Genomic DNA, 132,100 nt, shown 5'->3' on the forward strand with positions numbered 1-132,100 from the left:
CATTTGAAACTAATGAACGCCAATTCTATCATAATGTGAACGGAAGAAAAACAAAAACAGAAAAACCAAATCCGACAGAAACAAAACTCTACTGGAGTAAAATATGGGAAGAGCGACGAGATCACAATAGAAATGCCGAATGGCCGAAAGACATGAAAGAAGAGTTACAACAAATAGAAGAAGGAACAGTGAATTAAATCAGCAAGGAAACCCTAAAGTAAGCCATAGGAAAAATGGCAAACTGGAGAGCACCAGGGCACGACGCGATACATGCATACTAGTTCAAAAAATTCAAAAACATACACGAAAGGCTAGCCCAAAACCTGAGAAGATGTATACAGGAAGCAAGCGTACCAGACTGGGTGACAAAAGCTAGAACCACACTGCTACAGAAGGACACGGAGAAAGGAACCGTCCCCAGCAATTATAAGTCAATCACGTGCCTACCCACCATGCGGAAGATACTGACAGCACAACTGAGGGAACAAATCTACCACTCACTGAATAATCGTGGACGTATCACCGAGGAACAGAAATGATGTCAAAAAGGAAAAAAAGAAACACAGGATCTGCTATGTGAGGATAAAAAGATCCTAAAGGAGGTAAAAAGGAGGAGGAAAAATTTAGCCATGGCATGGATCGACTACAAAAAAGCGTACGACAGGATCCCCCAAGCATGGATAATAGAATGCCTAAAAATGTATAAAATACCAAGCGGGATCACCAATGTAATAGAAAATGCAATGAAAACATGGAGACTGGAACTGACAGCTGATGGACAACACATAACAGAAATTAACATACAAAGAGGCGTCTTCCAAAGAGACCCATTATCACCATTACTGTTCATCATAGCCATAATGCCCTTGAACAGTATTCTGAGAAAGTGCCAAGCCGGATACAAGTTCCCCAATACAGAGGAAAAAAATGAACCACCTGATGTACATGGACGATCTGAAACGTTTTGCAAGGACCGAAAAGGAGCTAGAGACACTAATTAGCACTAATAGGATCTTCAGCCAACATATCCAAATGGAATTTGAAGGAATACCTGAGAAGAACAAGAAAATTCCTGGAAACCAAATTATATAGCAGAAACCTAATAAAAGGTATAAATACATGGGCAGTATCACTAGTGAGATACTTTGGACCGTTTATAGGGTGGACAAAAGAAGAACTGAGACAGCTCGACCAGAAAACCAGGAAACCCATGACCATGCATAATGCACTACACCCAAAGGACGATATTGACAGACTCTACGTGAAAAGGAAAGACGGCGGGACAGGATTGATCTCTATAGAAGACTGTGTGAAGGACACAAAAAAGAACTAGAAAAATACATAATGCAAAGCACTGAAAGGATAATTATGGCAGCGAGAGACACTGAAAAAAAAAAGAAACAGAAAACAGAGAGACAAATGACAAAACGAGAAAAGAGAAATGGGAAAAGAAACAACTCCACGGAAGATTCATAAGAATGACAAAAGATGAGAATAACGAAAACACCTGGACATGGATGCGAAAAGGACATATAAACCGAGAAACTGAATCTCTAATAACTGCAGCACAAGATAAATCGATAAGAACCAACCATATCAAAGCAAGGATCGATAAAACACAAGAAAACAGCAAATGCAGACTATGTGGACAAAGAGACGAAACGATATACCATATAGTAAGTGAATGCAGCAAACTTGCCCAAAAGGAATACAAAAACAGGCATGACCAAGTGGGGAGGGCAGTGCACTGGGAATTGTGCAAACGGCTGCATTTTGAACGTACAGACAAATGGTACAAGCATAAACCCGCAACAGCACTCGAAAACGAGAACCACAAAATCTATGGGGCATGGACATACAGACGGACAAACCCATCCAAGCAAGAAGACCAGATGTCGTAATAATTAACAAGAAAGAAAAGTCCTGTCAAATCGGAGACGTTGCTGTCCCAGCTGACCTCAGGGTGAGTATGAAAGAAAAGGAGAAACGAAGCAAATACACAGAGCTAGCCAAAGAGTTAAAAGGTATTTGGATGATGAAGAAAATCAAAATAGTACCGACAATAGTAGAAGCACTAGGAAAAATTCCGAAAAACCTGGAAAAAAGAATGGCAGAAATTGTAATCAGAAGAATAGCTGCAAAAATACAAAGCCTAACGACAATGAAAACGGCTGAAATATTAAGGAAAACCCTAGAATGCGGAGAATAACACAAGACAATATAACAAAGAAGCGTTACAGGGAATGAAGAACACCGAAGCTGCAGAACTACATGTTCTACACCCCCATCATGCATCCCCTCCATTGTTTCACCACCGTTTCCCCAATAGAAAAGTGTTACCAAAGAGCCGAGAAGGGCCAAGGAGGATGGAAAGACTGAGGAGGGAGCACTCGCCAAACCTCCGCTGGACAAGTGTGAAGAGAACTGGGATCTCGAGGAGGCTTAGTGCCACTCAAATTCCAGTATAAACCCATGGCCACTACCAGCGAGAAATCAATGGTAAGAGGCTGTTGCGATGCTGCAAATTTATTTTCAAATGCTATCGAAGGAGGAGGAGAGAGCTTGACATCTGGGGAGACTTGTTGTCACTCAGCTTCCAGAGAACACCACAGGTCTCCAATCAAATGGTTTGTCTACTTGTGTGAAAGCTCCATGTGAGCCAATAATAATAATAATAATAATAATAATAATAATAATAAGAAGAAGAAGAAGAAGAAGAAGAAGAAGAAGAAGAAGAAAAGGAGAAGAAAATATAAAAATGTATATAATTAATTTATCTCTATGTTTAGATATAATCATCTACTCTAATTGTGATAAGGATAATTAAAAGTAGAAGGTAATGGGGGTAAACAAGTTCATGACTGCGATAATTTTTAATGCTAACCATATTGATTAATAATGTTAACAATTGTGGGAAGAAAGTGTTTAAATTAAAATTCAAAAATCAAAATGTAAAGAATGATGGATTTAAAAAAATAGAAGATAAAATTAGTCAAGATATATAATAAGTTCAGATATTTGATCTGAACGGATTCCTGTATATTATATATGTATATGTATATATATTATCTAAATTAACTATTAATAAATTTATATCGTTAAATATGAATGTTTATTTTTCTGAATTTTGAAATGAGGACTTTTTACAAGGTAGTCACCACTTATCAAGGCCTGAAGATCACTTGAGGATAAGAGTTAATCAATGTAAGGTGATAGTTTAGTAATCATCAATGGTGTATATTGAGTAGAATTTGGATTATTTAACAAGAACTTGTTTACATTGGACTTGAAGGCTATCATATTATAATCTTCCGGTAAGCAGGCCAATGGAACAGTGATATACATGCTTTGTGTTTAGAATTATGCACAGAGAGTGGGGGAAATTATTGATAGTTGTTGTAACTAGTCGAATGGTGTTTTTTTGCGAAAGTTTGGCAAAGAGAGGATCATGAATTGGAGGTTAGACGAGCACTTGCCATGAAAATAATAATAGAGCAGAGACTCGCAACGTTTATTTTGTGTGAAAGAGTTTGCAGGGAAGAGGGAAGGGCATCACCTACTAGTTTCGAAGCCGGTTTTGAACATTATCAAAGTTAGATACGGTTGGGCCAAGCAGCTCCTGCCCAGATGTGGCAACAGTATTCCATTTTAGAACGTACTTGTTTTTATGCAGATAGAGGACTGCATCGACAGTGATATACCTACTGGAGCGGTAAAGTGATGAATCAACAACAGATTTGATGTATGTGTTCCATTTCAGATCAAGAGGGAATAAAGTCGAATGGAATAATAATGGTCGAACTGAATCGTGGAATAAAGAACCAATAGAATGTTATTTTCTACCGGAAACCAGATACGTTTGGTTTTTTCATCAGATTAGTTCCATCGAGAACTAGAGATGTCTGCTTTCTGTTCCAGACATTCCAAAAAACAACATCATCGATAAACTATCAAAATCCTTGAGAATTTGAAATTGATTAGCTACCTTCTTTTTACCGTGAAATAAATAGTTTCAAAATAAATAAATAGAACGTTTTAAGGATTCAAGTAACTTATTGTAACAATTAAAATACCTTTAAAATAAATATAATTTTTACTCTAAAAATAATTGTCGATAAAATATTGTTCAAACAAATAAAACAAATGCACTTTTTCGTCGATTCTAATGACAGAATTCTATTTGTGACGTCTTATTCGATTTTGCAAAAAATAATTTTAAAATGAACAAAGGTAAAAGGTTTAGTACACTACGACATCAAATAACTGAGTTGCGTTTTCATCATTATATGATCTCATTGTTTTAGATACGAGATGTCTTCAATAAGTTTCCAGACTTTTTTGTATAGATACTTTTATTGACAGTACACACATGGAACTCTAGTCCCCTTTGAAGTAATCTCCTCCGGCTGCAATGCACTTACTTGTACCGTTCCAACAACTTCTGGAAGGCCCCATGGAAGTCCTCTTGTATGAGCGTGTGAATGAGCCTTGTCATAGCCTCTTTCATCTTAATTGTTTCATAAGGAAAGCCTCTAAGGTTTTCCTGAGCTTGGGGAATAACCGAAACTCACAGGGAGCAAGATCTGGACTATAGGGAGAGTGGGGAACTTTCTTGATGCCCATCTTGGTCAAATAATGTGTGATTAGGATGGAGGTGTGCATTGTCCTGGTAGAAATGCCACTGAACCGATTTGAAGAGTAATGGTCTTTTTCGACAGAATCTTTTGTTGAGCTCCCTTAAAACCTCAACATTTTTGCTCAAAATATCAGAAAGGGATCATCATAAGTTCTGGGTAATTCGCTCTGCCTTGCATTCTTGGGTCTTGGAAATCTGCCTTTTTGACTTTTGGTCATAGCAGTAGATCCAGCTTTTATCGCAGGTCATCAGAGCATCAAGAACTGCGGCATCTGAATCGAACAGCTCAACCATCTCCCTGCTGTCATGACAAAGTCTTTCTGTCTGATCAAACTTTGCACAAATCTTCCACCTCTTCAGTTCTTCGTGAATAATTGTGTGTACAGTTTCCACACTGACATCAAAGGGTTCACTTATTGTCTCTATAGACACACGACGGCCCTTATCCATGAAATTCTGTATTCGGTAAATCAACTGATGCTCTGACGTCCTTACTGCTCCCACACCTCCCATCATCTGTCACAGACTCCTTGACATCCTTGAATCTCTTATGCATCTCAAAAACTGATGCTCGATTCATGCAAGATAGTTAGAAAGCAGTTTGAAGTATTTCATACGTTTCTGTGGCATTTTTTTCAAAGTTTAAAACATAATTTTATTGCATATCGTTCTTCTAAGTTGCATTTTTGAAATTCACCAGCTGTGATAATCAGGCTTTAGTAGGGTGTATTCAAATTCTTGCTATTGCTGTTCTTTTGAACCTAAAATCATAAAGATTGGTCAGTCATTTCATAAAATGTATATCAATAACATACTGACTTTTCAAGAATCTTCGACAATTTTAAATGCCTGTTCAAAAAGTCTGGAAACTTATTGAAGACACCTCAAAGATGTGGAAGGTTATAAGTACTGGAGTATTAATATTATACAAACCATCGGGGCCTGTGGAAATTCAACAGTTATATCTTTAATCTGTTTTTTTTTCTTACCCCAAACAAGGCGTATGCCACTTTGGCGTTAGGGACTGCTAATTAATTGGAATTAATTAATTGGAGTCTACAGGAGATTATGTGAGATTTGAACCGTAAAATGTTTTTTTAGCCTTACGTCTACATGTTAGTATAGACAGGGAAGCAAGAAACTGGGAAGGAATTTCAAAGTCTAGCTATCACTGGGAAGAAACTATTTGAACAGAAGGTATTCCAGCATCTAGGGGCCACAAAAGTAAATAGGGTGGGATTTTAAAGTTTGTACATCGAGGGGGGCATAAGTGATATGAGTCTCTGCTGTTACTTTGTCCATGAAATTCAATTGATCATTTGGTTTTCATTGTTATTCATTTCCTAGCTAATCTTTTCCGATGATTCTGGTTATGAGTATGGGCACACCGTATATATAACAATCGCAACTTATATAGAATAAGGAAACTCCGAAATAACACCATAGATTTCAATTGTAGCCGACCTTTCTTACCCCATGCACTATATTATTTTGCTTTTAATTTATATGTTGTATATTAGTGACCCCTGTGTCAATGGCGATTCGGCCAGATTGTATGGATTTTAATAAAGGTATATTGAGTGCATGTGGTGATGACCTAAATCTGAAAAATAAATAATTCTCAATGTTGAATCAAGGATAATTGACTTATAGGTTAAAACAAGATAAGGGGTTAGGGTTAAGGTTAGGGTTAGGGTTAGAGGTCGGATTAGTGAGACAAAACAGAGGCATGAGTCAGGATGACGAATGATGTCACGTGTTTTTCAGGTTAAAGCAAAGATTTTAAATCAGTCTGTTTTGTGAAGCTGAGCGGGAGACATCAAATAATGCTAGTTTTTTATCGTTTGCGTGAGGCATATATATATATATATATATATATATATATATATATATATATATATATATATATGACTACTTAATTTATCACATAAATTAATATATGGAAATATAATTTTATGCATAAAGTTTCAGTATTTACACACACACGCACACACACACACACACACACGCACACACACACACGCGCGCGCTACAATATTATAAATACTTAATAGTCCCACCGAATCCACCCATTAACCACAAAGTTTAGATTCGGCATATGCATGTTTGCTGATCTCCTGATAATCATTTCCCCCTAAAACCTCGTTAAAAATATTCACCCATAACAAAAATATTAAACTAATATTCAGCTTAATGGTATACGTGCTGCTCTGCTCGTCACCTGTCTGTTAACTTTGATACTAACAAAAATGGGATAACACCTGGCACAACCTGAACATATACAAAATAAAAAAATAAAAAATAAAATAAAAAAATAAAGAACACATCTAGTAACTGAAAACGTACTCTGCAAGCATTAACTTTAGTCTCCCTAAAACCAGTAGTTTTACTTCCACTAAAGTGAAACCCTCTAATAAGACTCTTTAAAATTGTTAATCGCAATCTTGACACATCTTTTATATACGAAAATCACTAAGTGTGACCAAAATCTAAACGATAAATGATGCACGACACCATATGATATAGACGTTGGAAAATAACTTCAGATAACACCTATATACATCTACTCCAAGTTGTTATATATAACATATCAGCATATGGATACGTGTGTATACATAGTCTTCTACGTGCATAAGATCCATGAGTACTGCTATTTACAGATAATAAATATAACCCCAAGTAAAGTTATACCAGTGCTAATTAGTAGCAAATAACGAGGAGAAATTCCTAATCACCTTTCTAGCTGTATAATCATTATCGCTGCAAAATAAAAAGCTAAATAAAACAACTGCATTTAACCACCATAAGTTTAATAATGACATATATTCTGAGTTTTGCAATTCCTATCATTATGAAAAGTTTTAATAGCATATTTACAAATACACCAACTAATAAACCGATATTGAATAAACGAATGAAATAAAAATAAATATTAGAAAATAAAGAATAAAAACCGATTTTGTTTAAATGAAAGTGAAAAATTAAAAAAAAAAAAAATCTACCACTATAAAACAAATGATGCCACCCTCTTTCCACTTCTCCCTTTTCCTCTCTTCCTTTTTCACCCTCTTTCTTTCTTCCCTATTCCATCTCCCCCTTACCTTTTTCGTTTCTTTCCTTTCTTTCTTATGCCTCTCACCCCCTTCCCTCCCCTCCACCGAACATGAAATGGTCCACAGATTCGGGTAAATCCGTATCTTAGCAGAGACAAATAGGAATATTAGATTAAACAAATAATAAAAAGAATCTAAGACAGCCCACCCTTGAAGTTTCAGACGGGCCGGCTGGCAACAGACAAGCTAACCACATACTTCTTTAAGATAACATCTACATAGTTCTGGCTTTCAACCCAATTCCTCACCTTACAAACCCTATTCTCTGATACCAACATGAAACGAATAAATAAAGACACGGTAAATAAGTGAATAAACAAATAGGAAAATAAATAAACTAACAAATTCGCACCCAATCAGTCCTGTTCTCCGCACAGCTGAACAGTCACCCCCAAGACCCGTTTTTCTTTTTAAAGAAGCCTTTTGCTGAAAGTTGATTTTCGGTTTTTGTTGAGAATTCCACTTTCGTAAATAAGCATTGTTGCTAAACACTAGAAGACCGAAACATGCTCATCACACACACACACACACACACACACACACACACACACACACACACACACACACATATATATATATATATGTGTGTGTGTGTGTGCGCGCGTGTGTTTGTGTGTTTGTGTGTGAGTGTGCGTAAAAAAAACAAAAAACACACGACTAGCTACAACCACTATATACGATTTTCCCTAGTCCTTAAGTGTGCCTAAATCCACGCTCAGATTTCATGAACAAAGCTTTTTCCCAGAGCTGCCCGCCTGTGAGACTGTTACCCTGGCTTGCTTCCCAGTTGAATACAACATGGTATCCTCCAAATCCAATGTAAACAAGTTCTTGTTGAGCCGTTCCCATAAATAATTAAATTCTACCCAATTAACGATCAGTACACTATCCCCTTATATTGATTAACCCTTATCCCCGAGTGGCCTTCGGGCCTTGATAAGTGGTAACTCTCAAGTAAAAAAAAGCTCGTTATTTTATTATTTAGTTGGAATATTCTGTTGGGTCAATCATTTTTATTAGTAAAAAAAGACTATTTTAAAGAGATTTGAATAATACTAACATTAATGACTTAATGAAATCTTTAAAATGTTCGGGTTTCTATTACAATTTTCAAAAATCAAATATATAACAAACAAATTTTACCAAATCAGTTCAAGTTACTTTGCTACAGTGCTGGATAAGTTTTAGTGGAATAACTTAATGTAATATGTTTATTCGGCTCGAAAAACAAGTAATGTCAACCAATACAGAGGCACAAGAAAATATGGTCACGTAACAAAAACATTGCGGGCCCCTTTTTTCTTGTGCTCGTGTACCGGTTGACATTATTTGTTTTTCGAGCCGAATAAACATTTTACATTAGATAAAAACACTAAAACCACATGCAGAAAGGTAGAAGAGTAACTTACCTTGCCTTTGGTAACATTTATTAGTTATATATTTGATTTTTTTACCACTGGTTTGGATCTCTGTGGATTGTAAAACCAACCTAAACGTTCAATTTATTTACTTTGACAAATATTTAGTTTACAGTATAAAGAAGGTAGGCTAGTAATTTAGAATTTCCAAGGGTTAGGGTTAGGGTTAGGGTTAGTTGATTTATTAATTATTTTTACAAGCGAGTCCCATCTTATGAAGAACCCAAGAAGATTAAAATAAAAGTTTCCGATATAAGTAAAATGGCGGAGAGCCAGACAAATCTGGTTTTCTGATGGAAACTAAATATCATAACAACAGCAGAGTCAGATGAATGGCGTCAGTCAGTCTTTCATGAGATCCTGAATTTAAATGATGAGTCAAGGAGTTAGGGTTAGCCCAGATGTAGAGATTAGCGAAGGAGCCCCAGAGGGACCCTCCACATACTCCGTTTCTGGCAAGTCGCTTGTATACAATGTTTGTTTTTATTATGCATGCAAATTGTGGAATTTGAATTTGTGCACGGTGACTGCCTGCATTAAAATTCCAACACGGTCAATAAGAAAATGAAAAGGAAGAAAAAAAATAGAACCAAAGTAGATGGTTTTGATGTAAGGTGATCAGCATTGCTATGACAAGAGAATATTATTTTCATTATGTTGACTCTCGAGTATATATCAATTAATATCTTATGTGTTTTAGATAGAATGATATGGTTCTCGATTGATTAACTGTATCTAACTGTGTCATATATATATACTCGAGAGTCAAAACAATGATAAGAATATCCTCTTGTCATAGCTCTAGTGATCAGTTAGAGGTGCAGGTATAAATCTACACCATACTTCTTTGTTTTTAATTTTATAGATACATAGTTTTTTTTATTATTGATATTTATTACTGTTATGCAGCCACAAACAAGGCACTTTGACGTAAGTGGCTACTATTTTGAACCAAAATTTATAGGGATACTCTGTAGGTAGTTATAATATTATTCGTTGTTAGGACTTATTAAATGTGAATCTTAGAGAGTCTTATTTAGAGAGATTCATATATATTCAATGTTTATACTTAGAAGTGTTAGTGAGGAGGTAGTGTTGAGACAAGATGTATGTAAAGATATTTTAAACCACATGATATACAAGACATATAATGACAATTTTCACTTTACCTTTTTGGTAGAATTACAACACAAAGACGACGTTTATAAAAACACATGATGGGTTTATTTCCATGGACCGGCCGGTGGCTTTGCTTTCAGGAATTCAAAGTTTCACATTCTATGTTTCAAAGGTGACCGTCTCGCTTCTAGACGTTCGAATCCCATGTCTGGACTGTCGCCTATCGTCCTCAGACTCTCTCTCAGACTCTCCCCCAGTTTCTCTCTGCTTAACTCTAAAGTTTCTAACTATATCGAGAACTTCCCATTTTCCATGACGTCATACACATGTTAAAACATCTGTCTTCTTTCACGTGTTCTGGAAATGCGTGTCCAAAACTTTTTCCTTTGCTTACAAAAGGAATTTTAACCTATATTCCCAGTAACCTATATTTCCAATATGTTAAAAACATGTTTATTAAATTATCTTATAGTTGCATTCTTCAATTGAATTTTCATAACAGAATTGACAATGCACATTCTTTTCTTAAAACTATTTTATCTCTAAGCTTAACAATGGTTTGTTTTACATTCCATTTGCTAATTCTCTCTCGTAATCTATTTCTAAACCTAAATTACGAGGTTCGAATTTCGTCTATTCTATTTGATTTTCATTTTAACTAAATCTCTCTTTTTTATACTTACATGAAAAGGGGACAGCCTTTATCATGTAACACAGCCAAGGAAGCAGGGACCCGGGAGAAAATTCCAAAGTCTAGCAGTTCGAGGAAAGAAACTATTAGAGTAGGTTTTCTGGCATCTAAGGATCTTTATTGTATAGGGTGTGATTTGCTGCTTGTTGAGTTATTCGGGAATATTTACGTCGAGGGGATTCAAGTGCTTGGAGTTCGTCGGAGCACAGGCCTTTAAAATACTTGTAAAACAGGCACAGGGATGCAACATTTGGTCGATGGGACAGAGGTTGGAGTTTAGAAAATTGGCGACTATTTTTTAACCCCGTCTAAGAGTGAGAGGCTAGTGGCAGATGCACTAGTCTGAATATAGATTAATATTGGCTTTGTAGACGCACAGAATACTCCCAGGTGTTAGTAATCTTCTAGCATGGTAGAGGGAGCCCGCTGTCTACAACGATATTTTACTCATAGCGCTAAGAGGTCGAATAACTCGAGCCATTTCATCGCTCCTAACTCTAGATGCAATTCTTTACCTATGTAGAAGTCAAATATGGCCGAAGGTAGAATATTACTGCTACATATAGGAAGGTGTTTCAAAAAGCACACTCTTTCTTACTTTGGTAGGGTACAAAATCGATTTCGGAATTGAAAAATCGATTTCGGAAATTATGATCATTTATCGAAAGCCCCTTTTCTGATACAGGAGACGTTGCTAGTCTCTCTCTTCTCTCTTGTATAATTCCATGGAAAGCTGTGCAACTGGCTCCCAATCTTTGGTTCCTCTTTGTAAAGCATTTACAGAAAAAAACTCGTTTTCTTACCGCAGCGGAGAAGTATTTCCTTCCTACCTAAATACGAGTAACGTTAAATGGAATTTTTATGGACAAATTTCTTTGCAACGGCTTACCATCTTTGGAACGCATTACCGCTGGACTGATTCCTTGCAAATTAAAACTTGCTTATGTATAAATTTAATGTCAACAATTTATTGTCACTGACCGCCCTATAAGCAACCAAACACAGGGTTTACTATCGATAAAATATCAGTACTCCCATCGTGTTCCTCATCCTTCTTTTGATTAGCCTTGATAACTGTTGACCCAATCGTAAAACGAAAGTTATTTTTAAATGTGATTGACTAGCTTCGACAGAACTCGAAACCATAACGCTGAGTTCGTAGACCACATTGGTAATCACTAGGGCTACGACAAGAGAATATTCTTATCATTGTTTTGACTCTCGAGTATATACCCGACACAATTTGACACAGTTAATCAATCGAGAACCACACCACTCTATACAAAAGCATATAAGATATTAACTAATACATAATCGAGAGCCAAAATAATGAAAAGAATATTCTCGTCATACCCCTAGTAATCACTGAACATCCGCTATACAATATTATAAACATTTTGCTGCTATTTGATCTCTTGTGATATCCGCCAGAAATAACTAATGAGAAAACGAAAATAATATTTACAACAAAATAAATGCCCCAAGACTTATCATCCAATGGGAATCACACAAGCTATGAATAGTTTCCAAAACAATCGGTTATTTTTCAATCCAAGATGGCCGCTATCATTATTCTGTTGATTTGTAGCGGTGTTTTTTTTTTTTTTGCTGTCTCAACTTGATATTCATCGGAAACAAAAGAGCCTCGTTTAAGGAATAGACAGCCCAGCGCGGTTCTCCACGGATGCTCTTAATAGCAATATGGCATACGTTGAGAAAAATGCACATTTTGTAATGATTAAGATGATCGCTTGATGGACGTGAATCCACGGGAGGTTGATTTCCTATTTTTTTTTTTTTCATTCGTGTAATGATCATTTTTGTTTCCCTCTTGATCGGTTGATAATTTAACTGTTACAAGATTAACGGGGGAAAAATGAATGACCAACGAAAAACATTCTATTTTAATGCACACTTATCCAATGAAATTAACGTCTTTTTTTAAACGACGTTGGTGCCTTAATACAAAGCTTTTTCTAAATAAACCAATGTGATAGTTGATAATCTATAATATAAATCCCAATCGTCAGTTTGTGTAAATTTATGTATGTATGTATGTATGTATGTATGTATGCAAAAAACTTTTGACGTGACGGATGCTAACGATATCGGCATGGTTTTGAAGCCCAACGTCTCGAACGACAAATATCGAAAAATTAGCCAAAAACATTAATTGCTTCACCCTCAACTGGGCAGCTTTTCACAAAGAGGAGTCGATTGTATCGGTTGGATTGACTACGCTTAATTTCAACGTTCCGAACTTCCGGTTGGGGAATAGAGACACCGGCTAAGATGTCACATTTTAAACCTTTTTTCTTCTTAGCGTTACGAGTTCGAGCCTGCCTGCCTACTACCACTTTTTTAACACCTCTGCCTACTTTTATTTTGATCCCCCTGCTACTACCACTTTTTTAACACCTCTGCCTACTTTTATTTTGATCTCCCCTGCTACTACCACTTTTTTAACACCTCTGCCTACTTTTATTTTGATCCCCCTGCTACTACCACTTTTTTAACACCTCTGCCTACTTTTATTTTGATCCCCCTGCTACTACCACTTTTTTAACACCTCTGCCTACTTTTGTTTTGATCCCCCTGCTACTACCACTTTTTTAACACCTCTGCCTACTTTTATTTTGATCCCCCTGCTACTACCACTTTTTTAACACCTCTGCCTACTTTTGTTTTGATCCCCCTGCTACTACCACTTTTTTAACACCTCTGCCTACTTTTATTTTGATCCCCCTGCTACTACCACTTTTTTAACACCTCTGCCTACTTTTTTTTGATCCCCCTGCTACTACTACTTTTTTAACACCTCTGCCTACTTTTATTTTGATCCCCCTGCTACTACCACTTTTTTAACACCTCTGCCTACTTTTGTTTTGATCCCCCTGCTACTACCACTTTTTTAACACCTCTGCCTACTTTTATTTTGATCCCCCTGCTACTACCACTTTTTTAACACCTCTGCCTACTTTTGTTTTGATCCCCCTGCTACTACCACTTTTTTAACACCTCTGCCTACTTTTATTTTGATCCCCCTGCTACTACCACTTTTTTAACACCTCTGCCTACTTTTACTTTGATCCCCCTGCTACTACCACTTCTTTAACACCTATGCCTACTTTTATTTTGATCCCCCTGCTACTACCACTTTTTTAACACCTCTGCCTACTTTTGTTTTGATCCCCCTGCTACTACCACTTTTTTAACACCTCTGCCTACTTTTGTTTTGATCCCCCTGCTACTACCACTTTTTTAACACCTCTGCCTACTTTTATTTTGATCCCCCTGCTACTACCACTTTTTTAACACCTCTGCCTACTTTTGTTTTGATCCCCCTGCTACTACCACTTTTTTAACACCTCTGCCTACTTTTGTTTTGATCCCCCTGCTACTACCACTTTTTTAACACCTCTGCCTACTTTTATTTTGATCCCCCTGCTACTACCACTTTTTTAACACCTCTGCCTACTTTTGTTTTGATCCCCCTGCTACTACCACTTTTTTAACACCTCTGCCTACTTTTATTTTGATCCCCCTGCTACTACCACTTTTTTAACACCTCTGCCTACTTTTGTTTTGATCCCCCTGCTACTACCACTTTTTTAACACCTCTGCCTACTTTTGTTTTGATCCCCCTGCTACTACCACTTTTTTAACACCTCTGCCTACTTTTGTTTTGATCCCCCTGCTACTACCACTTTTTTAACACCTCTGCCTACTTTTGTTTTGATCCCCCTGCTACTACCACTTTTTTAACACCTCTGCCTATTTTATTTTGATCCCCCTGCTACTACCACTTTTTTAACACCTCTGCCTACTTTTATTTTGATCCCCCTGCTACTACCACTTTTTTAACACCTCTGCCTACTTTTATTTTGATCCCCCTGCTACTACCACTTTTTTAACACCTCTGCCTACTTTTATTTTGATCCCCCTGCTACTACCACTTTTTTAACACCTCTGCCTACTTTTATTTTGATCCCCCTGCTACTACCACTTTTTTAACACCTCTGCCTACTTTTATTTTGATCCCCCTGCTACTACCACTTTTTTAACACCTCTGCCTACTTTTATTTTGATCCCCCTGCTACTACCACTTTTTTAACACCTCTGCCTACTTTTATTTTGATCCCCCTGCTACTACCACTTTTTTAACACCTCTGCCTACTTTTATTTTGATCCCCCTGCTACTACCACTTTTTTAACACCTCTGCCTACTTTTATTTTGATCCCCCTGCTACTACCACTTTTTTAACACCTCTGCCTACTTTTGTTTTGATCCCCCTGCTACTACCACTTTTTTAACACCTCTGCCTACTTTTGTTTTGATCCCCCTGCTACTACCACTTTTTTAACACCTCTGCCTACTTTTGTTTTGATCCCCCTGCTACTACTACTTTTTTAACACCTCTGCCTACTTTTATTTTGATCCCCCTGCTACTACCACTTTTTTAACACCTCTGCCTACTTTTATTTTGATCCCCCTGCTACTACCACTTTTTTAACACCTCTGCCTACTTTTATTTTGATCCCCCTGCTACTACCACTTTTTTAACACCTCTGCCTACTTTTATTTTGATCCCCCTGCTACTACCACTTTTTTAACACCTCTGCCTACTTTTATTTTGATCCCCCTGCTACTACTACTTTTTTAACACCTCTGCCTACTTTTGTTTTGATCCCCCTGCTACTACCACTTTTTTAACACCTCTGCCTACTTTTGTTTTGATCCCCCTGCTACTACCACTTTTTTAACACCTCTGCCTACTTTTGTTTTGATCCCCCTGCTACTACTACTTTTTTAACACCTCTGCCTACTTTTGTTTTGATCCCCCTGCTACTACCACTTTTTTAACACCTCTGCCTACTTTTGTTTTGATCCCCCTGCTACTACCACTTTTTTAACACCTCTGCCTACTTTTGTTTTGATCCCCCTGCTACTACCACTTTTTTAACACCTCTGCCTACTTTTGTTTTGATCCCCCTGCTACTACCACTTTTTTAACACCTCTGCCTACTTTTGTTTTGATCCCCCTGCTACTACCACTTTTTTAACACCTCTGCCTACTTTTGTTTTGATCCCCCTGCTACTACCACTTTTTTAACACCTCTGCCTACTTTTGTTTTGATCCCCCTGCTACTACCACTTTTTTAACACCTCTGCCTACTTTTGTTTTGATCCCCCTGCTACTACTACTTTTTTAACACCTCTGCCTACTTTTATTTTGATCCCCCTGCTACTACCACTTTTTTAACACCTCTGCCTACTTTTATTTTGATCCCCCTGCTACTACCACTTTTTTAACACCTCTGCCTACTTTTATTTTGATCCACCTGCTACTACCACTTTTTTAACACCTCTGCCTACTTTTATTTTGATCCCCCTGCTACTACCACTTTTTTAACACCTCTGCCTACTTTTATTTTGATCCCCCTGCTACTACTACTTTTTTAACACCTCTGCCTACTTTTGTTTTGATCCCCCTGCTACTACCACTTTTTTAACACCTCTGCCTACTTTTGTTTTGATCCCCCTGCTACTACCACTTTTTTAACACCTCTGCCTACTTTTGTTTTGATCCCCCTGCTACTACTACTTTTTTAACACCTCTGCCTACTTTTGTTTTGATCCCCCTGCTACTACCACTTTTTTAACACCTCTGCCTACTTTTGTTTTGATCCCCCTGCTACTACCACTTTTTTAACACCTCTGCCTACTTTTGTTTTGATCCCCCTGCTACTACCACTTTTTTAACACCTCTGCCTACTTTTGTTTTGATCCCCCTGCTACTACCACTTTTTTAACACCTCTGCCTACTTTTGTTTTGATCCCCCTGCTACTACCACTTTTTTAACACCTCTGCCTACTTTTGTTTTGATCCCCCTGCTACTACCACTTTTTTAACACCTCTGCCTACTTTTGTTTTGATCCCCCTGCTACTACCACTTTTTTAACACCTCTGCCTACTTTTGTTTTGATCCCCCTGCTACTACTACTTTTTTAACACCTCTGCCTACTTTTATTTTGATCCCCCTGCTACTACCACTTTTTTAACACCTCTGCCTACTTTTATTTTGATCCCCCTGCTACTACCACTTTTTTAACACCTCTGCCTACTTTTATTTTGATCCCCCTGCTACTACCACTTTTTTAACACCTCTGCCTACTTTTATTTTGATCCCCCTGCTACTACCACTTTTTTAACACCTCTGCCTACTTTTATTTTGATCCCCCTGCTACTACTACTTTTTTAACACCTCTGCCTACTTTTGTTTTGATCCCCCTGCTACTACCACTTTTTTAACACCTCTGCCTACTTTTGTTTTGATCCCCCTGCTACTACCACTTTTTTAACACCTCTGCCTACTTTTGTTTTGATCCCCCTGCTACTACTACTTTTTTAACACCTCTGCCTACTTTTGTTTTGATCCCCCTGCTACTACCACTTTTTTAACACCTCTGCCTACTTTTGTTTTGATCCCCTACTACTACCACTTTTTTAACACCTCTGCCTACTTTTGTTTTGATCCCCCTGCTACTACTACTTTTTTAACACCTCTGCCTACTTTTATTTTGATCCCCCTGCTACTACTACTTTTTTAACACCTCTGCCTACTTTTGTTTTGATCCCCCTGCTACTACCACTTTTTTAACACCTCTGCCTACTTTTGTTTTGATCCCCCTGCTACTACCACTTTTTTAACACCTCTGCCTACTTTTGTTTTGATCCCCCTGCTACTACCACTTTTTTAACACCTCTGCCTACTTTTATTTTGATCCCCCTGCTACTACCACTTTTTTAACACCTCTGCCTACTTTTGTTTTGATCCCCCTGCTACTACTACTTTTTTAACACCTCTGCCTACTTTTATTTTGATCCCCCTGCTACTACTACTTTTTTAACACCTCTGCCTACTTTTGTTTTGATCCCCCTGCTACTACCACTTTTTTAACACCTCTGCCTACTTTTGTTTTGATCCCCCTGCTACTACCACTTTTTTAACACCTCTGCCTACTTTTGTTTTGATCCCCCTGCTACTACTACTTTTTTAACACCTCTGCCTACTTTTGTTTTGATCCCCCTGCTACTACCACTTTTTTAACACCTCTGCCTACTTTTGTTTTGATCCCCCTGCTACTACTACTTTTTTAACACCTCTGCCTACTTTTGTTTTGATCCCCCTGCTACTACCACTTTTTTAACACCTCTGCCTACTTTTGTTTTGATCCCCCTGCTACTACCACTTTTTTAACACCTCTGCCTACTTTTGTTTTGATCCCCCTGCTACTACCACTTTTTTAACACCTCTGCCTACTTTTGTTTTGATCCCCCTGCTACTACCACTTTTTTAACACCTCTGCCTACTTTTGTTTTGATCCCCCTGCTACTACTACTTTTTTAACACCTCTGCCTACTTTTATTTTGATCCCCCTGCTACTACCACTTTTTTAACACCTCTGCCTACTTTTATTTTGATCCCCCTGCTACTACTACTTTTTTAACACCTCTGCCTACTTTTGTTTTGATCCCCCTGCTACTACTACTTTTTTAACACCTCTGCCTACTTTTATTTTGATCCCCCTGCTACTACTACTTTTTTAACACCTCTGCCTACTTTTGTTTTGATCCCCCTGCTACTACCACTTTTTTAACACCTCTGCCTACTTTTGTTTTGATCCCCCTGCTACTACTACTTTTTTAACACCTCTGCCTACTTTTGTTTTGATCCCCCTGCTACTACAACTTTTTTAACACCTCTGCCTACTTTTGTTTTGATCCCCCTGCTACTACCACTTTTTTAACACCTCTGCCTACTTTTGTTTTGATCCCCCTGCTACTACTACTTTTTTAACACCTCTGCCTACTTTTATTTTGATCCCCCTGCTACTACCACTTTTTTAACACCTCTGCCTACTTTTGTTTTGATCCCCCTGCTACTACCACTTTTTTAACACCTCTGCCTACTTTTGTTTTGATCCCCCTGCTACTACCACTTTTTTAACACCTCTGCCTACTTTTATTTTGATCCCCCTGCTACTACCACTTTTTTAACACCTTTGCCTACTTTTATTTTGATCCCCCCTGCTACTACCACTTTTTTAACACCTCTGCCTACTTTTATTTTGATCCCCCTGCTACTACTACTTTTTTAACACCTCTGCCTACTTTTATTTTGATCCCCCTGCTACTACCACTTTTTTAACACCTCTGCCTACTTTTGTTTTGATCCCCCTGCTACTACTACTTTTTTAACACCTCTGCCTACTTTTGTTTTGATCCCCCTGCTACTACCACTTTTTTAACACCTCTGCCTACTTTTGTTTTGATCCCCCTGCTACTACTACTTTTTTAACACCTCTGCCTACTTTTATTTTGATCCCCCTGCTACTACCACTTTTTTAACACCTCTGCCTACTTTTGTTTTGATCCCCCTGCTACTACTACTTTTTTAACACCTCTGCCTACTTTTATTTTGATCCCCCTGCTACTACCACTTTTTTAACACCTCTGCCTACTTTTGTTTTGATCCCCCTGCTACTACTACTTTTTTAACACCTCTGCCTACTTTTATTTTGATCCCCCTGCTACTACTACTTTTTTAACACCTCTGCCTACTTTTGTTTTGATCCCCCTGCTACTACCACTTTTTTAACACCTCTGCCTACTTTTGTTTTGATCCCCCTGCTACTACCACTTTTTTAACACCTCTGCCTACTTTTGTTTTGATCCCCCTGCTACTACTACTTTTTTAACACCTCTGCCTACTTTTATTTTGATCCCCCTGCTACTACCACTTTTTTAACACCTCTGCCTACTTTTGTTTTGATCCCCCTGCTACTACCACTTTTTTAACACCTCTGCCTACTTTTGTTTTGATCCCCCTGCTACTACCACTTTTTTAACACCTCTGCCTACTTTTGTTTTGATCCCCCTGCTACTACCACTTTTTTAACACCTCTGCCTACTTTTATTTTGATCCCCCTGCTACTACCACTTTTTTAACACCTCTGCCTACTTTTGTTTTGATCCCCCTGCTACTACCACTTTTTTAACACCTCTGCCTACTTTTATTTTGATCCCCCTGCTACTACTACTTTTTTAACACCTCTGCCTACTTTTATTTTGATCCCCCTGCTACTACCACTTTTTTAACACCTCTGCCTACTTTTATTTTGATCCCCCTGCTACTACCACTTTTTTAACACCTCTGCCTACTTTTATTTTGATCCCCCTGCTACTACTACTTTTTTAACACCTCTGCCTACTTTTATTTTGTTCCCCCTGCTACTACCACTTTTTTAACACCTCTGCCTACTTTTGTTTTGATCCCCCTGCTACTACCACTTTTTTAACACCTCTGCCTACTTTTATTTTGATCCCCCTGCTACTACCACTTTTTTAACACCTCTGCCTACTTTTGTTTTGATCCCCCTGCTACTACCACTTTTTTAACACCTCTGCCTACTTTTGTTTTGATCCCCCTGCTACTACTACTTTTTTAACACCTCTGCCTACTTTTATTTTGATCCCCCTGCTACTACCACTTTTTTAACACCTCTGCCTACTTTTGTTTTGATCCCCCTGCTACTACTACTTTTTTTACACCTACCGGGTTTCTTACTGCACTACCTACACACACCCAGGCACCCCCGCTACTGTTGTTATGACTTCCCGGGGTCCTTACGACACCACCTAAACACCCGCTAGTCTATAATACAAATCTCCCCTGTCTGTTAGTGTGTGTGTATGTGTGAATGTATGTACGTTTGTATATCTCAGTAAAACTTTCGACACACGCGATCAACGCTAACAAAATTGGTATCGTTTGAAAGCGCTTTCTCTTAGCCGACTAATATCAAAAACATTAATTCTGTCACCGTCAACTGAGCCGTTTTTTACACAGAAGGATCACTTTTTTCGTCGAGATTTTTGCAACCCTAACCCTAACCCTAACCCTAACGCCCTGCAATGATTAGCCTTATTTCTAAACCCGTCGACGTCGTTTGTCGCATTGGGCGTTGGGGCTAAACAGTTGGCTTTTTTTTTACCTTCTTTTCCTTCTTCGCGTTGCAGGTTTGAGCCTGCAGCTATATTTTTGTGCTCGCGTGAGTATTCACTGTTATTTTCATTTTTTTTAGGGGGTTGGTTAATTTTTTTTTTTGTTTCAAACATTTTTTAGGACTCCGTTCTCTCCACACCCGGGCAACGTCGGGTACTCCCGCTAGTCTAATATATAAAAGGGAAATGTGTGTTAGTGTGTGTATGTCTGTGCGTGTTTGTATGTCTCCTAACAACTTTCGACAGACGCGTCGAACCGTGACAAAATTGGTAACATAAGAAAGATTTGTCTCTCGGATGACAAATATCTAAAAAATTTGTTAAAAAGATTAATTCTGTGCTGGTCAACTGGACAGTTTTTTTGCGTCGACATTTTTGGAAATCACGATACGCCTAGCGATCAACGTATGTTTAAAAGACCTTATTTCGACCCGCCCTGACGTCACAAGTCGCCATGGACAAGACGGCTAACGCGTTTGCTTTTTTTTGTTACAGGTTCGAGGCTGGCTACTGCGACTAATTTTTTTTTGCGCTCGCACGAGCTCTTGATACTATTTTCATCAAAAAAATTAATTAATTAATTTTTTTAGGGGTTTCTCTTATATACCACCTCTCTACACCAGGGCAACGCCAGGTACCCATGCTAGTGTTTATATAAAAAGTATTTATATATCAATTTTTAACAGCGCTTTCGTTGTGGCCAAGCCGAATCGTACTCGTATATTAGTCTAGCCGCACTGATAAGATGTGATGTAATACAGTGTCTTTCTCTTTCTCTCTCCCTCTGTCTCTGTCTTTTTCTCTCTCTTTCTCTCTCTCTTTATATATATATATATATATATATATATATATATATATATATATATATATAAGTTTGAGGTGTTCAAAAAAAGAACTAATGAAGATAACGAGATTGTTAAATAGTGCTCAATAAAAAGAGCAAAATATTTATTATTATTTAGGGTAATCGCTACAAATAGCCATCTGTTTCAGTCAAAGAGACTTCATCAGGCGACCTGGAACCTCTCGACGCCAAAAAGAAAAGGTTTTTCTTTTTGGCGTCGAGGTTCCAGGTCGCCTGATGAAATCTCTTTGACTGAAACAGATGGCTATTTGTAGCGACCATATGTAACTGTTTACACCAAATAATAATAATAATAATAATAATAATAATAATAATAATAATATATATATATATATATATATATATTTCCACAGCAAAGCAACGCCGCAGCTGACAAGAGCCATGACATACATGAAATTGGAAGTTCAAAACTCGAGTTTCGCCTTAATTTGGGCTCATCAGTTGAACACATCCGAACTCGGGATTCGAAACCCAAATGTCTTGTATGGCGACTACTCTATCACTTGGACAACTGCGCCACATGCAAAAGGTCTATGAACTAACAAAAAGTTTATTAACTAACACAACAAACCGCGGCGAAATCCAACTATGGAATGCATATATTTTGTTTCAAGCAAACAAGTGGTGTGGTTATTCAACCAACGAAACCTAAGCCGATGACTCACAAGTAGGAATTTTACACTTATATATATATATATATATATATATATATATATATATATATATATATATATATATATATAATGAAAGCAAAAGGATATAGTGTTTACCTGATATACGCAATCGTAAACTTCAATCTAATATAAATACCAATATTTATATATAGATAATTTAATCCCAACAGTATAACAAAGAAACGCAATAGAAAGTAAAGCTTATTATAAGAGAAAGAAATTTAAAACTAAATTTAACTTTACAATCAAAATTTACTGTTTGACTGAATACTCCAAAAAACAATTTAAAAAGTCCTTATTCCGTGGAGTTTCAAAGAATGATACTGTTGCTATTCTTCTCATCGTTTTGATTGTAAATTTCAACTTACAGTTTTAATTTTCTTTCTCTTATATATATATATATATATATATATATATATATATATATATATATATATCTCGTTATTTTCATGGCAAGTGCTCGACTGAGCTTCAATCTATGGTCCACCCTCGTCAAACTTTCACAAGAAACACTCGTCTATCTGAAAACACTATCAATAATTCCCCCCCACTCTTTATCTGTGCCTAAACCTAAACGTAGATTCCATGAACAAAGCTTCTTTCTTAGAACTGCACGCCTGTGGAATTGTCTTCCGTTTTCCCGCTTTCCAGCTGACTACAATATGGTTGTCTTCAAGTCCAACGTAAACAAGTCCGAGATGAGCCGTTCCACTTAAGTTAACAAATTTACCGAATTTCGATTACTAACGATTACTATATTGTCCAATTGATTACTGTACACTCTTAACCCTTATCCTCAAGTGGTCTAAGGCATTGATAAGTGGTTATGCCTATGTAAATCTCTCTCTCTCTCTCTCTCTCTCTGTATATATATATATATATATATATATATATATATATATATATATATATATATATATATATATATGGTTCTCCGGTACTTAAAATACTGTAAAAGAAGATTCTTCACTTCCACTAAAGCAGTAACTCTTATCAATCTCAGTATATTTTGGGGTAAATTCATCCAGAGTCGCCTACCAAGTTGCCTTTACTGATACTTTCCACGCGCTCATACGCACTATGTTACGTAATGTATGATATTTTCAAATTATTTATTTTAAAATATCATTCTTTTTCTATAAACCTGTGCTGCGTGTCATTTGTCACTACCCACAGTGAGAAATCAAGACCAAGCAGACATCACAACCAGAACTAGACAAGAAAAAATGATCTGAAATGGATATCAACCAAGCAAAGGAAGTCCACACAACTGAAGTATGTCTTATTCGTTTCAGAATACCGTTTGTTACTGTCCTCGGCAAACGGTCGTTTGTTAACACCAGTGGAGCCAGAAAAGTCTCAATGACGATTAGGTAACACCCTACCGGCAAACAGATGGGTTATAATTGGTGTCTATCGCTTGATATCGTGTCTAACAACCGTGGAGCTGGTTGCCGTTCCCAGAACGTTTGTCAACCAATTAACACTCCCCGGTAAACGATCGTGTCATATATATATATATATATATATATATATATATATATATATATATATATATATATATATAAGTAATAGCGTTCGTGTGTGTGTGTGTGTGTATGTGTATGTATGTCTGTGTGTACAACTGTCCTACAGCCAACACAACTGGATCAATCATGACCAAGCCTGGCATGATGATAGTTTCCAATCAAGGGACAGTGGTCACGATGGTCAAGGTTAAGATCAAAGGTCAATGTCATAGCTTATGTATATATACTCTCCTAAAGCCCACACCACTGGACCGGTTATGATCAAACCTGGCATGATGATGGTAGACCACCTAGAGATGGTGCACATCATTTTTCAAGGTTAAGACCAAAGGTCAATGTCATAGCCTATGTATATATACTCTCCTACATATCACACTACTAGACCGATCATTACCTGGGATGGTACACACCATTTTTCAAGGGCAAGGTCAAAAGTTAAGGTCACATTTGGTATGGCTTTTCACAGGGATGGTGCACATCAAGTTTGAGTTCGCCACCATTCCAGGGGGCGCCACCATAGCACCGGCCAACTTTTTTTGTGAAGTTGAATCAGATCACTTACTGCAAGGGTGTGACCGTAAAGCGTATTGCAAAGTTCCGTGCGTAGACCGGTTATCTTTGCTTGTCTATATATATATATATATATATATATATATATATATATATATATATATATATATATATGTTTTTAAAAATAATAAAATAAATAAAAAAAACACACCCAAATAAAGAATGGGCGACTTTCTAAGAAAAACACTGAATCTCCGAGGCGGAGATGTTAACATTAATATTGTGTAAAAAATCAACAACAACATAAACTACGTAAACAGATAAACGATAAAAAAATAAACAGTAAATTGTCTATGGCATCGTAGCGTAATGGGTTATGGCGCTGGACTGAAATACATAAGGTCCGGGGTTTAAATCCTAACAAGAGTCAAGCTACGCTGAAGAGGATTAAGGCTCCGAAACACGCGTGTCCGTAGATTACTCTTAATAATAATAATAATAATAATAATAATAATATATATATATATATATATATATATATATATATATATATATGTATAACTACTTCATTTACTCACATAAAATTAATATACAAAAGTATAAATTTATGCGTAAACTTTAAGTATTTACTTCAAAAGTGCTCAATACATAGAGCTAGTTAGTAATTTATAAAATATATATGGCGATTAAGCTAGACTGAATATTCTGTGTTTCATCCACTTTGGGATTCTTCAGGCTTATTCGCGAATTTTGTGGGTGTCTGTCGTTTTTATATACGCACCTTCTATTGAGATTTTAGTTAGACAATCAACTTTCTAGTATCCACCGCGCCCTTCCTATCAGCCAATGGAATGCACTTATGAGACAAAGGCCCATTTGATCTCTGGTTGACCTGATTCTTTGCGTGTGTTCTATTTAGCCTGGATATCTAGTGCCTTGACCTGTTTTAAATCTAGGTTATTTTTATTTTTATTTTATTTTATGTAGTTATATATATATATATATATATATATATATATATATATATATATATATATATATATATATATATATATATATACTAGCTGTACCCGGCTACGCGTTGCTGTGGCTCAGTTTGTTAAAATGGAACACATTCCTCAAGAAAAATTGCATTTTGTTCGTTTATTTACTTTTATTATTTTTTGCAATTGTTTTAATCAATAAAAGTTATTTTTTCCCCCCAAAAGATTAATTTTTTACCATAAATTGTTAGGTAGAATTTTTTTTTTCATGAAAACTTACACTTTTTTTTTTAAAAGAAATTTGGCAGTAAACCTTTCTCTTTGAAAATGGAATTTTTATTATTAAAAGAACAAATGAATGCTTTACATGAACACTGTAAATAGTTATGTGAATGTAAAGAAAAGTTTGATTCTTTTTTTCATGAGAATGTACAAATTATTTTTTTTTAACAGATGTTCAGAAAATAAATAGAAAAATACTTCCATCATTAATTATGCAGAAAAATAAATAAGATGTTGATTTAGTGTTTCAACATCATGCTTATAAATTATGATAAAACTTGCTGAGTATGCGCTGTTTTACGGTTGTTGTAAAAATGGAACAGAAACTTAAATTTCGCTCCGTTTTAATCTTTCTTAATTTTTTAATTGTGCCCCCCCCCCAAACGAATATAATCAAAACAGTAAAATTCAACAATTGCACTTTATGTATATAAAACACACAATATTTTTTTTTTAAAAAGTTAATAACGAAAGGGAAATAATTTCATTTTTAAACGAAAAAGTCAGTTTGGTATATCTTTTTGTTATTTTTTTTACATAAGTCCAGCTTTCACATTGGAAATGTCGACATTTATAGGTTGTCGGGTACGTTTACAACGAATAAACACTCCAATCTAGTAGATGCATCAGAATTTTTGTAGGAATTTTTGACACCCCTATCACGAAACTGCGAATAAAATATAAAAATCTCGTAATTTCTCTTTTAAAAGTGGGTTGTTTATTTTCTTTATGGATTATACTTCAAAAATAAACTATTAAAGTTGTTTTAAAAGTAATAGAAATTTTTAAAAAACAGTAATGAATTTTACGAACTCAATATTTTCAAAATTTTTCTATTGATTCTATTTTTACGATATTTTCAGGATCAATGTGAAATTTTATGCTCTTTCCAATAAACCGAATATAATATTTTAGACAAACGTTTTTTTTTAAATTCACGCCCCCCCATTTTCAAGTGTGTATTAAAAAGTAAATAATTAATTTACTCACCAAAGTTTTATATATCACAAATTGAAGACAAAAGATCAATAAATAATATATTCAAATTTAAAACAAAAAAAGTAGTGCTTTTTAAAAATTTACCTGTAAAATTCGAAGTTTCTTTTTAAACCACGTTGTTTGTTTTTTCTTTTTTTTTAATGAAACCTTGGCCCTTGCTCCTTTAATTGAAAAATAATTAGGGCTTGAATTACATTTTTCAAGTAGTTATAAGCTTGGAAAGACAGGGGTCGAATAATTCACGCCTCCCATTTTGAAATGTCTATTAAAAAGTAAATAATTAATTTACTCACCAAAGTGTTATATATCACAAATTGAAGAGAAAAGGTCAATAAATAATATATTCAAATTTAAAACAAAAAAGTAGTGTTTTTAGAAATTTACCTGTAAAGTCCGAAGTTTAAAACCTTTTTTTTTAAAAAAAGCACGTTTGTTTTTTTTAATGAAACCTTTGTCCTTACTTCTTTAATTGAAAAAAAAATTAGGGCTTGAGTTACATTTTTCGAGGAGTTATAAGCTTGGAAAAACGGGGTGGAATTATTCACTATTTTTCACGAAATTTCTGACACACCTACCAATCTAAAGATGTTAGAACGGCTTTCGGAATCGACACCCCTAACCTTGCCAGCATACCCGAAAAGCTATAAAAGTTGACGTGTCGAATGTGAACGATGAGTTGGACGTAATGTAAAAATGTCCCGAATTTAAAAGGGAACGAAATTCAAAATTCCGTTCCATTTTTACAACAACCGTAAAGCAGAGCATTCTATGCAAATTTTACATAACTTACTGTATTAATGCTATTTTTTTTTAAGGAAAAAAATAGGTTTGGCTATAAATTCCTAAACTCATTTCACCCTAAATAATTTAGGTGACTGAAATAGGAATCTAATTGAATCTTTAATTCCCTGATAGTATGTGAGAAATTTATTTTTCTTCGAATTCATTAATACGGACTTTAGGGGCTTTTTTCGGAATGTTCCTGTAAAAATTATTTTTTATTGTTACAAATTACGATGCTTTATTTATATATAAAAAAAAGCAAAAATAAATTCTTGCGTTTTTTATTTACTACTGAAAACCATAACTTTAGTAAAGGTATTTTTTGTTTAAACAAAATAAAACCTTTTCACTAAGAGTTAAGTAAAAATAATTAGTTCATTATATGTTGCGATCATTATTTGATAAATACTGAAATTTTCATTAAAATTGGTTAATTTCCTGATTTTTGGTGAATTTTTAAGTAAAGGGAAAGGTCAAAATGTTTATACACTTTGAGCGTCGGCATTCATTGTCTGTCCCTACCATTTTTCGATGAATATTTGATAACAAAGCGACCACGTGTGGTTAATTTAAATCAAAATTCAATCACATGGTTACATTATCAATAATCATGTGATTAAACCCATTGAAAATTACCGATATTGTAAACATATTATGTTTACATTAAGCTTGTGAGACCAAAATATCCTTTTCTGAGATTTAAAAAAAACCCGCGAGATCAGGAGAAAGAAATGTCCAGAAAATCGCTAGATTTTTAACTTTTATCATCTGAAATTTTCAAAAATCGCTAATTCATCCCCCCCAACTCCATACTTTAACTTCCTGCAATAAAAAAAATTATAAATATAGTATATTCAATATATGAAATGTTCCGTGTTTTCTCACTATATGTTTCTGGAATTATATTGAAGCGGTTACATATTTTATGAAGCTAGTTTTACCTGTTTTTTTTTTTCAGAGAGGGTATTTTTTTTTTGCAAGAAACAAATCATAAACTCAAACTTTTTATAATAAAAGTTAAATTGAAATATACTGCAAATTAAACATCACAATAATGGTGCAACATATTTTGAAATTAGAAAAATAAAAAAAACAAAAATACTTTGTTTTAGCATGTTAAAAGTATTTAGGTTGGTAGATAATTAAATTCTACTGTATTTTTATAAGTTTTTTTTGCTGTTGTTTTTTGCTTTTTACAATTTTCGATTAAATACTTCTAAATTAAGCAGGATTGCTTAGATCGTATTTTAAACTAAACTTCGGAGGTTGGAATGCTCTCCCCACCTAAAATGTAATTGGAAAAATCGATTTTATAGCGAGATTTAAGAATGGTTAGCCGAAAAAAGGTGAAAAACAAAACAAATAATCAATAAATAATTGTTACCAAAGGCAATAAATAAATGCTACTTTCTTTTACTTACATGAATGAGTTTATTTTATGTTTTAAAGTATTTTCAAGCGCTTTTCTTTATTTTTTAATCTAAAATTTCGGGTGAGTGGGTGCGAAATATCTCCAGATTTTTTAGAATTCCCCGCTAGATTGCAAACGAAATCTCCAGATCTAGCAGGAAAACCGCTAAATTGGACACACTGGTCACGTGACAGGAAGCGGTAATAAATAATTGTCCCTAAATAAAAAATGGCCTATCGGTAAAAAGAAAACCACTTATTTATCATAGAAAAATTAAGTATAATGCTATAATTAAAAAGAAATATATAAAAACACACATGGATATAGTAAGCATATTATACCAAAACGTGGACGCCGTCCGTCCAGTGTTTTTTAGACTATTAATTGCGAACGAACCAAGAGTTACATTTATATATATATATATATATATATATATATATATATATATATATACATATATATATGATAAAAATAAAACTAACACAAAAGACACATATATAACTAGCAGAAATAATAATAATAATAATAATAATAATAATAATAATAATAATAATAATAATAATAATAATAATAATAATAATCATAAACCAACTCCGGATAACAACAACCATACTAGAAATAAAAATAAAAATAAAAATACTAATAACGAACAAGATAAATGCAACTGTAACATAATAACAAAATATTAAATAGAAGCATGAAAACAACAACATAATAAACAATAAAAAGTGGACACCATGATAAAAATAAAACTAACACAAAAGACAAATATGTAACTAGTAGAAATAATAATAATAATAATAATAATAATAATAATAATAATAATAATAATAAACCAAACAACTCAGGACAACAACAATTATACTAGAAATAAACATAAAAACACTAATAACGAACAAGATAAATACAACTGTAGATGCCGCACACTTTGCCCACTTCAAAATAAATGTCTAACCAAAACTATAGTTTACCAGGCCACAATATTTGCGAAAGAAAACCCGAATAACAAGGAATATTACGTAGGTATGACTTCCTTAGATTTCAAAACTTGATATTATGACCACAAAAGTACATTCAACAATAAAAAACACCGTATGAAAACAACGCTAGCAAATAAATACTGGGAACTCAAAGAAAGCGACCGTTCGCTGGTAGTCGAATGGAAAATAGTAAGACAAGCAAACACCTTTAGAGACCTAGACGTAGATGTAGATTATGCCTTCATGAAAAATCTGCTATTCTGTACTTTAAAGAATCCCAACATCTATTAAACTGTAGGAGAGAAATAGCGAATAACTGTGTTCATAGGATAAAATTTACTCTAGGATAGAGATAAAAAATAAATTTAAAACTAACAAAAACAATAAAAAATAAACAAATAAATAAATAAAATAAATAAACATGCATATAAAAAACTGTCATATATATATATATATATATATATATATATATATATATATATATATATATATATATATAAAACTAATATAAAAAACTAAAATGATCTCCAAAAGAAAATTCCATAAACCTTTCACCTAGAAACAAACGTTTAACTAAAATACTTTTAGCTAAAAAATATCTGAAGAGAGCTTAATAAAACCTTGAAACACGTTATGAAAATATTTAAAAATATTTAAAGATAATGAAAGTCTTAAAAGTCAACAATTATTGTAAGCTATACTCCTTTAAATATACATTTTTCTCTCGTTAGAACCACACAACCATTACTTAATATATATATATATATTCTTATAACTATGTATATATATATATATATATATATATATATATATATATATGCATCTGTGTGTACATTTATCTTTGCTTATCTATCTATCTATCTATCTATACTCCTATAAATTCGTTTTTCTTTTGTGTGTATTGATATTCATATTAAAACCCTCTTTTCTTATATATGGATTCTGGAATTGCATTCATTAACAAACGATCTAGCTAATTTGCATATTCTTTTAAACATTCATTTTAATTAATTCCCTATTAGTTTTTTCGGTTTTCTTATGGGATGATCATCTTTAGTTAACTATTACGTGTACTTATTTTCATGCAGATATTCTACATGATTTATACTTATATTTGCGTAAAAAGTGTACAGTAAACACAAATTTTTTTCCATATATATTTATGTATACGTGTATATTTTTGGTTAACAAATTTTGCCTACCAAACTCATCCTAAAGTTTTTGCTCTACAGACATGAAACTTATATATAAGATATATATATATATATATATATATATATATATATATATATATATATATATATATATATATAAGATATTTGAATCCATGCAAAACTTTATATTTGGGTTTTAGCCCGGAAAAATTGGTGCGAAAGTGTGAAAATTAAAAAAGAAAAACGAAATTTACCAGGTGAAGGTCGAACGCACTAACGTACTAGTTTTCATGTTTTAATTTTTAGTCTTGCAGTAAACATGTTTTCCTTGCCCAATCATTGACAGCAGAGGCAAAATAAATCGTGAGCTGAACGTTTTGGTTTCAATTCTCGGTGATGGCGCATGAGTCTTTTTTTAATAATTTTTAAATCATTACATAATATTGAATCCAATCTATCTATCTTCTATTCTATAAAAGTGACAATGTCTGTCTGTCTTGTCTCTATGGTAATTAAAGAAGACTATTATACAGAAAGGCATTACTTTACATATTCGCACTTTTTGATATATACATATGCATATAACTGTATGAACAGTACATAGGGCCCGAGCAAAGCCGGGCGGAACTGCTAGTATATCTATAAAGTGAATGCGTCTGGTATCTCTGTGTCTGTGTGTATGTGTGTGTCTGTGTGTCTGTGTGTGTGTGTACATTTCCCTACGCAATAACTCTGTCAATTTTTAGTCTACAGACTCGAAATTTGATATACAGGGTACTGAGATTTGGGAAAATCTTTGTGATCGGTTTTCGACAAGAAATTTGGCTGTTAAGGAGTCAAAGTTCAACGACTTGACCTGTGAGAACTCTCCCAAACTCCTCCGACAATTTTAGGTCTAAACACTTGAAATTTGAGATATAGGTTCCTTGGACATGGATCTAACTTAATAAATTGATTTGAACCCAAAACAATATATGTTAAGGGGTCATAGTTGGGGTCAAAGTTAAAAAATAGACCGCTTTTTTTTTTGCTTCACATACACCTCAAAACACCCGGGCAACTCTCGGCTGAAATGCTAGTATAATATATTAATAAATACGAAATTTGCATTAATCGGACCGGTTTCGGCATCAGTTAACCGTTGAATGAAGCTATTATTTATAGCAAAAGAAAATAGCAAAAAAAAAAAAAAAAAAAAGGCAAAAACCAACAAAACGAAATCAATAAAAGCGGAACAATGCACATATACTTAAAATAATGATGTAAAATGAACCATGCGCAACGAATTTTAACATTGACATGAAAAATCTTGAAAACTAATCACGTTCATTTAAAACCAGTCACCCGTTATAAAAAGAGGGAGTGTTCTGTAGGTTTATAACTGGTTAGTCTCTAAGTTATTCCTCCATCATATATATATATATATATATATATATATATATATATATATATATATATATATATATTGCTTTTTGTTTTCTCCAGAAAAACTCTCTCGATACGGCTTTCATTCAGTGAGAGCTCAACCGAATGACTCACTTTTTTCACCTTTTACTTTTAATAACGATTATTATTATTATTATTATTATTATTATTATTATTATTATTATTATTATTTTATATATTATTCGTGATTATATATATATAATCATGAATAATATATAATAATAATAATATATATATAATAATATATATATATATATAATATATATATGTGTGTGTGTGTGTGTGTGTGTCTAAAACGCAATGTAAACGTTTGATAGAATAGAATATAAGTATATAGAATATTGGATAAGCAGGAATTATTTGGTGCAAATAAGCTTTATTGAACAGAAATACAAGTATAATAGAATATAAATGTATATATATATATATTATGTGTATGAATGTACATGTTCGTATGTTATTAATATGTAATCTGAAAAGCTTATTTATCGATTCACTTGAAATCTGGCTATAGCATTTTAATCGAACACATTGGTATATATATATATATATATATATATATATATATATATATAATAAATAACAAAATCCATCATGTTATTTCATACAATAGGGCAATGGGTAAACCCAATGATACAAATAGTAGGAAAAATGTTAATGTTAATGAAAATAATGTTATAGACAATATCAGTAAGTCCAAAATTAACAACAGTAATACCATTAAAAAGGAAAATAGAAATTGTGTTTGGTTTAATCCTCCTTACAGTGCACACATAAAAAATAATTTATCAAAAGATTTTTTTTTTCAAATTATCGATAAGAATTTCCCTACTGGAAATAGTATACGTAAAATTATAAACCGGAATAAGGGTAAATTATCTTTTTCGAAGCCGACTAATTTAGTTAAAACTATTATAAGTTCTAATAATGCAAAAATAAACAAAGAGACAAATGTAGGAGGATTATTAAATAATCAAAACATTGACGGGAATTCACTTTGCACTTGCAAGAATATTGACAAATGTCCATTAGAAGGTAAATGACTCATTTCTAAGCTAGTATATAAATGTGATGTAACAAATAATAACAGAATTAGAACATATATTGAGGCCACAAATTGCAGCTTTAAAGAAAGATTAAATATTCATATAGCATCCTTCAAAATACCACATTTCAACAATAAGAAGAAAACAACATCATTAGCAAATTGGATTAGGGAATTAAGAGAAAACAAAATTGAATACAAATTGACATGGTCGATATTGGGTAGTGCCAGTAAACACTCAGCAAACAAGTCGGGACGATGTAACCTTTGCAATCTCGAATCGTATCATATAATAATATCTAAAGAAAACATTCCTAACAAACGACAGGAAGTAATTCAAAGCTGTTTGCATAAATCAAAATATGCATTATCCCGATTAAAACCTAATTAGTAAAATTATTAAATTGGGAAATTTAATTGATGTACTTAGCAAGTAAAGCTAACTTTGATTTATTGAGACTAAAAATAATAGAATAAATAAATAAAGGTGAGAATATAAATGAATATAAATGAAAATTCTTAATTTAAAGTAATAATAAAGGTTAGGTAAACAATTAAATCTAAATTAAATATAACAATGATTTTAAAGATAATTTACACAGTAAATAAAAAGGGAAAGAGAGAAATGTTTATGTTGTACTATTTAGTATGATCTCAAATTATCATATTAGGATATAATATAAATAGTATTAAATTAAATAATAGTCATTTATAAGTGGTTTAATTAGATGTAATAAGTAAACAATGGACTTAAATAAAACATGATTCGGAAAATAGATTAGAAACAAAATATATATATGCATATATATATGTGTGTGTATATATATGTGTATGTATGTATGTATGTATGTGTGTGCATATGTATGCATATATATGTAACTTCCTTAATAGCACAATTTTAAGTATTTTCCATATGTAGATAAATATTTTATATAAATGTAATCAGCTAATGAAAATAAACAAAATAAATAAAACTTTATAACCTTGTTATATAGGCCTAATGAATTTAAATAATGATAACATATATGATGGCAAAATATATCTAAATTAATATTTAATATGAACAATGAAGGTAAGTATGTTAATATATTACACATAATATATTATTTTAATGTGGAGTGATAAAATGCGCATACATCTACATCATACAATTAGGAGTGGAGGAAGAATTAAATATTAAATTAGGGAATAGGGATCATGATATTATTACTTAGTTTGATAGCAATGTTTATAGATGCTAAAGTTGGATTTGTTAAGTAAGGTAATTTGTGAATTAGAAAAACTAAAGAGCAATAATGATAATCTTAAAAATGTATTTATAGTAATCAGACTCCAAATATTGATCTAAAAATAAAATGTATATGATGCAACACGTGATTATTAATTGATTCATAAGCGGTTTCAAATGTATGGGTCAAATGGTTCAATTGTTAGAATGAATGTAAAAATCAATGTTAAGGTTATACAAAGATATCTCTATTGAAAATCTATAAAGATAAACTATATATATTTTTAACATATATACTCATTAAATTAACGTCTATAAATTCATTCCGGAATTATAAGTCAAATTATAAAAAATAAATAAATAAATAAAAGATAAATAAAAATGTAATTAAAGTACATAAGAGAGGGTATTTCTCAAGTGGTTGGAAATCGTCGCATACGTTACGTCTAATTCAGAGTAACTTCTCGAACGATTGTGCGTGGATTAAGGCTTTTAATGATTCGTTGTCAACATCTAATAACTACCCAATACACTCACCATCTTCAAGATTCTCGTCGCCACCAGGAAATTTCTTAACCCACCATTTTGCTGTGCGTTCAGTAGGGGTTTGTGAGCCACACGTTTCATTGATATCGCGAGCTGTTTCAGCAGGTTTTTAGCCTAGCTTGAATTGAAATAAGAAAAATGTGCTAATTTGCCCTTTTCTTTTATTTTGTATCCAACGTTCTTCAGAACGTAAAGAAGAAGACATAATTGTTTTTAAATGAGTGTTATCTAAATGATTTGATCGAGCGAAAAACGTTCTTTTAAATAATATATAAAGTAAAGGTATAACAAAAACGTATTTGAAATAAAAATAAAAAATAATACAAGAACTCATAAATCTTATCGCTTTTATGTTGAATTACAAAATGGATTTTTTATTTTTTCATCGCTTTCCTATTATCTAATGTAATTTTAGTGTAATGTTATGACCCTTTATGCTGTGATCATAGCGTAGTATCTGTTAACTGTTGCAATCGGGGTCAATGGTCAAAACATTATTATTGTTATTGTATTCTTGTTAATTGATTTGAGCGACGGATATTGCTGGATCAGTTATTATGATTAGAAGAATAAACAATTAAATTGCGGAAGAAATGATTGACGTGTAAATCGCAAAAGGAATGTGGAAATAGAAAATATATGTAAACATTATTTTGGGGGTTTGAATAAACAAATAACTAGTTGTGGATTAGATTGGTATGAGACACGTAATTAGGTGACGTAAGAGAACACGTGATGTAGTTATTTTTGGAGAGGTTCAGGGAATTGAGGATTGACCACCAGAGCGGACAGACGTCTAGACAGGGGTGGACAGATAGCTAGGAGCGGGTTGTATGAACAGAAAATGTAGACTAACTGAAGATCCTGTGAAAACCAATTGAGACAACATTAATAAATTTATATTACAAAAATATAAAGAGTTGTTTTAATGGTTTCACAAATAAGAACAGATGTCTCAATTATATGCTGCTGATCGCTTCATGGTTCGTCACGGAGCAGCAGGAATATACAGAAGAACTCTTCAAGAAAAAGGTATGAAGCATATATTCTTCTTCTTGTATATGAACTGTAAAAATATCCCGTGTGATAAGTCTGATATAACATGATTCAGTTTACACATCAATATCATGTCCTCCTAGCTAAACAACATACATACGATTTATACGTTTATTATCTATCTGTTAAAAGAACAACATCTTACATCCACTAGATAACACATGACACGTTTTAATATATCATCTCCTCCAATATAAATCAATATACAACATTAGAACGACATTTCAGACACATTTAGTCGTTATAATAAAATTCTACATTACATCCTAGGAGCAACACCATCAAAATTGCAGCATTTTTAGAAGTAGTTTCAATTTTTTTCTCTAAATCTAGTCTTCCCATCGCCTCAATCATTAGCAGGAGGAAATATACGCATATTGTCATGGCACTCTTCGAAACTTGAGCATAAACTCATAGACATAAAATTATCTTTACATTTCTCCAATTCAAAAATAATAAATTCTCCCTTTTCAAATTCCGCGAATTCCCATTAGCTGAAAACTGACAAATCATTATTCCGGATTACATATCTTATTTTATAAACGAACAGTAGACACCTTTCCAAATAAAGTATCTGTCGCTACACGAGGCAATCGTTTTATAAATATTAAATTAAATATAAATATATTAAACGCTCATAATCAGAACTGTAGGTACTGATACTCTTACAGTTACCTACGCACACATTGTCACTACGCAACTATCCCCTTAAAAACAATCCTTGATACAAAAACCATAACATTGACGGTTAGCATTGTTTTTATTTCGATTTTGATTCTCTTTAGCAAATCTTTTTGTTTTTTCTTTTACTTTGTTTTATAACGGGGACTTTCTTATTTTATTTTTTCTATACCTATGCACACGTTAACATCGCGCAAATACCACCCCCAATTTAAAAAACCCTGCAACATAACATTAATATTTACGGGTACCATTGTTTATTTTTCGTTTTAGGCATTAACTGCTTAGAATTAAGTTGTCGCCCAAACATTTTATGCAAATACGTATTGGGAAATACGCGCAGTGAGAGAGAGAAAGAGAGAGAGAGAGAGAGAGAGAGAAGGAAAGAGGGAAGAATAATCCCTTTACACACAGTAGAACAATAGGGAACAGCAATTCGACAGCTACGAAACCACTATTAGAGTGATTTGTATCGTACTCACGCACACACACAGGCGACTGTAATGATCTTTGCAATAAATGTACTTGACACCGGGCGAAATAATATGTTTCTTAGTGACGGCATTTTTTTATTTTTGTAACCGTTTGTTTATACAGTGAAGAACTGGATTCCAGAATATGAGAATTTTCAGAGCTCAGCAAATCAGAGTGGACTGATATTAGCGAGGGAGCCTTTATTATTTTGGATCGGAAATTGGAAAGATAATGTTAAGTCTATGTATGTATGAGCGGTATAATCACAGAATCTGTGGAATGTGTAGAATTCGCGCCAGTGACAACTGGTAGCAGTAGTAGGACTAAATAATGAGAGAGAAAAATAGGGACTTCTTCCCCTAATTATGTTACGATTGCAATGATGTTGCTCGTAGGATTCAGTGTAGTATTTTATTATTACGACTGAATGTGTCTAAAATAGTGTTCGAAAGCTACATAATATAATAGTTATTAGTCTAAATGTATTGAAATTGTATGTGGCATCTGTTGTTGCAAACCTACGATACATTTGTACTTTTGTTAATATAGATATGTAATCCACTGTTTTACTGGCGGCCATGTACTACTAACGCGCATGCGCGTTACAAAACACCCCCTTCCCCATATTAAGAATGGTGAACATCATTTACATTTATTAAGTAATACATTGAAAAAATATCTTAATATTCAAAAAACTACTTGTCTTCCTCAAATTTGAATGTTTCTGCTTAACCTATAAAAGTCGTCAATTTTAAAAGTGAGTTGCAGTAAAAGTAAAAATTTACCAAATATATCCCCTCCCCAAATTTCAGTTTTTTAAATATTTATTTTAATGTAAAATGCATGATATTGGCCCTAATCACACATTTAGATGTTCAAATATTTCAGATATACATTAAACTGTGTCAGTAGAAACCAATTAAGACACCCTGAATTTCAATTTTTCTTTAGATCTCTTAAGCTTTAAATTTTACATCTTTTCCAGAATCAAAATTTTTTAACGGATCTTGATCCAATCAAAATTCTAGATAGAAATTGTAGTATCATTCAATAACTTTCCAGATTTTTTCTTGTACAGGCAGTTTTATTGATATTACACATAGGAAACTTTAATTCCCTTCAAAGTAATCTCCTCTGGCTGCAATGCACTTATTGCACCGTTCCAACAACTTCTGGAAGGTCCTATAGAATCCTCTTAAGTGAGCATATCAATGATCCTCATCATAGCCTATTTCATCTTCTTAATTATCTTCTAGCCTCTAAGACTTTCCTTGAGCTTAGGGAATAACCAAAAGTCACAGCAAGGTTTGGACTATAGACAGCGAGAGGAACTGTCTTGATGCCATACTTGGTCAAATAGTTTGTGACAAGGATAAAGCACCCTTGAGACAAACTTCGAGCAAATCTTCTGCATCTTTAGTTCCTCACAAATAATTGTGTGTACAGTTCCCACACTGACATCAAACTATGCAATTATTGTCTCTATAGAGACACGACAGTCCTTATCCATGAAATTATTTATTTGGCCAATCAACTCTGGTATTTTGACTTGCTTACTCCTCCCACGCCTCTCATCATCCTTCAAGGACTCCCTACTTCCTGGAATCTCTTTTGCCGCTAAAAAACTGATGGTCAAGTCATACAAGATGGTCCAAAAACAGTCTGATGCATTCTATACGTTTCTGTGGCATTTTTTCAAAGTTTAAAACAGAAATTTATTGCATATCCTTCTTTTAAAGAGTCCTCACGTCCAGATTGCATTTTTGAAATTCACAAGCTGTGACAATCAGACTTTAGTAGGGTGTATTCCAATTCCGGTGGTATCTGTTCATTTGAGCCAGAAATTATAAAAATTGGTCAATCATCTCATAAGATGTATAGCAATAACATGCTGAAATTTTTAAGAGTTTACGACAGTTTAAATGTCTTTACAAAAAACTCTGGAAACTTAGGGAAGGCACATCGTATGCTTGTTGACATATGGAATCAAGTTAAAGCAAAGGTCATTATTGCTGTGGACGAAGATTTTAAAAAGAACGGTTTTCATTTTCAAGATGAAATTTAAAATTGACAAAACATATTGCACTGACCTACAAATTTAGTGATGGAATTTCAAACTTAATTATACCCAATAATATAACACCCAAAACGAAATTATTAAAAATTTACAAAACAAATGTCTCTTACATATAACAGACCAAAGTAATTCGAATATTTATCTAACTAGCTATTATTTTATTAAACGTGAATTAATCAGCGCCTATTTCTCTAATGCTTTCTTCCAATATATTTTACCCACACAAAATATATACTAAAATACTCCTCGGTTTTGGAATTGGGTTAGGTTTGAAAAACATTTTAATTATTTGAGACAAATACACTGAGGACACTGTCAATGCTGCTGCAAAGATGCTACAAATGTTGTGCAAATCTGGTCTGTCGGAGAATTAATGTTTATCCTCTTTGAGATTATTATTTTTGCTGTTTTATGCATTACCGGGGAAATACGTATAGTTTTCAAATTTGTTAGGTTTTTATGTTTATTTTATGTAATTATATGTTATTGTCCAGGAAAACTGTTGAACTTACATAAAATCTATCACAATTAGTAAAATTTTTGTTTATAGATTATGTTTTATGAGCTCGCGTTTGATTTAGTTTATAATACGAAAGGTTTTGTGTGTTTTTAATGCGTATTTCTTCCCCTCCATAATTAAGTTATAGTCTCAACATTCACTCAGGCATCCATGCATATCAGGAACGAAGTAGATATTTAAAAAATATAAATAACCTTTAACAAACGATGATAATGGCAAAATTGTTATAATTACGATATTCAGACGGCAATTATCCTAACCCAGACATAAAAATAATAATTCTGTTGAGAATAATTAATAATGATGCAATATTCTTAGATCTAACTGTAATACTCTCCTACCTTGCCTTTTTGTCCAGCATTTTTAGTAGATAGAGTGGGAAACTTGATATGGAGAAGAAAGTGGAGGAGCGCACTTCCGGTTTCGGAATGAGAGATGAAGGGACTTGATATTAAGAAAAAGGGGTGGGACAAACAAACTTCCGGTTGGAGGGTTAACAAAAAGAGGAAAGCACTTGATTCGAAGAAGACGCTGGCTGGAGATTTAACAAGGAATTTTGGTATAAAGAAGTGGGAGGACTATATTTCCGGTTGCGGAGCAAATAAAGAAGAGGCGGGAAGGATACACTGCAGTGAAATATGTTGCTAATTTGGAAAAGTAATGTAAAAAAAAAAAAAAATTCCAATCGTTATACTCTGTTTCTCGCAATTCTCGGTATCAAACCCCAGCGCACGTCTGTCAGAAACTTATTTCTACCAAAGAGACACACCGCCACTCTCTGACACACAAGCTTTTTATTTGAAAAAACTGACTGCATCTCATTTGCATATTTACTCCAACTCTCGTTACCTTACGTGACCACCAGTCCATAAATAGCAAGAGCAGCCATTTTGTTTCTTTATGTCTTCCCTAAAACAGACGGCACGTTGTACAAGGTCAGGTTTGTACTACTTTTTAAACACACGCACTTCCAATTGACGATTTAACAGTAGGATTTAACAGGGATCTTAATATCAAAAAGGGAAAATAGGAAGAATGCACTTCCGGTTGTTGAGTCAACAACAAAGACAGAAGACTTGGTATGCAAAAAAGAACAACGTACCAGAGAGAGAGAGAGAGAGAGAGAGAGAGAGAGAGAGAGAGAGAGAGAGAGAGAGAGAGAGAGAGAGAGAGAGATATTCTTAAGATCGCAAAGAACCAGTTTTCTAAAGTTTCGGAGAGGAGATCGGAAATTTTTATATTACGGATAAATAAATTAAAGGGAGGCAACTCACATAATTATTGGCCAAGAATCTTAGTCATTCACATCCACATAATGACAACTTTAGACACAATATCAGTTTTTGATGTAGGAAAACCCCAACTCGCCCTAAACGAGCAATTTGAATTTGTGAACAAAACCTATAAAATGTACACCGGTCTCGAAAAGATGTATCTTCCCATAACAGAATTTACTTGTTAGTTGGACAGTTGAAATAGCCGGCCATAATAATTAAACAGCACTAATAATAAAGTTGGTTCTTCCGTCTGTCACAAATCAGTTTGTTAATAATATTTTTATCGCTAAATGTTTAAATTAATTTGGTTATTTTGTTTTACGGCATATCAACTCATCTCGGGTTATTTACTGCCAAACATAGTAATTTTGAAAAAAAAGTTTTTATGCTTCAAATTCTTTATATCCTCAAATATTTATTTATGGTGTTTGGTTTGGTTGTTTTTTTTTACGGCATATCAACCCTTTTCAGGTTATTTTGTGCTGAATCTAGGAATTTGGGAAATTTTGTAATGCTTCAATTTCTTGATCTATTCAAATATGTATCCGTAATGTTTAGTTTGATTATTTGTAATGGGATTTTTTTTTTAATTTTTGACTTTACAGAACATGACTGAGTTTTGTATAAGAAAAACAACCATTGGCCTTCATTGAAATATTGATGGCAAAATGCCTCCTCATGGTACCAGTCCTCTTCGCACCCATCCAGTGGAGGTTAGTGAGCTACTTCTCTTCTAGGTCTTCCCATCAGTCTTGACCCTTCACGATTATTTGGCATGGCGCCAGCCAATGGCGACACTATATTTTCTTAGTTGATTTACACTTTTACTTTTCCCGTTTTCTTGATTCTATGTGGAGTTTTGTTATCTATTTGTTTAACTTGTGTTGTAGTTTCATGTATTTGATTAGCGTTTGAAGCCAATGTGCCATTCTTAAGTTTCAGGTGATTCAGAAATAAATAAAGCTTATCAGTAAAATAGAGAGATAAGGAATACGCCAATGTAAATGCAAAGTTTGACAAAAAGTCTGCAATAGAGAAACAGCACCGATGAGAATAGAATATTACTTCAAATCAAAGTAAACACTTAGTCATAAAACCAGAACATAGCTGTAACCTCCCATTTCTGATAGATTGACAAGACCTGGTCGTATTTCCGTTTTATCCCCCTCCCACTCCCTATACCCTATCTTTGCCACACTTTCCACCTAACTTCAACTACTCGCATTCATAAACTATATACCCCCCCTTTTTCTCACTGTTTAAATCCTTCCCAGATATACTTTTTTACATACAAAATGAATGACCCTTCATTTTCGTTTCAATGTCATTTTTTCCGGTTGATAAAGTGGGTATCTCTGAATTTAGATTTCCCTGGAACATGTTAGTTGGTTGGTTGTTTTACGGCATATCAACCCTTTTCAGGTTATTTAATGCCGAATCCAGTTATTTTGAAGACTTTTTTTTTTTTTTAAATAGAACATATATTTTTTTCAAGTTGCTTTCTATTTAACCCATAGTTTGGACCCTAATAGGTACTACCACTCCGGGTCAGAGTGGACCTGGGAGCAATGCCAATTAAAGGGCGGCTCCACACTCCCCAAGGCCCGCAAGCCGGGGCCTCACCATCGGATATAGTTTAAGGTCTTATCAAGGACCACTGAAACATGTATGCACATATGTAACCAATAATTTTTGTATAATAAACATACTATATATGTGTGTGGGGGGTGTATGTATATATAGTCACCCAGAGAATTTGAACATAACCGCCAAAACACCAGAAAACTCTACCAAAAAATGAATATGTATGCCACTGTGGTTTCAAAGCACGCAGCAAAGCAGGGTTATCTGTTCGCTCAAAAAAGCATCTTTGACCGACAATATATGCAAGTTCACCATTTGTGGAGGAGTGTGCCGGACGTCTACAGGATTGTAATTATGCATGTGGTGTCACAGAGCTTAGGAGCTGCTGAAGATTGAATACTGAACCCTCATTCATCGTCTTCGATGAGAGAATCCACCATATATATACATGTAGATGTGTAAGTGCGTGTGTGTGTGTGTTTGTGTGTGTGTGTGTGTGTGTGTGTGTGAGAGAGAGAAAGAGAGAGAGAGAGAGAGAGAGAGAGAGAGAGAGAGAGAGAGAGAGAGAGAGATAAAATATGTTTGTACATATCAGGGTATTTTTTAGGGACGACGAACTTGAAATTGACAACTATATTTTTGTTAAATGCAGATTTGGAAAATACCTGGTATTTTGAGTTCAGCTTGGTTTGGCAATTCACGAAAGGACTGACACCCGAGCAGCATTTGCAAATTGCAAATGATACGATCAATTTACTGAGAGAAACATTTGCTGAGCGAATAATTTCACGACGTGAACCTGTCAACTGGCCACCTCGTTCGTGCGATTTAACGCTGTTAGATTATTTTTGATGAAGATATGTAAAATTTTATGTGATAAACCAGACACAATAGACCACTTTGAAGAAAACATTCGACGTGTAATTGCCGAAACACAGCGTAGAATTTGTGAAATTTAACCTCTTGATTACGCCAAATCAAGTGCATTTTAGAGGTATTATCACTACACAAGTAGAAGAGCCCGGCATATAAAAACAATAGTAGATTCTTTGATAAGACAGAGGCGCGTGGAAATTAATGTTTTTGTTTGGAGCACAATTGAATCATGATATTTGATTTTAGAATCTATACCTTTAATTTAAGCACTTATATAAAAATATTTTTATGAAACGAACTGTAGGTTCTATACAGTGCAATATAGACTACAATGTATTGCCGATTAAGTCCATACGAGGAGGCATTTGAAGTTTACTCCAGATCCACCGCATTGGGTTCGTGACTAAACAGACGGTCAAATGATTTGATTGAAAAATGGTCGATTTCACTGATTTCGATGACAATAAAAGTATTGGAAGTGTTGAACATATGTATATCGCCATTCAATTCCCGGACAACATTGGGGTTCCTTGCTAGTAATATATAGATTTTGATACGCTTTAAACAATAAGATAATTTGTTTTTGTTCCACTAAATTAGCGCCCACTTATAGAAAACCGGAATCTTGTTTCTCGGAATGAACGTTAAGTGTTAAGGCTTATTGGGACGAACCCAGAACCGGACGCCATGTTTTATAGTGCAGTTAGTCAGCAATGATGTTAAGTATCTCCAGTACAGCGACCTACTTGTCAAGTCTCGCCGAACAATTACCAGCTCCGACGAACTGCAATACAAGTCACGAAAGGCGTTTCAAAAGTAATGCTCCCGATTTATCATTCCGCCAAAATGAATAAGAGGGAATTACAAATTGCATAATTATAAAGGTTGAACAGGCATTCGTGACCCGAAAGTTTCATCTCTCGGTTGCAGATGTTGACGCTGTGAAACTAAGAAAACTACCCTTGTAATGGGCCTGCGTCAGAAACAGAGATATGACGCAAAAAATGATTGAACCGATCAACATTCACCGGCTCCCTTTGAAAGTTTATGAAGCTGATGCAGTTGATGTCAGCAGAGTTAAGAAATAGGTTTGTCGATTTAAGAGTGGCAGCAGAAATGTGAGTGACAAAGCGCGTTCCGGACGCCCATGCGCAGCCACCACACCATCGCTGGCACTGAGAATGGCAATGCCTGTGTAGGAAAAATAAATTCTGGGGCACGAAAGGTCGCTCGTTTTTATGGTACCGCTCCCGTCTTTGTTGCTCATCGACATTTCTAATTTCCTTATCTTATTGGCATTACGTAAGTGATCATGTTGGATACGTGCGTCACTTTTTAGCTATTCTTAGTGATACCAGTCAGTATTAAGTTCTTATTAAGTATAAAGATTTCTTTTAATTAAAACTGATTTAAAAATACATTAGCGAAAAGAAAGGATGTCCCGCGGTTTATAAAGAAAATGATTATTAAATAAAGTTGCTGAAAAACAAAAAAACAAACAAACAAAAAGGAAAATAAACGTAAAGAAAACGAAGAACTTTTCATAGCAGCAAAAATTGCTGACCATTAAGAAATTTTTAAAAATTAAATTTATGACATTATATAATTAATTCTTAATGCTGCAATATTTTAAGTTATAAATATATTATACTTTTTACTAGAATATCTTGTCCTTTTCTTTTCCAGTTTTAACAACTAGTCCTTTACTTTTCCATGTTAAGCTTAATCATATTACTTTTCATGCTCGCATTTTTCTATTATAATATATCTATATATCTATATATATATATATATATATATATATATATATATATATATATCTATATATATATATATAATTTTTGATCAGCAGTATATATATATATATATATATATATATATATATATATATATATATATATATATATATATATATACTGCTTATCAAAAATTTAAGACCACTTAAAAATCTTAAAAAAAAAAAAAAAACATTTTTAAGGATAGATTTTAAACTCTTCCGACTTAAGGTTACCAATACTACAATCTAAAAGGTTATGGAAACAAAAAGCTATATTCCAAAGATTTATTTTTAAAATTTACATTTTTATTAAATTAGACTTTTTACACACGATCAAAATTATAAGACCAGAGACAAATATTCTATTAAATTGTACAAAAAGTGTATGAAAACATTCAACAATCAAACTTAATAATGAGTTCTACCTCCACTGCTTTTGATGACTTCAAAAATTCTTTGGGGCATGCTAGAAATAAGAGTTTCCATTAAGGCGTGGGGGATCCTGCTCCAGTTTATGAAGGTGGCTTCACGAAGTTCGTTTTTTGTTGAATATTGTTTGCTATTTCGAAAAACCTTTCTTGTCATCCATCCACAAACATTTTTAATTGGGTTAAAGTCCAGTGAGCATGCAGGATGTCCCAAGAGATTGCCTTCATTTTCTTGTAGAAAGCCCAAGGTCTGTCTTGCAGTGTGGATTGCATCATTATCCTGTTAGAATAATCATCCACCCCCACACAAACGATAACCCTCCATCATAAAAGATGCTTTTTGTAGCATGGTAACATAACCAGCTGCTGTCTGACGACCCTGCAACACCTGGAGCTCCATCATCCCTCTGAAAGAAAAGGCACCCCACACCATTACGGAACCTCCACCACTATGACGTGTGGAAACATTTCAAGGGGCATGTTTTTGTCATGCCAATATCGCTGGAAGCCATCAGGACCATAAAAATTGAATTTTTTCTCATCAGAAAAAGGTATTTTCTTCCACTTATCAACATCCCAAGTTTGTTATTCACGACCAAATCTTAAATGGTCCACTTTGTGACGTGGAAGCAATCGAGAAATTCGTTTATGTTTTTTATTAACCATACCTACTTGTTGTAAGTGTCGTCTGATGGTTATTTGACTGCACTCAGCATCTGTAACCGCCTTAATTTGACTAGAAGGAAGTCCTCTGTAATTCATAACAACCCGTCTGATTCTCCTACTCAATGCAGGAGATATTTTAGGAGGGCTACCTATATATATATATATATATATATATATATATATATATATATATATATATATATATATATATATAACAAAATGGTCCCCCACAAAATACAGGCCAACGTACGTTTTCTTTGCTTCTTCCTGAATTATTCACATTACATCGTTATGCATTTTTTCTTTAAATATTTTCTGTTTTTTCTGACGAGTCCACGGAAGTAAATATCAAATATTGACATAAAAATGTTGATTGTTCCCTGTAAACGAAACAGATCTGTAAAAGTTTTTTGTTGTTTTAGAAAAAATGATTGATAAAATATATAAAACCTTTGAACTTTGGAATATAGCAAAATTGTTATATATATATATATATAAACAGGCGGCAAAAAGAAAGTCCGCACTTATAATTTTTAAAAAAATGCAAATTGAAGCTAAATTTAATGTAACTGTTTAAACAAGCTGTACCTCATTTGATTGGTATTTTATTCTTCTATAATTTTACCTGTTCATATTTGACTTTTAATTGAAATTTTCTAGTGTTCACGTCAATTTAAAAAAATAACGTCAAATTGAGGAAGCAAAAAGAAAGTCCGCACAATGGAAAATTGTTATTCAAATGTAAATTAAGGACATTAATGCGACACAAATACAACAGTAACACAATGAACTAGTTAATATTTAGTAGCATAGCCCTTCTGCAATTTGGAAGCCTGCAATCTTTTGGGAATTCCTTGAATTAGACTACAGCAATACTCCGGGGAAAGGGCATCCCACTTTTCTTTAATTTTTGTCCAAATTTTTTCCAAATTTGAAATTTTATCATTGTGTAGCCGTTGCTTGATTAAATGCCATACGTTTTCGATAGGGTTGAGGTCTGGAGATTGTGCAGGCCAATCCAAGCACGGAATATCATGCTCTTCCAGGAACCTCTTGTCATTGCCAGCTGTGTGAATGGGAGCATTATCCTGCATGAAGATGAGATTATCATCCAAATTCCGACCAAAGTAGGGTAGAAAATGCTCAGTTAACATATTAATGTACTTGGCCGAATTAATTTGACCTTGCAAGCGAACTATAGGCCCTGGACCATTGGTACTAATAATGTCCCACACCAAAACTAAACCTTCACCACCTTGCAGCGTTGAAACTGAGTACCTAGGATTAAATTCTTCGTCTTTTCTCCGACGTTCGTACTGCCTACGACCACTGCCTAGCCTATTTAACTTGCTTTCGTCGCTAAAAAGCACTTTTGACCAATATGAAGCGTCATGATATTCATTGCATCTGACGAAGTCTAGACGGCGCTTTCTGTTCTTTACAGAAATTATTGGCTTGTGTTTTGTGACATATCCTCGCAAATTAAATTCCTTTAATCTGTTCTTGACAGTAGAAAGAGCGCACTTTTTAACAAGATTGTAGTGTTATTGGATTTGTGGAGCCGTTTCAAATCTGTTTCTTAGGCTGCGGATCTTGATAGCATTGTCTTCCCTGTTAGAAGTAACTTTGGTACGACCAGACTTAGGGGCATCACGAACACTGCCGGTGTTTAGGTGTTTTTGCACAGTTTTTCGTACCGTTTTCTTATAACATTTACATCTGCGGCCGATTTCTCTATTAAATAAACCAGAAGGGTGGAGATTAATGAGCTCCAGACCATCACTAACAGAAAATCGTGGCATATGAACTAAATGTTACGTTGTATAACCTGGGACAACAAAAATAAGGTTTAGAGATGCTTTGTTGCTTGTTGGTGGATATTTTAAACCCAATTTGAAGTTATTTTTTTAAACTGACATTAATACTAGAATATTTTAATTAGAAGTCAAATATGAACAGGTAAAATTATAAAGGAATAAAAGGCGAATCAAATGAGATATAGCTTGTTTCAATAGTTACATTAAATTTAGCTTAAATATACAGTTTTTAAAAAAAATTACAAGTGCGGATTTTTCTTTTTGCCAGCACTGTGTGTGTGTGTGTATGTATGTGATGTGTGTGCGTGTGTGCGCGCGCGCGTGCGCGTGTGTGAGTTACTGTCGCTAACTCCGGAAACTAACTTTTGTAGGATCCGTCGTTCTCCATTCGGATTGTATTAAATCTGCTAAAAGTACTTTAGAGTTTTCCGCACCTCCTTGTGCAGTTATCAGAATTAGATCGTTCGTTCGCTGACGTCATACAATTTGTATACATCCGCATACACATGACAACACGTTCATGGATTATGACAGTTGTTGAAATAATAATCCAACGTAATGGCAAATAATAACGAAGGGAAACTATATTCATCAACGTTTTGTTATTGTTTAAAGATTTTCTCAAGATTACTGTTTTTTTAGAGAAATAATCAAGAAGTACAATACTTAAACTTATTTCGTGTTTGTAGCGTGAAAAAATTTTTTTTTCCGAACAAAACATTGTCGTTCGAATTATAAAAAACGTGGTGGCTATTACAACGCTTAATGTTTTGTGTTTTCTTAGAATTCGAAATGTTTTATATGTAAAGTATATAAAGCTTCCTTTTTTAATAAAAATATTATAAAGTAAATAAAGTATTTTGTTTAGGATGTGGTGTAAAATAACCAGCATAGATTTAAATTAAAGTTATTTGCCTGCGAAATGTTTTTGATTACAAAGTCGTCTGCAGTTTTTTAATAATAGATAATGAAATTTATTTTTCTGTTATCATTGGGAACTACGTATCGACGGATTACATTTAAAATATGTTGTTAGAAAAAAAACCAATGTAGTTTACCAATTTAACTGCTCATTAGGAGAGCGTATCTCTAATAATACTAACTTCATAGGCTATACTAAAAACACGTTGTCGCGAAGATAAGCTTATCACCTCTCCGACTCTAGTTCAATATCGCAGCATTTGGGAAAACATGGCCGCCATCATTTTGAATTTCGAAGAGTCATGGTAGAGAATACTAAGGTCTTGCAAAGCGAAAATAATATTGATAAATTAAAAATAATATTAATAGATTAAAAATAATATTAATAGATTAAAAATAGTGTTAATAGATTAAAAATAATATTAATAGATTAAAAATAATGTAAATAGATTAAAAATAATGTTAATAGATTAAAAATAATGTTAATAGATTAAAATAATGTAAATAGATTAAAAATAATTTTGATAGATTAAAAATAATGTTAATAGATTAAAAATAATGTTAATAGATTAAAAATAATATTAATAGATTAAAATAATGTTAATAGATTAAAAATAATATTAATAGATTAAAAAAATGTTAATAGATTAAAATAATGTTAATAGATAAAAAATAATATTAATAGATTAAAAATAATGTAAATAGATTAAAAATAATATTAATAGATTAAAATAATATTAATAGATTAAAAGTTATATTAATAGATTAAAATAATATTAATAGATTAAAATAATATTAATAGATTAAAAATAATGTAAATAGATTAAAAATAATATTAATAGATTAAAATAATGTTAATAGATTAAAATAATGTTAATAGATAAAAATAATGTTAATAGATTAAAAATAATATTAATAGATTAAAAATAATGTTAATAGATAAAAATAATATTAATAGGGTAAATATAATGTTAATAGATTAAAATAATGTTAAAAGATTAAAAATAATATAAATAGATTAAAATAATGTTAATAGATTAAAAATAATATTAATAGATTAAAAATTATGTTAATAGATTAAAAATAATGTTAATAGATTAAAAATAATGTTAATAGATTTAAAATAATGTTAATAGCTTAAAAATAATATTAATAGATTAAAAATAATGGTAATAGATTAAAAATAATGTTAATAGATTAAAAATAATGTTAATAGATTAAAATAATGTTAAAAGATTAAAATTAATGTTAATAGATTAAAAATAATGGTAATAGATTAAAAATAATGTTAATAGATTAAAAATTATATTAATAGATTAAAAATAATATAAATTGATTAAAAATAATGTTAATAGATTAAAATAATGTAAATAGATTAAAAATAATGTTAATAGATAAAAATAATATTAATAGATTAAAAATTATATTAATAGATATAAAATAATGTTAATAGATTAAAATTCATAGATTAAAAATAATGTTAAATGATTAAAAATAATATTAATATATTAAAAATAATATTAATAGATTAAAAATAATGTTAATAGATTAAAAATAATATTAATAGATTAAAAATAATGTTAATTGATTAAAAATAATATTAATAGATTAAAAATAATATTAATAGATTAAAAATAATATTAATAGATTAAAATAATGTTAATAGATTAAAAATAATGTTAATAGATTAAAAATAATATTAATAGATTAAAAATAGTGTTAATAGATTAAAAATAATGTTAATAGATTAAAAATAATGTTAATAGATTAAAAATAATATTTATAGATTAAAAATAATGTTAATAGATAAAAAATAATGTTAATAGATTAAACATAATGTTAATAGATAAAAAATAATGTTAATAGATTAAAAATAATGTTAATAGATTAAAAATAATGTTAATAGATTAAACATAATGTTAATAGATTAAAAATAATGTTAATAGATTAAACATAATGTTAATAGATTAAACATAATGTTAATAGATTAAAAATAGTGTTAATAGATTAAAATAATGTTAATAGATTAAAATAATGTTAATAGATTAAAATAATGTTAATAGATTAAAAATAGTGTTATTAGATTAAAAATAGTGTTAATAGATTAAAAATAATATTAATAGATTAAAAATAATGTTAATAGATTAAAATAATGTTAATAGATTAAAAATAGTATTAATAGATTAAAAGTAATATTAATCGATTAAAATTAATGTTAATAGATTAAAAATAATATTAATAGATTAAAAATAATATTAATGGATTAAAAATAATATTAATAGATTAAAATACTTGAAGCATTATATATTTAGACAAAAAAAGCCTCAGCCTGTGTTAATTACGAGTACAGTCGACATTTTTTGAAATGCCTGGAATAGTAAATTTTAAATATATATATATGTATAACAAAAAATTGTCCGCCCACCTAACTCGTAATAAGCCACCAGGTGACCGTGACAAAAATATGTATACAATAATTAAAAACATAATTTTTGCAACACAATATGCCTGCGGATGATGGAAGTATTCCTATCGAAAGCGCTCGCTAAATAAACTTATGGATCCAACCTAAACAATTTTGAAAAAAAAACACACACAAAAAAATTATTCGGAGATTGGAGAAGATAAAGAAAATAGTGAAACAGAAAAATTCTGTGCTTATTTAATAACACTTGTCTCAGTGAGGATATGCTGCCTATATATATATATATATATATATATATATATATATATATATATATATATATATATATATATACTAGCAGGGTGACATGACGTGGCCCGGGATTGAATGATGATCAACGAATGTTTCACACTCCCATATTTTTATTGTCATCGAAATCGGTGAAAATTTTTACTAGAATATCTTGTCCTTTTCTTTTCCAGTTTTAATAACTAGTCCTTTACTTTTCCATGTTTAAGCTTAACCATATTACTTTTCGTGCTCGCTTAAAAATCGATTGATTGCCTACTATAGTTGGAGACTCATCGCGGTGCATCGGGAGGAAGCTTAACAAATCTTCCTGCAGTGACTTCATCCACAATACATTGTAGTCTAAATTGCACTGTAGAGAACCTACTGTTGATTTTATAAAAAATACTTTTATATATAATGGTTTTAATTAAAGTTTTAAATGCAGAAGTCAAGTATCATGGTTCAATTGTGCTCCAAATAGAAACATTAATTTCGAACGCAGCCCCTATCACATAAAAAATCATACTGTTGATTTTATATGCCTGTTATTGCTGCTTGTGCTGTGATAATAGCTTGAATTTACGTTAAAATGAAAAAATCAAGTATTATAGTGCAGTTGTGCTTTAAACAGAAACATCCACTGTCATATCAAAGAACATACTGTTGATTTTATACGTTGGGTCTTTCTGTTTGTGTGATAATAAAGCTTCTAAATGCACTTGTGATGTTAGGCTGTGTATTATTACAACTTTCATGAAAACCGCCTATTTCGTCTTTAATCGGATTATTTCGAATATTGAGTACCCATACTTACCGAAGACATTCCGATACAAAACCTATCTAAGAACACTGTCAGGCACATAAAGTACCTTTGTGTGAAATTTCATACAAACCGGCTTAGTCGTTATCGAGTCCATAAGAAACGAACTCACGCACACACAGTTCCTTATATCTTAGGTTGATAAGAAAGTTCTTGCGGAATTTTTAATATTGGTTTCAAATGATGTATTTTCAAATACGTTTTCGTTATAATACCTTTACTTTATATATTATTTTAAAGAGCGTTCTTCGCTCTATCTAATCGTTTAAATTGCAATCGTTTTAAACAATTATGTTTTCTTTTCAGATCGTTGAATACAAGATGGAAAAAAGCAAATATGTACAATTTTTTTTTATTTAAGTTCAAAAGCTGCTGAAATACCTCACGATATCAACAAAACGTTTGGCACAGAAACCACTGCTAAACGCACAGCAAAATAGTGGTTTAAGAAATTTTGGTGCGGCGACGATGTTGACAACGATCTATTAAGAGCGTTAGTCGAAGTCAATCCACGCACAACTGTTTAAGAACTTGCTTCTTAATTAGACGTAACGTATAGGACGCTTTCCAATTACTTGAGAGAGATTGGAAAGACAAAAATCTTGATAAATAGGTGTCATGATTTAACGCAACCAAAATAGACGCCGTTATGAAGTGTCATCTTTCCTTCTTTTATGCAAAAAGAACGACGCATTTCCTTACCGGGTTGTGACTTGCGATGAAAGTAAGTTCTTTACGAGAACCGGCGACACTCAGCTCAGTGGTTAGACGCCGAATAAGTTTCACGATACTTTCCGGAAACAGAATTGCACCAAAAGAAGGTAATTCTGACTGTTTGGTGGTCTGCGACCAGTCTCATTCATCGCATTTTTTTCAATGCAGGCGAAACCATTACAGCGGAGAACAGTCGACAAATGTCGACAAATTGATGAAATGCTCAAGAACAAGAACACCCAACATTAGTCAACAGAAAAGGCCAAATTCTCCTCCACGAGAAAACCTGACCGCAAATGTTGAACGAATTGGGCCACTAAACTCTACATCACCCGCCATACTCTCCACCGACTACCACTTTTTCAAGCATCTCAACAACTTTCTGCATGAGAAATGCTTAAAAAATCTAAGTGATATCAAAAACGCCTTTAGCGACTTCATCACCACCAGAACACAAGACTTTTATTAATGGCATAAAATACATTTGTTTTGCGTTGGCAAAAGTATATTCATTCTGATGGTGCTTATTTCGATCAATAAATGTTTTGTTTGAACCGAAATATGTTCATCTGAATTTAAAAGTTAAAAACCGCAAGAACTTTCTTGACAAACAGATAAAAATCTTCTGGTCATGATACTATCCACTCAGGGATTAACTTTTCTTTGGAGCGCTTGTAATATTGTAATGTTGGGCACTGCCAGGGCAACGCTAGGTGACCTAAGAAATTATTTTTATTAATAAGTCTTATAAAAGACTAGGTGGTGAATGTCAAAAATGCAACAAGGGAAAATTGTTGTGAATAGAAAAATATTTGGATAACAATATGTTAATTATGGAATTTTAATCTTAACCGAGCAGATTAGGGATTATAGCTGATAAATAGTAACAAATATTTGATAAAACATTAGGTGATTTGATTCTTTAGCCTACGTGTATTGATGACGTAATTACAAATCGAGACAGTTTATCATATACACGTTTAGTACTAGAGTCTAGTTAGTTGGTAAAAGTTTGAGAAAGACAGTCGAATGAGCTGACGATCGATCTTAGTGACTCTGAACCCCGAGAAAGCTGCCGGAACAATGTCGATAAAATGTAGAACTTAGGACTATCGTGCAACTTTCCAAGTAGAGAAACATTCTTTGAATAAAAGATGCTGCAAATACAACCCGAGGCTTTTGGTCTTTTCTTTGCGATGAATTTTCACTTGCCATTTCCAAGGTCCGTCAACACAAAACTCAACGATCATGTTTCCCTATTGGCCCAACGAAAAATCTCACAGAAATTGCTCGTGTTTGTTAGATGTCCCGTTAAACGCGTGTTATATCACGGCCACCGAGAGTAAGAAGAAGGCCTGCTAACTGAAAAATGCCTGCAGACAATGTAGGTAAGATTTGTCAAACTGTCAGACTGTCAGTACTATATGAGGGCCATTTTAAAAAGAGCAATAAAACATTTTTAAAAAGAAAAAGTAACACAGTTCGATTAATACTGAAACTAAACTTTATTCAATATAAAATATAAATATTATCTATGTAAAATTACGTAATTTTAAAGCAATATACAATTTAATACTGATAAAACTGAATTATGAATGTAGTGAACAAAGAATTTAAAAAAAATATTAAACATCAACGATGAATAATTTTAAAAGCGAAAATTATCGAAAAATAATTTTAAGAATGAAAACAAACGATAAAATACAAAAAATTGAAATCAAACAAATAATTTAAATACAAACAAACAATAAAAGTTACTAGTGCAGAAATATTTTTTAATTTAATTTAGAGAAAAATCACATGGATTGAATGTTATTTTTTGAAACTGTAGAGATTATTCGGACTAATGTTCTCATCTTGCGTGTTTATTTTATAACGTTTTATCATCGAATCTTGACTTCTCCTTTATTACATCCTCAGGCCGAAAATGATGTTCACATACCTAAAAACATAATTAAAGAAAACATATGTACCATAATGTAAACTATTGTTAAACTATAAGAAAAGATAATAAACAAACATTTACATTAATAATAATAATAATAATAATAATAATAATAATAATAATAATAATAATAATAATAATAATAATAATAATAATAATTACAGTGTAGTATCTGTTCTTATGCTACACTTCATTTGTCCTCGGTCAGTGGAAAAGAAATCCTTCATGACTGAGAAAAGTTTTATTTTATTTTTGTTTCTATCCAGAGTGCCATTTTTGGGGAGCTAGATTTTCCCACATTAAAAACCGACCTTGTGTCTGACTGTGCCCTCGTGGGGACGAAAAGTAAATAAATGTTTTAAAAAATTATTTTTGACAAATATTCTCATGTAAAGATTATTTGTTTATAAGTTTAAAAAGAAACAATCAATATAAACCCACATATATATATATACACACCCCACAATTCCAAAATATACTGTTTTGTTGTCATCAAACCATTTGCCATGCATTAACCTCATCTTTAGAGAGTAGTGTAGTAACAGTTCTGTTGTCATAAGATCACCATCTCTAGCAGTGTCCCCTCATTTAGGGGGTAGCAGGGTAGAGGGGGTAGTGGAGTATGTTCATTTTTGGTACCATCCTTCCAGGCTAGCAAAAATTTGCGACAGAAAGAATTTTTTTGCTAGCGTGTATAATTATTACAGTCAAAGAATAAAAAAAATGAGAAATTGGTGTAGATATCACTACAACTTAGATGTCTTCAAGTCTAACATAAACAAATTCCTGATTAATTGCATCCTTAAGAAAGACACTTTATCAAATCTCCAATGCCAACTATTACTACGATACTATCCCATTGATTATTGTACACACAATAACCTTTATCCTCGAGTGGCTTCCGGGCCTTGATAAGTGGTAACCCCCCCCATTTAAAAAAAAGAAGATATTTTCTTCTCGGTTCGTCTTAGCGTTACAGATAAAACAACATTCGAATATCGCGTACATTATTGTATGCTTGAACTACGTTTATTGCATGATCGCTTGGTATTATTCAAACCTTATTTTATCATGTGTTTATGCATACAGACGCGCACGCGCGTGTTTGTGTGCAAAAAAAAAATGGCGGCAAAAGACTGGTTGCACACGCGCGGGTTGAATTCAATGGCTTTTCTTTGGCAGTAGTTGTCTATAAACAGTAATCAGTGTTTCTGCAAACAAATATATTTCCATTACTTTTTATCAACATATTTTTCCTACGAAAATGTTTTCAATTCAAAGAAAAAAAATAAACAAAAGAATACTTTCCAATCATTTTCTAAGAAATACATTTTGTCTCTGATGAGCTGTTTAGTAGGCTTTCGCTATTCAACGAAACATGTGTAAGTCGTACTATATATATATTGATTACATTTCACCTCAAACAAGATACGGTGCCATTTTGATGTAAGGAGCTACTATCAGGAAAATGTGTTAAGGGATACTATGTAAGGAGTTGAGCAGCAAAATATTTTTTCACATTACATTTGAACTTCTGCATGTCAGTACAGTTAGGGAAGAAGGAACCGGGATGGGAATTTCAAAGTCTAACAGTTCTGGGGAATAAACTATTAGAGTAGACGGCTTTCTTACATCTAGGGATCTCTATTGTGTAGGGGTGGGACTTTGCTGCTTGTCGGGTTTGTTGGGGGTATATACGTCGAGAGGGTACAACGACTTGTAGTTCGTCAGAGCACCTACCATAAAAATACTTGCAAAACAGACAGGGGATGCAAAATTTCGTCAATGGGACAGAGACTGAAACTCATATATATATATATATATATATATATATATATATATATATATATATATATATATATATACATTTGTAGTCATCGACATACAGTCCTGTTTCGTTGTATCACAACTCAACAATGCGTGTGTGTGTGCGTGTGTGTGTGTGTGTAATTTGAATGCTTATTAGACACTCTCCTTGAAAGTTTAAGTTCATTTCTGTACAAGAGTTAGTCTAATACACGCTGGCCAAATATTCAAAACTAACAGGTCGCCTGGTGTTGTGCGATCGTAAAACATACATAAATATTATGTTTTAATTAATACCGAAACTGAGGCATGTGCACTTCTTGTAAATAAAAAAAAACCAAAATACTCGAACTGAAATCGAAACCAAAACATAAAGATTGTAAGTCAAGTACGATACCTATTAAGTCAGCTTGACATGTTCTGTAAAATGCGTTTTCAAACCTACTTATTCATAACATAATGAATCTGTCATATGAATCATTCATGCATGCGCATTCATGATACAGTTGACAAACAGATGAAAATTCGATGACTCCCACGTAATAATATTTCAGTTGTAACCTCTTAGCAGCCCGTTTTTCCGGAGGAAAACCGATTAAATAGTTTTCCACGTGTCTGAATACCCTATATACCAAATTTCAAGTCTGTAGATTAAAAATTCGTTGAGTATATAGGTTGAGAAGTGTCCTCACACACATTCTCATTTTTATAGATATACTAGCATTTCAGCCCGGCGTTGCCCGGGTGTTTGGAGGTGTATGCTGAGCAAAAAAAAAAAAAGAGTAAATTTTTTTAAAAATTTGACCCCTATTATGACCCCTTAAAATTTATAGTTTCGGGCTCAAATCACTTTATTAAGTTAGATCCAGGTTCAAGGAACCTATATCTAAAATTTCAAGTGTCTAGACCCAAAATTGTCGGAGGAGTTTGGTAGAGTTCTTAAAGGTCAAATCGTTGAAATTAGACCCCTTAACAGCCAAATTTCTGGCTGACACCCGTCACATCGATTTTCCCAAATCTCAGTACCCGGTATTTCAAATTTCGAGTCTATAGACTAAAAATTGACAGAGTTATTGCGTAGGAAAATGTACACAGACAGACAGACAGACAGACACGTTCACTTTTATAGATATATAGATAGATTTGATAGATAAGATAGTGCTAGAAGCCCAAATAAGATCCTTTCGTTTAAAAAAAATGACTTCCAATACATAGTCATTCACAGACTTTTTCGCAGTATTACATCTCTCCTGTGTGACTAAATTAGGGCCTACCTCAAACCAGGATAGAACCTACGACCATCTACTTAATAGTCGGTGATTCTAACTAATTGACTAAAAGGCGAGCGATGTTTGCAAATGAAATAGCAATGCTTTATATAAACACGAGTCAACTACGACCTTTTGCTTATTTAAAAAGAGCTTTGCATTATCGCTAATAGTAGTTGGCAATATCACTTACCACTGTGCTCAATCCAGTTGGGGGAATATATATCAGGATAAAGATTTCTAATTTACGATTTGCTTACTAAATCACTAATCTCTTATCAAGTTACTGTCTATTACTCTCATCCTTTCTCAAATTTTGTTGTATAACAATTTGATTTTGTTTTATATTAATTATTCTCGGTTGTCTAACAACTCCCCCCTCTTCTATATAAATAAAACAGTACGTGCATGTGTGTGTGTGTGTGTGTGTGTGTGTGTGTGTGTGAGAATATCTAACAGGTAAACTCTTAAACTACTGGTCACATAGCACTGAAATCAACAGGAAATAGTAATTATACACCAAGGATGGTTTATAATGAGTAAAATCTTTGTTTGGGTTGATGAATAAAACAAACAGAAATATAACAGCATGTGTAGCCGACATGTTTATACTTCTTTCTGCGCATGATCACGTAAAATGCATTATTTTAAGATGGTGGGTATTTATTTGCTTCTCCACGTAAGCAAAATATGACACAAGGTCGTTTCTTTAATGTGGAGTGGAAGGGGGAAGGGAAGGTGAGACCAGCTCCCCAAAGGGGAGGGAAAGGGGAACTGGCACTGTTGTCATAGTGTATAGGGTTGCTCCTACATGGACCAGCAACTAATTGCCACAATGGCGATGGTTTGAAAGTGCAGCATCTGCCGGAACAGTTACTACACTTTGAGATATAAAATTCTTTATTCAAGCTAAAATTACAAAGTAAGTTCCAACTGAACAAAAAAACTTAGGCAAAAGGCCAACTCAACGGCCAAAAAGCCACAAAAGACCCCCGAAGAGGGGGGGGGTTATTTCAAATGTGTTAATATTTAGACTATTATTTTTGTCTGGATACCAACATCGGTAGAGAACGCGGCTGGGCAGCAAAATGTTTTGGTTTCGATTCTAGATGATTGCACTAAGTCATTTTTTTAAAATAAATTTTTGCAATCTGCATGACTTTAAATGTCTTCGTACGTATTTTAAGGCAAGCGGAATCAAAAATGTTATCGCATTAATATATAGATTCATGCATCATATTTTGAAAGAAGAAAGACTAAAAGATAAAAGATTAAACTGAAAAAGAGAATTTGTGCTACTGGCGAGACCTCTATAAAATAAAATGTACCTACTGCTCCCACCTCATGGGGGATATGAAAAAAGAAGCCATTATGAATTTACATTTCGTTTAATCTCTTCTCTATCTTCTATTCATCTATCTTCTATCTATCTATTCTTTCTATATAAATAAAATGAACTCATTTTTTCCCGTATGATTTTGACATTAATAGGATTAAAAATCAAGATATTTCATGCAAATATAATATGCACAAACGGCAGAACAATATCTGAGGTGTGTTATAGGCTTATTATTTCTCAAATTCCTCAATAATCTTAGATTTCTATACTTTTTCTGCTGAGAAGTCACGGCCAAAATCGGTTAAGATCGATGGAAGTGGTAAAATATTTTCTCTCTAATAAATTCCTCCCCCCCCCTGCCACCACTTAACACCGTTTGGGGATCGTTCACAAGGAACAGTTGAGAAGAGAACACCGGTTTGGCTTCGTAGTTCTTTCATGTGAAGTTATTTAAAATCACTAAACTAAGCTGCAGTGCTCTGTGGCGTAGTGGTTAGCGTGCTGGACAATTCACATTATATTTTCACGTTCGCGCCGACCTACCGTAGTCGTTTTTTTTTTTTCCTAAACAACTGGAATGGACTTTTCTTGGTGGCCGAACTGTTAACGTTGCAGATGTTTTATTTTTTTTTTTTTCACACTTTATTTTCCTACTTTTACTCATGACTCCGGGTTTGATCCTTCCTACTTACCTACCATAACATTTTTTAAAACTCCCCCCCCCCGTCCCGGAAACAAACATAGTCTAATATATAAATCTCACTATGTGTGTGTGTGTCCATTTTTCAAATTCTATCTCTTCCTAGACGGATAATCATTGGACGCCGTGAAATAGCTCAAAAGAATGTATTTTTGGTGCAGAATTTTATTAGAGGTGTTTAATCGATTAAAATAATTGCTAAGGGCTTCAAAAAAAAGGGTTCAGACTTGAAATCAATAACAGCTTGACGAGCATAGCACAATGGCGTCATCCTGCGCATGCGTACATCGAGTAACAGAAGAAATGTATTTATTAAGATATTTCACAACGTACTTAAAGCAGCTATCCATTTGGTGCAACGGATAGCGTGACCGACTACCAGCACAAGTGTTTTCATCTCCAGCATTTCGCTTTGCTTTTTTTTTTTTTCACAAAAGGAGTTGGGCGCCGGGATGGGACTTTCTTACCAACTTGGAATTTTTCATCACCTGGCGACTTGCCCGGAACGTACTGCCCCTCTTTGACGAACTCCACTTGCACAAAGAAGAGACCCGGGTCTATTGCCTGCGCTGCAACGAGGACATGAGGGAAACAGCCAGTCATGCCTTTTTCCGCTGCAGCAGGCTCAAGACCCTCCTAGGGTACGTCAACGAGGTAACGGCTTGCATCGATGTCAAGCACCTGTTTGAACTCGACCATTCTTATTTTGTGGAGAACATTGATCCGCCGCTGCCTAGGGAGAAAAGAATGGGTTTTCTGGCGATCCTAGCAGTAGCGAGAATGGTCATATGGATCACGCGCTTAAAGTGAGTCCGCGAAGGGATATCTGTTCTGGATCGGGATCTGATCGTCTACTTTAAACATCTGCTTAAAGTAAAGATCAGATGCGATTGGAAAAGGTTGTCTTGAATTGTCTTTGACAGAAGGTGGGTGCATGACACTAGCTTGTGCATCCAACGAGGTTCCAAGTTTAAATTCGTGTTGCCACCATAGGCATGGCACATGCGGTACTGAGTCCCAAAGAACCCATCCCGCTAGGTTAGCAATAGAAAATTAAAGAGACTCTTGACTGGTGGTACAAATGAAATCCGGTCCCCCGATTGTTTTTTTTGGCACTAGAGAACATTCCAAGGCTATCCTACCATTACCCCTCCCCCTCTTTTGTTTTGCCACCCCTGGTTAACTTACTCAGAGGTCGCCTTCTACCTTCTCCCCCTCCCCCCTTTTTTGTTTTTTGATGCATTATTTATTTTTTCCCATAATACCCGATCACAATCCACCCCAATCCCCACTAGGGATCTCCCCCGCTTGTTTTTGGTGCCCCGGAAAACAGTAGGCGATCTAACTACTTAGATTAGCTCAGGGAGGAACCTTACTAACAATGCACTAGGCGTTTTTATTTGATCATTTCTTCTAGGTTGTTTTCCCCAACACGGACTATTTGTTATCAAATTAAGAACTTTTATTTTTCCAATGAAGTGAACTTTTTTCACACACACACATTTATGTTTAAAAAAAAAAATGCACACACACATACACACACAAATTGTAAAAAATATGCTTTTGGCTAACACGCTGGGAATTCATTAGTTAACTTTAGATTCCACTGAGTGAACGAGGTATTGTGGTAAATGTTGTCAGTCAAGTGTAAGTCACCAAAGACTCCAATTTTTACTTTAGTTACAAAGACCCTGCAACACTCCCCTCCCCAGATCTTATGGGGCCTTGTGCTTAAAGTTGTTTTGTCTTTTGGAGATTTTACTTTTTTAAATTTTTTAATTTTATATTGAAATTTTTTAATTGTAATTAAATATGAAGATCAAAGTGTAGTATCTGTTCCTTCATACCAATTGTCACTATCCAGCTTCCCTACTCCCTGGGGAGTTGGTCCCCATTTCCCCTTCACTCCGCACTTTAAAAATCGGCCTTGTGCCTAATTTGCTCGGCGGGGGAACAAATAAATACCCTTTTCTTGGCCGTTTGGCGAAGATCAAAGTGTAGTATCTGACTTACTACATCCTGCACTTATTGTGATATAAAGTGGGTGATCAGTTTTCTGTATTAATTTAATGTAAAATGATCACCCACTTTACAACCAGTCAGTCTCAAAGCCATTCAAGTCATTCTCCAGATCATTCAAGTTGTTTTTGAAGGATTCTAGTTATTTTTAAGCATTCAAGTCATTCTTAAGTTCATTAAAGTCATTCTAAGTCATTTACTTTTTATTTATTTAAGTCATTTCAGCCCATTTTTCGGTCATATAATATATATATAATGAACTCATTTTTCCCTTCTGATTTTGATATTAATAGGATTAAAAATCAAGACATTTCATGCAAATGTAATATGCACAAACTGCAGCACAATATCTGAGGTGTGTTATAGGCATATTACCTCTCCACTTTTTCGATAATCGTAGATTCCTATATTTTTCTGCTAAGAGTTCCCTGCCAAAATCCGTTAAAATCACTGGAAGTAATAAACTCTTTTCTCTCTAATTAATTCCTCCTTACCTCACCACCCATTTACACCGTTGCGTGATCGTTCACAAGGGACAGTTACAAACGAACGCCGGTTTCGGTTTTCTGTACTTCGTAGTTGCTTAAAAAAACTGGAATGGAATTCCAGCATCCCTTTCCGTTCTATGCTCCCTATTGGCTGAAACGCACCACAGAATTAACCGATAGCGACATTCACACAAACATGAATTCTTATCCCACGCTTATTTTTACGTTGCTTAAGTAACATTTTCCCCCAACATTTATACACTAAAAAAAGAATTCTTTCCATTTTTTTTATAAAATAAATATATATTACATCATTTCCGTTTTATTTCGTTTTATAGTTGCTTAAAAAACTGGAATGGAATTTTAACGTTCCTTTTCGTTCTATGGTTTCTACTGGGTGAAACGCACCATGGAAACGAAGGCTGTGTTTCTTTGTTTTTGTTTTTCCGACCACGTTCATCATTTTCCCCCTTATTTTTTTCATTTTGTTTTTCCGATTTCTTTTTTAAAGAAGTTTTACGTTCGTTCGTTTTTTGTTTTTGTTTTCCCGATTTTTTTTGGAAGTTTAACTTCTTTTTTTTAAATCTTGAAACAGAGTTATTACTTCGCTTACTTTTAAACTTTACCCCCCCCCGCTCTTACACACACATACACCTACAAACACCTGGCAAATGCCGGGTACCCCCGCTAGTAATTATATATTTGTATGTATTGGATTCACTCCTATACTAATTAACCGATCGTTATAAATTTAATGTATTATATATGTTTGTATATTTGTATAAATGTCATATTCCGAAAATCACATACAATTATCATTTACTTTTTAATGTTTTTATGTGTACAAGAAATTCTATCAAAGTAATAAGGTACTTGTGTAGTATAGTACTCATGAAAAAAAAACAAAGAAAATATGACCCGTGACATACATAAAAGTTATTAAAACCGAAAATCATGCTTAATATTCGAGTAGTATAAATTACATATGATAAATAAGGTGCTTCTTCACTATAGCACCCAGATTAAAAAAAAACAAATTCTTACCCCTGGCGTACAGAAAATTTAGCACAACAGAAAATTACGTGAACGTTTAGAATTCTTTCATTTTTAAATTAGAAAAAAAAGGTACTTCTACAGTATCCTACGCGAGAAATAAGGTACTTGCACAGTATAGTATCCATATAAAAAACAAAGGAAATCTTACCTGTGAGGTACATAAAAGTAATCCAAACCGAAAATTATGTAATATATTCGAGTATTATGATATTTATATAAGAAATAAGGTGCTTCTTTATTATAGCACTCTAATATAAAAGCAAACTTTACCCATGACATACGGAAAAGTTCGCACAACAGAAAGCTATGTAAAATCATCGAGTAGTTTTATCTATGTATTAGAAATAAGGAACTTGTACAGTATAGTGCCCAAGAAATAAGGCATTTGTGCAGTATAGTACTCACATGAAAAACAAAGACAATTCTACCTGTGACGCACATAAAAGTTATTAAAACAGAAAATTACGTTATATATTCGAAAAGCATGACTTTTAAATGATAAATAAGGTGCTTTTTCACTATGGCACCCAGATGAAAAACAAACAAATTCTTACTCTAGATGCACAGAAAATTTAGCACAACATAAAATTACTTAAAAGTACCGAGTTCTTTCATTTTTACATTAGAGAACAGGTACTTCTACAGTATCCTACACCAGGAAATAAGGTATTTGTACGGTGAAGTACCCATTCTAAGAATAACAGGTATGTTCAAAATTTTCCTCATTGTCTTTTACGATCCCGAACAACACCGGGTGGCCCTGCTAATCAATAATATAATTAGGACGGAATATTCACATATACCAAATACAACCTGCCAACGCCGAGTATTTCAGCTAGTAAGATAAGATTAAACTAGAAAAGAGGATTAAGTCTACTGGCGAGACCTCTATAAAATAAAACGCACTTACTGCTCCTACAGATGTGGAAAAAGCCATTATAATTAAAGTTTTGTTTAATCAATCAGATAATTATGTATGAGGACGGAATATTCAAATGTATCAAATACAACCTGCAAACGCTAGATACTTCAGCTAGTCTCTAATAACAGTGGAACATTATAGAATTAAGTAGAAAATAGAATACTGGAAAGTAGGGATATAAAATATTTGGGAATATCACTCAACGTATTAATAATATGCACTCATTTTTAAGCTACATTTTTCTTCATAGGTAGAAAAAAAGGAAAACGCGAGAGAGAAAGATAGAAAGAGAAAGAGAAAGAGAGAGAGAGAGAGAGGGGGGCAGAGAGGGGGAGAGAGAGCGGGGAAGCAAACATAGCCAGCCCCGCTCTTGCTATTATTGGGATAACTTGTATTAAAACTTAATGGAGCAGTTAATTTGGTATTCATTTCATATTGCGATTCTTATATTTAGTCTAAACAAACGGGAAAGGAGACTTACTACTATACGTCTTTGACATCCGTGAGTAAACTTCAATTTACATTCGTCTTTTTTTTCCCGATTTTCTTTTAACATAATAGTTTGTTTCTTTTTTCTACTTACATAAAAACATGTCTTCATTAAAAAATATGTACACCCACCTCTGTCTATCTTCTTACATACCCCTTATAAATTTGGGTTTTGTTCTTCGTGTTGATATTTACATTAAAACCCCTTTTCTCTTTATTTAAAAAGAAAATATAACTTTGTTATATATGGTTCGTGGAATTGCATTCACCTGCAAAAGATCTAGCTAATTTGCATATTCTTTTAAACATTGATTTTAATTAATTCACTTTTATTTTTTTTTTCGGTTTTCTTATGAGATGATCATCTTTAGTTAACTATTACGTGTAATTATATTCATGCAGATAATCTACATTTTTTATACTTGTGTAATATTTGCGTAAAAAAATTATAGTAAACACAAACCTCTTTCTATATATATATATTTATGTATGCCTATATATAGTTGTTTAAAAAGTTTTCTCTACCGAACTCCTTTGTCGGTTTTTGATCTACAGACATGAAACTTAATATATAGAGTATTCGAACGCAAAACTTTATATTTGGGTTTTAGCAGGAGAAAATCAGTGCAAAAGTTGAAAATAAAAAAAATTGAATTTGACAGGTGAAGACCAGAACGACAGCATTACGAATATGCATGTGTAACGTAATAGCTATTGGGTCATGTTTTAATTTTTATCCTTGCAGCAAGCATGTATTCATAGCTCAGGCATTAACGTCAAAGAAAAAGGTAAATCGTAAGCTAAACGCTTTGGTTTCGATTCTCCGTGGTGGCGTACGAATCATATTTTTTTAAATTTTTATATATATTATGATAATACGAAATCTGCATTAATCAAAATATCATATTTAAGCGTATTTTACGACCGGGCAATGCCGGCGGCTTGCTAATATATATATAAAGTTAAATTGACTGCCTGTCTGTGTGCATTTCCCTACCAAACAATTCTGTCAATTTTCAGTCTACACACTTGAGATTTGAAATAAGGGGTATTGAGATTTGGGAAAATTTTTTAATCGGTTTGCGGCATAAAATTTGGCTTTCAAGAGGTCAAAGTTCAACGATTTGACCTTTTTTTTTACACACAATGGTCACTACTTATCAAGGCCCGGATCCACTCAGGGATAAGGGTTATTGCAAGTACGTACATTACGTTAGTGTGGAGATTTGATGAAGTGTTTACTTAAGGGGGCGGTTCATTAGGAATTTGTTAACGTTGGACTTGAACACATCCAAGATGTAGTCCGGTGGGAAGCAGGCAGACGGAAAACAGTTCCACAGGCGTGCAGTTCTAAGAAAGAAGCTTTCTTCATGGGATCCACGTTTTGATTTAGGCACAGATATAGAGTGAGGGAAATTTTTCACAGTGGATTCAGCTAGACGGGTGTTTTTCGTGAAAGATTGGCGAGGGGGGGGGACCAGAGATTGGAGCTCAGACGAGCACCTGCCATGGAAATAACGATAAAACAAGGATAGGCTCGCAATGTCTCTTCTGTGGGAGAAAGGTTGCAGGGTAGAGAAAAGGGCACCCCCACTAAGCCACGAAGTCTATTTTGTACTCTGTCAAGGCAGGATAGGCTGTTTTTAGCAGCTCCTGCCCAGATATGGCAGCAGTACTCCACCCTTGGACGTACTTGGCTTTTATATAGATAGAGAATTGCATCAGTAGTGAGATATCTTCTGGAGCGGTAGAAGGATCCCACCATCTTTCCAGCGACCTTGGCAACAGACTTGATGTACGTGTTCCATTTGGTTTTATTCGGTCATTTTACAGCATATAAATTACGTAAAACTTACAAAAAACGCAAAGCTATAAGCAATAATTTTATTTGTATCACTTATCTATTTTACGGCATATTAACACTTATTGTAAACTGTCCAAGCATTGGTATTATTTGTTTGTTTTACGACAGTCATTCCTTCTAAGCTATTTAGTTCCAAAACGCAACATTATTTCGTTTCTTTTTGTTGTTTTTATTTTGCTATTTTATTGCATACTAGCATTTCAGCCCGGCGTTGCCCGGGTGTTTGGATGTGTATGTTGAGAAAAAAAAATGGTAGTAGGAAGGCAGACTCAAACCAGTACCGCAAAGGAGGAAAAGAACGGGGGAAAACGTGACGTCTTTGCTGTTACGACCACCGCCAAACTGGGAGTGATGTATGTTTTAATTAAGGCTAAACAATCGAAAGGAGAGGATGACTTTCGAAAATATCGACGAAAAAAACGACCCCCCTCCTCTGTAGAAAAGTGCCCAGTTGAAGGTGAAGATATTAATGTGTTTAGCCAATTTGTCGATATTTGTCGTCTGAAAGGTCGAACTTCAAAACGATACTGATCTAGTAAAAATCCGTCGCCTCTGTCGAAAGTTTTAGGCAGACATGCAAACATACATACATATATACATACATACATTTATATATTCGTAACTCAAATTTTCGACCCAAACCGATTAAAAAGCTTGCCTCGTCTCTGAATACCCTTTATGTAAAATTTCAAATGCTTAGAGAAGAAATTGTCTGAGTAATTTGGTAGAGACCGTAGAGGTCAATTTTTTTAAAATTTGACCCCTATTATGACGCCTTAACATTTGTTTTGGGCTCAAATCAAGTTATTAAATTAGATTCATGTCCAAGGAATCTATATCTAAACTTTCAAGTGTTTAGATCCAAAATTGTCGGATTAGTTTGTAAGAGTTCTCAAAGGTCAAATTGTTGAACTTTGACCCCTTACCTTACTTCTTTTAAAAGAAGTTGAAATATAGCATCTGTATATTTCAACGAAGTCCGGAACTTGTCGTCAAAACTCGGAAATCTCCGTTAAACACATGGATGTCAAGTCTGCTTAAGAATTATTTTAATCAAGTTAGTATTTATTTGCTTCCCCACGAAAACAAAATGTGACACAAGGTCGTTTTTAATGTGGGGAGAACCAGCGCCCCCCCCAAAAGAAAGGCAAAGGCGGCACTCTGGTGGGGGCCAAAAATAATAATTGTCTCAGTATAGAGGGTTTCCCCTTCATTGACCGAGACATTACCTTAAGAATAGCATCTTGGCCCGAACGTCAAAGAACAGCAAAATGGCAAGCCTTTTTCCCCCTCCTCGCTAGGTTGTATGAGATTTAACTACCAAATCAAAACAGAGGAATAGTTGGCCGAAACGTCGTGAAACAACAACTATAAAGATGAAGATAGAAGTCTTAAATAAATGAATAAATAAATATAAAAAATTACTTATCTCAAAGGATTCCAATAAGAAAAAAAAACATAAAATAAATTTTGTCTCATATCTTTGTATGGTTTATATTTTATTGATTCAAAATAATGAACGTTTTTCAGTAGTGAACCGACATATTTTTGTCAAAGGTAATTAAAAAAAAAATACGTATTTTAAAAACGTTTCTGAAAATGTGTTGGTAATTGACAACCAGTTTTACCATGAAAAAAATATATTTATGCTTCAAGTTCTCCCTCTAGGAACGCGTAAATCAATTCTTCCTAGAAAACAATGATAAAGAATAACGACCCAATCTAGAAATCGAATTTCAAGGAGAAAGGGACAAAAACCAAGGAAAAACTTATTAACTGTGTTCTTGGAAAAATGTGTTTTCAGGATGTCTTGTTGTCAATCACTTGAAGTTTAAAATACATATTGAAATTTCGTTTTGCACAGGTAAAAAAAAGAGAAAGACGTTTGAGAAAAGAAAGTTGTTGTCCACAAAATGACAGCCAAGTTGGCAAGAAAGAAAAAAGAAAGATTTGCTGTCGTAATTACGCATGCGTACTCGAAATTTCAAACAAGTGGATGGAATCTATAAAGAGATTTCGGCTTTTCAGTTGATCGAAAAGTGTAAATAATGGCGGTTTTCCGGAAGAAATGACGTTAACCATTACAATACACACACACACGCACGCACGCGCACACACACACACACACGCTAGCACACACACATACATATAATGTTTACTCATTATAATTTCGCATACCCATCTTAGCAGCAGCCTAATAGTGTATCAGTTAGATGCGCTGATTATCTCCTAGGAGATAATGTTTCAACCCTGGCTTGAGGTAATTGCTAGTCTTGCCGCACTAAAGAACTGTGATACAACGAAACATCCTTTTTGTGGAAAACTACTATATATAATGATTTTTCTAGGAGTACAAAATTAATTTATCGCAAAGAAAGACTTATTTTTTTATACTCATGATTAAAAGCAAGGGGGTTTATATAGTAAGCTGCTGACATTGTTTAGCTATCTCATAACTCTTTCGTGTGACTTTTGACCAGCACCTATCCAAGCATCGGGTAGATAGTCAGTAGCTCTAATCTCCAGACTACGGGGCAGGCGCCGTTAATCAATCATATCTACAATGCTTTTATGCAAACATGAGCCATCATTCTACAATATTTTATTTGTAGGGGGCGTTCGGCGTTTACTGGTTGTATAATACGCTTTAATATAATGTTTTAATTCATGTAAGTCTCGTATTATTATCGAGCCAATTCTCTATTGATTATATATATAAAAATGTAATTCTTGGTTCGTTCAAAGTCTATAGAACCATATTTTTACATTACCAATTTAATTGAAATTTTCAGAAATTCTATTTTTGAAGTCAAGGAATGTTTGCATGTTATTAAAATATTTTAACATTGCGAATTATAAAAATATTAAATTAAATAAAAATATTTTTCGTAACTGCGATATTATCCGCCATTTTATTTCCGGTAGAAATTAGCCTTTCACTTATTGAGATAAGTATTATTTGTATTAATTTTTATGATACGCATGCAGAGAGTGATCCGTGCCGAAATAATGTTATTATTTAAAAAGCCATTCTTAACATGGGGAGGGTGTTTTGTACCTATTCTGTACTTTAACTTACAATTGAATAAAATAAAACATATCGTAAAACTTTAATTAAACGTGGAAATACGATTTAAAAAATAGCGCAGATCACTCTCTGCATTAGCACCATTTTTATTTATTGCGGACTATTATTCTCATCTTTATTAGTTGTTGTTTCACGACTTTTCGGCCAACTATTCCTCTGGCCTTCATGAAAAGAAGTAAGTACATGAGAAATTATTTTTTCCTTTTATAAATGTTTAGTAACTTTTTCCTTTTATTATTCGTAAAGAGTAAAACTTTTCTTATTCATCAAAAGAGTTCAGTCTACGTAAATAAATAAATGTTTGTACACGTGACAAATTATCAATAAATGGTTTAATTACTTTTTAAAAATTATTTATGAAAAGAGTTAACGTAAATAATGTTTGTAAAAGTGCGAAAGGAGACGTAAGTGGCGTATTTGTACAACCATCAGTCCCATGCTTAATTTCTATACTTATAGGTTTTTGGAATTTTTTTTCACTGGATTATTATTGATTGGACACTAATTAAACAGATTATTTAAAAAAAAATTAAAAAAAGAAATCATTATTTCGACATTTGAAAGTGGTGCTCACTTTTTGGTTACAACGTTCTGATAAATCAGTCACCCATTTTGTAAACAATAAAAACGCGGTATATCAAAACCATAGAAAGTAAAAAAATAACATCAGCCTCTACCGCATTTGTAAGTCAGAAATATATTTGTTTCTCAAAGAAAAAAAATAGATTGAACATGACTTTTTTCTTATTGTTTTTATGAAAATAAAGTTTCGAGTTAAATTTTTTTTTTTTTACTTATTTAGTTAAAAGTCAGTTTGTGGGTATTTAAAAAAAAATTTATGAAAGGTGAGTTAGTGTTTCTTTACAATAATTTATCTGTTTTTATGAAAGGTGTTTTTTTTTGTTTTTTTTAAAACTTTTGTTGTTTTTTTTTAAATTAAAAAAAATATTATAAATTTCACTAACACGCTGAAGAAATGTTTAATAATTTGGTATTTTTTAAGATTAGGTCCACATCCACAATTTTCCTTTAAATGACGACATTTATAGGTTTCCGAGTATGCTGAACACGAAAATCGCATTGAAATTTTGCGGAAATAAGTAGTTATTAAGATATAAAAAGTTGTATTATGCATTGTATTCATGGCGGCCATCTTTTTACGTGCGCACGCGCCATAAACAAATACATGCGCGTAAAAAAATGACCGCCACAGATTACAATGCATAATACAACTTTTTATATCTTGATAACTACTTATTTCTGCAACATTTCAATGCGATTTTCGTATTCAGCATAATCGAAAACCAGTACAAGTCGTTATTTAAAAGAAAATTGAGGAGGTGGACCTAATCTAAAAATTTACTAATAATTTTCCATCCCGTACGCCTTGCTTCGTCAACATGCGACCATTTTATATCTCCCGAAGACACTTCCGTATTTAAAAAAAAAAAAAATGACGACCGATTTACCAGAACGTGGTAACTAAAAAGTGAGTACCCCTTTCAAATGTTGAAATGATTTTTTTTTTTCAATTTTTTTTCATAATCTGGTTAATGTTCAATCAATAATAATCCAGTGAAAAAATTTCAAAAAACCTATCAGTATAGAAACTCTGCCACGTAAGTAAATAAATAAAAAATGTTACGTGCGCATGCGTTAGCCTTGACTGGAGGGGACTAAGGGAACGACCATTAAATAATTCTGCGGGTCGCCATGGAACTCAACGCCCAAGGAGTATCAAAATAGTTTTCATGATCTGAAGAAATTTTTTTACGAAAAGTGAGTGATCACTTTTCCATGTAAATTTAACTTAAAATGAGCACCCACTTTCTGGCCACATGAGGAAGGGGCATTTATTTTCGTGTTTATTGGCTTAAAGGTTTTTGACAAGGCAATTTGGTACGCGAGTGCATATTTAACAGTTTTCGTTTATGCTCACGCGTAGCATAAACAAAGGCTACGTCTGTGAAATTGAAAATAGTCCCAGAGTTCAAAGGTTATTACCATGCAAAAGAAATCAAACAAAACTTTTTAGCCAAGAAACACACAGAAAAAAAAAAAAGAAAATAACAAAAAACATTTTTGTAGATTTCGGTGTGCTAAAAACGAATCTGCAAACCGTTTAAAAATAGTTTTTATGATATGAAGAAATTACTTTTTCGAAAAGTGGCGATCACTTTTCCATGTAAATTTAACTTAAAATGAGCACCCCCTTTCTAGCCACCTGAGAGAGGGGGGATTTTTTCCCATGTTTATTGGCTAAACAGCTTTTGTTTACGCTTGCGCATAGCGTAAACGAAGGCTACGGCTGTGAAATGGAAAATAGTCCCAGAGTTCAGGGGTTATTACCATGCAAAAGAAATCAAACAAAAAACTTTTTAGCCAAGAAACACACAGAAAAATGCCCCTCTCTCAGGTGGCAAGAAAGTGGGTGCTCATTCTAAGTTAAATTTAAATTGAAAAGTGATCACCCACTTTTCGAAAAAGTAATTTCATGAATACCGTGAAACGGGCCTTAAAGTAAAATAATACCGGATCTTTTGGAGCAGATTTGCCGTTTAGTTGTACAAATATCCTCAAACCAGGTAATCACTAAAAGGGACTTTTAAAAGTCGTCACCTGTATCGAGCAAAAGTTTAAAACCACCGATTATATGCCAGCCTACGTCATGGTAACATATATTGAGTGAGTTCCTAACAGTATTTTGTATAGTTTTTTTTAGTTTAAACTCATTTTCCCAGAATTTCCTCAAACTTAACGTGTTCGATACAGTCTGCCGCAATTTGTATTTTTCATTGAATGTTTTTGAACCGATTATACATTACATAAAAACACTAAAATCTTATCCAGTTAGGTAGAACATTTACTTTTCTTGCCTTTGATAACATTTATTTGTTATATATTTATTTTTTGACAACTTCTTTGTATCTGTGTTTAGTAATATAAACCCTTTTCATTTAATATAACGTTTAGTCGGCTTGAAAAACAGTGTTTATCGGTGTATTTGAAAGCTACAAATGGTGACGGACACTGTTGATTACTTTAAGTTAGAGAAAGTGAGTTAAAACTAAAAACTATACAAAATACTGTCAGAAACCCACCGATTATGCCAGCCTGTGTCATGGTAACATATATTCGGTGAGTTTTTTAGTTTTCAACTTACTTTCCCAAACTTAACGTATTCAACAGAGTCCGCGACTATTTCTGTTTTTCGAGCCGATTAAACATTTTACATTGCATAAAAACACTAAACAATTATCCAGTTAAGTAGAAACGTAAATTATCTTACCTTTGCTTTCATCTATTTGTTTTTGGACAACTTTTTCGAATCTGTGTATAGTAACCCCCCCCCTCGCCATCAACCAAATATTAATTACTAACTCACATTTTTGTAAAACAACAACAACAACAACAACAACAACAACAAAAAAACATTTAGCGTTTCAACATTTCTGCTACATTCGGCTTCATCCACTGATTGTTGGTCGAGTCCAAACCATGAATGATTGACAGAAACTTCCGAGGATCCAGATCAAATTCTTCAAGAGTACCATTTTTTTTTTTCATTTTCGCCTTCTTTTTCACTTTTTGGAGTGGATTGCTGTACTAAGAATATAAGAAACATGCATTTTCTATTTTTATTAAATTTTTGCATTACACCAAATTGATCCACTGCAACGCGTGGCAGGGTACAGCTAGTTTTCTATATATCTATAAAAGTGAGAATGTGTGTGTGTGTGTGTGTGTGTGTGTGTGTGTGAGGACACATCTCAACCAATATACTCAGCGAACAATTGATCTACAGACTAGAAATTTGGTATATATGGCATTCAGACATGTGGAAAACTTTTTAATCAGTTTTCATCCGTAAAAAAGGACTGCTAAGGGGTAAAAATTGTGGGTCATCGGATTTTTATCTGGTTGTCAACTGTTTCACGAATGCGCATGCGTGAATTGTTGAATTTACAGCTTCCTTATGTTAAGAATAAGTAGGTTTTAAAACAGTTTTTAAATAACATGTCAAGCTGACCTAATGGTTATCGTACTAGATTCACTGTCTTTAGGTTTTGGTTTCGATTTCAGCTCGAGTATTTTTTCTTTACAAAAAGTGAACTCTTTAGAAAAAAAACCCATAATACTCTCATGCACCTGTTGCAATTTCTTTCCGTTTTATTTTTTGTTTTATTTCATTTTTGTTTTAAAGAAATCAACTTGACGTTTATTATATACGCCTTTTCTGTTTATAACGAATAAGAAATTTATATTAATGAAAATATAATATTTATGCGTATTTTACGACTGGGCAACGACGGGTGGTCTGCTGGTACATCATATTGTATCGAATTTATAGCAGTGATTCCAAATGTTTAAAAAATAACTTTGGTACCATCAGTGGGAATCGAAACCGAAACCAAAATTTACGACGAATTCTTGTTAACATTATTTATTACAAGATTCAAGCAACCAAGCAAGGATGCCTGGACGGTCCACAGAGTTTTATAATTAGTAAGATTTACAGAGAGCTTCACAGTACGATTAAATAGTATCATATTCAATTTGTACTTAATATTTTGTTCTCATGGTGGATGGAATTTTATAGGGAATTTGAACGCTATATTAAAGAAAAAAATCCAATCGTTAAAAAGTTTCTTTTTCAAAGAAAAAATTTGTTAAAATATATTTTTAAACGTGTTGAAGGGAACCTTTTTTGTCTAATAAAAATATATTTTTATCAAATGATGCTTTTTGTTCTGACAGGAAAAGTCTTGTTTTTGTAAAGTCCAGATTTAAATAAAATAATATATATATATATATATATATTATTATTATTATTATTTACGAAAATAATTATTAAATACCTACAGACATTAGTGTTTAACCTTTCATTTGCACTTAAAAAAATACCGAGTCAAGTTTTTATTTGTTTTTTTTTGTTCCTTTGCGACGAAGTATCAGACAACGTGCGGGTCCGAGTGGTCGAAACGTAACAACGCGGTTAAAGTGTTACATCCACGTAACACAAGTTATAAAAAATAATAAACCAGCACCAGCTAAGCGTCCTCAAGCTTGCTACGAACTTGGAGACGACGATATTGTAGTCAACTGAAAAGCAGACGAGCGGAACAGAGTTACACAGAAGCTTTGTTCATGAAATCCTCGTTTAGGTTTAGAAACCGACGGAGAGTGGAGAAATTTATTGATAGTGATTTTGATCAGACGAGTGTTTTTTGTGAAAGATTGGCGAGTGGGAACCATAGATTGGAGTTCCGTCGAACACTTGCCATGAAAATAGCGAAACGATTGGTATCACTTTACAGCAAGCACCTTATTACTTAAACTTCAAGACCAACCCTAACCCTAACCCTAACCCTAACCCTAACCCCAACCCTAACCCCTTTCGTCTGTGGATGGACGGCAGCGTTTCGGTCAATACGTACTTATCAAGACAACCATTAGAGACAGGGTTTTTGAATTCGAATCACTCTGCAAAACTCTTCAAGAAAAATTATGATCTCTTCCTGATTGGTTGCTTCTTCTAAGCTCTTCATTTGTACCGGCTGCGCTGATCTTAAGAGTTGCACGCCCTGCAATCAATTAGTTTCGTCTAAATAAATTCGATGACCTGTCCGGTGTTTCTGTCAACGAGTTTCTCAAGTGGAATCGTTCTTGACCAGTCCGGCCATTTACGTTACGGGGGAGCGATTGAAGCTGAGTGGACAACACTTCGAACAAGTCTCTCGAAGGTTTATTCACCAGATTCCACACTTGTAAAGTAGGATTATACAAAGTAGGACTTGAACATCAACAGCATATAAACCAGGCCTTAATAGACTTACTAGCTTTTAAAACACAGCAAATAATTTTGGTTGCGTTTTTACATTTTAATACTTTTTTAAATTAATTAACGAAAACAAAAACAAAACAAAAACAAAAACAGAAAAAAAACAGAAAAAACGCATGAATTATTTTAACTAATTTATTTATTCTTTTCATTTTCATTTTTTACGGCATATCAACCATCTTTTTTTTTTACACATAGATCACCACTTATCAAGGCCCGGAAGCCACTCAGGGATAAGGGTTATTGCAAGTACATTACGTTAGTGTGGAGATTTGATGAAGTGTTTACTTAAGGGGGCGGTTCATTAGGAATTTGTTAACGTTGGACTTGAACACATCCAAGTTGTAGTCCGGTGGGAAGCAGGCAGACGGAACAGAGTTCCACAGGCGCGCATTTCTAAGAAAGAAGCTTTGTTCATGGAATCCGCGTTTTGATTTAGGCACAGATATAGAGTTGGGGAAATTTTTCACAGTGGATTCAGCTAGACGGGTGTTTTTCGTGAAAGATTGGCGAGGGGGGACCAGAGATTGGAGTTCAGACGAGAAACTGCCATGGAAATAACGATAACACAAGGATAGGCTCGCAACGTCTCTTCTGTGGGAGAGAGGTTGCAGGGTAGAGAAAAGAGCATCCCCCACTAAGCCACAAAGTCTATTTTGTACTCTGTCAAGGCAGGATAGGCTGTTTTTAGCAGCTCCTGCCCAGATATGGCAACAGTATTCCATCCTTGGACGTACTTGGCTTTTATATAGGTAGAGAATTGCATCAGTAGTGAGATATCTTCTGGAGCGGTAGAAGGATCCCACCATCTTTCCAGCGACCTTGGCAACAGCCTTGATGTACGTGTTCCATTTCAGATCAGGAGTAAAGGTCAAACCCAGAAGCTTGTCAACACACGGGGCCTCACCCAGACGAGAGCCATCCATCATAATTGATGTCAGATGGGAATCAGAGCGTTGATGATGTAATGTTATTTAATCCTAAAACAGAATACTTAGTGCTAACAAGTTATTTATTGATTTTATTGTAATATTTTACGGCATATCAACCCGTTTCAGGACTTTTAATAAACAAACGCAGCACATAGTAAACGATTCGTGGATTAGTTTTATTTCTACTGCTTAACGACATTTAACGTGAAATAGCCTTTAGGCTAACATTAAATAAACATTTAATGTTAAAACGCAACAGTTCTTATAATCATTTTACTGGCTTTACTTGTCTATTTTCGGCATATAAAACCGTTTTAGACCGTTTGATGCTAAAACGCAACAATCACTCTTCATTGCTGCATTTTATTGGCAGGTTTTCCGACATATGTATGTTTTGCAAGCTATTTAAAACTAAAACGCAACACTTGTTATGAACAATTTAGTTCTCGATTTTATTTGTTTCTTTTTCAAGGCACATCACACTCTTTAGGCTATATAACGCTAAATGCAACACTTATAAGCAATTAATTTATTAGATTTGTTTGTTTACTAGCAGGAAGCCCGCCGTTGCCCGATCATAAAATACACATAAATATTATGTTTCAATTAATACAGATTTATTATTTATTATAAACAAAAGTACTATAGGCATCAAATGCAACGTTAAATTTCTTTTAAAAATTAAATTTAAAAAAAAAAACGGAAAGAAACTGAGACATGTGCATGCGACTATTACGTTTTTTTCTAAACAGTTCACTTCTTATAAGTAAAAAATACTGGAGCTGAGATCAAAATCAAAATCTAAAGACATCGAGTCAAGTACGATAGCCATTAGACCAGCTTGCCACGCCCAAGTACAAAATGTTCAATTTTGACCTCTTAACAGCTTTTTTTTCCGGATGAAAACTGATTAAAAAGTTTTCCACATGTCTGAATACTCTATATACTAAATTTCAAATTTGTAGATCAAAAATTCGTTGAGTATATAGGTTGAGAAGTGTCCTCACACACATTATCACTTTTATAGATATAATAGCAGGCCGCCCGGCATTCCCCGGTCGCAAAATACACTCAAATATGATATATTATTAATGCGGATTTCCTATTTATTGTTGTATTATATTGGGCCCAAGATATAGTAATGATTTAAAAAGTTAAAAAAAAAAAAAAAAAAATGACTCATGCGCCATCACCGAAGATCGAAACCCAAAATGTTTAGCTTACGATTTACCTTTTCCTTTGATGTTTATGCCTGACCTATGAAGAATGTTTGCTGCAAGGATAAAAATTAAAACATTAACCAATAGCATTACGCATGCATATTCGTAATGCCGTCGTTCGACTTTCACTTGGCAAATTTCATTTTTTTAGTTTCCACACTTTTGCACCGGTTTTCCTCGGCTAAAACCCAAATATAAAGTTTCGCATGAGTTCGAATATACTATATATTAAGTTTCATGTCTGTAGACCAAAAATTGACAGAAGAGTTTAGTAGGCAATTTTTAAAAAACAAATATATGTACGCATATATAAATATATATAGAAAGAGGTTTGTGTTTACTATAAACTTTTTACGCAAATATTAATAATGAAGAATATCTGCATGAATATAATTACACGTAATAATTAACTAAAGATGATTATCCCATAAGAACACCGAAAAAAATAATAGATAATTAATTAAAATGAATGTTTAAAAGAATATGCAAATTAGTTAGTAAACCCATATAAAAGTTGTATTTTTTTCTAAATCAATAGGACAAAAAAGGTTTTCCATATTAATGTCAATATACACACACACACACAAAATTCTAAGAGTATATATAGATTTTACGTGTGATGAGACCGATTTAGACTATTTTATATTAAAACACAACCTTTAGCAAAATTCGTTCCATGATTTTATGTGTCTAATTTACATTATATGATTATTTTTAGCTTATTTAATTCTAAAACTCAACGCCGATTCTTTTTATAGAGTTTATTTCACTATTTTAAAGCATATTAAACTGCTTAGTCCATTTCATATTTGTACGACGTATCAACATTTTTTAAGGAAATTTAATCGTAAAACGCAACCATTATTTTATTCAACTGTTTTATAGCATATGAACAATCTTAGATCTTTTAATGCAAAAACGCAACATTTATTAGTTGTTGATTCGGTTTATTTGCCTGTTTTAAAAGATATTAAACCCTTTAGTCTATTTCATACAAAAACGCAACACTTAGTGTTTGTTGATTCGTTCGGTGTTCTTAGTTGTCGTTTTTACGACAGATAACACTTTTCGTACAATTTAATTCTAAAAATCTAGCCCCTTATTTTTCATTATCTGTCTTGATTGTGTACTTCGCACCTCTGTTGATATACACAGCACACTGGGTTTCACTTTAAATTAATCCTGAAGCAGACGCTTTCCGCTAGCACATGGAACTGAGGCCGATTATGCAGACGAAATTGTTTTCTGCGCGAATAACACTGTTGATGCGCAAACGCTGTTACGCGCGCTAGAAAAATCTGCAAAGAACATTAGCCTTTACAATAATGCGGATAAGACAAAGTTTATGACTTTCAATGCGAAGGGGGAGATCAAAGCTCTAAATGGAACAACACTGAAAGAGGTTACCGAGTTTATTTACCTGGAGAGCAACGTAGGTTCTACGGAAAAAAGATACCGATATTAGCAACTCAAAAGTATGGGCTACATTGAATAAGTGCGGTCAGAGTGGACTTCAATAAGCTTCCACGAAGCAGCAACTTTATGGCAACCTATCGGCTATATCTACTAGCATCAGGAAGCGATGTCTACGATTTGCCGGTCACTGCCAGAATGATTACTGTGGACTCTATAGCATGGGCGCACGAGCATCGGACACCATAGATCCGCGTACATCCAACAAATTGTACATGACACCAACTGTGCTCCTGATGTAAGACAGGGAAATCTGGAGATAGAGAGAGAGAGAGAGAGAGAGAGAGAGAGAGAGAGAGAGAGAGAGAGAGAGGGAGAGGGAGGGAGTTATATTGGTCGGGGAAAGAAGCCCAAATAAATAGAGATAGAATGCAAAAACGTAACACTCATTGTAAATTGTTTGTTAATTAATTTAATTATCTGCTTTACGGCATGTCTATCCTTTTTATGCGTTTTTTATGCTAAAACGCAACACTTATTGAACCTATTCATTTATTGGCTTCATTTCTCAATCTTATAGCAAACCATTTTAGTATGTTTAATTCTAAAACGCAATAGTTATCATAAACGATTCGTGGATGGTTGTATTTGGTCATTTTACAGCATATAAATTATAAAACTATTAAAAAAAAACGCAAAGCTAAAAACAATTATTTTATTTGTATTACTTGTCTATTTTACGGCATATTAACACTTATTGTAAACTATCCAAGCATTGGTATTATTTGTTTGTTTTACGACAGTCATTCCTTTTAAGCTATTTAGTTCCAAAACGCAACATTATTGTTAACGTTTCATTTTTGTTGCTTTTATTTTGCTATTTTTTTGGATATCAACCCATTATTTAACCTTAAAACGAAACGTTTTTGTTTACATTGCTTTTTTGTTGTTTTTATTTTACCATTTTATTGTATATCAACCTCTTCAGTCTATTTAAGGCTAAAACGCAACATTTATTGTAAATCATTAATGCATTTGGTTATTTATCTATTTTGCATATAAAACCGTTTTCGGCTATTTAATGCTAAAACGCAACGCGTGGAAGGAGTTGTGTTTGAAGGCTATATCAATGCAGTTCATAGCAAACACTGTAGACACGAGTTAGCATATAAAAGAATAATGACAATATTAGAAGGAAGTTTCAATAATCTTCAATTATATTACATTTATTTACCAACATAATGTGTCGTACAAGATGGTAGTTGTTGATGTCACTAATTTTCGAGAGTGAAATCTTTTCTTCAAGGGAGAAAATAAAAAGAAACGTGTACGACGGGATTTACCTTGATCTGTTTTATTTTTTAATTATTTCTTTATTTCTGGAAATCAGTGTCGCAGGACACGGGTTGTGATGAATATTAATTATTGTTAGAAGTTATTGTAGCTATTTTAAAAAGATATATATAAATGATTAATTTTTGCGTATTAAGGAATGTTAATTACTATTCTACCAGTGTGGCGTAGTATCCGCTTTTGGGTGAATCGAATGGTCCAAGGAAGGTCAATGTACGTGTGCTTGGATTAGTTCCCCTGCCAAAGTGTGTACGTCAATATTTATACACGTACGAATATGTGAGTACACGCACATGCACCCACGGGTACATGCACATACAGTATCATTCTCACGCTAAAGCGCAACATTATTGTAACCGACTTGAGGTACATAATCGAGTAAAAAGGTCGCCTGCAGATGTATCGTTATAGAAAATATGCTCCAACCAATTTATCTACAGCGTGGAGCAATAATTTGTCGCTGTAAAGAAAACAACACAACTATATTTTTAAACATTTATTTTAAAACATTTATTAAGAAACATTTATTTTAAAACATTTATTAAGAAACATTTATTTTAAAACATTTATTAAGAAACATTTATTTTAAAACATATACTTTAAAACATTTATAAAAGACATTTTTTTTAAAACATTTTTTTAAACATTTAATAAGCAACATCTATTTTAAAACATTTATTAAGAAACATTTATTTTAAAACATTTATTTTAAAACATTTATTAAGAAACATTTATTTTAAAGCATTTATTAAGAAACATTTATTAAGAAACATTTATTTTAAAACATTTATTAAGAAACATTTATTAAGAAACATTTATTTTAAAACATTTATTAAGAAACATTTATTGAAACCATTTATTTTAAAACATTTATAAAAACATTTATTTTAAAACATTTTTGAAAACATTTTAAAACATTTATTAAGAAACATTTATTAAAAACATTTATTTTAAAACATTTATATAAAAAAACTATTTTAAAACATTTACTTTAAAACATTTATTAAAAAATTTATTTTAAAACATTTATTAAAAACATTTATTTTAAAACATTTATGAAAAAATCAATTCAGAACTGGGAACATACCTTTTCCACAAGCGCCAGCGGGAGCTCAGCGAATACTCGACGGATGGCAGCGATTAGGCTGGCTGTGGTGTTGTGGGAGGTCATGTTGGTGATGTTCTCGACGTTTGACCAAACGAAGTAGTCTAACGAGTTCAGGTCGGTGAAGAAGGGAGGGGCAGTGAGAGAAGGATACAAAGACGTAGCACTCCTTCTGAAGCCAAGGCTGAGTATCGTTAGACTTGAGGGCCAGCGCTGAGTCTTGCTGCCACACCCAAGGTTTGCCAGCGGCAATCTGATTGCACCAGAGAATCACCACGCTCTTCAGCACATCCAGGTACACTTTGGTGTTGACTTTCAAGCCGACTTCAAAGATGTGAGGTGGCATGATCTGGCCCTCACTTGAAGTCACACCAAAGACTCTGACTGTGGTCGGAAACTTCGTTGAGTTGTGCCCTCAAGCATTGAACCGTCCAGATTTGCATATGTGCTTTTTTTGGCTACTGCTGCTAATATCCTTGCAAGTCAGTAATCTTAACGCTGCTGCTGATATTTTCATACGTGCTCATAGGCGCTCTGCTACACATTCAATAAATGACGAAAAGACTGTTAATGTTTCAACGAAGAAAAAAAATGGTATAAACCAGTGAAATAATGAGCCACCTTTTTCTTACCTGTTACTCTGGACGCTCTACCGAACAGAATTTGAATTTATTTTCAATGAAGAAATTTTTAACCAATCTGGTGAATGCTCTGACGAACTGCTAACACTTGTACCTCCCCGACGTAACTACCCCCGACAAACCCGACAAGCTACTAAGTCTCATCCCTTTACAGTAGAGATCCCTAGGTACAAGAAAGCCTTTTACTCCAATAGTTTCTTTCCCAACTGCACTGGTATGCAGAAGTTCAAGTGTAGTGTTAACGAGCATCTTTCTACTCATCTCCTTTCATAATGACTCCGCTAATTAAGTCCCTGATAGTAGCCCCCTGCTTCAAAGTGGCACTGTGCCTTGTTTGGGGTGAAAATTGAATTAAAAACAAAAGAAAAGTATATCATGCAACGAAGAAAAAAAAAACATGGTATAAACCAGTGAAATAATGAGCCACCTTTTTCTTCTGATAGAAAATGCGGAAATAAAAAAAAAAACAACAACAAAAAAAAACTCAGATTATTACCTGTTACTCTGGACGCTCTACCGAACAGAATTTGAATTTATTTTCAATGGAGAAATTTTCAACCAATCTGGAACCTAATAACATCATCTCATTCTATTCAAGAATTGCTATTCTTTTTGGATGCCAAAATCTCATACCCTTTCTTTGTTTCGACCCTTATTTTCTTTCTCTATGTCCCTTAAAAAGATTTAATATTTAATATATTTTCAATGTATGTGCCGAATAAAAAAATTATATTTACTATTTTGGTAATGACTTTCATCTGAGGAGTCGAGCCTACATCTAAAATCCATAGATTAAGGAAATTAATTTGAATATTGTATTCTTGTTGAAATAATAAATTGTTGTTTTGAAAAATTATATTTTTCTTAATGTAATTTAAATATAAAAAACTATAATTTTTTAATTTTCTCTATCAAGTATATTAAGCAATTTTATTTGGCTGGGATGGTCTTATGTAAAAATATCCTCCTAAAAATACTTGATTTTAATACTTGATACCACAAGATTCATTGATCTGATTATTCTGATATATATATATATATATATATATATATATATATATATATATATATATAAAGTGAACATGTCTCTGTGTGTCTGTCTGTGTGTCTGTACATTTCCTTACGCAAGAACTCTGTCAATTTTTAGTCTATAGACTCGAAATTTGATATACTATCTACTGAGATTTGGGAAAATCGATGTGATATGTTTTCGGACAGAAATTTAGCTGTTAAGGGGCCAAAGTTCAACGATTTGACTTTTGAGAACTCTACCAAACTCCTCCAACAATTTTGGGTCTAAACATTTGAAATTTGAGATATAGATTCCCTGGATATGGATCTAACTTAATAATCTCATTTGAGCCCAAAACAATAAATGTCAAGGGGTCATAATTGGGGTCAAAGTTAACAAAATTAACAGCTTTTTTTTTGCTTCACATACACCTCCAAATACCCGGACAACGCCGGGCACCCATGCTACATATACATAAAAGTGTCTGTGTATCTGTCTATGTATCTGTGTGTCTGTGTGTGTACATTTCCCTACGCAATAAATATGTCAATTTTAAGCCTACAGACTCTAAATTTGATATACAGGGTACTGAGATTTGGGAAAATCTATGTGATCGGTTTTCGGCCAGAAATTTGGCGATTAAGGAGTCAAAGTTCAACGATCTGACCTTTGAGAACTCTACCAAATTCCCCCGACAATTTTGGGTCAAAACTCTGTAAATTTTAGATATAGGTTCCTTGGACATGGATCTCACTTAATAATTTGATTTGAGCCCAAAACAATAAATTTTAAGGGGCCATAATAGGGGTCAAAGTTAAAAAAAATTGACCGCTTTTTTTTTGCTCAACATACACCTCCAAATACCCGGGCAACACCGGGCACCCATGCTAGTATGTCTATAAAAGTGAAAATGTCTGTCTGTCTTTTCTCTATGGTAGTTAAGAAAGACTATTATACAGAAAGGCATTACTTTACATATTCACAACTTTTAATATATATATATATGCAAATAACCTTACGAATAGTACATAGGGCCCGAGCAAAGCCGGGCGGAACTGCTTGTATACACACACACACACACACACACACACACACACACACACACACACGCACACACACACACACACACACACACACACACACATATATATATATATATATATATATATATATATATATCCTTACTTGATAAATTTGGAATATGATCGTTTCAATCCGTGACGAATACGGGCATCATAAATATTTTTTTGTATTTTCCTGTATTTTTTTTTCTTCACAATGTCAAATCCATTAAAAGAATGGGAATAGCACTAACACTATCAGGTTTCACTGGCTTGCTCCAAAGAAGGAAGTTCTATGGGAGTATAAAATTTACAAGCGGTTCCCAGTCGCATGTATATCCCCGTTAGGGAAGATGACGACGTTAGGTTTTTGCAACTCTTGCAGGAAGGTGTCGACGTCCTCGTACATACCGCGCCTGGATTTCCCAAATTAGTCACCCATCTGGTACTGACTAGACTAAACGTTGCTTAAATTCGGTGATCTAACGAGAACCGTTGTGTCAATGTGATTAAGCCGAACATATCCGTTACCAACCTGCTAGATTACAAAATATTGTTAAACGAGATAATAAAAGTATAACATCACGGTATGGAGAGTAATGCCTGGGAAGTTGTTTCTACTAGGACCTACATATGGTAGAGCAAGATACGATGGTTCGCTTTGGAATCTCACGCTATGACAGACACGAGAGAAGAACAAATACGTCCATACCTCAAGCAATAGCAGAAACCATAGAGAATGGCCTCCAGTCTGTAGTGGAATAGGGACGTAAATGGATGACAACTTTTAATGCTGCTAAGAATTATCTCCTTAACAGTTACAACGAAATCTCTCAAGCACCGACTACCGTGAGAAGCCTTTGTTCAAAACCCCATGGTTTAACATCTACAGCAACATGGATTGGAACAAATACATTGAAGATATTGCTAAGGCTGCTGCAAAGAAGGTGAACTCTCTCACGCCTGATAGTATACTGTATCCCTACAATATTAATATTCGCCCATACATAGAATATTGTTGCCATCCCTGGGCTGGTGCATCTACCTCCAGTCTCTCTCTCTCTCTCTCTCTCTCTCTCTCTCTCTCTCTCTCTTTCTCTGTCTTTCTTTCTGTTTCTTTATCTCTCTCTCTCTCTCTCTCTCTCTCTTTCTCTGTCTTTCTTTCTCTCTTATGATTAAAAACCGAGTTTTAAACTAATTAGTTCCGCACTATCAGCCAAGCTCCAACCTCTTTCTCATCGCCGCAATGGGATGTGCTCTGATGAACTCATAGCACTTGTGTCCGCTCAACGAAAATACTCATTTTTAACTCGATAAGCAGCAGAATCCCACCCCTTCACTGTAGAAATCCCTAGATACAGGAAAGTTTTATCCTCTAATAGTTTCTTCCCTCGGACTGCTATATTTTAGAATTTTCATTCTTGTCTCCCGTATCACTGACTGTACTAACATGTAAAAGTTTAAATGTAATGTGAATAGACGCCTCGCTACTCAACTCCCTACATAATACATGTATGGTTCCAATTAATAGCCCCTCATGTACAAATGCCTTGTTTTAATGAGTAAATAAATGTAACAAAAAAAAAGTATGAATGGTACTAAGTCGTACTTTGTCTATTATGATCGCTAGGATCAAAACCGGGCGATGTGAATATTATTTGACTCTGCGATAAAACCCGACAGGTCACATAGTGCATCTTCGCCCCCTCCCCTTAGCATGTGTTTGTAAAAGGCGCCAAACGCATTTCTTTCTGGTTCTGTCCACGTTTTGCAGATGTTTTGTATAAGTCTTTATTGTTCTCCTGCAATTTTCTGTGAGCCATATCATCTGCTAGGCACGATCGTATCAATTTATAGCCGAGACTTTCACACAAACGAGCACAAATATGCACTCTATCTCTTTGGAATCGATGAAGAAGGATGAATAATTATCGCAAAGCCAATCGCGGACCAATGGCGTCGTAATAAACCGTGCTTAATCGACCGCTCTTATATACAAATCTATCGAGAGTCGCAATCAAAACTGATAACACAGAACAGGTGTTGTGTCCGGATCGATAGCAATAGAGGAGTCCACAGCTTTCGACGAGAGCCTCTGTCTGGCAGTTATAAATAGTATGTCCATAACGAAATAGCATGTGTATATTAATAGCATTATGACTTTAACGTACCTACGTACATACGTACGTGTGTTACGGTTTCCAGATTATAAACTATTCGAACGGGAGATCCTATTTATTTAGAAGGTGATAACATAGTACGAACATTAAATTAGCATATCTATATACTAACTTAATGTTTGTAGTATGTTATAACCTTCTATCCTCCTTTTTAATAAATAGGATCTCCCGATCGAATAATTTATAATTATAAACGCTGATTTAATGTTCGTAGTGTCACCTTCTATCCCCCTTTTTAATAAATAGGATCTCCCGATCACCGAAAACGCAATGTAAAAAAAAAAAAAATAAAATTAAACATGATTTTACGTCGTACGTGCAACTAAAATATACCTTCTTGGTCTTTTGGTTAGGATTCAAGGGTAGTATCTGTTTTGTCTAAAGATGTCATAATGTCGGAATTAGCATACCGACGAGTAAGGAGGGGGAAGAAAAGACGGTTTAAGTCTTGCAACGAAATGTCGACGTTGCTTACAAGCAGTCTTTCCTTGTAAAAGTAACACATGGGTGAGGATGGTCGAAGTGTAATTTGTCTAAACGACAGCAACAACCACTACAACAACAGTAGAGCGGTCATCCCTTTTTTTTATCTACTCCAACTCTCAGTCAACGAGATTCACGCGTGACTGAAATGTCTATTTAACTTGTAAGGAATAGGCATTCACGTTCTTTGATTAACGGACCACCGGCCGTGTTGGTCACAGCTACCAGCACTCTTTTCTTCCCCACCGACCTACATTCTCACAATAATGATATCGTGGGATTTCCGTTTGCGCCGGGCGTCCATACAATGGCAATATGTCACAGACTCCTATAAGGATATTGGAGATAGACCGTAATAACCAGATATATTCTGACACTACATTAAAAGTACTTATCTAATTAATCTAATTACAGTTTTAACAAAAGGGCTACAATAATATTGTGGGGTCACCATTCACGCCGAACGTCCACAGAATGTCCACTAGCAATATATTGCATATGAACGATGTTGATTTAGAATTTCCACATGTCCCGCTAGTTTTTATTAGTCTGTCATTTCCGCTTGTTTGTCACGCTTAAAAAAAAACAAAACATTTTCTTTGATCAGCTATACATAGATTTAACATACATGTTTTTGTTTGTCACGCTTTAATTTAAAATAGCATTTCCTTTTGTCTGTCTTGCTCCTGTTTAAAATATTATTTTCATCGGTCTGGCACGATTAAGTTCGAAATAGTATTTTATTTATCTGTCGCGCTTAAGTTTGAAATAGCATATATTTTTGTCTATTTGGTTCACGTCTAAAATAGCATTTATATTGGTCTGTCACACTGAAGATTCCAGTAACATTTGTGTTACTCTTTCAAGCATAAGTTTTGAATAGATTTCCTTTGGTCTGTCATACTTAAGTTTGAAATTTTTGTTGGTCTCTCACACTTAAGTTTTTGAAAAAGCATTTTCATCAGTTTGTTTTTCTGAAATTTAAAGTATCACCAAAATAACGTTTTCCTCAGTCTGTCAGGCTTAAGCAAACTTAATGTATCATTTTCATTGTTCAACCACACTTAAGCTGAAAATAGTATCTCCATTGGTCTGTTACATTTAAGTCGGGTGTAACATTTTAATTAGCCGTTCTCGGTAAAATTTGAAAATGCATTTGCCGTATTTATTGGGCCACAAATCAAACAACATATGATGTTTTATAAAGTACTAACCTTCAAATAATTTGTACCCTCTCAGTTTATTATTTTACAAATTATTGTTCTTTAAGTGCAGCTACGGTTGCAAATTTTCAAAACAACACTGAAATATCAATTTTGTTGGTCTGTCAGATTAAGTTTTACACTTTTGTTGGTCTGTCACCTTAAAGTTTAGAATATCGTTTTCATTGGTTTGTCATAATAATACAATTTATTGATCTGTCCCACTTAAGTTTGAAATATCAAGTTCGTCGGTCTGCCAGGCTTAAGTTGGCCTATTACATTTATATTAGCGAATTAAACAACGGGCTCATGTTAATTTCACTTTCTGACTGCTGGCTTGTGCTTCCCGCCTTGTATATATGTGACCTGTTGCCAGCATATGTTTCGACCCGACAACTGTGAGGGTCAATTACTTGAGTTATTCACCTCCGGCGACATCAGTTTTGACAACTTCATCTCATCGCTCAGGGTGTTTTGCTACCGATCATCATATGTGTGTCCGTATGTGCGTGTGTCAAAACACCCGACAATAAGTTCTAAGAGGGCTAACTTAATTTTCGCTTGTGTTCATTAATATACCGCCTCCTTTTTATTTTAAATATGATGTGAACGATAAACAGTTCACGGTAGCCTCGTTAATCCCAAAAGAATATGTTTGTTTTAATAGGCACGTTCTAAAAAATTGTTAGTATCCCCACAAGTGCTACATTTTGAACATTATGCAGAATATTTTAGCTGGCAGGATCTTGATCACGTGTGCCAAGAAATTATGCAAACTGGAAAGAATTTCGTTTTAGGTTACGAGGTGACTTCAATCAGTTTTCAATCTTTTTCTGTATGTGCCCTTTTATAGATAGAACCCACATGAAACTCCTTCGATATAATCTCCCCCTGCTGCAATGTACTTGTTGTACCGTTCAAATCCTCTTGCGTGAACATGTCAATGACCCTCATCACAGCCTCTTTCATCTGTTCAATTGTCATATAACAACAGCCTCTAAGGTTTTCCCTGAGCTTAGGGAATAACAAAAAGTCACAGGGAGCAAGGTTTGGACTATAGGGAGGATGAGGAACTGTCTTGATGCCCGTCTTGATCAAATAGTTTGCGATCTTCTCTGAGCACCGTTGAGACAAACATCACACAAATATTCCACATCTTCAGTTCATCGCGAACAATTATGTGTACAGTTCCCACACTGACATCAAACTGTGCACTTATTGTTTCTAGGCTGTCCTTATCCATGAAATTCTTTATTTTGCCAATACACTCTGTTGTTCTGGCTTCCTTACTTCTCCCAAACCTCTCATTATCCCTCACAGACTTCCTGTCTTACTTGAATCTCTTATACCACCCAAAAAGTGATGCTCGATTCATTCTGAATCATTCCATACATTTCTGTGGCATTTTGCAGTCTGAAGCAACCTGAAACATTCCCTACGTTTCTGTGGCATTTTTTTCCAAGTTTAAAACAGAATTTTATTGCATATCGTTTTTCTAAAGTGTTCTCATGTTCAGATTGCATTTTTGAAATTCATCAGCTGTGATAATCAGGCTTTAGTAGGGTGTATTCCGAATCCTGAAATCATAAAAATTTGTCAATCATCTCATAAGATGTAAAGCAATAACATACTGAATTTCAAAATCTACAGCAATTTTAAATGTAAAAAAGTCCGGAAACTTATTGAAGGCACCTCATATTATCGTAGTGAGGTGGTGCGTGGTTAGGTTGTTGTTGTCATTGAAGAATTGGTGACACAACCTTGCTCTCTCTGATTGACTGACTGGCTTTTTCTTTGTGACGATTTTATTTATAAAAAACATTTTCCTGTTGGAATGTTTAACATTTCCTATTGTCTATTGTTTCAATTTGCTCTCATATATTTCTTGGTCAATTTATGCATTCCGTTAGACAATGGTGGAAAGTCACGCATTCTTCACATTGAATCCATTTGCGTGTGTGCAACTCATCAAATGTTTTTTTTTTTCCAAAGGTAACCTAACACTCCTACTCTTGTTATTAAAAACATATTTGACATATTTTTCATTTTCCACTGACGCCCCCCCCCATACAACAAGAAGTGCAGGTACAAACATTACCTCAGTTGCTTCATGAAGTGGTGCTTTTTGTTTGCTCACGGTACTTAGATATCTTAGTGTGCAAATAAGATTGCCAAAAGAAACAACATCCTAAAGAAAATAGCTGGAACGCGATGGAGAATTTCCCCAAAAAGTCCTCAGAAAAATAACAGTCGCACTCTATTAAAGAATATTGTTCCCTAGCATAATCTCGGAGCCAACACACAAGATAAATTTTGTTTGTCTCTGCTTTATCGTTATTTTCATAGAAAGTGTTTGACTGAGCTTCAATCTATGGTCCCCCACTCCCCAAACTTTCACAAGAAACACTCGTCTAGATGAAAACACTATCAATAATTTCCCCCACTCTTTATCAGTGCCTAAACCTAAACGTAGATTCCAGGATCAAAGCTTTTTTCTTAGAACTGCACGCCTGCGGAATTGTCTTCCGTTTTCCTGCTTTCCAGCTGTCTATAATATGGTTGTCTTCAAGTCCAACGTGAACAAGTTTTTGATGAGCCGTTACACTTAAGTTAACAAATTTATCGAACTTCCATTACTATCGATTACTATATTGTCCTTTTGACTACTGTATATTCTTTAACCCTTATACTTGAGTGGCCTCTCGGCCTTGATAAGTGGTGACGCCTATGTAAAAAAATATAAACTATGAAAGTTCAAATTACTCTTTTTTAAATAAAATATTTCCACATGAATATATTTTAAATATAACTTTTTTTTTATAGAAATGTAAAAAATAAAAGTTTATTATATTTTTTATTGTTTCATAATAAAAAAGAAGTTGTTCCATATGGTTTCGTATTTCGTCTCATGCTTAGTGATTTTTTTTCCATGTTTAGATAGACTGAATCCACCTTTGACATCTTAACTATGTGTACTGAATGTTTGGATTCAACCGACAAAGATATTTATTAAATCCAATGCTCGGCGAATACTCGGCAGATGGCACTGATCACGTTGGCTTTGATGTTGTGGGAGGTCATGTTGGTGATGATCTCGACATATTACCAGACGAAGTAGTCCAGCGGGGTTAAGTCGGGAAAGCAGGGGGGCCAGTGAAGGTACAAAGTCGTAGCAATCCTTCTGAAGCCAAGCCTGGGTCTCTTTTGACTTGTGGGCCGGTGCCGAGTTCTGCTGACACACCCTGGGTCTGCCAGCGGATACTTGATTGCACCAATGGATCACCACACTCTTCAGCACATCCAGGTACACTTTGGTGTTGGCTTTCAAGCCAACTTCGAAAATGTGAGGTGGCATGATGTGGCCTTTACTTGAAACCACACCAAAGACCATAACTGTGGCCGGAAACTTTGTTTTCATCACCCTGGGCACATCCCTGTTATTCCTGGACATACAGCAATGCATTTTGAGGGTGCTGGCAATAGTCCTGTTGTCATAACTGGAATCGGTAGAGAGCATGAGTTGTACAGCGGCGCATCTCCGATCTCACGCGTTGAACACTGTGTCAATTTCAGACGTGATAGAAGGCTCCTATCGCTCTTGGAATTTCTACACAAATGGCAAACTAGTAGATGGACTGCAACACAAAAAAGAAAACCAGTTTTTATCAAACGGAAATGGAACCGTGTCGTCTTTTTTAGGGCAACAATTTCATTGTTCCACTTGTAGTATTTCCATAAATGTCCCAGCGGCAGTTACGCAGCTCCTGGTGAAAGACAAATTCCCTCCTTTCTGAATGTTAATGTAATCTCATTCACAAAATGTATTTGCATTCAACATAGATGACGAGAAGTTGGTCTGCGCCGGTGAACTCGTTTTGAATGGCAAATCAATCGTTGCTTTGTCCATTTAACGTTGCACTCTTACTTAAAATTGTCATGTGCTTTGCCTTGAATTTCAATAAATCCCGTCGTTACGTCATCTAATCTTGTCTCGTATATCTATAAAAGTGAGAATGTGTGTGTATGTGTGTGTGTGCGGACACTTCAACCTATATGCTCAACGAATGTCTTATCTACAGACTTGAAATTTGTATATAGGGTATTCAGATACGTGGAAAACTTTTTAATCGGTTTTCATCCGAAAAAATGTTTCTAAGGGATCCAAATTGAAAAAGTAGTACATGGAGGGGGGGTCATTGGATTTTTATCTGTTTGTCAACTATTTCACGAATGCGCATACATGAATTGTTTACGTGGCAGATTCCTTATGTTAAGAATAAATAGGTTTAAAAATATTTTTCAAAGAATGTGTGAAGCTCGCCTAATGGTTATCGTATGTGCCTCACTGTCTTTAGGTTTGGTTTTGATCTCAGCTCGGGTATTTTTTTTTTTTTTTTACTTACAAAAATTGAATTGTTTAGATCCCCCCATAATATTCGCATACACATTTCCCAGTTTCTTTCCGTTTATTTTTACTTCATCTAATATGTAGAAGGCTAAATGTTTGTCTGTCTGTCTTCATATTTTCAAACTCTATCTCTTCCGAAACTAAAAATCGTTCTTTCATGGGTCTTTAACCGGTTAAAATGGTTTTAAGAAAAATTGGTCAAAATTGAAAAAAATAAAAAATCATTAAACATTTTGTACATTTTAGTTTATATTTAATTTTTACTCAGTTCATAATTGTGTCTCGTTGGTGCAGTGGTAACGTAACCAGTTTTGACTGCTACAGTGCCGGTTTCGATTCTAACTGATGACACCCAATATTTTTTTTTTTTTTTTTTTGAAATGACAACTCTATAATAATATATACGAAATCTGGAAAATTTTAAATATCATATCTAAGCGGATTTCACGACCGGGCAAAACCTCCCCATGCTAGTTTTTTTTTTCTAAAAGAATTTAACGTTACGTTTAATACCTACGATATTTCTATTTATAAAAAATTAGAATTGTGTATGAATAAAAATATAATATTTATGCGTATCGTACGACCGGGCAACGCTAAGCGGCCTGTTAGTTATTCATAAATTTACATGGTTGCATATCTTTTTCTTAATATATACTAGCAAGGAGATCCGACGTTGTTTAGGATTGGATGAGGATCAATAAATGTCCCACCCTCCCATACCTTTAATTATATTCGAAATCAGTGAAGTCGCCCATTTTTTAATCAAATCGATTGATTGCCGGCTCTAGTTAGGGACGTACCTCCTGCAGTGTACCAGGAGGAAGGTTCACTTACCTCCCCGCAGTGACTTAATCCACAATACATTGCACTGTAAAGAATCTACTGTTGTTTTTATAAATTATCTGTAAATAATGATACGTTATATCTAAGAAATTTAAAATATATATTAAAGAAAATTTTATTTAAAGAAATTAAAAAAAAATAATTTGTTGAATTATTTCCGTATGAATATATTTTTAATTTGAAAAATATTTATAGGAAAGATTGAATTACTTTCTGAAATAAAATATTTCCAAATGAATATATTTTAAATATAATTTTTGTATAGTATTAGTAGTAATCTACCTTTTAGAATCACGGAGACAATGAAATTAAAAATATGAAGTTAGAAAGAACGACCACGTGCGGATTTGTATTTTTTGAAAAATAAACAAATATTTATTTATTTAAATTTTAACCTCATATTTTTAATTTCTTTGTACCCGTGCTTCTAAAAAGTGGATGACTACTAATACTACCCATTTGCGCATGAACATGGGCAGCGCTTACCACCGGATTGACAATACACAATCACCACCTTCGACAAACAAACTCTGCTAAACGACACCATCAGCACGTAAGAAAAAATAAAGAAAAAATATATTGTATTGTGTTTTTAATCCTGATGAGGGCTTTGTTATAAGCCGAAAATTTGAAAATTTAAATAAATAAATATTTATTTATTGAAAAAAAATACAAATACGCACGTGATCGTTCTTTCTAACTTCATATTTTGAATTTAATTTTTCTTTAAATATAAAAAATAAAGTTTATGATTAAATTTTAAAATGCAAAAATCAAGTGTCATGGTTCGGTTATGCTTACAACAGAAACATTCATTTCAAACGACTCCTTGTCATATAAAGAATCTACAGTTGATTTTATAGGCTGGGCCTTTCTGCTTGTGCAGAGATAAAACTTCTCAATCGCAATTGTGATGTTAGGTTGTATAAAAGTGTTAACTTTGATTCACATCTTTAATTGGATTATTTCGATTATCAATTTTCGATAGAAAAACTACGTAAGAATATATGGTGGATTCTCTCATCGAAGACGATGAATGAGGGTTCAGTATGCAATCTTCAGCAGCTCTCAAGCTCTGTGACACCACATGCGTAATTGCAATCCTGTAGACATCCGGCACACTCCTCCGCAGATAATGAACTTTCATATGCTCGTCGGTCAAAGATGCCTTCTCGAGTGAACAGATAACCCAGCTTTGCTGCGTGCTCTGAAACCACAGTGGCATACATATTCATTTTTAGGTGGATTTTTCTTGTGTTTTGCCTTCATATTTGCACGAAGGGCGTCCCTATAACAAAGGCGGTTATGTTCAAATTCTTTGGTCCCCAGGAAACACATTTTCCTCCATTCTCTGCGATCCCCTACTGCACTCTCCCAGGAACTCAGAGAAATTCCACAACTGTTCAGGTTGTCTTTTAGTTTATCTTTGAAATTAAGCCGGGGGCGCTCTATTGGACGGCAAGAATTTGTCAGTTGACCATAAAAAAGTTGCTTAGGAAATCTTGAGTCATCCATTCTTACAAGATGACCCGACCACCGCATTTGGACCCTGATCAAAAATGATTCAATACCAGTGATTTCACATCTCTCCAGTAATTCACTATTCGGAACACGATCCTGCCACCCAACATTGCAAATAAAACGCAGACATCTCATATGGAAGGAGTGAAGCTGATTTATATGCTTGCAGTACAAGGTCCACGTTTCGGCACCATACAGAAGAGTAGGTAGAACAACAAATTTGTAGACTGCCACCTTTACTTTTAGAGACACATCGTGGCTGTTCCAGAGTCTGTGTCGCAACCTACCAAATGCCTCACTAGCTTTATTAAATCTGCTTTGGATGTCCTTTTCAAATTTAGCATCATCAGACATAACAGATCCTAGGTATGTAAAAGAAGATACTGGTTGTAAAGAGGGCGTAGCGTTTGGTTTTGGCTGGTGAATAATTTCAGTCTTTTTTATGCTAATTGTAAGACCGAAGGCCTTACATGCACTAGAAAAGCTATTGAGGATGTTCTGCATGTCATCAAGACTATGGGTGATAAGAGCACAGTCATCAGTATGAAGAAGGTCAAGAACGGTCTGCACAGAAGTCTTGGTTTTGGCCTTGATCGATGCTCAACACCTATACCTCCTGAGATGTTTCTGAAAGCTGTCTCAAGCATCACCGAAAAGAAAAGAGCAAATAGGATCGGAGCAAGGACGCATCCTTGCTTAGTTCCATTTGACACTTCAAATGGTTCATTTTGTTCACAGCCAGATCGTACTGTCGCCACCATTCCCTAGTGAAAGGAGACAATCACATTCAACATCTTGTCCGGAATACCAAGCCTCCTCAAAACAGTCCACAGGGCATCCCTAGAGACGGTATCAAATGCCTTTGTGATGTCAACGAATGTGACAAACAAGTCCTTATTCTGCTCCCTCGCTTTCTCCTGCAGTTGCCGAAGGCTGAAGATCATGTCCACAGTACCTCTTCCTGCCCGAAAACCACACCGGGTTTCTGGGAGCACAGTTTTACAGATTGAACCATTGAGTCTGTTTAGGATTACACGAGCAAGAATCTTACCAGCAACAGACAAAAGAGAAATTCCTCTATGGTTATCACACTCACACTTATTTCCTTTGTGCTTAAACAGGTGAATAATTGATGTGTCTTTGAACTCTTGTGGCACGGTACCAAGTTCCCATATTAATGAAAACAGGACACTTAGTTCCCTGATTAACAGTTGGCTTCCACATTTGTATACTTCTGCAGGTATGCCGTCATCACCTGGAGCCTTACCATTTGAAAGTTGCTTTACAGCCCATTCAATCCCCGACATGGATGGAGTATCAGCAAGCGCCTCAACGGTTGGCCTATGAGGAATATCATCAATCACTCCTCGATCCACTGTCGATTCTCTGTTTAAAACATTTGAAAAGTGTTCAGCCCAGCGCTTAGAATTTCTTTCTTATCAGTGAGGAGAATGCCATCTGACGAAAATATTGGAGATGCCCCCCTGTAATTCAGCTTTATATTATAGATATATATATATATCTATAATATAAAGCTGAATGTTTGTGTGTGTGTCTGGTCACGAATAGGCTCCTATTTAAAAAAAACTGATTACATATAATGTATCGAGACACAGGAATGGGTATGTTTGATCTGGCAGAACGATGGTTCATTAAAATTGTGGGGTCTACGTTCGCACCTGGTCCACAAAGTATGGAAATAAAAATTTAAAAATGAAAAAAAAAAAAAACGTTTACAAGTGTTTTTAATATAGATGTGCATAAGAATATTTTGATAAGTATGTTTTAACTTTAATAGGGATAGTATAATAAAATTGTGGGGTCTGCGTTCGCGCCTAGCCTCCATAGAATAGAAATAGGCACAAACTTTAATAAAGACTTTTCATATCTATCTGCGTTAGTATACTTTGATAATTATATTTCAGTTTGAAGAAATATGGTATAATAAAATTATGGGGTGTTCGTTCGCACCTGACCTCCATAGAATGGAAATATGTCACAAAGTTTAACAAGGTTTTTAATATAGATCCACAGAATATTGTGATAAGTGTTTCAGTGTGAACAGCTATGGTATAATAAATTATGAGGTTTATCTATTTTATTTTTACTTTCATCATATTTTGCTTTGGTTTTAATACCCCCAAATTCAACCCAAATTTACAATCCTTCCTTTTCATAACCTATCATACTTTCATAAATCAGAGTCCATTTTCTGTGAGCTGTTTTTGAACCCAGTCAACGACGGGTACTTTTGCTAGTATATATATATATATATATATATATATATATATATATATATATATATATATATATATATATATATATATATACAATATAGCGACCCGAGAGGTCCAATTGTAAAATACGCTTAAATATGATATTTTAATAGATGCAGATTTCGTATTTTTTTATTATAGAGTCGATTTTTATTAATTATTATATTGCCCCCAATATATAGTAATGATTTAAACAATTATATATGGCTTCGATGCCATTAGCTAAACTTGAAACCAAATCCTTTAGCACTCCAGCCGAAGTCGTTACCGTTTTATCTATCGACACTTTAATGAGAAAGGTTGAAAATTCATCGCCTTAAAGCTACGAATGTATATTTGCGCATGCGCAAAATTGTTAGAGAATGGATCAAATATATATATATATATATATATATATATATATATATATATATATATATATAGAGAGAGAGAGAGGTACAAATTATATTGAGACACGTTGACCGGAAGTCAGGATCAGCTGATCGGATTGCGTGTGAGTCACGTGATCAGGTTAGCTTAATTGTAGAGATTTGGTTTGGGCGTAGAAGGCGACGGACGGCTATCACAGACGTCTCCACCCCTTCACTGGGGGGGGGGGGAGATGCTGACGCGTGTAAAAGTAAGACCTAGAAGAAGAAACCACGCAAGCCAGGGATTCATTTTCCATCCTCTGTGAGACATTTGGAAAGTGAAATAAAAACTATAAAACCATTTCATCGTGTTGGAGTGAATGAATATTCGTCTAAAACAAGTACCAATCTCCCCTCCAGACGAGATGATTCCAGACCAACATGCAAGACACAGAAGGTATTTTTAAAAATACATGTACCACACACATAACGGCTTATGAACATATTTAATAGAAAGAACAGCTAGACGATCACACGACATTAACTCTGACTAGACGATCACAAACGATCACCTTTATGATTCGTCACCTTTATGATAAAAAAAATATATAATATACGACATCTCTTCTAATCCTTTATTAGAGAAAACAACGCAAGAAAATTAAGAGGTTTAGTCGATATACAGCTGCCAAGGTCAACTGTGTTTCTTTTCAATTTTGACACTTAGCAAATATTTTTATCGGCTTAAACCCAAATTGAAATTGCCCCGCAGGTCGAAATTCCCTATTTGTCAAGTTTCAAGTCTGGAGACCAAAATTCAGATCGGGATAAACCTTTCTGAACACACAAACACAAAGTTATTTAGCTGCAATTGTGTCTTATGGTATTGACACCGTCTTTAAATCAAAGATGTCGTGAATACCATAGGACTACTCTTTCGATTTTTGTGATTTATGTGATCATGTTCTTTTTGTATTCTTTTAAAATTGATGGGTCCTGGTTCAGAGGATGTTCAAATATTGACATAATAATTATATGATTGTTTCTGTGCCGCGAAACAGGTGCTGTAAAAACTGAGCATTTTTAACATGCTAAAATAAATAAACGGTAAGATGAAAAACATCTTGGTATTTGGACTATACTTTTTGTCGTATATATATATATATATATATATATATATATATATATATATATATATAATATATATATGTCAAATGGGTCAAAAGTGGTGTTCTTCCCACTTATATTTCTAATTTAATTCGACCTACTGGTGCTATTTGCCCCCGTTTGTATAAAAGGGGGATACCGTTGAGACCCATATCATCTATGATAGGGTCCTGTCAACATAAGTTAGCAAAATTGTTTACAAGTATTTTAGAACAGATTTTGGAACGTTATAGTTCATTTTGCATTACCAACTCTTTTAGCCTTGCTAACTTTAAGCAAAATTATATTAATTCAGACAAATTTATGTGTTCGTTTGATATTTCTAGTCTTTTTTCTTGCATCCCATTGTTAGAGACTATTAATATTTGTACTGACGCCTTATATCGGAGTAAACTTTCAACTCCCCCAATTCCAGAAAATATTTTTGTAGAATTGATGAAGTTCGTCACCATGTCGGTTGAATTCAGTTTCAATGATATTATGTACAGACAGACAGATGGTGTGGCCATGGGTTCCCATTGGGATCAGCGTTGGATAATATCTCTGTGGGTTTTCATGAACAGAGTCTATTGTCTTGTTTGCATAAACCAGACATTTTGTTACGTTGGTGACACTTTTTGCTTATTTGACAACAAAACGAATACAGGTTGGAAGGGTCCAGTGTGGAGTTTGAGGCAAACCGACTGGCAAGCATGTTAGCCTTCTCGGTTGCTGAGCAAACAACCTCGTGATTGTTGGTTAGTAGGGGAATTGTTGATTGCCCATTATTTACTACACTGTTGTAGATTTTCCAGAGGTCTCGGTTTCTTAATTTTTGTGCTTCGATGCGTTTTTTAGTGGTTTCCATAAATTCTCTCTTAGCTGTCGCTATTTCTTTCTTAACGTTATTTCTAGCTTCTATATACTTCTGTTTGTTTGAACTGGACTCATCTTGGTTAAATCTGCGGTATGCATGCTGCTTTTGAGCAATAGCAGTTGCGCAAGTCGAAGTAAACCATTGGGGAGAGTGGGACTTACTATAAATTTCCGCATGGGAACATGCGCTTCGATTGCAGTTTTGAACCAGTCAATGACCTCGTTTACACACTGTTTAGCAGGGAGAGAAAAAATGTTTCCCCATGGGGCATCTCTGATTAGTTCCCTGATGGCTTCCCAGTCAGCCTTTTTATAATATCCCGTTGTTTTGAGCACTGGCTCTTCAGTTTTGGCTCTAGTTTAGGGCGATTTCAACCATTATCACTGCATGATCAGCATTCCAGAGTGGGCTGTCGGCCTTCGTTATGCAATCATCGGGAACTGTGGTCAAAAACAAATCTAGAAGTGATACGTGTTGTACTTCCTGGTCAGGGAAACGGGTTGGAAACGTAACAATTTGTGATAGGGAGTGAGATATAGTGAAGTTGTGCTGCCCGCTGCATAAGGACAATTCACTGCATTTATGTTTGCTTTTTGAAAAATAAATGTGTTTTTAACTTTTACTAAAGTGTTTTTAACATATTTTATTAATTCTTTGTTCTCATACATAAATATAGGTGTTTTTTTTTTATAAATAAATATACATATATTGTTTTATTTCTTTATTATTGTGTAAACGCCTAAAAAAGTATAATCTTATTTTTTAGGTGGTTAAAGTAGCATATAGTGCAGGGCTACAATTTTACTTTTATTTCTTATTCGATATAATCGCATAAAGTTTTTCAGTTGAAAATGTTAACTGAAAAATCCAAGCCAAAAACTAAAGGCCGAAACGTCCAGGCCACTTTGTCGGGATCAAAACGTCCGGACCTAATAAACTTTTAGCTAAAATATTCACTCATGTGTTCTGGTCTGTTAACATTGAAATACCAGACAATTTGGTGTCTGTGTGTCTGACTATCCAGTTTCAGAAGTGGTTGTGGCGGTATACAGACCTAATTTAATAGTCGCTTACGTAAGGAGTCAGTCGAAAACAAAGTAGAAAAGTGTAAAGTATTTTAAACAACTTTAAATCAACAAACGAGACATTTAAGATTCCGCCCTTTTACGCGATTTGGATTGAGAAACACGGCCACCAAACGATTAAGACAGTACAAGATGTCGCCCAAAAGCCGGTACAAAAAAAATATCTGATGAATTAATATTAAGGAGGAGACAAAAAAAAGGTGAGATACACACGTTTTTATTAACGTTCGTTCGGTGATTATTTTTGTATCCAAGTTGCTATTCTCTCACCCTCGCTCACACCCATTAAGCGTCTAGCGTTGTGTGTGGGCGAGGGGCAAGAAAACAGAGACTGGTATGAATCGATAAATAGATGGACTTATGAATTCATTTATTTATCGATCTATACAAAATATATAATTAAAAAAAATCAAATAAATGATAAGTGATACTAATAATACATACTCTCTCTCTCTCTCTCTCTCTATATATATATATATATATATATATATATACACTATAATAATTATTAAATACCGACAGACACTAGTGTTTCATCCTTTCGGGAATCTTCAGTGCAGGGAGTCACGATTAACACGAGTCGATAGATTGAAACCCGGCGACAGAAGCCATCTTTGGCTTCATTAACAAGGACCATATCCATTCAGCTACCGTTAATGTTTTTTAATGTCAGTCAAAGTGATCTAATTGACCGACTATTTAATTCAACTGAAAGTGCTCAGCGATAAGGAACGAATTTCTTAAAGGGGCTGACAATATATATATATATATATATATATATATATATATATATATATATATATATATATGTATATATATATATATGTATATATATGAAATAAAATGGATATATATATATATAGAGAGAGAGAGAAAAATGTATATATATATATATATATATATATATATATATATATATATATTATAGAGTGTAATGGACAAGGTCTAAATGCGCAAAGTCTCAGTAAAATTATGATAAGCTCAATAGGTGTAATTACCTAAAGCTCTATAAATAAAAAGGGTGTGAAATCATGAATCAAGTCTTCATGGGAGGAAACGTAAGTCAAATTTACATGTACGATCGTTTCGGAAACGATATATTTTATTCATTCGATATTTACAAATAAACACCTTGATAAATAAGTAAAATATTTCTCGATATCGTCTCCTCATCAACATAAATGGAAAGTTCACAAACTATATTTACTTCAATAATCTGGTTAAAATTTGGTCTCTTTTCATTTATGCTGATGAGAAGACGATATGTAGAAATATTTTACTTATTTCTCGATGGTTTTACTTGCAAATATCGGATGAATAAAACGATATCGTCTCCGAAACGATCGTACATATAAACATGATTTTGTTATGTCTCCTGATTGAAAGTTTCGCAACCTTTCTCTCTCACTCACTCTCTGTCTGTCTTTCTTTCTCTCTCTCTCTCTCTCTCTCTCTCTCTCTCTCTATATATATATATATATATATATTAGGAGTGTACCACTTAATCTGCAGGTAATCGGTAATCGGCCCAATCAGCTACTTTGCCGATTAATATATAATCGGCCAATTTGCCGATTAATTACTTTTCTATTTCCTATCAAATTTAAATCATTTTATCACTGCGAAATGACTCATCAGATAGCTTTGTCGCATTGACATAGTAACTGCCAATTTAACTTAATATTTATTAGGTGTATGACTACTATTATGACATTTTCCTTTATTAAATAAAATTACAAAATACAAAGTAATTTTTACAATTTTGAAATGAATGTATTAAACATAAGAAAAAGAAAATACAAACCAATTACAAAGTACAAATTTTAATTCTTTAAGTGAATAACTATAAGCTAATGTTCTGCGACTGCTGCTGCTCTACTTCTTTTATTCTTGCTTCTTGCCTCCTCTGCTCATAGTCTCCCCAGCATTTAAAGCCGAATACTTTATAGTTGTAATGTAGAAACATTAGAGTTTCCCTGTTCTCAGAACACACCCTGTTTCCAAGATGAAGGTTGTGGGCTTTAATATTTTGAAGCCAGTTTACTCACCAGTGGTAAGGTCTCCTGGGTTTTCTTCCACCAATGAAATGGATCATCATTCCTTGCGAGTAGTGATCAAGCTACGTAATGATAAAGTATATAAGCTACTCCTTTTGAGTTTCGACTGTGATTCTTGTATTTCTGTTGCAATCACCAGATTTAACTCAGCTTCTACCTGCTCTAAGTTTTGATTTGTTACTGTAGACTTATTTAAAGCAAATTCATCAGGATTGGAAAGATAGTTTCACTTTCACTTTGATCTTCTTAAACCTCAACAGAGTTTGAAGAAATGTATCCTGCTGATTCTGCTTCGTTATCATCAGTAGATGTAAAATCTAATTCTTACCGTTTTCCATATTCTTTTAAAATTTAAATTTGAGTTTTAGATCTAGGAAAGTAGACACAAGTTTTTATCATATGGATAGGATGAAAATTTTGTTTCCATTGATTCATTAAATTGTTCAACAGTGGTAAGGATTCCACTAAAGTCAGAAATATCAGAATTAGATTGGACAGCTTTTGAAAGAAATAACCTCAAAGCTAAAGTTGTAGGTATTATAATCGATATTAGTCGAACAAGTAACTGCAAGTAAATCCTTAGATTACAAAACTTGATATTATGACCAAAACAGTACATTTAATAATAAAAACACCATATGAAAGCAACGCTTGCAAACAAATACTGGAAACTAAAAAAAAGCGGACGTTCGCTGGTAGTCGAATGGAAAATAGTAAGAAAAGCAAACACATGTAGAGACCTAGACGATCCATGTAGATTTTGCCTTCATGAAAAATTTGCTATCCTATACTTTTAAAGAACCCCAACATCTATTAAACTGTAGGAGAGAAATAGCGAACAACTGTGTTCACAGGATAAATTTACTCTAGGATAGAGATACAAAATAATTTTAAAACTAACAATAACAATAGAAAATAAACAAAAAAATAAATAAACATGCATATGCATAAACGATCACACACATATATGTATGTATGTATATATATAAATATATATAAATATATATATATATATATATATATATATATATATATATATATATATATATATATATATATGCATATATATATGTTGTTTTGAAAAAAAAAACGAATGAATTTATAAAATGATTAACGTTTCGTCCCTATTGCAGAGGACATCTTCAGGATATTAAAAGGAAAAATGCAAAAAAAGAAAACAATCATAGAACATATGAAAATGAAAAGGAAACAGTGTTAGAATCTTACCCATATTGTATGGGAAGCTTGGGTTGTTCAATGTCTATATATACACTTTAAAAAATACGTTAAATAAATGTGTACACTTTTTTTATCTAAACTTATTCATTTTGTTGAATTATTTAAGGATTAAGGAAAAACGGTTAACCAGGATCTGTTTTGATATTTTGTTCTTTGATTATTATTTTCCCTATAGTAGGAGCTAAATGGTAGAAACCCTTTCTTTGCGTAATAGTATTAGTGTTTAATATTAGTGCTGACTCTAAATGTCTTCTTTTAGCTCTATCACGTATTTTATAATTTTCGCATGATCTAAATTAAATGAATGATCGTGTTCTGCACAATGGCAAAAGAGTGCATTTAGGGCGTTACCATTCCTTATATCTCTTCTGTGTTCGTAAAGTCTTAGTTTCAATTTACGCTTTGTCTCACCTATGTATGCTTGTTGGCAATTGTTACATGGGATGGAATATATATTTATATAGTTATATCTCATAGGATTAGCAAATCTCTCGACGGAGGCAACCTTTCTAGGGCAATTGCTCTTGACATATCTACAGCCTTTGATAGGGTATGGCATAAAGGTTTACTTCATAAGATCGCTAGCTATGGTATAGCTGGAAATGTCTTCTCAATTATTAAATCATTTCTTTCTGATAGGTTCATAAGAGTAGTAGTTGAGGGGCAAAAATTAGAAGCCCACAGTATTAATGGCGGTGTCCCTCAGGGGTCCATCCTGGGCCCAACTCTTTTCCTGATCTACATTAATGATCTTCCAAATCACATCCTTACATCATTTGTAGACATTTATGCTGACGACACTACCATTTATGCTAGCACATCTAAGACAGTAAACGACCAAGTTCTCTCCAATTCTCTCTCCTCTGATCTTGAGCATGTAGTACAATGGGGAAAGGAGTGGCTGGTTACTTTTAATGCATCTAAAACCAAGCTTCTCTCTTTACATCATCAACATTCTGATCCCCATCTGGCATCAATTGAAATGAATGGCTTTCGTCTTCAGGAGGCCTCAAGTTTTGACAAGCTTCTGGGCTTGACCATTACTCCTGATCTTAAATGGAACACGTACATCAAATCTGTTGCCAAGGCCGATGGAAAAATGGTGGGATCTTTCTATCGATCCAGTAGATATCTCACTGCTGATGCTATTCTCTATTTATATAAGAGCCAGGTACGTCCAAGGATGGAATACTGTTGCCACATCTGGGCAGGAGCTGCTAGAAAGGACTTGTCCTGCCTTGATAGAGTTCAAAATAGACTTCGTAGCCTCGTAGGAGATGTCCTTTTCTCTTCCTTGCAACCTCTATCTCACAGAAGAGATGTTGCGAGTTTGTCTCTGATGTATCGTTATTTTCATGGAAAGTGTTCGACTGAGCTTCAGTCTATGGTCCCCCCTCGCAAAACTTTCACAAGAAACACTCGTCTAGCTGTAAACACTATCAATAATTCCCCCCACTCTTTATCTGTGCCTAAACCTAAACGTAGATTCCATGAACAAAGCTTTTTTATTAGAACTGCACGCCTGTGGAATTGTCTTCCGTTTTCCTGCTTTCCGGCTGACTACAATATGGTTGTCTTCAAGTCTAACGTAAATAAGTTCTTGATGAGCCGTTCCATATAAGTTATCAAATTTACCAAATTTTCATTACTAATGATTACTATATTGTCCAATTTCTACTGTACACTCTTTAACCCTTATCCTTGAGTGGCCTCTTGGCCTTGATAATGTGGTGATACCTATGAAAAAAAAAAGAAAAAGTCCAATGTGAACAAGTTCTAATTGAATCTTCCCCCTAAGTAATCCAAGTTACAAAATTCCCACTGTTTACTATGCTAAAATCACAATGACTAATGTATACCTATTAACCCTTATCCTTGAGTGGCCTCTGGGCCTTGATAAGTGGTGACACCCATGTAAAAAAAAAAAAAATAAAAATAAAATATATATATACCGGCGTCGGATGTGAGGGTTTTGGGAGAGTGCTTGGTAGTTTTTAATGTCTGTTTTATTGCCGTGGAAGTTGTTTGTGTCAAGTGAAAACCAAGTCTATTAAGAGTGTCGTTCGAATTGACGCAATGGAAAAATTCCAACATGAGAAAAGGCATGTTTCTTATAGTTTTAATTTCCCAGTACGTATGGATACGCAGTTTTTTATTGTTCCATTTTCTAAGGTGATATAGAGATTTTCTGGTTTGCTGACTCATGAACATGCAACATAAATTGTCAATGTGAGAAAAAAGTCAGTGTGTAGCTGTAAGCCACACAATTGTAAAGATTGTTCCCTGAGCTTTGTTGCTGGTGACAATCAAATTGGAAAGTGCGATTTCCTAAAGTGTAATGGTGTATCCAATGGAATCATAGGAATACATGGAATGAAGATATATTCACATGTGAAAGGTTCTGTTAAGATTGTTGTTTCTATGATATTGTTTGTTAATTTTTTTTTACTGCAAGCCATGTGCCATTGCAAAGCTTGGATTGGTTTATATTTTGCGACATGATAATTAGTACACCAATTTTCAGTTGCAGTATATGCGGTGGCATCCTTGGCAAATCTAACTGTTGGACAATTAACCACTTTATTTGCTTCTACAACAAGGTCGATGGATTTGTATGTGACAACCCCACTTGAAATTTTAAATTGAATATTAGCGTTAAGTTCATGGACGTCTTTGTTTTGAGCTGCTAGAATAGCTCGTTCACTCAGCCAACTAGAATTCGTATAATTAATTTGATGTATATATGTATAGATACATAATAATATATATATATATATATATAAACTGAAATCTTAAAACTATCTGGAAAAAAACCCTTTTAACCAACTCTTTTTTTGATGTAACTAAATTACAGAGGTTACAAGTCAAATAATTTCGCCCTTAACTCGGATAAGCTGGCATTTTTTTTGTATCCAATTTTCCACAAGTGATGCAAAAATTTCTGTGCAGATCGAGCATTCTGCCCCTGGATACGCATATTTTGAGTTAAGTTTAAAGTCTTCACATCGCACCAAAAAGTAGAGAATTTGAGGCAATCATTTATTTCATCTGCTGGTATTGATAGAAAAACTACAGGAAACATTTGTCTGAAATCTCCTGCAAGCAATATTACTGCATTTCCAAATGGTTGGACATTGCTATGCAAATCTTGCAAGAATCAACCACGAGCTACAAGTGATTTTTGCGTGCTATTGTACATTCATCCAAAACAATAAGTTTGCATTTTTGCAATATTTTCCCGCATACTGGATGTTTTTGGAGATATTGAATATGGGATTTTTGAAAAATTAAATGTTTAATAGTAGTTTCCAAGTAGAACGAGTAGTTCTACTTGGTAGCAAGGTAGTAGCTATTCCGCATGAAGCAATGGCTAAGGCTATGTCATTTTGTCACCGAATGGCTGCCAAAATGAATTTAATTAGAAAAGTTTTATCAGTTACTCCTGGTACTGTTCAAGATGGCAGTAATTTCCAAATAACTTCTATTCTCACAGTAAGTAAATTAGGTGACTAAAATAGGATTAACCCATGTTTTGACAATGCCTTATTCATTGTAATTAATTTAGGTGATTAAAATAGGATGAGGGATAAGAGATGGATGGATAGAGAGGAAAATAGATAGATAGAGATACAAAAGAGAAAGTGAGAGTAAAATACAGAAGGAGATAGAGAGAGATAGAGGGAGTGGAAGATAGAAGAATTGAGAGATAGAAACAGAGAGGGACAGGGACAAAGGAAAAGAGAGACGGGGAGGGAAAATAGAGGGAGTGAGAGAGAAAAAGAGGCTTAGAAAGATATGGAGAGGGCGATAGAGAGAGATAGATTTAGAGAGAGATAAATATATATAAATATATATAGTAATAAGTTATAAAATATATATGGCAATTAAGCTACACAGAATATTCTGCGTTTAATCCACGCTCGGATTCGTCAGGCTTATGCGAAGTTTTGTGGTTGTCTTCCGTTTTTATATACGCACATTCTATTGAGTTTTTAGTTAGTCAATCAGATTTCTAGTTTCCACCACTCCCTTTCTAATCAGCCAATGGACAGGCACTTACAGAACAAAGGCCAAGTTGACATTGAGTCCACCCCTTCATTTGTGTGTGCTTTTTTAGCGAGAAGCGTAGATATCTAGTGATTTGACCTATTTTAAACCTAGGTGTAGTTAAATGTATGTTTTATTTGTTTTTTATTATCATTATTATGTTAGTTTATATATATATGTATATATGTGTTTATTTTATTTATTTATTTTCTATTGTAATTGTTAATTTTTAAATTATTTTGTATCGTTATCCTAGAGTAAAGTTTATCATGCGTACACAGTTGTTTGCTATTTATCTCCTACAGTTTAATAGATGTTGGGGTTCTTTAAAGTATTGGATAGCAAATTCTTCTTGAAGGCATAATCTACATGGATCGTCTAGGTCTCTACATGTGTTTGCCTGTCTTACTATTTTCCATTTGACCACAATTTGACTACCGGCGAACGAATCCGAGCGTGGACGAAACAGAATATTTTGTGTAGCTTAATTGCCATATATATTTTTATAACTTACTACCTAGCTCTACCTATGTATTGAGCACTGTTGAAGTAAATACTTAAAGTTCACGCATAAAATAATACTTTTGTATATTAATGTATGTGATTAAAAAAGTAGCCATATAGAAGGAGTTGAGATTTATATTTTCTGTTGATGTTTCTAAGCAACATCAACAAAAAAAAACACAAAAAAGAAAAAAGCAAAGAATTTTCCGTTCATTTATATTTTTTATTAAATGTTTGTAGAAAATTTCAATCTTTTTGTCAAATAAAATAAATAAATTTTAAGCAATATTTTCAATAAATAATAGTAACTTTCTTTGAAGTATTTTTAAAGTTTAGAAAAAGTTAAACAAACCTTTTGTATATTTTTGCAAGTATTTAAGTGTAGGATGTATTTTCACCAGACTTTATTATCGGAAGGAGGGTTTCAGTATTCCTATTTGGTATGCTAAGAAATCCTTCTTATCGTTTGGGTTGTATCCACCAATCGAATTATTTGTTTGTTTGATTTTTTTCTCTCTTCTAATTGGCATCGGAATTCTCGTCCGATGCTCCGCGCACGCGTGTCGAGTTGAAACTCAGCGCGGGGCGTTGTGATTGGCTGATTGCCATGTTACGTCAAGCAGCAGCTAAACACAAGCTGTTGATGTCGTGTTCCAGAGAATTCCGAGCTGAACATTGAGTTACGTTCGTTTAATGCATAAGTACGAAATAATTTTATTTTCAGTTTCGCTTTATTTTTCAATTTAACAATTCCTGTTTTAATCTTTTAATGAATGGTAAAAAAAGTTTATTTTATACGGACGTGGCACCAGAATCGTTATTTTTCGTCATTTAAAAATAGTCGGCTTAAAAGTAACGATGTTGAAAAAAGAGTTATTTTTAATATCGTAATAATTTTTACTTTTAAATATATAAAAACACTCTTGGATTAGATAAAAACACAATCGCAAAATGTGAAGGAGGACGAGCCTGTAGTTTTCTAATTTATCGAAAAAGAATATACCAAGAGTTTCATTTATATATATATATATATATATATATATATATATATATATATATATATATATATATATATATATATATATATATAGTGCAAAACTTTGTTGAAATTCAAAGACTTACTTTTTATTTTTTATAACTTTTGTTTATTTTCTACTGGATTTTTTTTAAATTACAGCTGTTTCGTTAGTGGGAAGGTAATTTAATTTTACGATTTATGCATCCATAAAAATATTCTTTCGCCACCAAATTCTTCGGATGATTTTTCCATTTTATGTTAACAACAAGTTGAATTTTTACATGATAAACATGGTATTTGGGGAAAAGAAATTCCAATGCCACGCTGCCACATGCCAGCGATCTTGAGTGTTATGCTAAGATAATTTTTTGTTTTAAATCATAATTTCGTATTTTTTATTTTTGTTTTAATTTCCCGTTTTTCCTTATTTGTTTTTTCCAATTTCTTATAATTTTATTTCTACATTTATGCGTGTTTATTCTAATATTCCTTTTGTTTGGTTTTCGGACTCTTATTTATTATTTTAATTTTTTTTGCTTCAAGAGGAGGTTACTCTTATGGTATATATTTTTATTTTTAGGGTTACTCCCCTTGCACCTTTTTCTTTCCTTATATTATGTGTTTTGTTTTTGCCTTACTTTATTTAATTGTTTCTTTCTTTTCCTTTTATTCATTTTTATTTATATTCATTCAATTTTTTCTGTTAACATTTCTTTAATCTGGTCTAATGTGTGAAATTAAGTATCGATTTCCGTGTAGACATCCGTGGATTACGTCTTGTCGTCTGTTTAATAATTTTTCTTTTGGTATATAGTATGCTTCTAGTATACATAGGTTGCATCTTTTTTATTTGCTTGGTTTATATTTTTCCGCTTTATCAATTATTGACCATCTTAATTTATATTCAATTTTCTTTTTCTTTAATTCCTTTATCCATACTGCTAAAGTGGTTGAGTTTTCCTATTTTTTCTTGTTATTTTTGTTATTACTATTGATTCTGTTTCTATTTTCGTTATTGTAATTGTAATTGTCACTATTGTTATGATTCTTTCTACCATTGTTTTCATTTTTATTCACATTGTTGTGGCTTTCGTTATTTGGGGTGTTATTTTCTTTCTCAGTTTCATTTTTAAAGATGCTAGGTGATTACGATATCTGTCTTTAAAGCAAGTTTAGTTTCATTATTTATTACAGCTTCACATTTGTATACTACGTTTGAAGTTAAACAGTTCCCCATTGGACATTTATTAAGGTTCCGGCAATTACATTCTTTTACGTTGTTAGATTCATTTTCTGCCCTATCTCTATTTTTCAAAATTGTATTTAATTTTGTGTTGTTGGTGCCAATTATAGTATTTGTTAAGTTAGCAGATGTTGAGAAGGATAGATTAATAGTGTTTTTATTAATTATCTTACTTAGTTTACTACCTTGCGGGAAATCTTTGCCTATAATTTGGTAAACTTCCCTGACAAATATCAAATAATGAATCTTCTTTTAACAAATATTAAAAACTGACTAATTTTAAGTAATTAATACTTCCTTTAACAAATATTTAGAAAGCTTAGAAATATGAAATAATAAAACTTTTCTTGAACAAATACTTAAAAAACTGACAAATATTTAATGAATCTTTTCTTTTAACTGATATTCAAAATGGCTACTATCTTGAAAAAATTATTAAAAAGCTGACAAATGTGAAATAATGAATCTTTTCTTTTAACTAATATTAAAAAAAATACAATTGTGAAATAATGAATCTTCTAAAAATATTGAAAAGGAAGTGATAAATTTTAAATAATTAATTGTTTTAAACAAATATTTAAAAATGCAAAATAATGAAGCTATTCTTTAACAAATATTTAAAAAAATCGATTTAAAAAAAATGACGAATGTGAAATTACGAATGCTTCAATTTACAATTACAAAAACTGACAAATGTTAAATAATAAATCTTTTCTTTACAAATATTTAAATAACTCTCAAACGTGAAATAATGATTTTTTTTCTTTTAACAAATATTTAAAAAGATGAAAAATATGAAATAATAAATCCTTGCTTTAATAATCATTAAAAAAATAACAAATGTAAAATAATCAATATTTTTTAACAAATGTAAAAACTACTATAAATTCGAAATATTGAATTTTTCCTTTAACTAATATTTTAAACTACTTACAAATGTGACATTATGAATCCTATCTTAAAATATTTTAAACCTTACAAATTTGAAATAATGAATATTCTTGTAATAAATATAAAAAACTGGAAAATTTGAAAAACTAAATCTCTTTTTATAATAAATATTAAAAACAATGACCTATGTGAAATAAGTAATCCTGCCTAAAATTATTTTAGAAAACAGACAAATATGGAATAATAAATGCCACCTAACAAATATATAAAAAAACTGACAAATGTAGAATAATGAATTCTCCCCTATCTAATCTTAAAAATAAAACTGATAAATGTTAAATAATGAATCCTTCTTTTAAGAAATATTTAAAAAAAACTAAAAAATGTGAAATAATGAATGATCCTTTTGCAAATATTTAAAAAAAACTGACAAATGTAAAATAATTAATTCTCCTTTAACAAATATTTAAAAAGAAATGACACATGTGAAATAATTAATGTTTCTTTAACAAATATAAAATAAAAAAAGAGAAATGTGAAATAATTAGTTCTCCCTTAACAAATATTTAAAAAACTGACAAATGTGAAATGATTAATTCTCCCTTAAATATTTAAAATAAAATGACACATATGAAATAATTAATGTTTCTTTAACAAATAAAATAAAAAATTAGAAATGTGAAATAATTTATTCTTCCTTAACAAATATTTAAAAGAAAATGACACATGTGAAATAATTAGTTCTCCCTTAACAAATATTAAAAAACTGACACATGTGAAATAATTAATGTTTCTTTAACAAATATTTAAAAGAAAATGACACATGTGAAATAATTAATGTTTCTTTTGCAAATATAAAAAATGAGAAAGGTGAAATAATTAATTCTCCCTTAACAAATATTTAAAAGAAAATGACATATGTGAAATAATTAAAGTTTATTTAACAAATATTTAAAAAAACTGGAAAATGTGAAATAATTAATTTTTTTTTTACACGGTGGTCACCACTTATCAAGGCCCGGAAGCCACTCAGGGATAAGGGTTATTGTAAGTACAGTACGTTAGTGTGGATATTTAAAGTGTCTACTTAAGGGGCGGTTCATTAGGAATTTGTTTACGTTGGACTTGAACACATCTAAGTTGTAGTCAGGAGGGAAGCAGGCAGACGGAACAGAGTTCCACAAGCGTGCAGTACTAAGAAAGAAGCTTTGTTCATGGAATCTACGTTTTGATTTAGGCATAGATAAAGAGTGGGGAAAGTTTTTGACAGTGGATTCAGCTAGAGGGGTGTTTTTTTTGTAAAAAATTAGCGATGGGGGACCAGAGATTGGAGTTCAGACGAGCACCTATCATGGAAATAACGATAAAAAAGATAGGCTTGCAACATCTCTTCTGTGGGAGAGAGCTTGCAGTGAAGAGAAAAGGGCATCCCCCACTAAGCCACGAAGTCTATTTTGTACTCTGTCAAGGCAGGATAGGCCGATTTTAGCAGCTCCTGCCCAGATATTGTAGCAGTATTCAATCTTTGGGCGTACTTGGCTTTTAGTCTCCCTTAACAAATATTTAAAAGAAAATGACACGTGTGAAATAATTAATTCTCCCTTAACAAATATTTAAACAAACTGACACATGTGAAATAATTAATGTTTCCTTGACAAATATTTAAAAGAAAATGACACGTGTGAAATAATTAATGTTTCTTTAACAAATATAAAAAAAAATGAGAAATGAGACATAATTAATTCTCCCTTAACAAATATTAAAAAAATGACACATGCGAAATAATTAATTGTCTCTTAACAAATATTTAAAAGAAAATGACACATGTGAAATAATTAATTCTTCCTTAACAAATATAAAAAATGAGAAATGTAAAATAATTAATTCTCCCTTAACAAATATTTAAAAGAAAATGACACATGTGAAATAATTTATTCTTTCTTAACAAATATGTAAAAGAAAATGACACATGTGAAATAATTAGTTCTCCCTTGACAAATATTTAAAAAAAAAACTGACACATGTGAAAAAATTAATATTTCTTTAAAAAATATTTAAAGGAAAATGACCTATGTAAAATAATTAATGTTTCTTTTACAAATATAAAAAAAATGAGAAATATGAAATAATTAATTTTCCCTTAACAAATATTTAAAAGAAAATGACACGTATGAAATAATTACTTCTTCCTTAACAAATATTTAAAAGAAAATGATACATGAGAAATAATTAGTTCTCGCTTAACAAATATTTAACAGAAAATGACACATGTGAAACAATTAATTCTCTCTTAACCAAGATTAAAAAGAAAATGAGAAATGTGAAATCATTAGTTTTCCCTTAACAAATATTTAAAAGAAAATGACACATGTGAAATAATTAATTCTTCCTTAACAAATATGTAAAAGAAAATGACACATGTGAAATAATTAATTCTTCCTTAACAAATATGTAAAAGAAAATGACACATGTGAAATAATTAGTTCTCCCTTAACTAACATTTAAAAGAAAATGACACATGTGAAATAATTAGTTCTCCCTTAAAAAATATTTAAAAGAAAATGTCACGTGAGAAATAATTAATGTTTCTTTTACAATTATAAAATAAAAAATGGGAAATGTTAAATAATTAATTCTCCCTTAACAAATATTTAAAAAAAATGATACATGTGAAATAATTAGTTCTCCCTTAACAAATATTTAAAAGAAAATTACGCATGTGAAATAATTAATGTTTCTTTAACAAATATAAAATAAAAAATTAGAAATGTGAAATAATTAATTCTCCCTTAACAAATATTTAAAAGAAAATGACACATGTGAAATAATTAGTTCTCCCTTAACTAACATTTAAAAGAAAATGACACGTGTGAAATAATTAATTCTTCCTTAACAAATATGTAAAAGAAAATGACACATGTGAAATAGTTAGTTCTCCCTTAACAAATATTAAAAAAAAACTGACACATGTGAAATAATATATGTTACTTTAACAAATATTTAAAAGAAAATGACACGTATGAAATAATTAATGTTCCTTTAACAAATATAAAAAAAAATGAGAAAGGTAAAATAATTAATTCTCGCTTAACAAATATTTAAAAGAAAATGACACATGTGATATAATTAATTTTCCCTAAACAAATATTTAAAAGAAAATGTGAAATAATAAATTTTTCTTTTACAATTATAAAATTAAAACATTAGAAATGTTAAATAATTAATTCTCCCTAAACAAATATTTAAAAGAGAACGATACATTTGAAATAATTTGTTCTCCCTTAAAAAATATTTAAAAAGAATGACACATGTGAAATAATTAATGTTTCTTTTACAATTATTAAATAAAAACAAATGAGAAATGTTAAATAATTAATTCTCCCTTTACAAATATTTAAAAGAAAATGACACATGTGATATAATTAGTTCTCCCTAAACAAATATTTAAAAGAAAATGTGAAATGTGAAATAATTAGTTCTCCCTTAACAAACATTGAAAAGAAAATGACACATGTGAAATAATTAATATTTTTTAACAAATATAGAATAAAAAAATGATACATATGAAATAATTAGTTCTCCCTTAACAAATATTTAAAAGAAAATGAGAAATGTGAAATAATTAATTCTCCCTTAACAAATATTTAAAAGAAAATGACAGATGTGAAATAATTAATGTTTCTTTAACAAATATAGAATAAAAAATGATACATGTGAAATAATTAATTCTCCCTTAACAAATATTTAACAGAAAATGACACATGTGAAATAATAAGTTCTCCCTTCAGAAATATTTAAAAAAAAATGACACATGTGAAATAATTAATGTTTCTTTTAAAAATATAAAAAAATTAAAATTGGTAAATAATTAATTCTTCCTTAAAAAATATTCAAAAGAAAATGACACATGTGAAATAATTAGTTCTCCCTTAACAAATATTTAAAAGAAAATGTCACGTGAGAAATAAATAATGTTTCTTTTACAATCATAAAATAAAAAATGGGAAATGTTAAATAATTAATTCTCCCTTAACAAATATTTTTAAAAAATGATACATGTGAAATAATTAGTTCTCCCTTAACAAATATTTAAAAGAAAATGAGAAATGTGAAATAATTAATGTTTCTTTAACAAATATAAAATAAAAAATTAGAAATGTGAAATAATTAATTCTTCCTTAACAAATATTTAAAAGAAAATGACACATGTGAAATAATTAGTTCTCCCTTAACAAATATTTAAACGAAAATGATACATGTGAAATAATTAATTCTTCCTTAACAAATATTTAAAAGAAATGACACGCGTTAAATGATTGATGTTTATTTAACAAATATAAAATAAAAAAATCAGAAATGTGAAATAATTACTTATCCTATAACAAACATTTAAAAGAAAATGACACATGTGAAATAATTAATTCTTCCATAACAAATATATATAAAAAATGATACATGTGAAATAATTAGTTCTCCCTTAACAAATATTTAAAAGAAAATGACACATGTGAAATAATTAATATTTTTTTAACAAATCTAAAATAAAAAAAATTAGAAATGTGAAATAATTTGTTCTTCCTTAACAAATATTTAAAAGAAAATGACACATGTGAAATAATTAGTTCTCCCTTAACAAACATTGAAAAGAAAATGACACATGTGAAATAATTAATGTTTCTGTAACAGATATAAAATAAACACATGAGAAATGTGAAATAGTTAGTGCTCTATTAACAAATATTTAAAAAGAAAATGACACATGTAAAATAATTAATTCTCCCTTAACAAATATTTTAAAGAAAATGACACTCGTGAAATAATTAATGTTCTTTTAAGAAATATTTAAAAATTTTATACGTGTGAAATAATTAATGTTTTTTTTTTAACAAATATGTAAACTTTTGTACATGGGAAATAATGCATCTTCCATGATAATTTTCTTAACCAATGCAAAATAGATCATTCCGCTTTGACAAAATTTAAAAATCCCAATGTTAAAGTGCATCCCCAATTGAAGAATTCCTAAGAAATATTATTTCATTGTCTTTCTTTTTCTTCTCTATTTCTCCTCATAATATTAATTCTTTTTTTTCTTTTTTTTAGGTTTAGAAATTATTGCAACAGCTGAATTAATACTTGCTCAACTATCAGCCGATATGTTCTCCGCAACGATTTTCATAATTTTTCTCGTGGGAACTCTTTTATTACTCGGAGGGATACGCATCGAGGCCCTCTCACCTAAGTGTCGCTGCAAAAATCACTCCGCTGAACCAAGTCTGCTTTATAATTCACACACTGATTGCAACTTGATCCCAACTCATGAAACTATCGACAAATTCATCACCCTCGTTCAAACTAAGAAGAAATCCGTGATTGTGTTAAATATTACCTTTTCGGCGTCTGACTGTGAAAGACAAGTTTTAAATGCAAACGACAATTGTAACGATATGGATGAGTCGTTCAAGCACTTGATTTTCCCGTATCAATGGACCTGGGTTTACAAGGGGGAAGACGGTATGTTCCCATTAATGGCCTACCCGTATGATTACGTCGTGCATTCACTTTGGACACTAAAAAGCACAAGAATTGTTCTGAACTCCGTCCTTAAAATCCCAAATAATTGTAGCATAAGAATTGGAGACGAATTGCTTTTACGCGCAATGTTTGAAAGTTTAAAAAATATGACGGAACCTTTTATGAAACCGAGTTGGAAAGGTTATTTGTGTTTCAATATTGATATGAGCAATTCGCATAGTGATCTCTTTCTAATCTGGCGTCATTACTTAGGCTATGTGCGTGATATTATAGTTAAATACTGCTGTCATATACGGAAAGAAAAGAAAGTAGGAAAACCGTTGTATTTAGGGATTAGTGGTGAAAATGCCGAATTTTGCGATGGGGAAATCGTTCATACTACGATGCTCATGCATCTGACAAGTGCTCTTGCGGCTGCAATGTTCATTTTCTCCCCTTTTATCTTATTCTTCTTCCTGAATGAAAAGGAGGTTGTGTTACCTGACGAAACTTACAAATGGGTCAACACTGACGACGGGGTTTTCTCCATTCAGCATTTACTGCGTTATTTGTCTTGGTGGGATCATCCCTCGTTGCTGGCGAGTCGGATACGAAGGATATTATTTGTGCTTTTCTCCCCGTTCATTGTATACTATCATATTATGATAGAATACTTTTATCTGGCAGACGTTCAGAACGAATACATCGATAGGAATATCCCGATCGGTGTTAAAAGCGTGCCTTTCGGATTCATTGCGAACCTCAATAACACCTTCAACTTTTTAGGGGGCACTTTTATCTGGTATTCTGTTTATGTTATTATTTCGTTGTACTTGATCTATCAACCAAAGAACGTTGGGAATGCGATCATTGGAAAACTGAAATTACAACAAAAATCATCTTGGACGTTTTTAATACTAGACGCGGCCACTCTGAAACGGTACAGTTCGATAGATATCACCGATCTTGAAAATTATCGATTGGCGTATGAAACTACAAAGGCAAATATGCTAATGATCTCAAACTATAGATTTTGGATTAAATTTATTTATAGATGGAAGCTTAGAATTACGAATCTATGGACAGGACGCGATTATAACTTTTATATCATGTTATTCTACATAATAGTAAACATATCCATCACAATTATTTATGTATTTGTATCTATTGTTGAGGCCATTGCGTGCATTTTGTACTATGGATGTCCGATATTATTCGTTTATATATCTATTAACGTTAATGTATATGGAGTACTTGGGTCGTTTGTCATCGAAAACATGTCCAAACGTTTCTACCACGTTCCTTTCAAAGTTTTTGCACTTATCCTACAATTAAGTATTATCATAGCCTTTCTTATATTGCTGTACGTGTCCTTAGGGATGGTGTATCTTTATCTATGTTGTCTATTCATTTTAAGTGCTACTGTAGTGTTCACACTTGTTGGTGTAATCATCACGGCCGAATACATCAGTTATCTAGCGTATGTCCTCTCAGCTCTCTACTACATAGGCGTTCTCTATAAATCCTTCATTAATAAGTACACGGCTCTGTTAACCTTCATCACCAACACTCCAAACATATACTGTGTAAAAATTCAAAATATACAATTTGTCCGTCGTGATCTTCTTTATCATGTCACCGACCACATTCTGCCTCTTCGTTCTGAACTCTTCCTTCTTTCGGTGAAGTATTTTGTCCTGATACTCTACCTCGCGATGAGCTACAACATCATCATAGAATTCGATTTGAACCTTCAATACACGGCGAAAATTTTAAGTTGTATTCTTATCACTCAAGTGCCCAAAGTTGTCATTAGCATTTTGACGAATGTGATGCGGAAAAGTCCCCGCGAAGAGTTTAGCGAACAAGAATACGTAAAAAGCCTCATAAACAATTATGAGCAAAAAACAATTACGAGACACGAAAAAGAAATATCAGACTAAAGGTTTACTGATTGTATGAGAAAAAAAACGTCATAAAACATAAGACTAAAAACATTGAAAGAATACAAAACTGAGCGAAAACAGAGACAGAAACAGACAGACATACCGACAGACAGACAGAGAGATTAAGTAATCGTATCGTCAGAGAGAGAGAGAGAGAGGCAGAGAGAGAGAAATAGAGAGAGAAATTAAATCATTGTATCGGCAGAGATAGAGAAACAGAGGGAGAGAGAGGCAGAGAGAGAGAGAGAGAGACAGACAGACAGAAATACAGACAGACAACATTGTAATGGATTAACCCCATTTCAGTAAATCTAGACGAACATACAGAAATGAATGAAGAGAAAAAATATTTTACAAACGGAAATATGTATAAAACATTTACTGGAAACAAAGATGAGAAAACATCGTAAAACATAAAACAAAATATTTAATGAACGCAAATATGAAAAAGAAACATCGTAAAACATAGGACTAAATATTTAATAAACGTAAACAGTAGAAAAAACATCATAAAAAATAAGACGAGATATCTACTGAACGCAAGAGAACATCGTAAAACATAGGACTAAATATTTAATAAACGTAAACAGTAGAAAAAAAATCATAAGAAATAAGACGAGATATCTACTGAACGCAAGAGAACATCGTAAAACATAGGACTAAATATTTAATAAACGTAAACAGTAGAAAAAACATCATAAAAAATAAGACGAGATATCTACTGAACGCAAGAGAACATCGTAAAACATAGGACTAAATATTTAATAAACGTAAACAGTAGAAAAAACATCATAAAAAATAAGACGAGATATCTACTGAACGCAAGAGAACATCGTAAAACATAGGACTAAATATTTAATAAACGTAAACAGTAGCAAAAACATCATAAAAAATAAAACGAGATATCTACTGAACGCAAGAGAACATCGTAAAACATTTAAAGAATGCAAATCTGAACAAACCATACAGAAAAAAATGAAGATAAAAATGTTTTACATGCGGAGAAATGTATGAAACATTTATTGAATGAAACATGAGAAAAAACAGTGTAAAACATAAGTCAGAACTCGTACTGAAGGCAAACATGAGAAAAACATAGAAAATAAAGCGAACACATGTTTTACGAACAGAATTATGTATTAAACACCGTAAAACATTTTTCTAGCAAACATCGAACACAAATGCGTGAAAAAATCGTGATACAAAACTTGGAATTCGTAAAAAAAATATGAAAAAAATTGTAAAAAATTTAGCGAACAAAAAGATGGTAGAACCATCAGTAAATACCATAATGAAACATGTGATGAGGGTAAACACAGATAAAAATATAAAACATGTAATAGATACAAATATAAAACATGTAATAGATACAAATATAAAACATGTAATAGATACAAATATAAAACATGTAATAGATACAAATATAAAACATGTAATAGATACAAATATAAAACATGTAATAGATAAACATATAAAACATGTAATAGATACAAATATAAAACATGTAATAGATAAACATATAAAACATGTAATAGATAAAAATATAAAACATGTAATAGATACAAATATAAAACATGTAATAGATACAAATATAAAACATGTAATAGATACAAATATAAAACATGTAATAGATAAACATATAAAACATGTAATAGATACAAATATAAAACATGTAATAGATACAAATATAAAACATGTAATAGATACAAATATAAAACATGTAATAGATAAACATATAAAACATGTACTAGATACAAATATAAAACATGTAATAGATACAAATATAAAACATGTAATAGATACAAATATAAAACATGTAATAGATAAAAATATAAAACATGTAATAGATACAAATATAAAACATGTAATAGATAAACATATAAAACATGTAATAGATACAAATATAAAACATGTAATAGATAAACATATAAAACATGTAATAGATAAAAATATAAAACATGTAATAGATACAAATATAAAACATGTAATAGATACAAATATAAAACATGTAATAGATACAAATATAAAACATGTAATAGATAAACATATAAAACATGTAATAGATACAAATATAAAACATGTAATAGATACAAATATAAAACATGTAATAGATACAAATATAAAACATGTAATAGATAAACATATAAAACATGTAATAGATACAAATATAAAACATGTAATAGATACAAATATAAAACATGTAATAGATAAAAATATAAAACATGTAATAGATACAAATATAAAACATGTAATAGATACAAATATAAAACATGTAATAGATAAACATATAAAACATGTAATAGATAAAAATATAAAACATGTAATAGATAAACATATAAAACATGTAATAGATACAAATATAAAACATGTAATAGATACAAATATAAAACATGTAATAGATACAAATATAAAACATGTAATAGATAAACATATAAAACATGTAATCGATACAAATATAAAACATGTAATAGATAAAAATATAAAACATGTAATAGATAAACATATAAAACATGTAATAGATACAAATATAAAACATGTAATAGATAAAAATATAAAACATGTAATAGATAAACATATAAAACATGTAATAGATAAAAATATAAAACATGTAATAGATACAAATACAAAACATGTAATAGATAAAAATATAAAACATGTAATAGACAAAAATATAAAACATGTAATAGATAAACATATAAAACATGTAATAGATAAACATATAAAACATGTAATAGATAAAAATATAAAACATGTAATAGATAAACATATAAAACATGTAATAGATAAACATATAAAACATGTAATAGATACAAATATAAAACACGTAATAGATACAAATATAAAACATGTAATAGATAAAAATATAAAACATGTAATAGATAAACATATAAAGCATGTAATAGATAAACATATAAAACATGTAATAGATAAACATATAAAACATGTAATAGATACAAATATAAAACATGTAATAGATACAAATATAAAACATGTAATAGATAAAAATATAAAACATGTAATAGATAAACATATAAAACATGTAATAGATAAAAATATAAAACATGTAATAGATACAAATACAAAACATGTAATAGATAAACATATAAAACATGTAATAGATAAAAATATAAAACATGTAATAGATAAACATATAAAACATGTAATAGATAAAAATATAAAACATGTAATAGATAAAAATATAAAACATGTAATAGATACAAATATAAAACATGTAATAGATAAACATATAAAACATGTAATAGATACAAATATAAAACATGTAATAGATACAAATATAAAACATGTAATAGATAAAAATATAAAACATGTAATAGATACAAATATAAAACATGTAATAGATAAAAATATAAAACATGTAATAGATAAAAATATAAAACATGTAATAGATAAAAATATAAAACATGTAATAGATACAAATATAAAACATGTAATAGATAAAAATATAAAACATGTAATAGATACAAATATAAAACATGTAATAGATAAAAATATAAAACATGTAATAGATACAAATATAAAACATGTAATAGATAAAAATATAAAACATGTAATAGATAAACATATAAAACATGTAATAGATACAAATATAAAACATGTAATAGATAAACATATAAAACATGTAATAGATAAAAATATAAAACATGTAATAGATAAACATACAAAACATGTAATAGATAAAAATATAAAACATGTAATAGATAAAAATATAAAACATGTAATAGATAAACATATAAAACATGTAATAGATAAAAATATAAAACATGTAATAGATAAAAATATAAAACATGTAATAGATACAAATATAAAACATGTAATAGATACAAATATAAAACATGTAATAGATAAAAATATAAAACATGTAATAGATAAAAATATAAAACATGTAATAGATACAAATATAAAACATGTAATAGATAAAAATATAAAACATGTAATAGATAAACATATAAAACATGTAATAGATACAAATATAAAACATGTAATAGATAAACATATAAAACATGTAATAGATAAAAATATAAAACATGTAATAGATAAACATACAAAACATGTAATAGATAAAAATATAAAACATGTAATAGATACAAATATAAAACATGTAATAGATAAAAATATAAAACATGTAATAGATACAAATATAAAACATGTAATAGATAAACATATAAAAAATGTAATAGATACAAATATAAAACATGTAATAGATAAAAATATAAAACATGTAATAGATACAAATATAAAACATGTAATAGATACAAATATAAAACATGTAATAGATAAAAATATAAAACATGTAATAGATACAAATATAAAACATGTAATAGATAAACATATAAAACATGTAATAGATACAAATATAAAACATGTAATAGATAAAAATATAAAACATGTAATAGATAAAAATATAAAACATGTAATAGATACAAATATAAAACATGTAATAGATAAACATATAAAACATGTAATAGATACAAATATAAAACATGTAATAGATACAAATATAAAACATGTAATAGATAAAAATATAAAACATGTAATAGATACAAATATAAAACATGTAATAGATAAAAATATAAAACATGTAATAGATAAAAATATAAAACATGTAATAGATACAAATATAAAACATGTAATAGATAAACATATAAAACATGTAATAGATACAAATATAAAACATGTAATAGATACAAATATAAAACATGTAATAGATAAAAATATAAAACATGTAATAGATACAAATATAAAACATGTAATAGATACAAATATAAAACATGTAATAGATAAAAATATAAAACATGTAATAGATACAAATATAAAACATGTAATAGATAAACATATAAAACATGTAATAGATACAAATATAAAACATGTAATAGATACAAATATAAAACATGTAATAGATAAAAATATAAAACATGTAATAGATACAAATATAAAACATGTAATAGATACAAATATAAAACATGTAATAGATACAAATATAAAACATGTAATAGATAAACATATAAAAAATGTAATAGATAAACATATAAAACATGTAATAGATAAAAATATAAAACATGTAATAGATACAAATATAAAACATGTAATAGATAAACATATAAAACATGTAATAGATAAACATATAAAACATGTAATAGATACAAATATAAAACATGTAATAGATAAAAATATAAAACATGTAATAGATACAAATATAAAACATGTAATAGATAAACATATAAAACATGTAATAGATACAAATATAAAACATGTAATAGATAAAAATATAAAACATGTAATAGATAAACATATAAAACATGTAATAGATACAAATATAAAACATGTAATAGATACAAATATAAAACATGTAATAGATAAACATATAAAACATGTAATAGATACAAATATGGAAAAAAATCCTATAGCAAATATTCACCGAACACAAATACTTCAAAGCATCGTCAGACACAAGAAGGTTTATTATTTTAGTATGAAACCACAGATTGGAATGATTAATATCACCGAACGTGAGTGTATATTGTTCAAACGTTTCAGACTAACATTCACAGGCAACACGAATTGCAAAGAACACATAAAAAATTGCCAAGGCTGCTGCAAAAAGTATACCGCCTTTACCGTACTGGAAAATTACATTTTTTAAAATTTTATTTTGCAGAATGTTATCCTCATCTTTATAGTTGTTATTGTTTTAACAAGCACAAAAAATGTGAAAACAAACAAACTAAAAAATGGGAAAAGGGTTAAACAAATACAAATATATGAAAAAGAATTCAATACAAAAATGTGAAATGAATTAAACAGACACAGATATGTGAACAAGAATGAAAAAAACATAAATATGTAAAAATAATTTAACAAACACAAAAATGAATTAAACAAAAACAAATATGTGAAACGAATTTAACAAACGCAAAACTGTTGAAAGAATGAAACAAGACTAATATGTAAAAAGAACAAAACAAGGGAAATTATTTAACAAACACAAATATGTGAAAATTATTTAACAAATACAAAAATGTGAAAACTATTTAACAAATACAAAAATGTGAAAATTATTTAACAAACACAAATATGTGAAAATTATTTAACAAATACAAAAATGTGAAAATTATTTAACCAATACAAAAATGTGAAAAAATTACACAAACACAAATATGTGAAACGACTTTAACAAACATAAACATTGAAAAAATTTAACTAAGACAGATAATTTAAAATTATTTTACCAACACTAAAAAAGAATTTAACAAACACAAATATATAAAAATAATTTAAACACAAAAATGTAAAACAGAATTTTACAAACAAAAAATGTTAAAAGGACTAATCAAACACAAACATTAAAACGAAATTCTTCGAGCACAAAAATTTAAAATTAAACAAATACAAAAATGTGAAAGAATTTAACCAACACAACCATGTGCAAAAGATTTAGCACACACATTTAAACGAACTTATTAAACAAAAAAGTCAAAAGAATAAAAAACTTATACATGTGAAAAGAATTTATCGAAACAAACATGTGAAAATAATTAAACAAACACAAAAATGTGAAATCAATAAACAAAAGAACAAAAATGTGAAAAAAATCAAATATCAAAAATTTGAAAATAATTAAGCAAACACAAATTACGTGAGGAGAAATAAGCAAAAAAACATTGAACAAATAAACAAATACACATGTGGTAACATTATTTAACAAACAAAAACACATGAAAAGAATTTAACAAACACAACAATTTAAAAGAATTTAACAAACACAAAAATTTACAAGAATTTAACAAACACAAAAAATTACAAGAATTTAACAAACACAACAATTTAAAAAAATTTAAAAGAATTTAACAAACACAAAAATTTACAAGGATTTAACAAACACAATAATTTAAAAAATTTAAAAGAATTTAACAAACACAAAAATTTACAAGCATTTAACAAACACATCAATTTAAAAGAATTTAACAAACAAAAAAATTTACAAGAATTTAACAAACACAAAAATTTAAAAGAATTTAACAAACACAACAATTTAAAAGAATTTAACAAACACAAAAATTTAAAAGAATTTAACAAACACAAAAATTTAAAAGAATTTAACAAACACAAACATTTAAAAGAATTTAACAAACACAAAAATTTAAAATAATTTAACAAACACAAACATTTAAAAAAATTTAACAAACACAAAAATTTAAAAGAATTTAACAAATACAAAAATTTTAAAAAATTTAACAAACACAAAAATTTAAAAGAATTTAACAAACACAAAAATTTTAAAGATATTAACAAACACAACAATTTAAAAGAATTTAACAAACACAAAAATTTACAAGAATTTAACAAACACAAAAATTTAAAAGTATTTAACAAACACAAAAATTTAAAAGAATTTAACAGACAAAAAAATTTAAAAGAATTTAACAAACACAAAAATTTAAAAGAATTTAACAAACACAAAAATTTAAAAGAATTTAAACAAACACAAAAATTTTAAAAAAATTAACAAACACAAAAATTTAAAAGAATTTAACAAACACAAAAATTTAAAAGAATTTAACAAACACAAAAATTTAAAAGAATTTAACAAACACAAAAATGTAAAAGAATTTAACAAACACAAAAATTTACAAGAATTTAACAAACACAAAAATTTAAAAGTATTTAACAAACACAAAAATTTAAAAGAATTTAACAGACAAAAAATTTTAAAAAAATTAACAAACACAAAAATTTAAAAGAATTTAACAAACACAAAAATTTAAAAGAATTTAAACAAACACAAAAATTTTAAAAAAATTAACAAACACAAAAATTTAAAAGAATTTAACAAACACAAAAATTTAAAAGAATTTAACAAACACAAAAATTTAAAAGAATTTAACAAACACAAAAATTTAAAAGAATTTAACAAACACAAAAATGTAAAAGAATTTAACAAACACAAAAATGTAAAAGAATTTAACAAACACAAAAATGTAAAAGAATTTAACAAACACAAAAATTTAAAAGAATTTAACAAACACAAAAATTTAAAAGAATTTAACAAACACAAACATTTAAAAGAATTTAACAAACACAAAAATTTACAAGAATTTAACAAACACAAAAATTTAAAAGAATTTAACAAACACAAACATTTGAAAAGCCATTTCTGAATGGTTCGCTTAACCCATGAAAAATAGTCTTTATTAATTTTCTTTTCTTTTTTGCATGGTCAAAGAAAACATTAGAAACCTTTTGTGGCGGAACTAACCTATGTTATCTACTAATAATTCTAATCTCAATAAATACCGGAAGACTAAGCCATGAGGTGTCAATTGATATCCACTGGGATAACCTAGGTTGCTCGTCTATTGTATGCTTTGCAATATGTGTTGTTACTTTATTTTGGCGTTCTGTTTTTCTTTGTAACCTTTAACAATAGCCATCTCACAATTTTACGTGCTTTATTTACTATGTTTAATTTTTTACTGAGGACTAATGTGGGGGGGCGGCTTTACTCGATCGTAAAATATGCTTAAACATGATATTTTAATTTGTCCAAATTCCGTATTTATTATTATAGAGTAATGATTTCAAACGTAAAAAAATTATTTAGGTGTCATTAGCTAAAATGGAAACTGAAAGCCAAACTACCATTCAAAGCTGGTGACGTTACCACTTTACCAATGGGACACGCATATGAACTCATTAAAATAAACTAAGATAAATGTACAAAATTTATAACGATTTAAAAAAAATTAACTCGTTTTTGACTCCTTAAAACCTATTTAAACCGACTAAAGACTCGTAAAAGAACGGCCCATAAAAAATCCAATCATTTGAGGCCCCTAGGTCCGCTCTGCGACTTTTAGTTTCGGAAGGTGCAACCATTTTTCCAGTGATTAAATTCTCAATAATCTTAATCCGATCTGGAGGATATAGAAACTGTAGTCTATCCCAGTTCTACAGTTGAGTTCAGTCTGATCACGGTATAGCTGATCTGCTTTTGTACCTCAGCGATCCATCCGGGCCCCCCCTTCCTGATCTTCATCAACGGTCTCCCAACTCGTATTATACTATTATTTGTCGACATTTATGCAGACGACACTTCCATCTATGGCAACACTTTAATGGCCGACAAAGACCAGGATCTTTCTGATTCTCTCTCCTCCGACCTGAAGTGTGTGATACAATGGGACACAAATTAGTTAATTTAATGCATCTTAAAACAAACGTCTATCTTTTCACCACCAATGATCATATCCGCACTTTGCTCCAGCTGAAATGAACAGCTTTCACCTCGAGAAAGAACCCTGCTTTGACAAACTTCTGGAACTGACCTTCACCTTTTACCTTTTCAAAATCACTTGTCAAATCATTGTCAAAATCACTGGAAAGATGGTTGGATCATTCTATCGCTCCAGAAAATATCTCACTCGCGACACAATCCTCTGCATGTACAAGAGTAAAATACGCCTTCAGATAGAGAATTGTTGCCACATTAGGGGTGAAACAAGAGGGAAATTAAATTGGTCATCAAAGGTCGTATCTACTAGGCCAACCAGGGTTTCTTAAGCGCTGTCCAAGAGTTCCTTCAAGAGATACTGAAAAATAAGATGAGATTATTATGCATTTTCACATATGTACAAATGCAATTCCCAGGTTTTTTTCTTTTTTTTTTTTTTTTCGAACATAAATTTCTTACACAAGTACGAAAACAACGTTGGAAATATTACAACACAATTTTCAAACTTTCACATCATTTAAGAAAAGTATAATAATCACAAAACATACGTATTTTTGGGATTATTTGGACTATCGTTCTCATCTTGAATTTTATTTGCACAACATTTCGGTCTATATAACCTCTGACCTTCTTCAAGTATATTTTGTCCAACTCAGAAAGTTTTCCGTCGAACCCGAGAGTTTGCACAGAATTTAAAATGGAATGCTTTATTTTATCCACAGGGCTGGAATATATTTGTCCTGCCAAACATGGTTGGGTAGAAGTCTTAAGTAATTTGCAATTGTGCAATTGTATTTTGAGTCTCGTCCGTTTCGGTCGATGCAACCTTCGAACTTCTTTAGATGTATATTGTCGAACGTGAAAATCCTCATTGAATTTTGAACGGGATCTTTATTTAATCCACGGAGGTAGCATGATTTTATTCTGTTAGCCTTGACTGGGTAGCAGTCCTATGTAATTTGCAGATGTATTTTAAGTGTCGCTCACACTGAGGATTGAGCATTCAACCTTTAGAAGAGTGTAATATGCAACTGAATTTCACCAAATACTTTATCCATTACGCCATGAGTTGTTGCTCAAGATGAATTTCAAGATTAGCTGCATATTTCAACTTATCTGAATGATGTGGGCAAGAAGCCACGCCAGAATAGAGAGTGGTACCGCCACCAGCGTATGTGTTAGTTTTCTTAATAATCTTATCTGGAAGATCATTTATATAGAGCAGAAACGGCGTTAGACATAGAATAGAGCTTTGAGAAACACCAGGATTTAACGGAAGCTTAAGGTTCCTTAAGAGCTTACCAAGGATTTCTTCATGAAATACTTATAAACAGACAAAGATTATTCTGTCTTTGTGCATATGTGTAAAGGCATTTTTTAGGGTGGGTCGAGCCTAATTTTCTTATACAAGTACGAAAACAATTCTGGAAATATTATAACACAATTTTCAAACTGTCACATCATTTAAAAACCACATCATCACAAAGCATAGAACTGCACGCCTATGGAATTGTCTTCCGTTTTTCTGCTTTCCAGCTGACTACAATATGGTTGTCTTCAAGTCTAACGCAAACAAGTTTTTGATGAGCCGTTCCATATAAGTTAACAAATTTACCGAATCTCCATTACTAACGGTTACTATATTGTCCAATTCCTACTGTATACTCTTTAACCCTTATCCTCGAGTGGCCTCTTGGCCTTGATAAGTGGTGATGCCTATGGAAAAAAAAGCATACGTATTATTTGGATTATTTTCAAATTCTTCTAAGACTTAAAATTCATCAATAAAGGTGACAGTTTTTGCTAATTTTCTTGGATTTGAAAAATATATTTTCTAAAGAAACATTTAAAATAATTTTAACAGAAAAAGATGAGAGATGGATAAGGAAAAAGATGTGAGAATCGAACGATAGATACAAAGAATGATAAAATCAATCAGAAAGACCAATATACAAGAAGTCACTTAGAAATTCAAATTAAATTTTTAATTGAAGCAACAGCCCTTTATTTACAGGTACTTCCAATGCCTTTCTTGTTTAAAAGTCTTCTCATGCTCCAGTGTGCTTAACAAGACTGTATCTGTCCGGTCATATTTAGGACACATCTTTCTGTAACATAACGCGGATGCGAGGTGACGTCATCGGTAAGGAAAAAATGACTATAAAAAAGAGAAAGAGAGCGATCATGATGGAAACGAGATAATGTTCGAGGTCTCGTGAGAGACGTCAAGAATGTTCCAGATCACGTGGGTGACGACGTAACGGTTGTACGAAATAGGAAAGAAATATTTTTTCTACCACGAAGAGGAGAGTTGGAGTTATTTCCTATTCTTTGTCTTAATTTCCTTTGCCACTGAAACTGCACACAACAGGACGCTTAAAATTAACAGAACACACTTGTACGACTTACATAGCTTAAAATCAATATATTACAATAAGATCAATATATTACAATAAAATCAATATATTACAAAATAATCAATATATTACAATGAAATCAATATATTACAATGAAATCAATATATTACAATAAGACTGGGAGATTTAATGCTTGAATAGAAGTTTTATTATTGATTTCATCGTAATGAAA

The 132,100-nt window shown here is 32.6% G+C and overlaps 1 protein-coding gene across 1 annotated transcript; it reads left to right on the top strand.

Annotated features, from left to right (window-relative positions):
• The first annotated feature begins 65,885 nt into the window (after nucleotides 1-65,885).
• LOC145256110 (uncharacterized) lies at nucleotides 65,886-120,862 on the top strand. The gene is made up of 2 exons (XM_080114695.1): nucleotides 65,886-65,910; nucleotides 117,905-120,862. Exon 2 carries the CDS (start codon nucleotides 117,958-117,960, stop codon nucleotides 120,256-120,258), a length of 2,301 nt encoding a protein of 766 aa, XP_079970821.1. The 5' UTR covers nucleotides 65,886-65,910; nucleotides 117,905-117,957; the 3' UTR covers nucleotides 120,259-120,862.
• Nucleotides 120,863-132,100: the final 11,238 nt, after the last annotated feature.

The sequence above is a fragment of the Euprymna scolopes genome, chromosome 32 (genome assembly GCF_053919585.1).
Source record: "Euprymna scolopes isolate OS-2025 chromosome 32, ASM5391958v1, whole genome shotgun sequence".
In the NCBI taxonomy this organism is placed as follows: domain Eukaryota; kingdom Metazoa; phylum Mollusca; class Cephalopoda; order Sepiida; family Sepiolidae; genus Euprymna; species Euprymna scolopes.

Excerpts from the sequence above, each read along its gene's own strand:
- LOC145256110 (XM_080114695.1), top strand. The coding sequence starts at position 117,958 with ATGTTCTCCGCAACGATTTTCATAATTTTTCTCGTGGGAACTCTTTTA.